Source organism: Cajanus cajan, chromosome 2, assembly GCF_000230855.2.
Source record: "Cajanus cajan strain Asha chromosome 2, NIPB_CcT2T_4, whole genome shotgun sequence".
Taxonomy (NCBI): domain Eukaryota; kingdom Viridiplantae; phylum Streptophyta; class Magnoliopsida; order Fabales; family Fabaceae; genus Cajanus; species Cajanus cajan.
Window position 1 is genome coordinate 55,797,809 of NC_138518.1, and position 118,140 is coordinate 55,915,948.

Here is a 118,140-nt window from a genome sequence, read left to right on the forward strand (position 1 = left end):
CATAAAATTAAAAGAAAAAAATATTTATAATTCTTATTGAAATGCACATTCTCATAATAAAAACTTTAATGCTTAAGAGAACTGGTGATTCATTAAATTTTTATTACATGATCATAAAAAGTATTTATTAACTAAAGAAAACGCAATTCCCTTTTCTCTTTCACCCTTTGGATCAAACCCTAACTCCTGCCCCATTCTACACCCCTAGCCAAGGTCCCTCGCCTTGCCCTGCGACTACATTCCTCCACAAATATTGCTGCATCTCTCAATCTCAACCTAAACATGAACCAACCATTTCTTTTAATCTATTCTAACATACAATACTAAAAAAAGTATACCATAATACTTATACATACTTTTTCAACCAACTAGAGTCTAGCCTCCAGATTTGTTAAGAGTAATTTTCAACATTCTAAATATGTTACTATTTATAACTTCTTTTAATCAAATATTATTTTAATATATCAACAAAATTGAACCCAAGTTATCAAGTTTCAAAACAAACTTTACAATTGTACTTGACTTTTAATTGTTAATTTTAAAATATTTTGCATGTGTTTGAGAATCAGTTGAATTTTTTTTTTCCTGGAATATCTACCGCCGATAGCAGTGAGTAATTTCTTTGATACGTTGGAGACACCTCAAAAGGTGGAATAGCTAGCTCCAAAATTTAACGCGACTGCATACACAAGACAAGATTTAAATCCTAACCTTGTTTAAACGTGGATAGAAAATTATATTTACAAACATGTATTTTCTCAGCTTCAAAATATGTAGTTTAATTTTAAACCCATGTTGAAATATGTGTAATTATTGTAATTATATATGGGACCAAGAGCAATTTGCCCTATCCCTTGACTTAGAATTCAGAGAAAGAAAGAGAAAGCAAAAGGGAAAAAGGGCATCATTTTCAGTTAGTGATATTTGAAAAAACTTGTATTGCACCCATTTTCCGTGAGTGAGTGAGTGAGAGTCACACACAGATCCAGCATTTGGTTGTTTCCATTGCTCTCAGAAACTCAAAGTGCTGCATTGCACAATGAAGCACCCAAAACCCCAAACCCCAACACCTGCACCCTCATCAAGATCTTCATCACTCTCGTCGCACCTCGCTATGGTGGAACTCAAGCAGAGGATCCTAACCTCGCTCTCAAAGCTCTCCGACAGAGACACCCACCAGATCGCCGTCGAGGATCTCGAGAAGACCATCGCCGCCCTCTCGCCGGACGCCATTCCCATGATACTAAACTGCCTATACGACGCCGCCACCGACCCCAAGCCCGCGGTCAAGCGCGACGCCCTCCGCCTCCTCGCCGCCGTATGCGCCGCCCACTCCGACGCCGCCGCCGCCCACCTCACCAAGATCATCGGCCACCTCGTCCGCCGCCTCAAGGACGCCGACTCCGCCGTCCGCGATGCCTGCCGCGACACCGTCGGCGCGCTCGCCGCCCAGTACTTGAAGGCCGACGCCGCCGCCGCCGGCGGGGTGGGCACGGTGGTGGGGCTGTTCGTCAAGCCGCTGTTCGAGGCCATGGGGGAGCAGAACAAGGGCGTGCAGGGCGGCGCGGCGGCCTGCATGGCCAAGATGGTGGAGTGCGCCGGCGGCGGCGGCGGCGGGGGGGAGGCGCCGGTGGCGGCGTTCCAGAAGCTGTGTCCGAGGATCTGTAAGCTGCTCAACAGTCCCAACTTTATGGCCAAGGCGGCGATTTTGCCGGTGGTTGCTAGCCTGTCACAGGTAAGGTGCAATGTTGTTATTGTTGTTGTTGTTGTTGTGGATTGGGAGCAAGGGTTGATGTGGATTATGAAATGGGATCTAACTATGTAACGGTTGGTGGTGTATTGTGAAGTTTAAAGGGCTATTTTGGTCATTAGGTGGCACAATGGATGTGTCCTTGCTTTATTTGAGTGTGAATGGAGCTTTAGTTTAACACATTTGAGATGTTTTGGTTATTTTGTGATATAGTTTTTGCTTGTAGGGCAAAACTTAGATGTAGTTTTTTAGGTGTGTTTTGGTGTTATTCTCGAATCAGAATTAGAGTTTTCCTGATGATTTGTGTAATTAAAGTTTGCCTTAAAGGTCTTCATAGGTTATTGAGTTGAAGCTTTGATTCTGAATGGAGCTTTGGTTTAAAACAGTTGATATGCTTTGGTTATTTTGTGATAGTTTTTGTTTGTAGGACAAAACTTAGATGTAGTTCTTTAGGTGTGTTTTGGTGCTATTCTCGAATTAGAATTAGAATTAGAGTTTCCTTCATGATTTGTGGTAAAAGTTTGCCTTAAAGGTCCTCATTGGTTATTGAGGTGAAACTTCGATTTTGATTGTAGAACACCACAAAAAGTACCAAAGGAATTGTATCTAAATTTTGCCCTTTTTCTTTATTCTGAGAGAATGGAGGATGCTTTAGTTATATGATATATGTAGAGTACCCTTTGCCTCTCCAAGAGGAGGACTAGTGTTGGTTTCAGTTCTTTTGCTGGATCCAAAATATATCACTTTTTATCTCTATATCTGGTTGTGTTTGGTACAATTTTAACTCTTAACAATTAACATGTATGTTAAATAACTGCTACCTTAGCCTGGTACTGCCACTGAAGAGTGGAAATTCAGCAAAAGGCTGAAAATTATTTTTGAGTGGATGACTGAAAATGCAGTGTTTGTTTATTGTAGTAGATTCATCAGGGTAATAAATAAAAGAGATTTAGTTAGAACTTAGAACTGTTGATATTAGAATACATTTGTAAAACCCAATTTAACATGGCCGTATGTGGTAGCTTTGGCAACTGCAGAGGCTAATTCTAATGATGTTGGTAATTTCAGTGGACGATTTGGCATAGTTTTATCAGATTTGGATGGTGGAGACCAGGAAGATCCATACTCTCTTATTTTGATTCTGTCAATCTGTTATTGTGTTTGTCAAACTTGGGGGATCATCAATCACCAACTTACCATTTTGTGATGGAAAATCACTAGTATGAAAATTCCTGAGAGGTAATTGTGTACTTATTGCAGGTTGGAGCAATTGCACCACATAGTCTGGAACATTTGCTACCTAGCATTCATGAATGCCTTACCAGTACTGATTGGGCAACACGTAAAGCAGCAGCTGAGGCATTAAATTCCTTGGCTTTGCATTCAAGCAGCTTGGTTACTGATAGAACAGCACCCACATTGACAGTACTTGAGGCTTGCCGATTTGACAAGGTAGCATTTGCAGTGACATTTCCTATTCATAATTTGTTGAAACTTCATTACTGGAGAACTGATTCTTTGATTTAGTTATCTATTTTTCAAAATTATTGTATTACTGTTTTCAGATAAAGCCAGTGAGAGATAGCATCAATGAGGCATTGCAATTGTGGAAAAAGATTGCAGGGAAAGGAGATGCATCCCCTGATGATTCAAAGCCCTCATCTGGTAGGTATATTTGATTTGGCTGTCAAAATCTGTTCATCGGCCACTTTGTCTTGGTTTATCTCACTGATGATTGTTGTTTTTATGCTTAGACGGTGGGAATGAGCCAGCTATTATGTCAGAAACAAATGACTCAAAAAAAGTAAATCCTGATGAGAGGAAGACTGATCCATCAGTAAAGGATTCATCAACTAGTTCTTCAAATATGGATTCAACTGCTAAGGCCAAAGCAGCTGGCATCTCAGAGAAGGCAGTTGTAATACTGAAAAAGAAAGCACCTGTATTATCTGATAAAGAACTAAATCCAGAATTTTTCCAAAAACTTGAAAGAAGGGGTTCAGATGATTTACCGGTGGAAGTAGTTGTTCCTCGTAGAGGCCTCAATTCTTCAAACAATGAGGAAGAATCAGAGGCAAATGCTAAAGATTCAAAAGAAAGAACAAATTCTGTTGGAAATATCTCTAGCAATGATGATTTTCATGGATCTTCCAGTAATAAATATCGTATGTTTGAGCGAGGCAATGATGGAAATTCCAAACAAAGGAATTATGATGATTTTGGCCATGACAGATACACTGAAAGGAGAGTGAGTTCAAAAGAACTGAGGGCAAAAGCATATGATACTGATGATAGGACTGAAAATGATCAGAGGGATGGTTCTGCCAATCTTGCAGGTTTTTCTAAAACGGATGGTCAATCAGAAGTACCCTTCTCCAATAACAGAGGAAACTGGTTGGCCATCCAGAGGCAGTTACTGCAACTGGAAAGACAACAAGTTCATCTGATGAACATGCTGCAGGTTTGGTCCCATGGAAGAAAAAAATAGTTCTGGTATATGTTCTTCATAAGTGATAGATTTTTTTAACAATTTTGCAGGATTTCATGGGTGGATCACATGATAGCATGGTTACGCTAGAGAACAGAGTGCGAGGTCTTGAGAGAATTGTTGAAGACATGTCACGAGATCTATCCATATCATCAGGTCGTAGAAACTTTTCAGGGTTTGAGGGATCATCTAGTAGACCTTCTGGCAAGTATAATGGTTTCAATGACTACTCCAGTTCCAAGTATGGGAGAGGTGGTGATGGACGCATGCCATTTGGTGAAAGATTTGCTCAGTCTGATGGAAGTGCTTTGGGAATGAGGGGAAGAGGGCCATCTTGGAGATCTGACATGTCTGAGGGGTGGGATCTTCCCGGCTATGGTGCCTCTAGAAATGGCCAGATTTCCTCTAGGAGGGGTTTTGGGGGTAGCTCTGCTGATGGAAGATCACCAAAATCTGTGCATGACAATGATCAAGCAGGCAACAGGAGAGCTTGGGATAAAGCAGCAATGCCCATCCGGCTTGGTGAGGGACCTTCTGCAAGAAGTGTCTGGCAAGCTTCTAAGGACGAAGCTACCTTGGAAGCAATTCGGGTAGCTGGTGAGGACAATGGAACATCTCGAGCAACAAGAGTAGCAATCCCTGAAATGACTGCAGAAGCTCTTGCTGATGACAATGTTGGACAGGAGAGGGATGCCATCTGGACTTCTTGGAGCAATGCAATGGATGCCCTTCAAGTAGGTGATGTAGATTCAGCCTTTGCAGAAGTATTGTCCACTGGTGATGATATTTTGCTTGTAAAGCTAATGGATAGAACAGGCCCTGTAATTGACCAACTTTCCAGTGAAGTTGCATGTGAAATTGTAAATGCCATTGGACAATTCTTACTGGACCAGAACATGTATGACATCTGTTTGTCTTGGATTCAGCAGGTATGGCTTACTTTGCTGTTTGAATTTCCTTTCTTCAAGTCAGTATATGTAAATTCTGTAGTCACATGAATTCTCTCATTAAAATAACACCTATTTCTCTAAATAATAGGGACAAATGAATTTGCTATTTCTTGACATTTTATCCGGGTCATAACTAGTATGGAACCACTTTAATAGATCTTCATCAAGAAAAATGATTTCACATTATTGAAGGGTTTCAGTGATTTGTCTTCGTTTTCCTTTGTCTCAAGATTTGGTATTTGAATTGCTACAAGTCCTCATTTCACGGGGTGGCATCTATTAATGTTTTCTTGCGTCAATGTTTTGTTGGAGGGCTTTCATACATTGTGTTTCTTCTTTATAATTTATCAGCTAGACAATTTACTTGGTCCAGTGACATAGAACCTGCCTACTACATTGAAGACTGCTGTGTTTACTCAAGAAGGGCATAATTTATGCCTTTTTAAGCAATCATTGTGAAATAATTACTAGACTATTAAATATTTTTTGGGGGGGCTTTCGTGCCCCTGTCTGCAATTGCTTGATGACTCGGTAGTTGTAATGAATGTGTCTGTGACTGGCATGCACCTTTTTTGTTGGTAAATGCTCCAGATTTTAAAGCATTTCTTTTTGGGTAATGCTCTTCTAAAGTGAGCAATAATGGATGTTTTCAAAGTACTGCTTAATCTTAACCCACTAAAACTCAAGGGTGGATACACCTTAATTGCTCTTACTTCAATATACACATTCATTCTTTGGACATATAATTCTGCACCAATATCACAACAAAAAGTTTGTTTAGCAATTGGTGCGTACTCTTATATGTACACATTTCTACCTTGCTTTCCTTTTTTTGCCTGCTTTATATCTTTCATCTAATAAGGCCTAATGGTGAATTCATGGTCATAATATTCAGTTGCTGGAGATAGTATTGGAAAATGGCCCTGATACCTTTAGCATTCCCATGGAAGTAAAGAAAGAGCTGCTGCTGAATTTACACGAAGCTTCAACAGATACAGCTGAGGCCTGGGAAGGGGTACAGCCAGATCAGCTTTTATTGCAGATGGCATCAGCCTGGGAAATTGATCTGCAACAGCATGACAAATAGCTTGTAGAGGACAAACTATGCTGCTATTGAATCTTGAATGGTGTTGAGTGTAATTTGGAGTATAATGCTGTTCAGGTTTTTTGGCCTCCACACAACAATGATTTACAAATGCCACAAATTTATGCTTCTTTTTCTCCTGTATCTTGGTGAACTTAGGCTGATCCTATACCGGTCAGAGCAATGTTTGACCGGTGAATATCATCGTTATTTTTTTTTGGTATCAACAAATATTGTCACTACTAAGAGGTAGTGTCTGGTTGTTAGCAATTGCCCAGCTTATAAGCATTATGTAAATTGAGACGAGTGAACCAATCTTTCTTGTAATTATTATATGTAATTTGTTCTTGATTCCCTAGTTTATTTGCATCATTTCTCCCGTTATGTTTAAATGCAAAAGATGGTCATGCCTGAGGGGATAGCAGATATAATGCAAAGTTGTTGAATTCATTAGCACACTGGTTATATTTATTTCTATTTAGAAATCACGTAGAAATCCGTATTTGTAATCGACTCGTTTATCTTAAATAAGATATTGGGTTAACATGGTTATAATGGGTCTGGTGAGTGTTAATAAAATTGATTCTGAATTAAATTAATATTGGTAAAATTGTTTTGAAGCGATGTATTTGAATATTTTTATTTTAAAAATAAGGTGGTAGTAAAATTTATTGATGTAACGTAAAAATAGTGTATGGTTGTTTTAACTTAATTAATTAGTTGTTAGGAGAGGTTAAGCTTTAAATGAATCAATTTCTTAACATGGAACTAATAAGTGAATAATTATCAAAATTTAAGATAATTAGTTTTTTAAATACGATTTTAGATAAGTCAACGTGAAATCAAATACACGTGAAGCTTAAAGAAAAATTAAAATTTCTCCAATGTTGAAAAAAAATGATTGACTTTCAAGAAACTTAAGTCAAAGATTTTTAGTTTCTAAAATAGAGTAATATACTGTTGTGAAAAGAGAGTAATTACTTGGTTTTCACCCCAAAATCGTTTTCCCCTCATTACAGAAACGTACTGTGTGGTTCCCAATCTTGTACAAGGGTTAAAAGAACGCATTCTTCTTTAGGATAAGGACCTGCCACAATTTGTGAACGGAATAAAAAAGAGATGGTTTTCTTAAAGACTACAAATGATCGTTTATATATTTACGAGGATTAAAAACATTTAGCCAAATTTCTTTTAAATTTATATATCAAACAAGATTTTTTTATTTTTTAATTCTTTCACTAGTCCTTTTACAACAAAAAAATATAGTTAAATTTTCATTTGGATAACATATATCGAGTATTCTTGTAACACTTTCTTATTTATGACATTTAAATTTATAATCTATTACAAATTAATTTAAGACACATTGATTTCACTCAATTTTAAATAAACAGACTAAATTTAATGTTCATTTAAAGGTGCGTGACATGCCTTAGACAAATTTTAACCTAAACACTGATTGCTGCACGATATTGTACAGGAAATAAGTTTGGTAAAAGAGAAATGGTGTGTTCAGAACTTAGTCATTGGAAACTGAGAACTTCATTTAGAAGACTCTAAACATGTTTCAAGCAACCAATACCCATTGAAGTTTAGCAAATTTCGTTTTATATATACAATATACAAAATGATACAGTTGAATGAAGCCGAGAGGCCATAATGTTACATGATGTAAGACATGACAATGGTATGTGTGCACTAAAAAACAAAGGGATAATAGCAGCTACCAGCAGCAGTCAAATGCTGACACCATGGTATTGGTCCTTAGCTTCCTCCAGAGTTAGAAATGCTATGCACACCACAACATCACAATGGAACTCCTCCCAGAACATCAAAGACCCCTTTAGAAATAGAGGATAACCTTGGCCAATTCCTTTGCCATGGAAAAAAGATGTACCAAAGGTAGCAGCCTCTTCTGATTACACTCACCAAAGGAACCATGTTTCCAAGAAAACATCTCTCCCAAATCCAACCATGGATGGCCTTTTTGTGAAACGAAGGGTGCACCGCACCAATTCACCAACCTCCCATACTGTATGACTAAACACCTATTTTGCGGCATACCAGTTTTGAGCACACTTGGCATCGACAGAGAGGCCAACTTTAAGAAAATTCTTGCCATTGAAGGGTTTCGACATGCACTCAACAACTATGGCCTTTGCAACCTCGGCCGACTCAGTTGGCCCTTCCAATATGACTTCATCATGAACCTGCTTTGCCATAGCCAAAATCTTAATTAACAATGTAGCAAGGAAGTTTTCAACTAGGTATTCCAAAAAATTCAGATTGAACAGCATATTGGAATAGAGTATCAGTAAAATTAGAATGAGGTATGGAAGTTATACAAGATGTCATGAGCAGGTTAATGAAAAAAATGAGAATAAGAGATGTATTTCTTAAATAATCTGAACCATCCATGGTTAGGAAGCACAATGCTTATCACATTCACATTTAAGAGATCAGAAAATGAGGAATTGAAGAGCATGCTAGAGTGGAAAAATGTCAAAGCAAAGCACAAATCAATGTATAAACCAGAATATTATAAAAAATGGAAAATAGCTAGGGAGGAAAGGAAAATACACCAATCAAGTTGCTATGAATCATGCTTATTTCAAAACAAGTGTAAAATGTATAGCTTTTCAATCAACATCCAGCTGCTTAGGCAGACTACTTATTTCATTGATCAAGAAAAAATTTACTTGTAGATCCATAATACTATATATGTCAGCCATGCTCTCTTTCATTTCATGTACTACTTGACCCTGCCCTATTCTATCCAAAGTGAATAAATATATTATTGAAATCGACCCCAACTATTTGAAAATATTTGAATGGTACTTGACAAAAAGTGAGCACAGAAATCAAAAAGGAGAAAATCCTATACAAAAATATTAACCTGTAGAAGCAACTTCCATCCAAGCTTCTTCAACTTCTTATTATTGGATATTTGTAACATGGCACACATGGCAACATCTGCTGCACTACCCTGTAACATTTGAAAAATCAGAAGAGAAAATAAAAAAGGTCTGAAGGTGGGGATGGATCTCAAACTTTATGGATTGGCAGAGGAAGGGAGAAGAATATAAATCTGTTACCACTAAAAACCTCAATGTATCAGTTACTCTCCAAAACTTTTTCTAAACATGTAGTTTAATTTTTAAAGGAGATGCTGTTACAATAAAAAACCGAGTGCCTCAGTGGAATGAGGTGAAAGGTTGATCTTTGGATCTTGCAGTCATGCTGCTGATTAAATGGAAATAACTTTTTTTATGTGGTCCTTTAATCCTCCAATGAATGGATAAAGCCATTGTATAGATGAATATTTCAAAAGAAAAAAATGGTAATTGATTTACACTATAAAATATTGTTTTAAGTTTATCTTTAATCTAATAGGACAACAGCTGACAAGACTAGCACTAATGCAATGTACGATTGATAAGAGATTAAGAATAATACCATTAACATCTAATATATTTTTATTCATGACTTTACTTGATTTATCATTTTAATATAAACTTTGGATTATGATGTTTTCACAAAACCTCTTCTGAAAATATTTTCTCATCATTCAATGTTGTTCTTAGCGGGAAAAGGGTTCCAAAAGACCTAAACATAACTTATTAATATTATGGCCCCATTCTAGTAAGAACTAGTCACTTTATATGGTAGGACAAACTTGGCAGTAGTGAAAGACAGTGAGTGACAAACTATTGTATTAACGTATTTGAAAGAATCAAGGACCTGCACTGGAGTATTAATAGCAGCTCGCTCAATATGTCCTTTGTGGTAGCTGAAAGCTGGGTCTATTTTAGGAAACCGTCGGGCTCGCCCTAACAATGTGTGAACACATTGAGTTTCACAAGCTTCTTTTTTACGTTCTTCTTGCCATTTCAGCACTTCTTTTCTATCATTGTACCAAAGGTCAACTGTTCTTCTAGCCTCTTTCACAGAAACCTGAGAGAAAAATATATGTAACTTTGTTAGGACAACGAAATTGATAATCAAGGGGACTTGTAACCTATTTAAGCCCTTCAATAAGTTATAGAATTAAGGGTACCTTCCAATCCTTGGAAAGCCCAACTGGAGTCTTTCCATATGCAATTGAGAAGTTAAGCATTTTGGCTTTCCTTCTTTCAGAAGCAAAGGCATCCTGAAATAAAAACAAATGTTAAAAATTTATATGGAATGCTATACACCGATACTGATCATGATCAACCATGGAATGGATGGTTATATTTTTGCTTAAATCTTGATTTAAATTTACTATGAACTGTGCCAATTTTCTCATAAGTTGTTAAAATAGAACTGTAGGCAGGGGGCATCTATCTCTAGTCGGAGGGATAAGATATAATATTGTTAAGCTTCTAAAAGAAGCTTAATTAAAACTCACAAGCAGGTTACTTCTATTGATTTACACAAACATTATTAAATACATCACAATGTCAAACTCCCTTGATATTTTTGTGTTTGCACCAAACCCTCCACCAGACTAATGTCTGATTTTTTTACTCTTAACAGTGTATGCAGTAGCTGCCCTTTATTTCCAGTGATATGTTGTTGAATTCTGGGACTTTGTTCTAATTTTTAACGTAGTGCCCCAATCTCCTTGATTTAACATTCATTAGACCATTATTAATACTATTGTGCAAGAAGAGAGTTATATCCTCAATAAATTTTCGTGATATAAGTATATAACTGTGCTACATAAGGTTGCTTCTTCCATTTTTTTTGGGAGTGTGGTGTGGGAATGTGGGATTCATTTTTGTACCTTATTCAGCTAGTACTATATTTAATCATTCTTCACAATGAAATTATTTCTAAATTCCTTTTAGGTTGTATTTCTGAATGGGGTATTTTAAAATTTGAAGGAATTTAAATACTAGATTTTAATTGCACCAATTTAAATATTTTATTTAGTAAAATACTACGTTTGGGTAGCTAAATTTTAATTGCACCAATTTAATTAATTTAGCAGAAAATAAACATTAGGAAAACTAGCACATGGCCAAATTTGATATCTCACAGAAACATGAAACAAGGCAATGGAGAAGATCAGAAGAGGATCTTCACCGTCATATTCATTGATGGCTTCAATAAATATCATAAGAAAGCTCCGAGGAAACAGTGATATAATGCAAATAAAGGAAAGGGTGTGTATGAAATGCATGAAGACCTTTGGTGGTGAGGAATTTCTTGAGGTTAGTGTTGGTGAAGGATTCAAGAGTGAAAACCATGTTGTGTTGGGTTGTTGGATCATGACACAGGAGACCATCAGTCTCAAAAACATCAAGGACTTCTGAGTCGAATTTGTCCCCCTCTCTTACTGAAAGAAAAAAAGATCCCAAGAAAAACAGCAAGAGGAGGAAGTAGAACTCATCACTGCACTCAGGATCGAGTAAAAGCTGAATGAAAGGCAATCCAGAACTAAATTAAGTAGGGAAATTTATTAGGGAAAAGCTTGTGGATTAGGGAAAGGGATTCGGGGGAAATGGTTGCAAGGATTGTTTGTTACAAATGGCCACAGGAGAGAATAGAGGAAATGGGAATCATGGAAACTTTATCTAATGGCATGAAATGTCAAATTCTTTATGTTGGACAATAAAAGACTCAATTGAAATACCTTGTAATTTTTAAAATTCATCATAGGTACTGCTGAATTTAGTGGGGAAGTTTGAGAGAGAAAATAGAATCTATTAGGGAGAATTTAGAGAATGAAACAACTTTCTTATTCAAGAGATTCTCTAACATACTTGCACCGGTTCTGCATATCATCAATATATACAGCTATCTTAATAGACTTAGTGGAGACAATTTCCTAGACTAATATTAATTAAGTGCATCTCCCTAGACACTAATACCCATAACCACTAAATGCATTTTATTAAGTGATAGATGGACATACAATTTACTAAGCGCATTAACTATGATTAGTTCTGACGGGTACCTAATCAACATGTTTTGTGATAAAGAGCTTAAATGTAAAAAAAATATTTACTTCTTCAATTCCTCATCTACACTCTTAAATCCCATAAATATGTATTCCTGCTTTTCTTCAAAGGTTTATATTTTATTTTACCTGCGTGTCTCTTTTTATGTTGATACTTCATTGGTTCCCTTCCCTATCACTTATTTAGCACAAAATGGAAAAAAAGTTAGCCTTTTAAGTTTAACATATTACTCCTTGTATTTACATTTTCAATGTGATTGGTGTTCTCATAACTGACATACAATGAGTTACGAGATAATGAGATAGATCAAACTAACATGGTATTGTTGTGTATCTCAAATCAAGGTTATTGCCGTCTAACTATAAGTAGATCAGAAGACAATATACAATTTACCTTCAGGAGAGGAACTGGTGGTTTTTCTTCACCAGGCTGAGGGTGCCACTCAAGAAGCACTTCCTTTTTCTCAACTGCTTCACGAATATATGGGTACATATTCATTGCCGTTCTGGAATGAAAATCTCCACCAGCTTCGAAGGCTTCCAACATGCTCTTACAATTAGCAAGATGCGCAAGAATCCTAAGTTCTAACTGTAAGAATATGTAACTCCATCAACATAAAGAAATATATTGCAACTAGTTCAATTAGATAAGTAAAATAGTAAACTGCTAACCTGTCCATAATCAGCAACTATAAGAGAATTTCCTGGAGCAGCTATGAAGGCTTGGCGAATTTTGTAGCGATCCTTCTCCAAAGCAGGTTGATTCTAGTTTATGAATTATGCGTTAGATTAAATCTGTAACTTGAAATCCAATGATTAACCTAATCCATGCAATACCCATGTTTTATTTCAAAGTTCAAATTAAAGATCACTTGAGATATAATGCAGTGTAACTAACATTAAGCTCAAATAATTGCAAAATTTTAGGAGATAATGCAACAAGACCAAGTAGATCTCAGACAAGAAAGAAAATGCTTCTAGTTCAAAGTTCATTGTAGATATTTCATATTTCTACACCTGCCCTCTTCCAAACCTTAAACTAAAAGTACATTTTTTATGAGGAAGAAAGCTATGATTAGTATTATTATACACAACAAGTTGTTTTTTCTTTTTTCAATAAAATTGTTAAAGCATAAAACCATTCATGTATCTTCAACTAATTTAAGCTCTTGAGATGACTCATGGACATGGTATTAGGGCCTCTATGACCATGTGGTCTAGAATTTGATTCTTGTCACTCCCATTCTTCTAATATATAGTTGAATTTCAGAAGCAGGTAGGCTAGTGCCTTTTCACACTTCAAGCCCAAATGGTTCATGTGAGGGGGAAGGTGTATATGACCATCTATGTATTTTAACTATTAGCTTAAACTTTTGGTATAGCTGATTCACAACAAAAATAATCTTTTAAACAGAAAAAACAAGATAATCTACATCTGCAGGTAGGACACAGAAATTCCCCTCAAGTGAGAAACAGGTCACAAGCTAAACTCACATCAAAAGGCAAAATATTGGCACATGTAATTATCAGAAACAATAAGCTTAAATTAACATCCCATTAATTCAATTCATATCAGAAATAGTCGTCTGAATTTTTAATTTATTATCAATGAGTTGTTCTACAACTTATATTATAAAACCTTTTTAATTAATTAAGATAGCATTGTCAAGAACCAACTCTTCTAAAAGCTTAGACTATTAGGTGAGGGCACACATAAATTTATATCTAATTTGGTCTGTCATATAAATCCTTCTAGCTTGAAGCATGGACAATGCACAGGTCAACCATACCCTGTGCTAAAAAGTGAACTTTTATTTTAAGAAGAATGGAAGAAACAATGATCAAACTCAAGTCCTGACTACATGGTTATAGAGGCTTTGCTATCATATCAAGAACCAATTCCCCTAGAAGCTTAAGTTATCAAACGGCTTTATATCTTACAAAACATAAAAAGATGGAATTATACCACCATCAACAACACACAAATGAAATATTAAAACATAAGGCATTTAAAGAATTTCAAGTGAACCAACAGCTAATAAGTCTTGTAAACTAGAAGAACCTGCAGATTTGGCCTTCTTGCTGACAAGCGCCCAGTCTCCGTGTTGATATTTATTGAACAATGAACACGGTGATCCTTTCCTGCTATATTATCTCCCTGCCATCAAGAACAGATTAAGCTAACATAGAGCATACATACACAACCTAATTATTACAAACTTAAATACATACAGAATCTATAATATACCAACAGCCTCCTTTTTAAGTTTATGCAGCCATTGGATTAATCAAGTGCTCTCAATTCCATCCTCTCTATTTCTCTTGCACTCAAACAAAAATTATCCTTGACTGTGTTTATATTGCACTTACATTACCACTATTAATGCCATCACACAGGGTAAGAAAAGTTTAAAGGGTTAATAAGAAAATCAATAAACATGACCAAACAAGGGATATAATTCAAAATAAAATTTTTAAAATAGAATAATTACCTGCAGGGGAAGGATGAAGTTAGAGATCAAAGAGTCGATTGAACAGACTTCACATAAAGCAGCAATTGCATGGCAAGCTTCTTTGCCTTCTTCCTCTGTTGGAAAAGCAGAAAAAGCTGTTCCGTAAGCAGATTTGTCTATTTCTACAGGTAAAACTTCACTTTGAGAAGGATTTCCATCTTCATCATCAAGAACCATATCACAAGCATCAATGAAGTCATATTCGGCAGAAACTTTGCCAGCCAGGACCTTTAAAGCATCTCCACTAACCGAGGGCCAACCACTTGGTGTGTACATCTCAACATTCAGATTGTAGCCAATGCTATTTAACTTAATATCACGAAATTTTGAGGGAGCCTTCTTGCCTTCTTCAATCACTTTATCAACATTGGGTGTTTTGAAAATTCGCTCACTTGGAATTGCCTCCACAGGGTTTTTTCTGCAATGAATAATGAAGCAAGAGAAAAATGAAAGTTTTACTTTCATCTATATACTGGAAATATTCATTGTAAACATGAGAATAATATATTTGATCAGTGGAATTGTAACTTTATAACCTTTATCGAACTCAATTAGCACATTCAAAAATATCAAAGAAAGGGATAACAATCAAGGGTACATTATACTAATGACTTTCATATTGATACAAATAGAATAGACCCTTAACCGAGAGTACAGAATTCTTCCATCCCTCCAGCTGAATGTGCTAAACAGGGTCAAGATCAGCCACATTATGACTGACACCGAATAAAATAAAAGTATATAATTCTTTAAAAATGAAAAACCTATAAAATTCCGAGTGCTGACATTATACCAAGAAAAATAGTATTAAAAGTATCTTGAAATTTCAGTCAGACAATAAAAACTCTAACTTAAGAACTACTTTTTTTTCCTATGGAATATTTTATAGTGATGAAAAGAGTACAACACAATGATATGGCCACTACAGTTCCATAACTATAACAAGTATAAAGTTAAATTAGTATTTACCGTATATTAAAACTGGTACCCTTACAGTTGAATTGTTTCAAGAGAAGAAAGAACACCATAAAGACATTTTTACCCCAAACTAGAATCAAAAAGATAGTTCACGTAATAACATAACAGTCTTAAGTTTTAAAAACAAAATTAATAAGAGCCTCAGTATAATACCGCAAAGTTCTTTAAATTCCAAAATCAAAATACCACATATATGAAGTTAACAATAACAGAAGATTTGATACAACCTGAAATTAAAAAAAAAAAAAGTGTGCTTGATAAATTACGGTATCAAAATAATGAAAATCTCTATTATTTTTACAAATCATATTTCAGTAAAATTCAGATAGCACGATATCATTCACCAAAAAAGATTGTGCACCTGTTCAAAGTTCCACCAAAGAGCAGTACACGCAACTGTGCATCACTTCCAACATTCATATACTTGGCATCAGGACAATACCTAGATGCCCACTTTCGGAATCTATTAACAGCAGCCTCTTGCTCTGCTTTGGCCACCTTTTCTATCTCTTTAAGATATAACTGATCAACTAGCATTCCCTCAGATTCCATTTTGATTAGAAGCTCACCAAATGGTCGCCAATATTGCTGGTAGAAATCATACATGTTTTTTCGTAAAACAGGTACTCCATCAAGATTCCAAGGCATATTTGACAGATGACTCTTTAGGCTCTCATAAAGCATCAGAGTGCTTCTAGCATCTAATACAGAGTAACATATCCAAGGTATACGCTCATCTCTTTGCAGCACATCAACAGGATCAATGGTAATCATTTTACCCATAGATCCATCTTTCTTCAATTTTTGCAGACCAAATATAGTGGTCATGGACACCTTACCAATCAAATCCTTTTCATGGTCTAGCTTAGCCCCAAACATGACCCCTTTGTCACCTGTAAGTGCTTCAAGAGAATAACCACCAACCCAGCGCCTAGATGAATCCCAAAGTCGTGCCATGTGCATTGTATCAGCATGAAATCCAGAAACCTTAAATCCATAGTTTTGTATAACATGACAGTCAAAGCTATAGTTATGCCAAACCTACAGAATGCACCAATGACTTTGTTATCTCAAAATTATTTTGAATCCCAGGTTGCACAAATCTATAAGTAATATCAATCCAGAGAGTTTATGACACTAGAAATATGTGATTGGATAAGCTTTTCAAAAAACAATATTTACAACACACTTTTTAAAGCCTAAGCCATTTTTTAGAAGCTCCTTTTAGCTTGAGAGAAAAGCACTTAAACTGCTTTTATGTCTTTTTTCTTCTCTCTTTTAAATCCAATTATTTTAATATTTTAAACAGTTCTTAATAAACTGGTGAAACTTAGATTAATGGTTGAAAACGTCCTTTACAATCCATAATACTGTGTGATTTAATGTTTAATTTGGAGGGCAATTTTGTGATTTCACCTCCCTTATTCAGCATTTGAAATTGAAACTCTATTCTGAAGCAGTTGTGAATCTTTCTGTCTCTGAAACACGACCCACTATTCTCTGGCACCAGCTCCTCTGACTATTTATGACATTATCTGGCACCTTCTTGGTGTTTACAGCCAGTTCTCTGGCACTATTAACATTCTTTGTATATATATACACACACATTTATATGAATTATTTAACTTGTATATAAAATTTCACAATAGCAGCCATCCGACTATCTTGCTATAGCAGTTAGGGTTGGCTACTACACACTGCTATCCGAATTGATAACTATGATCCATGCTGAAAGACTTGCACTCTTGACCATTAGATTGCAGAGGCTTTGATATTATGTCAAGGTACAACTTCTCCAAAAGCCAAAGCTATGCAGAAGCATGGAATGATTTATAGCTCTGAAAGCATTATTCATAAAACTGATATCATGTAATCAACTTGGTGGTTGTATGGATATGACCAAAACAGAAGCTTGCATCTAAAAAAATCAATTTGTATAGTAACATTTTTTATTTAAGATTTTGTAAGTAGAAATGATTTTGAAAATGAAAATTTTAAACTTTTTCATTGAATAGAATTAATTCTAGGCGTTGGACCCACCAATACTTCTTAAAACATACAGGTATTTACACTTCAAGAGTGACTTGTCTTAGAAATTGGGCTTATGGCATAATTCCACCCTAATAAACTGGCTTGTAAGGTGAGGATTGTCCAAACCTCATAAGTTATATTTAAGCCATATCTCTATTTGATATGTGGGACTAAACCACCACCCTTGAAGATCCAACTAAAGCAGCTCCCAAAGATGCCACAACTAAGGTGTGCTAGGAGTGACTGGAACTAAGGTGGCTTTCCAACAATTCTGCCCAGTGGATGTTTGGAATTACGTTGGGTCATTTAGAATCACTTGGTAAATATTAGCTAACATGATTTTAAGTAAATATTCACATGTTTGGTTATTGATTCTGGGTCTATAATTGATTTTGAGTTAAAGTAATTTGTGTTGAACTTGAATCAAAAAATTTATACTGAATTTCCCTATTAACTTTTTTTTTTAGAATAGAAACATTCAAATATAAATCACATTACTTTAAAATCAATTTTACAAAATCAAATTTCATTCAAAATCGATTTTACAAACCTTACCCAAACATGCACTCTACCATTCAACTAAGGCGGCTTTCCAACAATTCTGCCCAGTGGATGTTTGGATTTACGTTGGGTCATTTAGAATCACTTGGTAAATATTAGCTAACATGATTTTAAGTAAATATTCACATGTTTGGTTATTGATTCTGGGTCTATAATTGATTTTGAGTTAAAGTAATTTGTTTTGAACTTGAATCAAAAAATTTATACTGAATTTCCCTATTAACTTTTTTTTTTAGAATAGAAACATTCAAATATAAATCACATTACTTTAAAATCAATCTTACAAAATCAAATTTCATTCAAAATCGATTTTACAAACCTTACCCAAACATGCACTCTACCATTCAAATAAAATTAGTTCTTAACTTTTAAAACATCATTCCCCGACACAAATCAATTTTTTTAACATCAACTCTTCAACAACCAATTTTTATAAAATTTAAGCCAAACAGACCTTAAGAGGTGCACATCAAGAGGAGTGATAGGATTTTAAGCATAAAAAGGGTCAGAAGAAAGAGTTTACCTTTTTGATGGATGAATCTTGAAAAAATTCAGCAAACTTATTTAAGATCTCTTTGCCTCCACCATCAAGAACATCTACCCAGATACAGGACTTTCCACCACCAAAATCAGCTTCTGAACCCGAATAAATACTGAAGCATATTATCTCTCCATGATCTACAGGTGTTTCCTGTTTGACATTTATCTTGGCCACCTTTGAAGACATTGAAAGGCAGTACGTGTTACATTCCAACATTTGTGAAATACAAGTAGCCACGAGATTCGTACATATACTGTTAACATGCATGCAATTGAAGAAAGGTTTAAAATATAATATACCATTCCAATTTGTACGAGTTAAATAAAAAGAACAAATCCACTAAGCTTGTTTCCAGAGTATACTCGTATTAGAAAAAAAATGAAGAGTTATCAGTTAAGTACGCAGTTGCAATCAAGGCTCAACCATAGTGCATGTTGACATGGTCAAGAATAGTACCTCAGTATCACATGCATGAATAAGATGCCTATAATTTACTGTAAGCATCTTAGCAACTTCCTCTGCAAGAGAAATATTATTAACAACCAATATGTCTTTGTAGATACTACAAAGCCTGTCCCGGAGTTTTGACTGTGCAGTACTTCGTGCCATTTTAACAGATTTTTCCTCAGTTGCATCCTTTGCAGTTGTATCCAAATGACGATTCGCGTTAACTCTATCAACTTTCTCTTTACTAGTTTTTGATGAAGGTACCTTTAACTGGGTGCCCACTGTCTTAGTGTCTATCAACTCTTTTGAGTTGATTAATGTAGAATGTTCAACAGAAGGTGAGGCAGGTTCGTCAAGATCCTGCTGCACAAAAGTGTGCTCCCCATTCATAGAAACAGCCTGTTCTTGATCACTGGAAGTAAATGCATTAGATGCAATTCTTACAAGTGCATGTATTTCCATTTTTTCTGTACGCACTTTAAAACCTTCCTCAACCCAGTCTTTTCTATACCCAAACAACTTTTTTCTATTAGCAGAGGTTGTGGGAAATCTCAAATTCTGTGTAGCACAACCCACCATCCTAAATTGTCTATTGCATGAATGTAAAGAACTCATCTCTTCATGTGCTGTTTCCTTCAACACGCCATATGGCATGTTTGAAAATTTCATAACTGGAACATGTACTGGAGATTTATGGCTATGCTCCATGTCATTACGTTTTTTCAACCCAAAAGGTGTTCTCTTTAGACAGGACGAACCTTCTCCGAAAGACAATGTGCTATGTTGAAAGACATTGTTGGCAATGTGGATTGATTGGATTTTTCTTCTGCGGTTCATACCATGCCAAAAATTAAAAGAAAAAAATATAGTACCAATTAATGGAATGTAATAGCATATTTAGCTTTTCAGTTTAGCATGAAGAAGATACAATACAAGAAGAATCACCTAGCACAAACGAGACTATGCAGCCAACTAGCCAAAGAAAAGCTTGTGTAGATGAGCTAAAATAATACACATTTTGAAATGACATGAATAATAATAAAATATTTCCACTATCCAGCCTGTCATTTGTTCCTATGTAGTCCACAATTACCTATAGTTAATCGCAGGATAAAATGATACCCTTAGTTGCCAGCTTTACATATTTTACCTACAAATGTTAGTAACTACCAATAATATGCAATAGTAATACTTTATACGAGGTGTTGTAAATATTATGGAGTTGAGTAACCAGTGTCAAAACCAGGGAGGTACAAAGACCTTTACCTAGTGTTTGATGAGTAACACAAAATATTGATTTTTCCAAATAAAACAAAATGTGCGGAAGAAAAGGCAATAGGAAGACAATAGAGAACCTTAATAATATCAGTTACATACCCCCTTCATGATTTAGAACTAACCCTTCACTTTTTAGTAACTTCCCATTCGATGTTGATTTTTTCTTTCTCTTTTTTATCATCATTATTTGAAAGTTAACACTAACAAATGTGATAACTTTTATCAACACAAATTTCAAGCCAATAGCAACCATAAAGCTAGGTGAAATTTACAAGGTGACACCCCTTTTATGGCGTGCACTGCAACAGTCTCTATAAACCCTTTGAGTTTTCAATTTTTATTTTTGCTCAAATCATATATCCTTTAGAGTGAAAATCCCATTCAAGACCTGACAATACCAGAACCGTCCATAAACTGAACAGCCACAATCACAAAGTCACCAACTCACAATACACAGCATCAAGAGAAAACCCCAAAAATGACCATAAGCAAAATGCCTCAAAGTACATTTTCCGAAAACACACAAATAAACTTCAAACAAAACTCTCCCGCACTTCCACTATAAAATCAAACCATTCTTCTCTATATACCTCCCCCACCCCTTGGAGACTCCAAAACGCCAGAAAGAAAAAACAAACCATAACTACTACTTCAAATTTATCATCTTCAACCACACTATTCACCGTATCTAAAAGCTCCAATCCAAAGAAAAAGCAAAGCCAACAAAGCACAAGACAGTTCAGCTCAACAACAGTAAACAAGATTCTCCAAGCCATCTAACAAAGCCACCAAAACCAAAAAAACCAGAGTGCACACACATCATCATCATCATCATCATCAACAACAACAACAAACAACCCTTGACACCCCACCAAAGACTTTCTGACGATTCAACAGAAGGGCAAGGCGAAAGCAACACCCAATGGAAAAAAAAATGAAATTTTTGGAGGAAAAAGAACCTGGGGCGGAAGAGGGACCAAGAAGAGAGAGCAACACGAACAGGGAAGTGGCGGGAACAAGAGGGGCAATACAAAGGGGTGGTCTGGGAAGAGACCCCCATGCCTGCTGCAATCACACCCACAAGCCTCCCCAGCTTTGTGTTGGGACAGTGGCAAAAAGGGTAAATAAGTAAGAGAATTGGGTTATGTTATGTCGAGTTGCAACACAAGTGAGAGCGTGTGAGGTGTTTATATGGAAGTGGCAGAGGAGGGGCCATAAACCCTGGCGCTTTGAAAATTCATGCAGCTACAAAACAGGGAATGAAGAGGAACCAAAAATATTTGGAAAATGAAAATAACGTAGGAAAGGGCAAAGTCTTTTATTTTATGTCGTTTTTTTTAAGAGAATTTCTACGGTACCCTCTATAAAAGAAGGGTACCGGTAATGTTGATGATGTGTCACTTACATGTAAATCCAAGTTATTTATAATTTTTTAATTATTTAAAATTCACATTCACGTCAGATGAATGGTTATTATGAAGTTCACTTTTTTTTTCCGGAATCTTTCTGGCTTACTGTTTCTTCCCTCTTGCGGGACGGCGAGCGAGACGGCGAAGGCGGAGACCGCGATTGTCGGCGAGTCGTGGAGGACACAACAGGTGGAGATCGAGTATCAGCTTCTCGAGATGGTGGCTCTAACGAGAGTGGTCGTATTAGTGCACGATTGAGCCTCTCTCCAAGCAAACCCGTGCGATGGATGTCGGCAGTTTCAGTCTCCTCATCTTCAGGCCTTGCACAGGCCTTTCCCTTGCGCAATCTGCAGGCATTAGTGGAGGGGAGTGGGTGGCAGCGTCAACGGTAGAGAGGTCAACAGGCGGGAGAGGAGGGAGAAGAGGGAGGGGCGGGGAAGAGGAGGGAGGGACGGAGGGAGACGGAGGGAAGAGGAGAGATCATGGTGAAACAAGGGTTACTGTATAATTATAAAAATATTAATAAAAACTTAAAAATAAATAATATAAAAATTTAAATACAAAATAATTATTATTTAAAAGGCTGACATGACATTTAAATGATGTGTACATACACATCAGATACACATCAGATACAGTACCTAAACCCCTCATTTATTGGGGGTACAGTAGCAACCCCCTTTTTTTAATAGGGATGATTTTAGGGACAAAAACGTGCGCCTTCCCTTCCCGGGTTGGGTTAGGTTCCTATCAGAGTTAATATTTTGTCTGCTCTCTAATAACTTTTTTTTTTTTACCATAGTATTAATAAGTCTCTTTTAAAATTTTGATTGTATTAATGTTCTCTTTTAAACTCAGTTTTTATCAAACTTAAAATTTCAATTAAAAATCTTTTGAAATTTGAAAACCACCTGTGTGATCAATTAGATAAAAAAAACTTGAATATGTATATGTTTTGTTTTTTTTTACTATATATATTTTTTTAAAAAAATGGATTTACGATAACTCTCATGAATTGAGAGTAGACCCTTTAATTTTCACTATATGCTTTGTTAAAATTATTAGGAGAAAAAGTTATGAGATCTATTTCTATTATTTATTATTTACTATTTTATTATAGAAAAAGATTTTGTGAGGTGAAATTACTATACTTATTTATTTTTTGCTTATATCTATTGATTCTTTATGTTTTTAATTCATAACAATTTAGTATTATATTTAATTGTTGTAATTACACTCATTATAACAAATATATTTTGATTAAATTATTAGTTTTAAATTAAGTTTGATTTTATATAATATGATAATTAATTTATTAAATCTTATGAAATATTTTTTTTTATAATTATGATAACTTTGTTTAATTTTATTTGTTATCACAATTTTATGATATTTCACTGTAAATATGCACTACAATGAGGATAAATTTTATGTTATCTTAAGTATTAAAGTAAACAATGAATATGATATACATAAAGTCTTAGATTTAAATTTTATTGTGATTATTTAATTCTTACAAATAAAAAAAATTAACTAAATAATAATAGTAAATAATGAATATGTTTTATATTTATTATTCTTATTTAATTTTTATAATCATTTTGTATTATTTATATATTATAAAAATTATTTTATTATTTTATTGCCCTTGTTTCCTCATTTGTTTATTTATTTTTACTTCATAAATTATACATAATTATTATAATTAAGATAATCACTTATAGTATATATTTTAATTAAATTAATAAATTAAATCATTAAAATTTATATAAATTTTGATTTTGCATAATATAACAATCAATTTATTAATTTCTATAAAATATATTCTATATACACAAAATTTTATACTCTTAGATCATATATACAAAATTTTATATTAATCCAAGATGATTTGATACTTCATTCTTATAAAACAAAATTGACGTAATATATTTATTTTAAAATATACTAAAATACGAACACTTTGATTACCCTCAAGTTGTTGTTCAATTTTAACAAAATTTGATATACACATATAAAGTGATATGAATTTTCAATCTAACGGTTAGATTTACAAAATTCGCATTTAATTTAAAGTTATTAAGCAGTGTAACACTTAGTAAAAGTTACAACGATGTCGTTTGAACCCTTATATATATATATATATATATATATATATATATATATATATATATATATATATATATATATATTATGTATGGACTTGAATTGTGATTTCTTTGAGGAATCCTTAGGTTACTATGAAACCCCAAGTTATAGAGTAGGAGTGGAAATTGAACATAAAAATAGTTGAGTAATTAGAATGTTAATTAAGTAACTAATGGTACAAGAGAGTGGTATTAAACTTAATATGATAATTGACTAATTGGGATGGATTTAGTGTGAGAACATGTAACTTATGCAATTATTCATTGTTTTTACAAAAAGTACAAAATTGTCATTGCACTAGATGTGGGGACCATGGCATTGAATGCCTTATCCGCGAGAGCATAGAACATTGTTTGTCTCAATGGTGTCAAGCACCAACAATGTCAGGCATTGGAGTTTTAGAGAGTATAAGAGCATCTTCAATGGGAGTTACTTATAAGTAATCCCCTGTGCCACATCACTGCCACATCACTTCTGGCCTACTTTATGGGTTGCTTAAATTTTAGCAGAGTTGCTTGTAGAAGCAACTTTGCTAAAATTTAAGTAACCCATAAAATGGGCCAGAGATGATATGGAAGTAATATAGCACAGGAGTTGCTTATAAGCAACTTCCATTGCATATGCTCTAAGTTGCTCTCTGTGGCTCAATTATTGCGGTGCTGACCACTTTGTGCGTGAGAGATCCAAGGATTCGTTGTGTTGTGAGGTAAGCCTCATCAAGCATGACTCCTTGTGCATGAGGAGTGTGAATTTTTATAAAGTGAACTAAGTTAATGAGTCCTTGAATTTTTGTTGTGATATTTGTGTTTTAGAGATTGTGAAATGAGGCTACAGGTACTGTAATGACTAGTAACATTGATTATTGTATTATAAATCATGCAAATCTCATGACTTTTAAAGTGTTGTGAAAGTTTAAGTTGATAACTTAACCATTTGAAAGTTTGGATATACATGCGAACATGATAAGTGATAAATGAGTACGAATTTTGCATTGATTTTTGTTGTGATATATATTATGTGCATAAAAGTGTGTTTGGAACAAAGTATTAGTATAAATATATTGTCATGCAATGTATCTTTTATGATCATGGAAATTTACAACTTTGGAGATGTGTTTGAAAGTCCCGATGCAGATAAAGGTATACAAGATATTGGGGTGATCCTTCATAATTTTTTCATGATTTTTTAATGTATATTATATTTTATTTATTTATATATATATTTTTATTATAAACATGATTATATTTACTCTTTTATTTAGAAATATATAAGTATATATCATTCATTTTTTAAGAATATTTCCTTATTCATCATTATTATTTTTAAAAGTTATAAATGATTACATTCATAATTAAATGACTTTATTAGTTTTTATATTAATTTTATTATAAACATTTCATAATTAAAGATTATTTTTATTATTAGTCTTTACAAATGGAACAAACTTACAAACATTATGTAAGTTATTGATAACTTAAATTTCCAGGCACACAAATAATTATTCTTTTCTATCACTATCTTTTATATATATATATATATATATATATTTGCCATTATATTTCCTTTAACATGCTTTTAGCTTTAATCGTGCGAGTCACACTATTGCATAAAATTAGGGGAAAAAATTACAATATTAAGTTACTAATTAGAATTTGCCTTCTTTTACTATTATAATCACTCCCAAACGCACCATTATTTTTCTGTTACTTTATAACTATATGAAAATATAATTCTTGATGTTAGTTTTTATCGTTGCAAAAGATAATACCGTAACATAATTCATTCTAATTTAATAGTTTTTTTTATATAATATTATTGATAGCACATCTTGCAAAAATTTATAATATATATATATATATATATATATATATATATATATATATATATATAAATTATGATAGTTATTAGTGATATGTGAATTAGCGATTAACATTTATGTTTAGTTTATTTTTTTTATGTAAATATACTTTTTATTATATGTTTAAAATTTATAACACCAATATTTTGTATATTTATTCAATAAATTTTAGTTTTGAAAATTGTTCACCCTTCACTAAACATTTTTTGAATCCATTATTAGTGTATCTTTCACATAGTGAGAGTGTTGAGAGTCAAATATTTTTTGTCTTGTGTCTGTCGTATGCATGTTCTCTTAAGTTATTCTATGAGCCTTCGGATGACATGTTTTTCGTGACACCACATGTATGTAGAACTAGTTCAGTAAGTCATCTTGCATTTGACACTTGCTTTATGATTGTATTGATAAATATATATGTTGTTATTGTTAATTATAAATATAAATAAAATGTATTTCACTCCTTTTTTTTTTTTTGTAAGATCATCATGTTGACATTGATGATAAGGCTTAGTCTTGTATATGTTTTGTTGAATAATACTTTGATAGGATGTGATATTGGAGTTACTAAGGGTTATTTTTATGTTGTTTTGTTGGATTTATTTTCTTTATTTTTAGGAACTATTTGTTTTATCTAATGGTTTGTATTGGCAGAGCCACATTATCACATTTTATTATTAGTTAATCTCTACAATCCGTTATTTATGTTAAGTACCTTTTGAAAACTTCATATTTAGTATGTAAAGTGAATGTGACTCCTCTACCTTAGATGCATTTCACTTGAAAATATTTTACTATTTTAAATGGAGTGTTTTTATTTTGAAAGCCTTTTGTTGTTTATTATATGTAAGCTATAAGACTAGAAGGTGTCACATTTTTGTTTCTAAAATTTAAAATAATATTATTTTAGTCTCTCAAATTTAAAATTTGTGATTTTAATCTCTAAAATGTTAAATTATTCCCTCTCAATTTGTCACTATCATTTATAATATTAGTGATTAAATTTTTTTTTGAAATTATAAATACAAAAAAATAAATTTTAAACATTTGAAGGATAAAATATACACTAAATTAGATGATAACATAGATAATAAATAATTATTTTTTATTTATTGAAATAACAATGACGATAACAAAATTTGAACTTAAAATTGTGTATTTAACTTCAACTCTTATATCAACCCTAATTGTTCAAATAATAAATATCTATTCATTATAAATGTCTCAACTTTTGATATTTATTTTTATGTATTTTTTTATTTAAAATATGTTTAAGTAGCATTCGACTTTGTAAAAAAATGGCATTTGACTTGGTTTTTTCTCGCTGGGAGAAGTACAGCCAAATACAATTTCTGAAAAATTATTAATAAAAAAGTAATTTAATTTTAATACAGAGTCAATTTGATTCTTTACAATATTAATCAATTAAAAATAGTTATATATATATATAAATTTTAAAATAATAAAATAAAAAATCAACGATCTTGCCGTATATAAAGAACTCATAATTAGACTATAGATATGATAAAAACATCGTTGTATCAAACAATTAAAAATAATTTTAGAGATCAGATCAAAAGACTTTAACAATATTAATGTATTCTAATTAAATCCATTATTTTTTTTTTATAAAAAAAGAAATCAAGTGATTTTTAAAATAAAAAATTAGGTGAAGGAGAATTTAGAAGGAATATTTTTTTTTAGATTTTATTTGGTCTCTCATTTCTCTTCTTGCTCCCTTCATAAGGACCAAACCCAATAAGATTATAGTATAAAAGGTTAAATATATTTTTGTCTGCCAAAAATTGTTTTTATTTGGTTTTAATCTTTCAAAAAAAATTTCTTTAATTTTAGTCATCAAAATTTATATAATATTTATTTTTAGTTTTTTTAAATATCGTTAACTTTTGATATTAAAGTAAGTTATCTTTTAATGATATAAAACTTTTTTAATTTAAAATATTAATTATTTTAAGATTAAGTTAAGTTTTAGGGTAAAAACTAATTTTATACTTAAAGTTTTTCATTATTTTCTCTTAAAATTTTAAATATAAAATTAGTTTTTACCCCAAAAATTAACATAATATTTTAAATTAAAAAAATTTCATGTTAATCTAACTAATGATGATTTATGTGATGAGATAACCTATTTTAACTATAAAAGTTAACAATATTTAAAAAATAATTAAAAATAGATATTATATAAATATGGAGGACTAAAATTAAGATTTTTTTTAAAAAGACTAAAACTAAATAGAAACAATTTTTGGAGGATAAAAAACATATTTAACCCTAATACAACAATGTTTGGTGATATAAAAGGATGTTTTCTATCGCATTTATTTAAAACATTTATTACATCATCAGATGGAGTACTCACTTGATATTTAGAATGATTTTTGCATGTACATTTCTTTTCTTTCATAACCCAAAAGACGAGCAATGTAGGAGAGGGAGGAAAAAAATCACTATTGTATCCTCATACAGGTACATGAAGTTATAAACTTTTCAATTAAATTAAAAAATAGAAACTGTCAAACAATTTGTGTTCTAATTTTTTGTTTTTAAACAGGTTCAATAGCCAATAGTTAGTTCGGGTATTCCACGTGATCTTCCAAAATGAATTCTTTGAACGTTTAAAAGACTAAAGCAAAAGAATCATAACATGTAAGTATGTAACTCATGCAGTTGAAAATTAAAGTTGGCAAAATAGGTGTTGAAATTGCAATTGCATGCATGCTTTCTTTTTTCCTTGTTACCCACTTTGTGAGCAGAGTGTGTTCGACAAAACGTTTTGTTTGACCACATGAGGCAAAAGTTCTTCTACCTTCCACAAAAGAAAATGAAGGTTATCATTTGAAGCTGCATTTCCATTCGCTATAATTTTTTGTTGATACCATCATCATCATCATCTTCATCTTTCTTATCCTTCTCCTTCTCCTTCTTTTCATCGTCATTATTGTTATTATTATATTCGTTGTCATTATGGTTGTCTTTGTTATTATGGTCGTTGTTGTCACAGTCATTAGATTTATTATGTTCACGGCTAATATCTCCACTCTGAGGAGGAGTCACTTTTGTAGATAGTGGTTCATCCACTTCTACTTTCTTCCTTGCTAAAAACTCAATGGCTGTGACTACATCACTGATCAAAGGTCGGGTATCAGCTTCCTCTTGGAGACACATTGCTGCTACTGCTAGTGCTTGGTATAGACCCTTTACCGGGTAGTTCTCTTCTAGCACTGGATCTGCCATTTGTACAAATTTCCTTCTATCTCTTAGAAGTGGTTGTGCCTGAAAATAAGAACAATAACCCTCATTACTTCATGTCAATTTTATTTTGGATAGGTGTTTTTTTTATTCAGAATTAGAGTTTTATGTCAACTAAACGTGTTAACAAATGACAAAATCCTTTATTTCGTATATTAATGAAGTGAAACTCTAATTATGATCATAGAACAAGACTAACTGTCCATATGATCCTGTATTTATGTTTTGTCTTTTTTCTTTCAAAGATTTTTCCACGTTAATGAAGTCAGCCAATCAGAACCGTTGGACAAAGATGAAAGATTCATTCTTTTTATCTCAGTAAGTTCAATTTAAAATATACATTTTAAAATGTAAACTGCCTGATCTTAATCCAATAGTCTAAATTCATGAGAATGTGTGAATGCAGGAAAACCATTTCACTATATATGTAGCATGGGAGAGAAAAGATAAATTGGAAAGAAATAGAAAAATTGATGAATGTAATTGGAGGTGGTGTAATAAAAAAAGGTGGAGAAATGTAAAATGGGTGTGGGAATTGAGGTGTGTTGATTTTTTTACATCTAATGAAAAAGTATCTTTTGTTTCCTTTCTTCTTTATGCCTCAAATGATTTTACCTTTTACAAAAAGGTGAGAAAGGAGTATAATAAAAGTGATGTAAAACATTTTTCACTCTAGAAAAATGCTATGATTTTTGGTACACAAGAAAGGTTTGAAGAGTGAACACATACCCAAATGACTAAATTTTGCTCTTGTGATGGTTTTGAATAGTCAATTACTCTTCTTCCTGTGATCATCTCCAAAAACACCACTCCAAAGCTGTACACATCTGATTTTGTAGTCAATTGCCCTGTTGATGCATACTCAGGAGCACAATAGCCATATGTTCCCATCACTCTGGTGGATACATGTGTTCTATCTCCTGTTGGACCAAGCTTTGCAAGTCCAAAATCAGAGAGCTTTGGATTGAAGTTTTCATCTAAAAGTATGTTTGATGCCTTGAAATCGCGGTATATAACTGGAGGGTCTGCTTCTTCATGCAAGTATTCAAGCCCTTTTGCTGCACCTTCTGCAATTTTCATTCTGGTTTGCCAGTCCAAAGGCTTTGTATCTGGAGTTAATTCTGAAAATCATTTTGTTCTTGGTCAGATAAAGTTTAGATTCTAACTAGTAAATAATGATACAGGAAATGGTGCAAAAACCTTGCCACTTTTTTAATTCAATTTTAGCATTGTCTATACAAATCTTTGAAAACAAGAGACATTGTGAAAATAAGGTGATGTTTTTTAAGGACAAAACTTATATGCGGTACAATAAGTGTTATCAATATTGTTCTATAATTTGAATTATAGTTTTAGTTCAGTAACATGTGTAATAAAAGAATTTCATTAAATATCAACGCATATTATCAATATAAAATTGTAATTCTGATCGGTGCACAATACTAATAGTACTTATGATATTGGATCCAAGTTTTGTCCTTTTGTAATTACTCAAATCAAATAGACAATTAATCATAATGATGATCCACTGTGTTCATATGGTCATATTGCTCCCTACTCTTAGTTTAATAATCATTTCATTTATTCAAATTGGATGCTTAAGTTGGTTTTCATTCAGGATTTTATCTGTTATGCATTGAAGGACAAGGACAGTGTGTGGGAAGCATTTACTTACCAAGTAAGTGATCTTCTAAAGAACCATTGGCCATGTATTCATATACCAAAATTCTTTGTTCACCTTCAGCACAATACCCTACCAAGTTGACAAGGTTAGGGTGGTGCAAAAGACTCAAAATCAAAACCTCTACAAGAAATTCCCTGTTTCCTTGAAATCCATTCCTGTCAAGTTGCTTCACAGCAACAACCTGCACGTGACACAACACTTAGAAGGTTATTACAACTTGAATAGGCTACTTCCTTTTAATATAAAATTCATAAGAGAGAAGTTGAAGTAATACTTGATTTGTTGCTTTAAGGTGTCCTTTGTAAACCCTCCCAAAACCTCCTTCACCAATCATATTGGAAGGGTGAAAATTTTGTGTTGCAACACATAGCTCACGGTATGAAAAAACCTTAGAGGTAATGTTGCCTTTCCCAAACTTTGCTATCTCTTCTGTTATGAATCTTTTATTTTCACCATCTGCAACATAAATTTGTTCAAGTTTTTAGTACCGGTATTTGCACCCTCAACTTGGTATCTATTATCCACACTCTATAGCTTACAAAGGAGACATCTATAATTCATAGAAAGTAGATTCTAAAGGCCTTTTGCATCATAAATTATTAGATAGTCGTAAAATACATGACCCCTAACTAGTCTCTACATGATATGTAATCAAGTTTTATTATATTTTTCTCGTAAAATGAAAACTTAAATACATGTTACGTGATGATTGCTTGAAACCATGAATGCTTGTTGGTCTTGGACTATCTAATTTTTTCTCCTTTTGCACGCCCTTCTCATTTCATACAAGTGGTTATAAGACTTGATAAAGTTTACAAAACCTATGTACCATCTATGATATTGAAACCAATTGTGTTTGTTTTAACATTGCATATATTTCCATTTTAGACCTCAATATTTAGAGAATTTGAATAGTAGAACCAGCAGCACATGATTATAGAAAAAACATCATTAAGCTCAAGAGAGGATACATTTAAATTGCAGAATCGTTTGGCCTATAAAATCATACAATTTTCTATGATGAGAAACCTGCAATTCAGAACCCCACATTCCAAAATAGGAGACATAAAACTTGAAAGTTACCTGTTTTAAAAGAAATGTTGGCAAATGAGGCTAGATTTTTCTCTTCTCGGTATTCCTTAATGCTTTTCTTCAATGACTTTCTATTGAGCTTCTGTTGTGATGTACAACAAGGAAAACAACTCATTTTGTTTTCCCTCAATCAAAATTTCAAACCTTTTTGCATTGGCTTTCCAAATCCTTCTCTCAGCATGCAAATGTCACCCTATAATCCAATGCTCCACAAACCTTACACACTGCCCCACAACAAGTGCCTTGAAATTTCCATCAATTGTTCATTATTGAAACCTTGTTCCTGCAAAATACCACGTTGACGATCCTCTAGATTCTGAGAATCTATCTCGTCCCTCGTGATTGATTTTGCTTCCTCTTTCTTCAAGACCTGAGGCCTTGGTTTGGATATGAAGACTTGGTTAAATTTGCTTATGCCAGAAATAACCAAACTGAGTCATTCTTATTTAACTATGGCTCTTGTTACCTAAAATCTGCCCGTTACAACAATGTAGGATTTGATGCATGCCTTCTCTCACGTGATTCCACCTAATAGAGGATGTCTCATTTATGAATCCAACTAAGCAAAAATAATGCTAACTTTCTTATATGGTTGAACATATGTACAATTTGTCCTTTCCATCTACCTCAGTTGAATATATAATGATGACTTATTATAGTGGAACCTAAAAATAGACCCATTTTTAAAATTGAAATCATACAGTAAAAATACAACTTTTCCAATATGTTTCGAATAACATAAATACTTATAGATTTAATTATATTTTTTCCTATAATGTTATAAACTTTACCTGTTAGTTTTTATAATTAAAAAATTTTCATTTTAATCTTTAAACATACAACTTTTTTCCCCCTTTAGTTTTTATAGTCACATAAGTTTTCCCTTTTAGTTCATGTAATTGTATAAGCCTTCTCTTCTGATTCCTATAAAAATATACAATCAAGATTTAAAGAACAAAAATGATATATATAAAGACTAAAAAAAATTAAAATTTAACTATAGAGATTAAATGGTAAAATTTATCAAATTATAGTGACTAAAAGAATAATTAAACCTTATTATAAATTATGATGCACTATTTTGAAATTTTTTATGTGAATGAAACGTGTCCTTTAAGTGTAGAATAGAGTTTAATTGATATATGTTATTATAATTTAAATTTTCATAGTTTATAGTTAAATCCATTATCAAACTTGTCGGAATTATTAGCCGTAAAAAGAAGTTGCATGCAACCAATTTAACCGAATTGTTAAGTCGAATTTACTGGGTCAACTTTTGTTCCTTACATGACTGTTTTGAATTCATTGTCAAAACCTCGTAGACTTCAAACAAAATCTAAAACGGTATATTAACACCCCATCGTAAAAAATATCTAGAAGGGTAAGTTTGATCTTTGATGAAGTGGAAAAATTAGATAAGAAAAATTGAGGAGCTAAAAATTCACCTTATTACACCCTCTAAACGCCTCTTAGCCTGAATTTTAATACATTAACAAACACATCACCATTTTAAATATACCATAATTATGTAACATAAATACAACCTAATTATTTAATTATTTAATATAAAATCAATATATGTCAATTATTAATATAATCTACTTACATATATATATATATAAATATTGGGATACCATCAAAGTCTCATTCTTAGAACATAAGGATGAACATGAATTTATATATACACATAAGTCTCTATTAATAAGAAACATTTTGGGTGATGTCTAAAAACAAAACCATGAGAACGTAGATTCAAATTTAAGTGGATAATATCATACCAACATGAAGATGCGTGTGTAAATCCCGAGTGCTCAACAAGTTATATCAGAGTCAATGATTGATCAGACAACCGATTAGGTGAGTATGATGATTGGTAGGTTAATTTAGGTATATTATCCCTTATATTGAAAGTCTTCCTAACATGGAAGGGTATGAGGCGTGTTCCGCTATCATGAGTTAAATGATGGAGTGGTGGTGAAAGTACTTAAAGTGTGACTGAGTTCTATGGACCGCCATTGGATATATTCGTGGACTGATGTATAGCTTCCATTGCAAAAGGGAAGGGGGGTGAACTACGGTCCTTTGTTTGAAATGAGGATTATTGGGATATAATCAAAGTCCTACATTCTTAGAACATAATGATGAACATGAGTTTATACACACAAAAGTCTTTATTGGTAACAAGACTTTTGAGTGATGTTTAAAAGCAAAATCATGAAGGCTTAGGTCTAAAATAGACAATATCTTACTAATGTGGAAATACTGCGAGTGAGATAACCCTCGGTGCACAACAACATAAAAACATGAAAAATTTTCTCCTAAACAAGGTTCCTAATTCTAGCATGCTAGGGGTGGCAAATGAATGGATCATATAATTTTTTTAAGTGGATCATAATGGATTGGATAAAAATAATCTATTAATCCATTTAAATCCATTAAAAATTCACAAAAAAAATCTAATTCATCCATTAACAATTTTTTCATAGATGGATATCTAATTCATCCATAAAAGTAATATTTTGAAAATTAAATAATTTTTAAAATTTTGAAATATTTTATCTTTTTCTCTTTTCTTTATATGTCATTACATTTTTATATAATCTTTTAAAAATTACAAGACATTAGTTTTAATGTTTTCAATCCAATAAACATCTCATATTGTTATTCAATGGATTGTGAAAAAGCAGTGGATGAATCACCAGCCATTCATAAAACTAATTGAATGAAATAAATTTGATCCATTATTTATTTTTATTGTAATGGATGGATTGGATGGATTAGTTGTGGATGAATCAAATGGATGATGGATGTCACCCTATGACATGCATGCTCTAGGATCTAGGATGGAGCAATCTTGGTCATTAAATTACCACATGCTCCAAATCATGATTGAGACAGGAGATACTAAGATTGTGTTTGAATAGATAGTAGTGTTGGAGTTATTTTATGGTATTTGTCTGAAGGAATATTTTATAAAGATTGTTTTTATACACAACTCCACAATGATGAGATATTGTTTATTTTGAGCCTAAACCCTCATGGTTTTGCTTTATAAGATTATTACATAAGTAACTTCACAATGATGAGATATTGTCCGCTTTGGACCTAAGTCCTCACGATTTTGTTTTTGGTCATCATTCAAAAGACCTATCTAACATTGGAGTATGAGTGTGTTTTATAAGGTGCTATTTTTTCTCTTAATTTATCGATGTGTAACTTGTTTGTATCCCAAGAAGTAGTGTGTAGAATTCATTTGGTAGAAAAGATATATAAAGATACTTAATGAGTTCTGCTACTAGAGGATTTTTTTTTTATGTTGATAAGACAATGCATTCATTTAGTAGGAATTTATAGAATTATAAAAAATAGATACATGTAATTTCAATTATTATCCAATTTTACGTGAAGGATTTAAGATTTGCTCTTTTCAGCTGTCAAACTCTTAAATGATATATTTTGTACACATGCACATAACAGATATAAACAAACAATGGCATGTTGCCATACCCTGTATGGTGCAATTTTGTCTTTGGCCCAGGTGGGTAATTGTTTTATTCTAGGCTTAGAACAGGTTTTACCTCTTGATCTCGCTTTCGTTTAACACCAACCTGTGACACAATGATTGCACCAACAATCTCTCCATAGTCATTAGTCTGGTAAGCCTAAAACTAAAATACAACATTCTTGAGGCAGTTGGATGATGCAAAAATGCACAACACCACTTCTTAACTCAAAATCTTAGGTATTAGGCTTATGGGTACTTCTCACTTGTATATTACTTAACACACTCATTCTATTTAACGTGAGACTTCTCATTCATACTTATAACCCAATAACTAATAGTTTCATCACCATCACAATTTAACTTTTAGTCTGATGATACGCTCAGGTGTAGGGATCTTTATGTTTATACTTGCCAATCAAGATGAATCCAATGTCCAATGTTAGAAATGGAAGGATTCAATTAGTATTTTCAATAGATAAATCCATTGTCCACAGAAGATATGGTTGCAGCTGCATTACATTACAGGTAGCATTCTAGTACAAATTCTCTTCTTTTGAAAAATATTGAATGTAAAGGGGCTTACCTTTTCACCCAAGGTTGGTCCTCCAAAGTACATCATTTATATCCTAGACTTGATTTATGTTAGATAAAATCAAGTACTTGACAGTTTTAAATTTAGTCATCAGCTGCAACTGTTTCAGCTCCAGTGGATATAGAATTTAATTAGAAATGAAGAAACAAGGTACAAAATGATTGTGGTTGGTTAATTGGATGAAACAACTCAGAATAACTAGGAACTGGAGATGCTCAAAGGGAAATGAGAGTTAAAGCAAATCAGAAAGCGAGCTTGAAGCAGATATTTATATCCAAAGGAGTTGAATATGAGAGCAGCACTCATCTAAACCAGAAAAAGAGGCACCAAAGTTATCGACATGCAATGCACCTTCTGAAATATTTTTTTAAAAAAACAAAGTTTATAAGTTTATAAAATGAAAACATTCTGCCTACTTAAATTTACAGTAGAAGACATTATAATATCAACAACAGATAAAAAATGAATTATAGAAGCATTACTTCAAGCAGGACAAACCCAATCAGAAATCATTATCTTATAAATTTTTCGGCTTAATAAAAGATAAAACCAAATGAGGACAAGAAGATCATACATAAACATTAACTTACCCCCATTCTGCCAACGTACAAAAGGGCATAGTTAAACTTCAAAATAGTGAAATATGTAATTTGGTATGATGACTATCAACCACAAAGCTTGTAACATATATAATCCATGGTAAGCCTGAGGCTTAGAACAATAACTAAAAAATCTTGAGCTAGAAATGGATTTAATTTAAAATTACTTTCAAAAGCATGGTTGGAATTTAGTAGTCTAATGCAGCCAAGAAAATTAGTAAATTTTTTTTTTTAATCAGTACCAAACAAGTCTGCACATAATTTTGAATTTGCTTCTGAAAAAAAAAAGATGAAACATAAGTTTCAAAGTGATCTAGAGAATATCAATGAATCGATATAAATTCAAATATCTCACTTTGATATAACTATTGCTAATTTCCTGGTAAAAATAAAGGCAGCTACCATAGGTTGTACAAAAGAAGGGGACCATTACATGAAAATGGGCAGCAACACATTGCAAGTTAGCAATCTACTATTATATACTACTACTTAGATTAGGAACTATGTTCTGTAGTGGCAAAAAAGGATTCTCGGTCTCAATTTACAAAGCAAGGAGCATTATGGCCATGCTTTGACTCCAATATTTTGAACTTTATGGCCAAATTTTGCTGCTTTAAGCTTAGCAATCACTCTTTCAACCTTCCCAATCCGGCTTTCAAGATTAGAAGCTCTGTCTATGACACAAAGGGTGGCATCTTCCCCTTCAATGTCACTAACACCATTTCCATCACAAAATGAATTCTGGATTATGACTCCATTCCCATCATCCTTGTCAATTCTTGCTCCTTCAACACTTGATGGAAAAACAACATATTGAGGACTGGACAAAGCCCTTCCCCTTCCAACTTCTTCGGCATCAAAACATCTATCTTCGCTAGAACCACTGGATAAATCAATAACTGACAACTTTCCATCTTCATCAAAATCCTTGGCTTGTTCTCTCTTAATCTGGGAACTAAAACCAGGTGGTGGACCATAGGATCCTTCACCTTCTTTCTTCCCAGATGATAATGGTACGAAATATTTTGAGCTACTTACAACATGATAGTCATGCATGTCTTCTTCCTTAACTGGATATGATTGCTTCAACCAGCGATAGTACCTAGAAGTAACATTTGGCTGGTGGCATGCAGATAATGCAATGTACAAGTTTGAATCCATCACAGGCTGACAATAACTTATCCAAGGATTCTCATTGTAATGTGATAGCATACCAGGAATGTCCTGATCCATGCCAAATTGCATAGCAACCCGGTTTGGACAGTACTGTTCTAAACACTTCATGCCAACCAACTCTGAGACCCTCAAGCAGCGACCAAAGGCTTCTAATTCATCAGAAAAGTTGGGATTGTTGCATACCCACATGTCTTCTTCATTAGAAAGAGTAAGAGGTGGAGAATTCACATAAGGGCGCCACACAAAGTCATTTCCACCTCTTAAAATGTCGAAAGTGAACTTCAAGAACACTTTCACTTTGTGCCATTTAGCCATCATGGGTTGACCTTGCTCAATCACACTAGGAAGTGGCTGCAGTGCTGGAAACCTCTCCAAGGCCCAAACTTGGACCAACTGAAAAGGGGCCCACAGTGTAACCTCCAACTGCACTGTTGTCACAGTCCTGATTATGTTATTCAGCAAACTCAAATCCCTGTAAATGCTGGCTAAAACAGCAGGTGCAAGAGCTAATTTAATCCCTTTAGCTAAATGTATGGCAATAGGAAAAACACTTTTCAAAATGGTTTGGTATGATCTAGCAGGGAAAACAAACCTTGACAACCACAAAGTTAAAAACCCCTCATGCTCTACTTTGCTCTCATTGTTCATGAAATGCTTCATCCATGGCGTATGATCTGCCCTTTTGGCCTTAGATTTGAAAAACCTTCTAAACACTGAAGTCAGTTCTTGTTCCACTTCCTTTTCCTCATCACTCAAAAGAGGGCTAAAAATAGAAGCTCCCATGACAGAATAGCCCCAACAAACCTTCATATCCTCCAATGTGATAGTTGCTTCTCCCCATGGAAACACAAAGGTGTTGGTCTTTGAGCACCACCTGTTGGGAACAAAAGCACTAGTCTTCTTTATGCAATGATGAGAAAACAAACCACAAGCTAAACACTATAAAAGTGATAAAAAAAAAATAATACAAATTAATTTAACGTGTTTCAGACTCTAGTGGCTACATCTCAATAAATATTCATTAGATGTGATTCAAATCCTAATGCCGAGAACATCTCACATAACCCCTTTCTCTCTCATTCAGGTTGTCATTCATCTTTTGTCAGCAGTCTTTATATATGTTGACGTTGCATTCTAATCTTAAAAAGAGAAACAAATATCTAACCCAGATACAATATTTTAATTCTAATTGTTTCTAAACAACACTGTAAACAATATTTCAGTCTAATCATTTCTAAACAACATTCTAAACAATATTTCAGATATTCGAAATTGAAAAACAGTTATCCCAACATTACCTTTGTGCAAGCTCAAGAATCAGCTCATCATTCCTGCGGATTTGAAAAGTGGAAGCTTGGATTGCTTGGTGAATGCCAGCTTTTATCCACACATGTTCGTGCTTGTGCTGCATTTGTTGGACCCATGTTTTCCACTCTTCGTGAGGGTAGTGCCATCCGTTGTATCTGACTTCTAGTGGAAGCTTAGCGTGGTTGGAAGTGATGGTGGCTGCTCTTCCGGAAAAGAAGGTGGAATGAGGAAGGTTTAGCGACTCTTCCATGCACGGTTGGATGAAATATGCGGTTCTGTGAAGTGGGTTTTCGCCGGAGAGTGGAGAAACCATGAGTTCTTGTTTCACTTGGATGATGGACTCTTGTGATGGCTCCATTGTGGTGAACAGAAGCAAGTGAAGAGACGCCTTTTTTACAACAATAAATTAAAAAAATTAAAAATATATAAACTAAATTAAAAAAAAAAAATTAATCACCAAAATAGGTGATTTTGGCCACGTGACATAAAAAAAGCATGGGAAAGGCGTTTTGCATGGCGCCTCCCCCATGCGTTTTGTGTTGTTGACGTGGCGCCTTGTGCAACAATGAAGAAAATTCCTTCCCCCATGGTCCATCTTTACATCAACGGAAAACTCCTCTCCCTCATGCGCCTTCTTCAACCATATCCCTACCCATTACATTTTAAAAAATTCCAACGCGAGGTCTGGACTATTTTAAAATTGAAATGCGAGGTGGTGGAGTATTTACTAGAACAATACACATGAGTGTGCAAAATACCCCACCACCTCGTGTTTCAATTTTAAAATGGCCTACACCTCGCGTTTGAATTTTTTAAAATGCAATGAGTAGGGATATGGTTGAAGAAGGCGTATGGAAGGGAGGAGTTTTCTGTTGATGTGAAGATGGAGCATGAGAAGAGAGATTTTCTTTGTTATTGCACAAGGCGCCACGTCAGCAACACAAAACGCATGGGAGGGAAACGTGATCCGCAAAACGCCCTCCCCTGCGTTTTTTATGCCCGAGTTTTTTATGCCATGTCACTTTTCACGTGACCAAAATCACCTGGTAATTAATTTTTTTTATAAAATTTATTTTGTTTATTTTTAATTTTTTTTAATTTATTGTTTTCAAAAAGCAGTGAAGAGACGGTGAGTGTCACAGTGAATGCATGCAGCAGAAATGAGTTTGCAGAATAACGTCAAACGTTTTTCTTTGACTGAGGCTCGCAGATACTCTTGAAAGTAAATGAACACGCCAGTTTTGTTTTAACTTAAAATTTACTTGCAATTCTAAAATATAGGTAGTTATTGTATTTTAATTAGAATTAAAATTTTATTTTTATATTATACACTTTCATTTAATATAAATTTTATTAATATATATATATATATTTATATTTATATTTATTGAGCTAAAAATTTTAATTTTAATTAAAAAATAATATCAACTACAATATAAAAAATTATATATAAGTTTTATTCAAAAATATTATATTCATTCTAGTCCTAATTTACTCAAATTTAAAAATATTTAATTTACTTGATATCAGTGTGTATACTTTAAATTATTTTTATACTATTTTTTTATAATTAATATTTATATATTTTTTAATCATATTTATGTTGCTTTTAACTAATTAAAGCGGAAGAATTTATAATTAATATATTTTATTTGAAATATATTTATAATCATAAAAATATAATTCGTGTAATTCTCAAAAACTCACGAATTTTTGATTCAATTATCTACCATTGTCCATTAGTAACAAAGTTGTTGAGAATATGCCTAAATATCTTTAGAAGAATAAATTAGTTTTTGATAAGAATATTTTATTTTTATTTTAATATTTAGATTTAATTTGTTTTGATTATTTTAAGATTTGTTTCCTTGTTTTTAGAATAGGATAATATCAATATTTGATTTTGTATAACAAATTTTCTCAATAAATAAAGACTTATGAATAAAATGAGATTATGCTCCTCTAATAAAAATAACTCTTATAAAATATTCTCTCAGACAAATACTATAAAATAACTCCATCATTAGTATCAGAGCTAAGGTTTTGATGGAAGGAGAAACAAACTTTTCACAAATTTCCCCACTTATTTTTGATGGAGAAAGTTACGATCTTTCGGCGGCGAGAATGGAAGCATACCTAGAAGCTTTAGATCTTTGGGAAGCCGTAGAAGAAGATTATGATGTTTCCGCGTTGCTAGACAATCCTACCATAGCCCAAATAAAAATTCACAAGGAAAAAAAAATCAAGAAGGCAAAGTTAAAAAGTTATTGTCTCTTTGCCCGTGTTTCACAAAATGTTTTCACTAGGATTATGACTCTCAAGTCGGCAAAAATAATTTGGAATTATCTAAAGGAAGAATATGCTGGAGATGAAAGGGTTCGCAACATGCAAGTATTAAATTTAATGAGAGAATTTAAAATACAAAGAATGAAGGAGACTGAGACAATCAAACAATACTTTGACAAATTGTTTGACATTGCTAATAAGGTAAGATTACTAGGAACACAATTTCTTGATTCTAGAATTGTTGAAAAAATTCTAGTAACTATACCTAAAAGATATGAAGCTTCAATAGCGGCCTTGGAGAACACAAAGGATTTGAGTAAGATTACTTTGGCAGAGGTGTTACATGCATTGCAAGCATTAGAACAAGGGAGGCTTATGAGAGAAGACGGATCTATGGTGGGTGTATATTTAGCCTAATGAAAGAACAACAATGGTGCCAAAAATAAGAAGAAGGAATTGTTCCAAGAGAACAGTCAAAATAATATAGCACTAAAATTTTTCCACCATGCCCTTATTGCAAAAAGACTAATTATCCACAACAGAGATGTTGGTGAAGACCTGATTCAAAATGTGACAAGTGCGGACAATTAAGACACTTAAAACATGTATGCAAATTTCATGAGCAATAAGAAGAAGCCAATATTATTGAAAATCAACAAGATGAGGAAGAAGAACAATTACTTTCAATGTCATGCTTTATGACCAAAAAACCTTCAAAAGCTTGGATTATTGATAGTGGTTGTACAAACCATATGACTTATGATCGAGAACTCTTCAAAGAACTCAAAAAAACTAATATCTCTAAAGTCCAAATAGGGAATGGAGCACACCTTACAGTAAAAGGCAAAGGAACATTGGTTATTAAAAGTCATTCAGGTTTGAAATTAATATCCGATGTTTTATACGTTCCTGATATTAATCAAAATTTGTTGAGTGTTGCTCAGTTATTAGAAAAAGGCTATAAAGTGATATTTGAAGATAAAAATTGTGTGATTAAAGATATATACATGTTTACAGTGGAATTCGTTTTATGGATTCTTTTTACTCGGACTAGCACCAAAAACAGTTTCAATTTAGGTATTTGATTTAATTCGATTTAAAGACAAAGAACGTAGAAGGAAGAGTTAATAATTACTGGTTTCTAGATATTCATAAATGATTATCAAAAAATAGTGTTCATGAGCATAGATGCTTAATATAAACAGAATGAACAACATATATACTTCCTATGCAAATCATGGTTCATAATATCCAAGCATTACAACATTGTCAGAATTTACGTAATTGGAAACTAAGTGATTATAAGAAATAAGAAGACTAAACTAATCCTAATCTAAAAAGGAAAAAGAAAAGTGGTCAAGAAGCAACCATACCCAAAAACGATTCTATGCACGAAAGTCATATGCGCAGGCGGAGAGTGCTTTAGAGCTCTATTCAAGTATGAGTTTTTCCGACCTTCGTAAAAGAGTGTGCCTTTCATACTTATAGAAATCCTCAAGAGCAGTTATTTCTGTGTACACGTATTATGGGCACATAACTGTTGTCCACTAAGCCCATTACGTGGGTTAAAATAAAACCTCTCGTAACTGTCTGCCCCACGTGTTTTTTACCTCTTTGATCCATGTTTTATTAACTGCTTTAAGATAACTACTCAAACTACTTTAAGAAATCTCCAGTAACCTTCTTCATTTATTTTCGAGCACTTCTCTGTTCGATTCGACTAATGTTTTTCGACCCATCTCGCAGTGAACAAATAGGGCTACTGATACGATCCTGGTAAGTGTTCGACCTTTATCTCCCTTTCGAGTAGTTTCATAGATATAGCTTTCGAGTAGCTTCCGAATTCTGGGTTTCGAGTAGCTCTAACAAATGGCCCCCTAGGAATTCAGTTTCGATGAACATGCTAGGTGAGAGAAGAACTGAATTCCTATCAAGAGATCTCTTCAATGCTCTTCCAACTACTTGATGTCAATTGATAACCTTTCGATGAAAACCTATTCTGACCTGTACCCTGATTTGCATTTAATGTACATGACTGTTTGATGCGACCTTGATGGCAATAACGGCACGTGATTATGTTTTTTCACTGTTATCAAAATATTCTGGCGGCCGTTTTTATTATTTGATTTGAATTTTAACTTGAGTTACAGGCCCGTTTCATCTCAAGCCCATTAAAACTCTTTTTACCCTAAGGTAGAAACCACATTCACCGCTTTCCTTCTTGGCGCTCAAGTCTTCTTCGCTTCCTTTCTGCTTAGTTTCTTAATCTTCTTCCCCGGCGAACCTTGTGTACCTTCATTCCCCAAGTTCTTTGCTTTTTCGCTTTAATGGCTTCTTCTGCTGCATCCACTTCTGCCGCTGTAGCCTCCACAGTGTCTCCCATCGTTGCTTCTGCTTCAACTCCAACTTTGATCTCTGCTTCATCTCCTGCTGTAGTTTCCACATCATCCCCTACGTTGGCCGTTGCAACATCCCATGCTGTAATGGCGACTGCAACCTCCAGTCAGTCCATTCCTTTGTTGATGAGTAATGCGCAAGTTTGCACTGTCCCTGAGAGCAATGAGACCTTTGTTCCCATTCCTGACATGGAGGAGGCCAGCCTCAAGATTTATAATTCTCAGGTACTTCTTCCCTTCTCCCTTGAGAATGGTAATATGCATGCTTTTCTAGGACCGTTTATTGGTCAAAATAAGAAGAAATTTGGCAATACTTTGTTACCTGAGGATTCGTCCACTCTACCCTTTATTCATTCACCAGAGATAGATCTTTCTTTGCTTAGAGACACTACCAAGATTTTTAGGGCCTTTCCCCCGTCAAAAATAGGCATTTGGAATGGTTACTTCGTGTGGAAAATGAAATGAGTTCTTCATGGGTCGAAACTGGTATATTTGAGTTCATTCAGCTTGCAAAATTTGACTTACATCTGTTCGACCCAGAAATGCTCTTGTCTGCGATTTTCTTCTGGAACAGGGAGACGCGAGCCTTCGAGTTTCCCTGTGGGTTCGTTTGCCCTACCTTATTGGATATTGCTGCAATAACTGGTTTAACCCCTTTAGGAGATAGATTCCACCCTGATGTTTTCGAGGAAGAGATTTCGGTCAAAGAACTTTCCATCACATGGGATAAGAAGACGTATCTAGCTTTCATCAATGCCCATGTAGGACAACCCGGGACCCCTGTTTCGACTTCTGAACATATTGCCTTTTTAATGTACTGGTTATCTGCTTGCATTTTTTGTACTCCTTCGGTTCAGGTTCCAAAATACTATTTTACTCTCGCCCAAGCCTTACATTTGAAAAAGAAAGTTTGTTTAAGTAAACTTTTATTGGCCTCCTTGTATACCTGTCTCGATGAAGCTTCTGAAAGCCTTTTCCGAGAGACTGGACCTCGAAATCTTTCTGGACCATTATGGCTACTTCAACTATGGCTCAATGCCATTTTTGAGAAGAAACTATCCCTCACTTCAACCTTCACTCCCACCTGCGAACTTGAGGGTGCACATTTAACCACTTTGACCCCTCAAAAACGTTTAGTTGATAATTTTGCAACATATATTGACGCCATTCTAAGCTTCACTGAATTTAGTGAGGATTTAGCTCCTTTCATTCGACCCACCTTGACAGGTCCATCTTGGCTTCGACAAAATAACCAGGTTTGGAATATCACACCAGCTTCTATCGAGATGTGGGCTAGATTTTTATCCTGGGACGTAATCATGTCTGGTATGAGACAAAAAGAAGTTAGGATTTATCCCTACCAGCCTCAAATGTTTGCTCGCCAATTTGGTCTGTGTCAGATGAAGCCTCTTCCCTTTCGGAGAAAAGAAAGTATTGACTCTGACATCTGTGTCGATACGGGAAACTATGAGGAAGTTCTAGAGTTTATTCTTCGACTTGAAAAAGAACTTAGATTCACCCCATGCCGTTTCTCTCCCTCTTTCTTAGTGTCAAAGTGTTATCTTCGATGGTGGTGTACATATCATATGGATAAACTTCTCGATTTTGAGGCATTTTTGAAGAAGCTGAATAACTCTCCTCTTTCTTCGCAGGGTCCCAAACAATCAAGTACTTTCAAGAACTGAATTATTGTTTATCAGTTTGAGCAATTTTTTAAAGTGTGTTATCGACCTGACAACGTTAGTCGAACCATCTTCGACGCGTCCGTCTCTCTATCAAAAATGGTACAGAGGAACATTCGCTCGAAAAAGGTAATTAACCCTAAAGGAAAAACTGATTTCGAAAAATTTTGTTCTAAAAGGATACCTCCTCTTCCAAATGCTCTTTTTGGTTTGGCTAAGTATTTATCTCACCCTCCTTGGGTAAAAACGCTCGACACATTTTACCTTGAACATAAAGCAATCCTTGTAAAAGATCGAGTTACTTACGCGAGATGTTCCTTGTACAATTTTCCTCGAAGAAGATGGTGGCCTTTATGTTGGGTAGATAACACTAATCTTCCCCCTGGTAAATGACTATACTCAAGAAAATTTTCGATTTCTTGACTGTAATAACCTCATTCACTGACTATGTTCTTACACAACTGTTGTTTCCCAACGTGTTCCTCAACACGTCGAACAGAATCCCAATTGGGAGAGTGATGATGATGGTGATGCGAAGGGATCATCACTTAAAGGTCGAAAAAGAAAGACCTCTTCTGACAAGGTTTCTTTACGCGCTACGGTACCTTTCTTTCAAACTAATCTTTCAAAAATCTTCCTCGATTTGTTAATTTCGCTTTACCTTTTCTGGTTCTCATATTTCAGAGTATCGAAACCTCCAAAAAACAAAAAGTACAAAAGGTTGACTCGGGCAGCATCAAGACTGTAAGTACTTTACTTTGCCTCTATATTTCCCGTTACCCTTTAATTCGAGTCTTAGAAAGAATGTGTCTTCTAATTTTAGGTCTCGACCACGAAAAAACAAGATAAAGGCAAGGGAAAATTAATAATTCCTCTTTCCAAGAAACCTCAGAAGCCCTCTGGTGAGAAACTTCTTCAAGATGCAATGAAGTCATTTCCCAAGGTACTTTTGTTTTGATTGTCGATCACATTTCCTCACATTTCCTTCATTCTTCGACTTTCCTAAGATACTTGTTCATAATAGGGTACTGAAATCATCCACATTGATTCTTCTAGAGAAATGTCGAGAGATCTTCCTCCCGTCACTGGGGCATCTCAACAGGTTTGTCTTTTTCCAGTTTTCATTTTTGTGAACTTGAATCTTTTTCTAATCACATCGTTCATCTGCATTTGATCACTCCCCAATTGAATATTACTGAAATAACTTCGATTGTGGCCTCGATACAAATTCCTCCTCAAGTCTAAGAGGACAAGGTTCCCTAGTCGGAACCTTTGGTGAATGTGGAAACTTTGCAAGAGTCTGCCCAAGGTGAAGATTCTTTCGCACTCCAACCCCTCTTGAATCCAAACAAGGGTATATTTCTTTTAACTCCACACCTTTATCGTGACTCTTAACGGAACTATCTCATAGCTATTTTCTCCTTTTTTGTGCAGATTCGACTGAGTCTCCTAGGCCTTTCACGACTTCCCCTTCGACTCAAGGAGGTGCTACCTCTTCTATCCAAGGTCTTTCATCAATTCCTTCTCCAGACTTGGATCTGATAAGTTTCTTCAATGAAGAAGATGAAGATATCTAAAGTATCTTCCAAGTTCTGGATAACTGGACAAGTGGTCCTTCTGGGTCGGAGAAGGAAAAAGAAAAAGTTGTCGAACAAGTTTCTAAGACTCCATCTTATCAAACTTTGCTAGACTCTTTCCGATCAAAGGCGTATGTCGAAGACCTTGACCAAGCGTTTCTCATTCCTGAGTTTAAGACCCAGGTGGGGCAGATGGTGGAAGATCTGTTGTCTTATTCGGATCTTCCTCCTGAGGTCCATTTTGAGCTGCAGGAATTTATCAAACCATTTAGCCTCGCATGGGACCTTAGACCTCAATGGTCCACTACCTTCCAAGAGGTAGCCCAGGTTGAGGTCGAAAGTGAAGGGGACCGTGCCAAGCTTGAGAACCTCCGACATGAGTTGATTTCTATCAAGAAATCAACGGAAGAAATGATCTCTGGTTTGCAAAAATTGCAAAAAGAGGAGGTAGATATCGAAAGAACTATGGAGGCTTTGCAGCATGAACTAGATAAGACTCGCTCGAAGAAAGATGCTATAAAAGTCCAGAGCCAAGAAATCAAGCAACATCAAACAGGTCTTAAGGAGGAAGGCAAGATGATATCATCTATGCTTGCGAAGACCCTGGAACAGAAGAAGCATCTGGAGGCTCAGTGTACTTCTCGAAAGAAAAACTTGGACGAGGCTTACATAGCCTTCGCAGATTTTAAATCCAAATTTTGTAATAAGTAGATTTTTTCCATTTTTTTTCCGATTAATCTTGGTCTATGTTGAACAATTAATATTTTGTCCTTCTATGAAAACACTTCAAGTATTTTCCATTCATTACTTTGCTTATATTTGAATTTATCTATTTAATAATGTATGCATTTTTCGAATATACTTGCTCGACTATAAAGGGGCCTTCCCAATTATAAGATCACTTCCCTAAGTATCGAGATTTCTGGTCTATGGGGAGAATAACTTTTAACACCAAGTCCCTAACTCGAAAACGTTGTGTTTTGACCCTCTTATTATATGATCTTTCGACTTTCTCCTTTTGTTGAACAAGGTTTTGTAATGTCATTAATCTCTCTTCGTCTAAAGATATTAATTCATCATACATTAAATTCCAATATTGTTCAGTAGGCAAATCATTCTGTTTTTGCACGCGAATTGATTGCAAATTAATATCTAAGGGAAGAATAGCATCATGCCCATATACCAATTTATAAGGAGTAGTCTTCGTGACATCTCTAGGTGAATTCCTATAAGCCCATAGTATTTGAACAAGAGTTTCGTGCCAACTTCGAGGCCTGTTCGATTTTTGATTAAACCAATTACCACTTTATTAGCAGCCTCGACTTGACCATTTGCTTGTGCATAATACAATGTTGAAGTTATTAACTTGATTCCTCTTGATTGAGCATATTGGGCAAATTTTTGACCTGTAAACACCGTGCCTTGATCGGTAGTAATTGTTTGGGGAATCCCAAACCTTGTAATAATATGATCTTCGACAAAATCAATTATGTCTTTTTGCTCAACTTCTTTTAAAGGAATAGCTTCAACCCATTTTGTAAAATAATCTATGGCAACTAATATATACTTGTGGTTTTTCAAGGATGGTGGATGTATTTGCCCTATAATGTCAATTGCCCACCCTCGAAATGGCCAAGGCTTAATGATTGAATGTAACTCACTTGCAGGTACCTTTTGTATTGGTCCATGTTTTTGACACTCTTCACAGCTTCGTGCGAACTCGATACAATCCTTAAACATAGTTGGCCAATACAAACCTTTTCTCGACAAAACCCATTTCATTTTTGCACCTGCTTGATGCGCTCCACAAATGCCTTCATGTATTTCTGCCATAGCTATATAACTTTCATGAGTTCCAAGGCACTTGAACAAAATTCCATCAAAACCCTTTTTGATAGAAAAGAATGGCACAATCCAAGAGGGGGGGTGAATTGGATTCAATGACCCTTTTAAAAATTTATCAGAGTATTTTGGATCTTAATTTCAATCAAAACTTTTCTATGACAGAATTTCCAAATGAAGCCCTCCTAAAGACTTGTTATGAAAATATGAATGCAATGTGCTCACTTGATTACAACATAATGAGGTTCAACAATAATGTTCAATTACAGATTTAAACCATCAAGATTCACTTACACTTGTTAATCAAGTTTTATCTTCTTTAAAGTTCACCCAAGAAATTACACAAAGTAAAAGATAAGGTTGAAGAAGATTGCACAAGTCTTTTATACTGGTTCAACCACTCCACATGTGACCTACATCCAGTCCTTAATCACCACCTGATTAAGATTTGTTCCACTATCTTTAAGCAAGAAGGTTTACAAGCACACACACATGCATATACTTCAACACAAAAAAATAATCACTTTCTTGACCCCAAGAAAGCACCCCTTGTAGAACCCACTACAAGAAACCTTATTACTTGAGAAACCCTTCTCAAGATTTTTCACAAAGATTCACAAAGAATAAAAGGAACGAATTCACCTGCAATTCTTGAACAAATCCTTATCTTTCTTTTTCAAGAATATGATGATGATGATCTTCTACCAAAGCTTTTCACAAATGTTTTCACTCTTGGATTTCACAAAGAAAACTCTCCAAGATGTCACAAAGACTCACAAAAACGCTTTTCACAAATTGATTATCAATTCTAACTCATGTCTGAAGTTTCTCAAAGTTCAAACTATTTATAAAAGTTTCAGACACAGATAATCAATTATTTTAAAGAATAATCGATTATTTTGTTCTTCAGATTTTCTGGAAATCAACCAAGAACAATATAATCGATTATTTAGCTGGATAATCGATTATTCCAGAGAGTTGTTCCTGGGATAATCGATTATTTTGGCAAATAATCGATTATTACAGCAAGGCATTCCACTTAGCCTATTAGCTGAAATAATCGATTATATTTAACAATAATCGATTATTTTGAGTTAATTCTTAAAACTTCATTTTAAGCCTCAAAATAACTCTCCAATGTTTTTAACTCATCATCATTTACTCCCTACTTGATTCAGATAAGTTTTTCTTATGCACAAAGCATACTTAGCACACACAATACAAAAATTCATTCACAACAATTTATTTCCTAAGTTCTATTACATAGCTCCATTTCAAAGCATTTCCTTGACTCTTCTTTGACTTTGTTTTTGTGTTCCAAATTGTTGTTGTACACTTGTTGTGATCATCAAAACTCTTTAAGTCCTCAGCTCTCCTAAGCTCAACACTTTTTGTATAATTCATTGTTCAACAAGACATAATTGAGAGCTTGTAGCTTAATCTTTCTTTCGACCTTTATATTGGGATTTTGCAAATATTCGATCAATTTGCTCCTCCAATCTGGTTGACTCGAGGAACCAATACTCATAATCTCTCGATGCTCCATCAATTCATTTTCTGTATGAATTAGATACTCGAGACACTCTTTACTTACTTTATACCCTGAGGCTATCTAGCCAACTCATTTGCAATGGTATTCGAGTTTCGAGGAATATGTTGTAGCTCAACTTCATCAAAAGCGTTAAGTAACTGCACAGCTCGAGTTTTGAATTCAATTAACTTTTCGTTTAAACACTTATACTCTTGCGTTAATTGTTTGATGACTAATTGTGAATCACCTCGAACTGATACGTTTCTAGTACCTAACTCTTTGAGGATTTCGAGTCCCGTTATTAATGTCTGATACTCGGTTTCATTGTTCGAGTATCCCTTGTATGTTTTAAATGATAACTTAGTCGGGAACCCTTCGGGAGAGATGATTAAAAGACCTATCCCAGTGCCTAATTCGTGTTTCGAGCCATCGAAATATAATCGCCAAGGCTTGGTGGTTAGGTAAATAATTTCTTCAGTTTCATTCGAATGATCTGCGAGAAAATCTGCAATTATTTGTCCCTTAATTGCTTTTAACGACTCAAAAGTTAACAAGTATTCAGTTAACGCGAGTGCCCATTTTCCGACTCGAGAATATAACACAGGTTTACACAACATATATTTAATCACATTACTTCGACAAAATATTACAACATCACGAGTCCTAATATAGTACTTCAACTTTGTACAAGCAACATAAAGACTTAAACATAATTTCTCTAAAGGGGTATATCTAGTTTCTGCTCCTACTAACATTCGACTTAAATAATAAATGACTCTCCCGATGCCATTATCATCATCTTGCGCCAGCATGCCCGCAATAGTCGAATCGCTAGCTGAAATGTACAACTTTAGTTTCTTCCCTTTAGAGAGTGGTGCAAGCACTGGAGGATGAGCCAAATAAACTTTGATTTCATCGAACGCTTTCTGGTGCTCTTCATTCCATCGAAATTCTTGCTCCTTTTTTAAACGTAAAAGAGGAGAAAATACTTTAGTTTTACCAGACAAGTTTGATATAAATCTTCTCAGAAAATTTACTTTACCTAGGAGAGATTGAAGTTCCTTCTTGTTCGATGGAGGTTTAGTCTCCATGATAGCTTTCGTCTTGTTTCGATTTACTTCAATTCCTTTCTGGTGTATGATAAACCCCAGAAATTCTCCCGCTGTAACACCAAAAGCACATTTTAGAGGATTCATTTTCAAACCATGTTTTCTCATTCTCTCGAAAAATAATTTTAAATGGCTTCGGTGATCCTCTTTTTGCTTCGACCCAACAATTATATCATCAATATATACTTGTGCAAACTTACCAATTAAATCATGGAATATTAAATTCATTGCCCTCTGATAAGTAACACCTGCGTTTTTTAATCCAAATGGCATCATCACCCATTCATAGACGCCTAAAGCACCTGGACATCGAAAAGCAGTTTTCGACACATCATTAGGTACAATATAAATTTGGTTATATCCAGCATAACCATCAAGTAAACTCATAATTTCATTACCTGCAGCAGCGTCTATCATAGTTTCAGCAATGGGCATAGGATATTCATCTTTGGGAGTTGCTGCGTTAAGATCTCGAAAGTCGATACATACTCTGAGTTTTCCATTCTTTTTTATAACAGGCACGACATTCGATATCCACTTAGCATATCTTGAAGTTCTGATGAACTTTTCTTTCAGTAATCTCTCAATTTTTCCCTTGATTTTTTCGATTACTTCAGGAGCGAATCTTCGAGGACTTTGCTTCATAGGTCTCTTTCCTGGGATCATGGGTAGTCTATGTTCTACCAATTCTCGATCTAATCCTGGCATTTCATCATAATCCCACGCAAAGCAATCTTTGTATTCATGCAAAACTCGAATTATTTCGTCCTTCAATTCCCCTTGCAAGAACTTACTAATATAAGCGACTTTCCTATTTTCGACAGTTCCCAGATTAATTTCTTCAAGTGGGTCTTGGGATTCTAGCTTATGTTCTTCATTGGCGGCCCTTTCGAATCCCAGAGGCGAATCATTGAAAATACAGTCTAATTTCAACTCCAATTCTTGTTCTTTGTCTTCTTTTGAAATTTCAATTTTTCGACCTACCTGTTCTTTTTGATTTTCTTTTTTGGTCGATATTCCTTGATCTCTCTGGTTTTCTGTTTTTTGTTTATCTTCATTCTTTTCGATTCCGAAGTCTATCTCTTTTTCTCCTCTTTGTTTTTCTTTTTTCCTTTTCCACCTCGAAATCCATTCCCTCTTTCTTTTTTTTTTCTTCGGCCAAAGTGGCCGTGCTATTTTCATCAATTTCATTCGAACGTGCCTCTTCAACTTCATCTTCCTCGGCCATGTTGGCCGTTCGATCGACCACATAGGCCGATATTCGAGCTAAGAAGCTCGAGTAAGGATCTTCGTCCTTCATTCCTCCAGTGGAGCCGAATCCTTTTCGGCTTGAATCACAAAATCTTTCTTCACGTCCCAGCAGAAAGTTTTCTTAATCCCTTCTTCCTCATCCATCACTCCAAAATTATATGCATCGAAAGGTTTGGTCTTTGCAAATGCTGTCAATTGTTGATCAGCAAAATACATACCGACCTCATACGTTTTCTGGTCAGCCTCGAGAACTTCCAAACCTTCATCATCGTTCCAGAAGAAGATCTTTTGATGCACCGTGGAAGGGACGACTCCTACCCCATGAATCCACTCTCGACCTAGCAGGACATTAAAATTCGCCTTGGATGGCGTCACTATAAACATGGTAGTCCTCTTTAATATGCACATCAAGTAGAATCATACCTTCAGGGTGTGAAGATTTTCCTGCATAGTCTGAAATCATTATATTTTGAGGCTTCAAATCAGACAAGGATTTCCCAAACCTCTTCAGCATTGTTTTGGGCAAGATATTCACAGCTGCGCCTCCGTCGACCAAAACCTTATTCACCTCTTGCCCCTCGATCATCAATGTTAACAATAGAGGCTTAAGATGTCCTTTCATTTCTTCTGTAGGGGAGTCGAACACGGCAGAGTTGAATTTGGGGAGAACCCTCGAGATTTGATTGACCCATATGATCTTCGACTCATAGTTGGGGTCATCGAAGAAGTCTTCGCTATGGATATCCTCTTGTTCATTCATGGACTCCATAGCCCCAGCGTACTCGGATGGTAGAACGGAGACTACCCCACAAATATCTTCTAGGGAGTCCTCAAAACCACTCTCGAAACAATCTGTTATCATATCTTCATCATCTTCGATGAACTTCCGAGATGATTCCCCTTTCTGAGGTACCGGAATCGAGAAACGGTTTCCTCCAAGACCATCAAAGGTAGCCTTCCGCATCCTTTGCTGTCTTCTCCACTGTGTTTTGGTCAGATTGTTGAAAGGCTGTCGAAAGCCACGACCATAATTTTCATTCGTGAACCTGCCAAGACCTGAGGGCATATTCGATATTTTCCCGGGAATTCCTTGTACTGGGTGCCCAGTATAATTCATTACCTGTTTTCCTCGCCCCATTCCACCAACCATTGGTCTCGGTGGGGCATTCCATTTCCCAACAGGAACATTTGCATTCGGCACAAAAGTATTGCCGAACCTGGATGAGTTATACATCTCCATTCTGCCCATTGGTGCATTATATTAAGGCATATGAACTTGCCTCATGTTCAATCCAGCACTCGACCCCTCCTTCAGCTTAGGTTTCTCTCGAAGCTTTTCGGCTTTATAGCTTCTCATCATTTCTGATTCCTCGAAAGCCTTCGTCACGGTTCTATCGAAGACAGCGCTGCATCGAGGGCACAACATAACCTCCTGCCCAGCTTCCTTCTTCTTTGACAAGAACTCGACTAAGCTATCTCCCTCTTTAGGATAGATAGGCTCCTGTTCCTTAGAAAAATCCTATATTAATTCCTTGAGCTTCTCGTCAGAAATGGGTTCGATGTTCTCATCGTCCTCGACAGCAACGTCCACCATGTTGATGGGCATTGAAACTGGTTCTACATAGCCAGTATGGGTAGCAAATGGATCAACGTCCACCTTCATGTCTTTCTCTTCGAAAGCAAGGCGACCATCAGTAATCGCCCTCTCGATCAAATCCCTGAAACACACACAATTATTAGTCCAATGGCCATACATATTATGATACTTACAAAACTTCTTTCCTTTTCTCTGCTCGAATGGTGGAATTTTATGGTTTTCTGGGAGTACAATTTGTTTATCCTTTAATAAGATATCAAATATCTTTTCTGCCTTACTCACGTCAAAACTATATTTCTTAATCGAATTTCCTTCTACACTATCTCCTGGTTTTAACATTTGACACTGATATGTAGGACCAGGATGCAATTCCGCTAAGTTGATCTCAAAATCTTCAGTCGAAATCTCATAATTAGGATCATCACTGAACTCGGAATTTTCTAAATAAGCCACTTTTTCCTTTCGAACAAATTTATCAAATTTTCTTAATCTTTCTTTTTCTAGCTTGATTTGTTCGATTCTTCTTACCTTTTCGGCTAACTGAGCCATATCTCTCAACTGTTCATTTACTAATTTTTTACGTATCGAGAAATCTAACCCTGTTGCTGCAATCTGAACTAATTCATGTTCAGGTATATTAGTATAACATCGAGATTTTAACTGCCTGAACCTATTTAAATAATCATCTAAAGTTTCATGGCTTTGTCTCTTAATGTTCATTGGATCAACTATACTCACTTTCGTTTCTTCTCTGAAAAAATGTTCATGAAAACTACCTTCCAATTGAACCCAAGTGTGTATCGAATTAGGGGGTAAGGTTGTGAATCATGTAAAAGCATGCTTAGTCAATGAACTTGGAAAATATTTCATTTTTAAATATTCATTGTTCGCTAAATCCCCACATTCGACTACATACCTAGCTATATGTTTGACTGTAGACTCAGTTAATTCTCCCGCAAATTTCAAAAACTTTGAGACTTTTATTCCTCTAGGCAATTCGACTTGGGTCACATAATCTGGGAAGGCTGACACGAAATAAGGACGTTCATTTCGACCTACATCGAATCCATGTCTATTCAGTATCCTTTCTACCATGTGATCTAAGTTATCATTTGGATTTCTATTAGGTCGAACTACATTCTAATGAAAATTTCCATTCCCGCCAAGATTTTCCATCTCATTCAAATTTGCACTCATAGCTCTCGAGGGTGGCCCGTCACCCAATTTATCCCCTATTTTGTTTATTAACTCATACAAAGGAGTCATTATGTTATGCATTTGGGTTGACAACAGGTTGACCATGTCATGATTACTATGGTCCATCTGTTGTCGAAGAGCCATCATAGCTTGGTTGCTAATACCCATAGGTACGTAACTACCCGGTCGAATCAGATAACCTTCCTGACTTGTTCCTACGTGTTGATATGGGTCTTGCATAACGAAACCCATGCCATTTGGTCCAGGATTATATCCTTGTGGGGATACGTGCATTTGCGGATTTGGTCCTAAGAAAGGCACTGGCATTTCGGCATGCACTGGTTGGGTATTTCGCCAATTCTGTGGCATACCCTAGGGGTATTCCCTAATGACATTTGCTAGTTCCTAAGTAACATTTGTTTGCCTAGCTGTATTTTCGAGCAACACAGGGGAAGATGCTGTCCCCTGGTCACATTAGTCACATTATCGGGGTGTTCTACATCTACGTGATTATTATTGTTCGTGTTTGTATCTCTTTGATTATTAGATGTAGACATAGTTCTTTCACTCCTAACTCTCATGCAACACACATACCTAAAACTAGTCCAATTATGTTTGACTTAAACGGGTCCCACCGGGCGTGCCAATTTGTTTACAGTGGAATTCGTTTTATGGATTCTTTTTACTCGGACTAGCACCAAAAACGATTTCAATTTAGGTATTTGATTTAATTCGATTTAAAGACAAAGAACGTAGAAGGAAGAGTTAATAATTACTGGTTTCTAGATATTCATCAATGATTATCAAAAAATAGTGTTCATGAGCATAGATGCTTAAATAAACAGAATGAACAACAAATATACTTCCTATGCAAATCATGGTTCATAATATCCAAGCATTACAACATTGTCAGAATTTACGTAATTGGAAACTAAGTGATTATAAGAAATAAGAAGACTAAACTAATCCTAATCTAAAAAGGAAAAAGAAAAGTGGTCAAGAAGCAACCATACCCAAAAACGATTCTATGCACGAAAGCCATATGCGTAGGCGGAGAGTGCTTCAGAGCTCTATTCAAGTATGAGTTTTTTCGACCTTCGTAAAAGAGTGTGCCTTTCATACTTATAGAAATCCTCAAGAGCAGTTATTTCTGTGTACACGTATTATGGGCACATAACTGTTGACCACTAAGCCCATTACGTGGGTTAAAATAAAACCTCTCGTAACCGTCTGCCCCACGTGTTTTTTACCTCTTCGATCCATGTTTTATTAACTGCTTTAAGATAACTACTCAAACTACTTTAAGAAACCTCCAGTAACCTTCTTCATTTATTTTCGAGCACTTCTCTGTTCGATTCGACTAATGTTTTTCGACCCATCTCGCACGTGAACAAATAGGGCTGCTGATACGATCCTGGTAAGTGTTCGACCTTTATCTCCCTTTCGAGTAGTTTCATAGATATAGCTTTCGAGTAGCTTTCGAATTCTGGGTTTCGAGTAGCTCTAACAATACAACAAAGAAGTGTTCAATGTTCATATGAAAGGCAAGAGTTTTGCTTTAAATTTGGAGAAAGAGGAGCCAATTATAAATGAAGATACAAGTGAAGAGAACAAAGATGCATATCTTCAAAAGAAGTTTGATGATCAAGAGGAGAATGAAGATGATGAAAAACCAACTTCAAATATTTAGATTTAATCTGTTTTGATTATTTTAGGATTTGTTTTCTTGTTTTTAGAATAGGATAATATCAATATTTGATTTGGTATAATAAATTTTCTCTATAAATAGAGACTCGTGAATAAAATTAGATTATGCTCTTCTGATAAAAATAACTTATAAAATATTCTCTCAGACAAATATCATAAAATAACCTATCATAATTGTTAGGATGCAAACAAGTCTCACATCTTATAAAATAAGAAAAAAAATAACAACTTTTAAAACACACACATACTCCAATGTTAGAGAGACCTTTCGGATAATGACCAAAAGCAAAATCGTGAGGGTTAAGGCTCAAAGCGGACAATATCTCATCATTTTGAAGTATGCTTGTGTAATAACCTTATAAAAATAACCCCCATAAAATATTTCCTCAGACAAATATCATAAAATAACTCCATCAAAAGTACAATCTTGTTTTATATATTATATTTCAACTTTCAAAGGGTGTCTAAGAAGGTTGTAAAAATTAAATTATTCTCTTCTTTACATTAGAAACAAATAAATACATATTTTTTTTACTGTAATTATAAAATATATATATATATATATATATATATATATATATATATATTTAAGATATATTAATTGTTAATTTTATTTTATACTCAAGTAGATATATTTATTGATGCATAAATATACAAGATATATCAGTGAAAAATTATCTCATAAATTATATGTAGTGTCATTTAATGCTATTATTATTTAAATCAATCAATTTAAAGGATATTTTTGTAATAACATTTAATTTTATAAATTTTATTTCATTATTAATGACAACTAACCCTCTTAACTATTTTTGATTGATTTGATAAATTAGTTATTTATTTCTTATATAAAAATCTAAAGAAAGTATTTCAATAATTGATTAAATGAAAAATCAATTATTATTATAATGGGTTATAATTAAAATAAAATTTTATTTAGATAAGTCTAAAAAATTATTTAAAAATATTTAATTTCATTTGAATTCAAAAATATTCTGTGGTAAATCTGCTTAAAAGAATAAAAAAAAAATGTTGAAAGTAATCATGTTTCAAATTTTTAACTCCATAAAAGTAACTTATTATTTTTTTATAAAAAAATTGTTTATAAATTCAAGTCGTTGTCATGAACACATATTTTCTCTTTGTAAACAAACTAATTTTCATAAAAAAAAAATTGAAATGAAAAAATTATAAAGACAATTTTTATGTATAATTTTTTAAATATGATTGATATTATTCTTCAATAATATGCATGAATTTATATTAATGAGATTTATATTAAATGTAATTACAAATACATATTATGAAAGTAAAACTTTATTAAAGAACACTAATTACACCTAAGAAAATATATGTACAGTAAGTTGTATCCAAATTATAATCTTTCAAACTGTTTTTCATGAGATGATTTTATTGATTTTTTTTTTATTTGGACAATTAAAAACACTTGTCACACAACGAGTAACTACTTGTGGGAGTCTTTGCCTTGTTGGACTCGGAAATTGTCAGACAAGAAGCATTAACATGTGAAAGTGGAAATGATTTTAGTCAAGAACTGGAAACCGGTTTACAAGACGAGGAACACCTGTTATCCATTATCTCTTCCTCAGGCGACTGTTGAAAACATGGATTCTGCACCTCATTGCTAATTTTGACATTAGCAAGTGAAGTCTCCTTCAAGTAAAGGTCCAAAAGTTCATCTGTTAGAAGAACAGAATGGCACAAGTATAGCTTATGGTTAGTGTCCTGGACCTTAGCATCACTTTAAAAGGATATGTTGTGGCATGATTAACATTGGTTGTGGCAGAAGATGAAAGAAACAGACCTTCAAGTTTGAGGTTCTGCATGCATTTAACTATTGAGTCTGACTTATGAATAGATTCTACTGCTTTATTTTCTAATTGAGAAGAAGAAAAAGCAGCATACATATAAAGTCCACCTGTGCATAGCATATATATTAACAAAAACATAATTGTTTTCATGGATATTCTGTTATATGATACAGCATAGAGTACAGACAAGGACTAGGAGCAATATTTTCCATTAATTAATTGTTTTCTCATCCTAAGCCACTTAACCAGAATCCACATGATTAAAGTTTTAACTAAACCATCCTAGGATCACTGGTAGATTTCATGATTAAAGTACACAGCACTTACAGCAGGAATGTGAAAAGTAGAGAGAATTAATGGAGAGTCTCCAAAAGATTATTTAATCATTGTAAAATTCATACTAGGTCTTCACAAAAATGTAGAATTTGATCTAATACGTTCATCCAACAACTTCATGCATCTAATTCTTTTTGCCTGTGACATGCTTAGTTTCTTACCTACTTGCACATTAGCTTATATGAAATGGAAAACCTCTATTCTCTAAGTAGAGGTTCCTCTGCTACCCTGGAAGTCATAAACTGGATCATAGGGCATGTTTTCACTAGCTTCTAGATCATCCCTTGATTCATTTTATTTTCTTCTCCTATAAGTTTTTGTTGACAAGTTTATTCAAATTGGCACATCATATGTTTATGTTATCTTCTAACATCCATTCACAAGTAGTTAGCTCAACACAATGTTCAAAGCAGTATTCAAAATATTGTCATGCTTCTTAGTATGTGTACATATATACAAGGATAGAAAAGACAATGTTCAAGTCATTCAAGATACACAAGAATAGAGGTCAAGTGTATGGTGCTATATCAAAATTTCCACAAAGTGGTTCTCATGCATGAAAGAAAAATTGGATATGTGCACCATTGAAGAGGTACAATCAACTTACACCCTTTTAATGCAATGTAAGCAATCTTTGCAGCATCCTCTTCTGCCTGTTGCATGGATCTACTTCCCTTTCCATGAAATTCCACACCTTCTATTTCCACAGTAGAGAAGAAAGTTGGCATGTGAGGAGAACCAGCCTGCATAGTTTTACATGTTGGTTTGCAAAAGCCTTCTCTCTCAGTTAATTTCAGCAGTGAAGTCATGAATGAATCAGAGTCGCCCTGAATAAGGAGGATACAAATACACATTCAATTGTAGATATTTTTAGTGCAGACAGAACACAGAACACATGAATAAAAGATAAAAATAAAATCTACTGAGACATTAGGAATTTGCCAACTTAACTAAGCTGGATATTACTTTAGCTATGCCTTTTGTTTGTAACAAGTGTTTCTTGTTCATTGAAAGTTTAAAAACTATACCACCTCCTTAAGAAATACTTATGTAATCCAATTTAATTCCTTGTTGGCACTTGAAACCTCTATAGTCCCTAATTTTTTTTTTTCTCTAACATTCTACCCCTAGCATCCAAAATGTTAATCAGGAACCATGTCAGAAATTACAAGGATACTTGCCTTCTCAAAGATGTCAGGTGACAATGGCATTAAATCAAGTTGTGCAGCAGCCTGTTCTACCTCTTTTGCTGTGTTGAAAAATGCAGGGCTTTCAGAAGATTGCACATTAACTTGGACTGTGGCCTTATAGTGACTGTCAGAAGGCAGGTCCTCAATTTTACATGTAAATTCAGGTGGGTCAAGGTTGTTCTTTGGAGCATTGTTATGAAGCTGGTTTTTGCAAAAATGATCCATATCTGGAGGAATTAATTGATTGATGTTGTTACATAGACGTTGGAATGGAAAAGGAAAATGGTCACTTGCAACAATCATATGAAAATTGAAATAAGTTTCTACATAAGTTAAAACTCGCTTATACATGAGTTAAAAATAAGATTTTGGAGAAGTTAATAGGAGAAAACTTTTATAAATTAGTTTATACATAAGGTAATTTTGACTATGTAGAAACTTATTTCATTTTGCCTTCTTATTTTTCTTTTTTATAAGTACTTCTGAAGAAGTTTATCCTTACGTACTTCTAATCGGCTATGATTCTATATGAACACAAACACGACAATGCAAGGAATCAAACAGACTACCCAGTAATCACTTCACAAAACCATAATTCCCAACCTCAAGGCCATCATCAGGATAAAGAAAAAAGCATTAAAGAAAGCAAGTTTCCAAGGAAACAAAGAGAACCGAAAGGGAAAGAAGGTGGGGTACCAGAAGAGAAATTGAGGAAAGCATGCATAGCTGCTTGGTTATGAGCTTCCTTAAGGGAAGTAAAGGCACCCAAAGAAGTGAAGGTGGCACCATTGACATGAACAGAAGCCTTAAAGCTTGGCATGTGATCTGGACCATCTTTCATGGCAGAGTACTTTGGCAAACCCCACCTTCTCTTGTGGCATAGCTCTTGCAACTGTGTCTTGTACATTTTCTCCTTCACAGACAACAAAACAATGCACTCACCAAACAACATATACGTGAGAAGAAGAACCAATGTAAATTATTACATTATTTTTTTAAAATGTAAAATCAATCCTAATATCACACATCAATATACCATTAATGTATGATCATATAATCAAGATTAACACTCTTTTGATGTACAATATAGTGTATAAGATTAACATTTTTTTCACGTAACTTATAATATATAATATATTGTGTTTGAGTTTGGATTCTCTAGGGAGAAATGCTTCTTGCATGAAGGAGAGTGGTTGTCAAAAACTGAATATTGCGTATAAATGTTTGTGTGGAAGGGAGCCTATGGCATTGTGCAAATCATGTGGAATGTAAGGTCTCTTTTTTACGTTGAATTCCACTAAAATTAGAAAATATTTTTACAAAGGGGACTTTTTCTTTTTTGGGTAAAGATAAAAAAAATAATTACTCAGATAAAATTAAGTCCATTTTATTAAATATCAGATTCACATCACCTTTGGTTTCAAGTAATTCTTTTTTATTTTTGTCTTCTTGTGTTTATGAAATTATGAATATTATATTATTTTTGTTTATATTGCTTAATGTATTAAATGTTTAATTATACATATTTAATCATGAATTTATCAAAGATTAGATCATTAAACCTTGGATAATTGTCTTTATCAATTAATAATTAATCCAGTTTTAAAAAAAATCAAACTTTTATCATAGATTAACAGCAAAAGTGTAAGTGGAACTATAATCTTGTATAATGGACAAATGACCTATATCCAAATTAGACATTAAAACCTGTTATACATGTTCCTTAACACCCTTCTATAACTAACTTAGTTACAATGTTCAGATCATATTTCTTTAGAAAAATATTTTTGCAAAAGTTATTGATTTAGAGCTATAATTGTTAAATGTTGCTAGTTGCTAATTATTGAAGCGTGTTACATAGAGTATTTGTAAGATTTTGAAATCGTGTTACATAGTGATTTGAAGTGTGATGTTGTGAGGCGAAAATATCATTTAATGAAACTTAAAATTAGAGACAAAAATCAAACTTTGAATTTTACAAAAACTAAAGTCAAACTTTAAATTTTACATGAACTAAAATTAATTTTTTAAAAAAATTTGAGGACAAAATAAAATTGCCACGTGCTAGTCATGTCAACAAAAAATGTCCACGTGTGTAACGCTAACATAATTCTGTCAGTCTCGTCAATTATGTTTCATTGGAATTAAACACTTGATAAAAAAAAAAAAACATTTTATATCTTGAGAGACCAAATCCAGACAAAATTTTTTAGAACAAAACAAATTTGACAAATTTTAAAAGAACAAAAAAAAAATCTTTTAATTTTTATACTTGGTCCCTTTAACATCTACCTCCAGCTCCGAACATGCTGAAAACATCACACAACAGTTTAGTCCTTAAGTAGAAACATTCTACCATGCAATGAGTATTTGCATCGTATAGTTAATTACTTAACATCTTAATTACATTCTAACAGAGTGCACTTGGCTAGATTAACAAGAACTTTCCCATTATCCAGAGATATATATTTCATCTTCTAAATTCAGATATAAGTTTTTTCAGCCTAAAATTCTAAATTGGTACCGAATTATGTTTATCTGCACAGGCCACTTTTTCTTCCTTCAGATGCATCTATAACAACAGCAAGGCTAAACCATGAATTGGAAGGTAAAACAGCATAGATCAAAGCTAAAACTAAAACTAACAATAACAGTTTCTGAATGCATCTGTTTTCCAAAGTAATTTAGACAATGAAACTTGCACTACAGTTTACATAAATTTAGACGATAAAATTGACACTAAATTAACAGAACACAAAAGCACAATGTAGTGATTCTTGTTGATCTGAACCAGCCAGTTTATGAAACACTGGCAAAGGAAAATTTTCAGATTTAAAGAACCAAGAAGCAAGAGAAGAAGAAGGGGAAAAAAATGTGAGAAAGGAGGAGAAAGTGAAGCCAAGTCAGATATGAGCATCATGCAAGATATGAAATGAGGGTAGAAAATGGGAATGGGAAGAAAAAAAACAGTTGAGAAGCATTAAATTGGATGAACACATTGCAAAACAAAGAAGCCACTAGCTTCCTCCCACATTCAAGTTTGGCATTAGAATCATGCAGGAGAGAGGGTCAAATGCAAAACCACACGAACTAAAAATTGCCTAAATTTAGTTCAAAATTACAAATCTATGTTTAAAACAAAGCAACACAAATTCAAAGATGCACTAAGAGGGTCTAACAAGAACTTCAGTAAATAACAAAAAGTTATTGAAAGAAAGTGTTGCTAGCATTCCTTGGACATCTACAAGCAAATATCCAAATAGTAAGCTGTATTTCTACAAATTAGATACCAAATTGATAAACAAGTTTCTAAGTAAAGCTGCGGAACCAAGACAATGTACCAGCACTAAGATCCCACAAGATCATGTTATATTTGTTTTTTCTGAACATTCATGTCATGTAATTTTGCTAGTATAAGAAATAAGTAAAATATGTTAACAAGTGGTAAGTTTTAGGTTTGATAGGCTATAAATTATTCAACAGTGACCAAATTTTGCTATCTTCAATTTTTTAATCACTGTCTCCAGTCTGTTGATTCTCTGTTCAAGATCCATTACTTTTGTTCCAGATGCACAGCTATAGCTTTCACCTTGGGGACCAGATAGGCTTACTCCCTCACTTGACATCCATGATTCATTGCTCCCATTTGCATCTTCAAAATCTTCCTCCATACCCCCCATCAATGGTTCAATGACATCATTCACAACCAATTTTGTGAGTGGTGATATCCTTTTAACATTTTCATAATATGCAGTAGCGGATGAAGAACTTGCGTTGGACAAACTCCTACATTGATATGTTTTTCCTTTAACTGAACTCTGAGCCATGTCACCACACTTATTCTCTTCCAAGACATGCTTAAATTTCTCGTCAGAAATGCAAGGAGTCGGAGTGCATTGTTTTGAAAGAATTTTTGTTGGAACATCATCATCAATATTACCTTTCCTAGCATTTGAATCATCACCACCAGATTTTCCAAAATATACAGTTCTAACAAGTTTGGGAGGAAAACCAGGAGGAACATCAGCATCATTACCATTTGTATTTGCTTTTGGTAAATGAGGCCTTGGATTTCTCTCTTGGTGCACAATATTCTTTGCAAAATCCTGATAACTCAGTACTGATTGCTTCCACCACTTTGCATACCGTGTGGTAACATCTCCTTCAAAAAGCCTAGCAGGAAAATACAAACTCCTACAAGATATGGGCCTGCAGTAATTTTTCCAAGTAATGGCTTCAGTTCCATAGAATCCAGGAACACAATCAGGAACATCTTGATCCATTCCAAATTGCATAGCAACTCTATGTGGCAGGTACTGCTTTATAGTAGACTCAATTCCAACAAGCGCAGAAACTCTCATGCATGTAACAAAAGAGATTTGTTCGGTATCCAAATCCGTCTCAAATGGTACCAAAGTTTCATTTTCAGGATAAAACAACTTGAACTTACCAGCATATTGAACGTAAGGGCGCCATCGAAAATGCTCTGTAGCCGAGTCCAGCGCCAATCTCACATCGTAAATTTTCAAGGGCCTAACCTTGTGCCACCTAAACAGCACAGGGTCTTTGAAACCAACCAACCTGGGCTGTGGTTGCAAGTTTTTGAACCTCTCCCACACCCAAATTTGTACCAAGTAAAAGGGTGACTTAAGAGTTACCTCAGATTCCAAGTTATCACCAGTCACACCAACTATTGCTTTCTTAAGCAAACTCAAATCCGTATATATGCTAGCCAAAACTGCTGGTCCCAAAGCAACAGGATTCCCTCTAGCAAGATGAATAGCAATAGGGAAAACAAACCTACTCACCAAACCATTGGTGGAAAAACCAACCATTGTCAACCAAGTTGCAAGAAATGCTTCATGCTCAATTTCACTACCACTATTGACAAAAAGATCAATCCATGCAGATAAAGAAGCCTTACCTTTTTTCCTCCTCCAAGGCTCTTGTCTTGCATGAATCAGCTTCTTCTCCACCTCTCTCATTTCCTGGCTTTGAAGTGGGGTGAAGATAGGATCACCAACAATAGGGTAACCTCCCAAGACCATCACATCCTCCAATGTGATTGTTGCCTCACCCCATGGAAACAAAAAGGTGTTTGTCTCAGGACACCACTTCTCAGCAACCCCATAACACAAGTTTTGATCTTTCACTATGGAACACTTGGTGCTCTTGATGGCTTCAAAGATGCCAACTTTCTTCCACAATGACTCATACTTGACTTGAAGGGCATCCACCCATTCAACCCACTTCTTCATTGGGCAGCGCCAACCGATGGAGTGGATCACCAAAGGCCACACCTTTGGTTCAAACACTGATGGCAGTGGCATGGACACAGAAGATGAAAGGACCCCAGAAACTGCTCCATCAAGGGACTTTGCTAGGGGTTTGAGAAAATAAGCAGTTCTCAAATATGGTTTACTGTCACCAATAGGTGAAACCATGAAATCTTCCCTCACCTCCATGATGTTCGTCATTGACTCATCCATGTTTGATTTGATTCAATGGAACGCGAAAAGGTTACAAATGGTGTCTCTTAGAATCTCCAACAGTGTCAAAGGTTTATTAAAAGAACTCAACTTACCAAAATTGGTTACCGTCTAATTTGTTGGTTTGAATTAGAAAATGGACGCTAATGCACATGTCCAGAACCAGAAGCACCCTTGTACAGCAAGTTTGTCTTTCTTTGTGTCAGACACTGATCTCATTGAGTTTAAGTAAAAAAAATTAAAAATAATAAAAGTACATGAAAGAGGCGAGTAGGACAAAATGTATGTAAGACAAAATTTTAAAAACTAAAATTAGAAAAATAATTAAAAAAATGTATAACTAATTTAGATTGAATTATCATTATTCTTGCTATAATTTCATAAAATCAATCTTTTAATTATTATAATTAAAAATATTTTATTTTTATCTTTATACATATTATTTTTATTTATCTTTTATTTTTCGTCATCTATTATTATAAAGATTAAAATATAAATTTTACAAAATTATATAGATTAAAAAAATAATAAAACAAAATTAGTAAAGTCAGTATTGTGCTAAGAATTGAAATATTATCCACAAGATCTTAGGTGTAAACTATATTATTAGGGATGATAAAAAAAAAATATACTCATATATATGTAGTAAATTCACTTTGAATTTTAAATAAATAATAAAATGATTACTTACGTAATATCAGAGTGCGATGGATATCATGATATTCGTACTCACAAGTACTCATCTCAAACTTTAAAAATATAAAGAAACGCTCTTAAATATACATAAAGTAATTTGATTTAGTTTATTTTTACACTAAATATATGTGTATATTTATTTTTAGTTCAAATATATGTTACAATTTTTTTATAATACAAAAAAAATATATATATATATATATTAATCTCTAAAACAATAATATATTTTTATTTTTGCATATACTTTTATTAAGACTTCAAGTGTTTAGTGTTTTTTTTATATGTTGCAATGTTTTTATATCAATATATTTCTTAAAAATAAAATAATAAAATATATAAATAGAAAGTTGAACTTGAGAATACCAAGTCGACCCTCTATGTCTTAAGAGAGGCATTACAATCACTGCGATAAGAAACTTGATTTGGTATATGGGTTTTAAGTTCAAGTTTACACACTTAAAAAATTGGTAACCAAAAGATGATTGTGAGCCTTAAATTGTTGTTATTCACATTTGGTTGCTAGGTGGCATCAATTATCCCGTGGCAGAAGCCTAGGTGGGTTGAGTCACAGTCAAGACACATTACATTTGGGTTGCTACGATTAAGTAAAAAGAGTTGCGTCCTAATTATCAATTATAGCTTTTAGCCTAATAGTAAGTAGTTGATCAAACAAATGGTATTAGAGTCAAGGTCAGGTGTTCAATTCCCAACGAGAGTAATTATTGAGATGGGTCAAGTCATAGTCGAGATACGTGAAACTTGGATTGTTATACCGCTTTTGACATAGTGGTAAGCATTCGATCCAACAACATCTTAATTAATTGTCAGCCTTAAATCTATCACAATAATATATTTGTATTTCGTGTATACTTTATTAAGATTGTGAGTGTTTGGGAGTCTTTTTTTTATATTTCAACATTTTTCTATTAGTATATTTATTAAGAATAAAATAGTAAAATATATTGACAAAAATCAAACTCGAGAGTTGTGGAGAAAAGACACACTATAAAAGTTGTTGAATAATGTGTATCAAAAACTCATGTTTATGCAGCGAAAAAAAAATAGCTAATCAAACGAAGCATCGAAGAAGAGTCACATGAAACACTAGAAGTTTTATACTGGTTCGTCTCAACCATTAAGACTACGTCCAGTTTTGAATCTAACTAGATTGAGTTCAACTATCTTTTAAGCAAGATACAAGTATTCTTTCAACAAGCCATTTCTGGCTCAACCCTAAATAGTCTTTAACTTTCCTTTTGAAACAACTACCCAAGTATTCTTTGAACAACAAGCTTCTCCATGCTTAGCATCAAGTATTCTTTCAAACAAGCCTCTTCAGGCTCAACACAAAGTATTCTTTTAACAACAAGCTTCTTTAGGCTCAACCCTTACAACAAAGGTTACAAAAGATTATAAGGTTGTTTCGTCTCTTCTAGATGTGTTGTAACCGACAATGAATGTACAAGTAATCTACAAAGAAATATATAATTCATAGTGAGTGCTTCTTTGTATGCGAGTTTCTACTCTATGTTTTTCTGTGTCTTTCTTGAGGGATTGATCCTTATATAGTAGCTTTAGAAAAGATGACCATTGTAACAATTTGAGTTGAACTCGCAAGTTGCCTATGATTTGTTTCATCTGTCTTCACTATTGATCCTTAAGGAGAGAGATTATCATTGCTTCGTTTAATGCGAGTATTAAATACTTTTCAATAAAATGAATATCTCTTATCTAATCTAGTAGGTTGCTTATTATCATTTCTTTCCAAAATAGGTAGTAGAAGTAATTTCAGTGTAGAGTAATTAAAGTTAACATGGAGTAGTTCTTTATAGAGCCTTTTTCTATTTTTTCATGATATTCAAGATTTTGCCTTTTAATTCTGACAAATTGTGACACCCTTACTACCCCAACACATATATTGTAATAATAAAAACTTACAAATAAATTTTTCAATTTCGGTAAAAAGGGTTCACATGAAAATCTTCGAAATTATTCTTCAACAACCACAATAATAATAAAAAAAATGAAATGCAAGAGTTTACAAATTGTTTTAAAAAATAACGTTTACAATTCCAAATCCATATAAAAACCAATGTGCTAAATTCCTCTGCCCCGATGTCACAATATCAGAGCATCCCCACAATTCAACTGTTGGCATTCTAGATGCCACTCGAAGCCGGATCTTCCTCACCTAAAACATCCACAATTTATACGGTGAGAAAAGAAAATATCTATATGCAAAGCACATACAAACACACTACAATTGTAATCTCGTCATAACTCGTTGCTTAATAAAATAATTACAAGCGTTCATATATATATATTATAATTTATCAATCATTCATCATCTTCACATCTCAATTCACAACTACATCAATCCATCACAATCCACATAAATCTTACAATTTACAACATCATTTCCATATTCATAATTCATGTCAATCTTACAATTAACAATATCATTTCCACATCCATAATTCACACCAATCTTACAATTAACACTATGCCAAGACCTCGCCACATCTGACACAAGTGATACAGGTTAATTGCCTCCCACACCAAACCAGGGTCACGCCCTCCCTGTAGCATCACTTACCCAGGGGCCGTGCCATCCCTAGTCATTAAGGAGTACGCTCGTCCCTGAAGCATCACCTACCTAGGGTTCGTATCATCCTTGATCATCCGGGAGTACGCTTGTCCCTGAAACATCAACTACCAGGGTTCGTATCATCCTTGATCCTTTAGTGTGAGGAACCACAATCAAATTACAATCCATACAGTCTCTTGCAATTAACCCTATGTCAGGGCTGCCATAATCGACATAAGTGGTGTGTGTTAACTGTCTTACTCATCTCACACCATGCTAGGGTCACGCCCTCCCTGTAGCACCACTTACCCAGGGGCCGTGCCATCCCTAGTCACTGATGTGAGGCACCACAATCACAATCATAATCACATCCATACAAAATCTCATCTCATAATTCAAATTCACACCACGTACACAATTCCACCTCACATACACAATAGATAAGCCCAACAAAATAAGGGTTTACACACCCCTCAAGTAATTCACATCAAGATCATTCATTCTTATCAATCAATACAATAATAACATTCATAAATTAATATTATAAACAATGGAATTATCAATTTCATATAACTTTAACATAAACAATAAAACCCTCAATTCTTTCAAAACCTAACTCACAGGCACTTTTCTACAGTTTCGTTCTCCCTCTCAGATCATCATTCTTACAAATTAAATATATATTTCTAATCCTCAACATATACAAAATCTAATGGTATCATTAATTCCTCAAACAGAAATATTTCAATTTTTCCAAAACCTAGCCTACAGGCACTTTTCTATAATTTCGTTCTCTCTCCCAGAGCATCATTTTTACAATAAATCATATATTCATAACCCTAAATTCATACAGAATCAAATAATGCTAATAATTTTTCAAACAGAAATAATTATAAAATTACTCATAATCCTAAGGACTCTTCTTCTACCCAATTCCCTCATATAACTCCACATATAAATAATCCCATTTTCCCCCGTAGCTGGATATGAAGAAGCTGAATCTAGACTAGATCTGGTTGATCTCCCTCGCTGGGTTCCCCTCGGTCTGAAGCAGAAAGTAGAGGAAAGAAGAGAGAGAGAGCAGAAGAAAAGAATTCAGAATCAGAATGAGAGGTGTGCTTTTTGGGAATGGCAAACAGCTCTATTTATAGGCTTTTTATGCCGGAACGGCCCGTTCCAAATCCGGAACGGCCCGTTCCGGACCTTTAAAACATGGCTAAAAATCACATCCAGAACGGCCCGTTCCAAAACCAGAACGGCCCGTTCTGGTGTGCATTAATTACCCACAACGGTCACGCCCCGTTCCAAGCCCGTTCCCAATTAGGGTTAATGGCATATTTAATAGTCCGGAACGACCCGTTCCATCTTGAGAACGGCCCGTTCTGGGCTATTAACTCACACACAACTTGGTAGTTTGGAACGGCCCGTTCCAATTCCGGAACGGCCCGTTCCGAGCTACTAAATCACATGCTTTTTGGTAGTTTGGAACGACCCGTTCCAATTCTGGAACAGCCCGTTCCAAGCTACTAAATCACCCCTATCACCTTTATAAAGTTACCAAAATACCCTTAAAAAAAATAATATTGAAATAGAAAATTGGGGTGTTACAATTCTCCCCTCCTTTAAGAAATTTCGTCCTCGAAATTACTTGAAGCAAATAAAAATGGATATGACGCTTTCATCTTCTTCTCTAGCTCCCAAGTAGCACTTTCAAGTGTAGCTCCTCCCCAAATAACTTTCACTAAAGGAATTTCCTTACCCCTAAGTTGCTTCACCATTCAATCCTCGACTCTCACCGGGGTAGCTTCCACAGTTAGGTTCTCCTTAACCTCAAGATGATTCGACTCAATCACATGCGAAGGATCATGGATGTATTTCTGAAGTTGGGAAATATGGAAGACATCATGGAGATTTGACAAATTAGGAGGCAAAGCAATTTGGTAGGCCACACTACCGACTCTTTTTAGAATTTGGAAAGGACCAATAAATCGAGGAGTAAGTTTTCTGGATTTCAATGCCCTGCCAACCCCAGTCCACGGAGTGACTTTCAAGAACACATGGTCACCTTCTTGAAATTCCAAGTCCTTCCTTCTCCTGTCAGCATAACTTTTCTGTCTATTCTGAGCTGTCCTCATCCTCTCTTGTATCAATCTAACCTTATCAGTGGTTTGTTGCACAATCTCAGGTCCTAAGATAACATTATCACCAGGTTCGCACCAACACAAAGGGGTCCTACATCTCCTACCATACATGGCTTCATAAGGTGCCATACCTATACTAGAGTGGTAACTATTATTATAGGTAAACTCTATCAAAGGTAAAAGACTATCCCAACTACCCCCTTGGTCCAACACACAGGCTCTAAGAAAATCCTCTAAAGATTGAATAGTCCTCTCAGTCTGACCATCAGTTTGAGGGTGGTAAGCTGAACTAAGTCTAAGTTGGGTCCCCAAAGCTCGTTGTAGGCTCTCCCAAAACCTAGAGGTGAATCTAGGGTCTCTGTCTGAAACTATGCTAGATGGTATCCCATGCAATCTCACAATCTCATCAATATACAGTCCAACCAATCTCTCTAGAGAATACCTAATGTTAATAGGTAAGAAATGTGCACTCTTAGTCAACCTATCAACTATAACCCAAATGGAATCATGTCCTCTCCTAGTCCTAGGCAAAGCAACTACAAAATCCATAGAAATGCTATCCCACTTCCACTCGGGTATACTCAAAGGCTGAAGTAGTCCTGAAGGTTTCTGATGTTCTATCTTAGCCTTCTGACACACTAAACAGGCACTCACAAATTCAGCTATATCTTTCTTCATCCTAGGCCACCAAAATATCTTCCTAAGGTCTTGATACATCTTAGTTGCTCCTGGGTGAAAACTAAGCTTGCTCCTATGACCTTCCTCTAAGATCAAACGTCTAAGTGTAGGGTCACTAGGCACGCACACTCGGTCTTTAAATCTTATCACTCCATCTACACCCAAGGTAAATTCTCCTCCAACACCTTGTCCTATAGCATCATGTCTAGCCACTAGAAATGAATCCACTAACTGTGCTTCTCCAATTTCCCTCAACAACTCACTAGTCACCCGAGTCATACCTAGTCTCACACTACTAGGGGTCACTTCACAAGTCAAACTCAAGTCTCTAAATTGAGCCAAAAGATCCATCTCCCTAATCATAAGAGAAGACAAATGCAAAGATTTCCTACTCAATGCATCAGCCACCACATTAGCTTTACCCGGATGATAACTAAGATTAAAATCATAATCCTTAAGGAACTCTAACCATCTCCTTTGCCTCATATTTAATTCCTTTTGATCAAATAAATACCTAAGACTCTTATGATCACTAAACACCTCAAATTTTGAACCATATAAATAATTTCTCCAAATCTTAAGTGTGAATACCACAGCTGCTAATTTGAGATCATGGGTGGGGTAATTTTTCTCATGTATTTTCAATTGCCTAGATGCATAAGATACAACCTTTCCCTCTTGCATTAACACTCCACCCAAACCCATCTTAGAAGCGTCACAATAAACCACAAAAGTCTTACTAAGGTCAGGCAACACTAAAACAGGTGCACTAGTCAACTTCTCCTTAAGGGCTTGGAAACTACTCTCACATTTACTATCCCATACAAACACAACTCCTTTCCTGGTTAAACTTGTCAAGGGTAATGCTAATTTAGAGAATCCCTCTATGAATCTTCTATAGTATCCAGCCAATCCAAGGAAACTCCTAATCTCACTAACTGACTTAGGTGTCTCCCATTTAAGCACCGCCTTAACTTTAGATGGATCTACTGCTATACCCCCACTTGAAATCACATGTCCTAAGAAACTCACCTCCTCTAGCCAAAAGTCACACTTAGACAACTTGGCATAAAGTTGTCTCTCCCTCAGAGTTTGAAGTACTACCTTTAAGTGTTCCTTATGCTCCTCTTTAGTCTTGGAATAAACTAGTATGTCATCTATGAAGACAACTACAAATTTATCCAAATATGGATGAAAAATTCGGTTCATGTAATCCATAAAAATTGTAGGAGCATTTGTCACACCAAAAGGCATTACTAGATACTCATAGTGTCCATAACGAGTCCTAAATGCTGTCTTAGATACATCCTCACTCTTAACTCTAATCTGATGGTACCCCGATCTAAGATCAATTTTACTAAATACACAAGCACCCACCAACTGGTCCATAAGATCATCTATCCTAGGCAATGAATATTTATTCTTAATGGTCACCTTGTTCAACTGGCGATAATCTACACACAATCTCATACTACCATCCTTCTTCTTAACTAATAGCACGGGTGCTCCCCAAGGTGATACACTAGGCCTCACAAACCCCTTCTCCAACAAGTCTTCTATTTGTTTCTTAAGCTCCACTAACTCTACGGGTGACATCCTATAAGGTGCAATAGAAATAGGTCTTGTACCTGGTATTAAGTCTATGGAAAATTCTACTTCTCTTCTAGGTGGTAAGCTAGACATATCATAGAGAAGACATCCGAAAAGTCACACACAACAGGCAGTTCATTCACCAAAACATTACTCTCAGAATTCAAAGAAGCTAACAACATGTACACTTGGACATCTTCTTGTAAAAATACCTGAACTTGGTTGGCAGTCAAATAATCCTTACTCACTTTTTCAACAAGCTCACCAAAAACAATAGATTTATCAGCACAATTCAAAAGGACATGATTGGAAGATAACCAGTCCATACCCAGAATAACATCTAGCTGACTTAGAGGCAAACAAATTAAGTCGACCATGAAATCTCTACCATCAATAATCAAAGGACACTTTAAACAAACATCAGAAGTAGACACTGAACCACTAGTTGGTGTCTCTACTATTAATTCAAAAGATCAGGAAGAAATAGGTAATTTTAATTTGGACACACACGCATGTGATATAAAAGAGTGAGTCGCACCAGAGTCATACAAAACAATTAGAGGAGTTCCATTGATGAAACACATACCCTGGATTAAGTCTTTGGATTGAGTAGCTTCAGCACCACTCAAGGCAAACACCCTTCCTGTCGCTCTAGGTTTACTAGCGCTTCCTCCACCCTCTGATGTTCCTTTCTTGTTATTGGGGCATTCATTAGCTTTGTGTCCCTTCTGTTGACAGTTGTAACATGTTATTGCTCTTGGTATCCAACACTCAATTGCCCTATGCCCTGGCTTCCCACAATTGAAGCAGTTGTTGTGTGGAACAGAACTCACACTCCCTCCTCTAGACATTTGGCTAGCTTGGCTCCTTTGTTGCATAGAATCTTGATTATTCACTTTAGAGCTCATATTCCCGGCAGACTTGGTGTAAGGTTTACCCTTACTAGATGACCCAAACTTATTATTCCTCATAGGTCCTCCACTCCTATAATGAGTTACCCTAGCACGGTTGTCCTCATCATATACTCGGCACTTGTTTACTAATTCGTGATAGTGAGTGATCCCTTGATAATTGAAAACTTGTTTAATCTCTGGGCGAAGACCACTCACAAACATCACACATTTGTCCTCCTCATTGTTCACACCATCATACATGGGACAAAATTTGACCAAGTCTTCAAACTTAGTCACATACTCAGCCATAGAATCATCTCCTTGCTTCAATTCAAGGAATTCCACCTGTTTCTTATGTCTCACATCTCGGGGAAAGTATTTCTCCAAGAATAGCCGCTTGAAATTCTCCCAGTCCACTTGGGTACCCGCAGCTATCATTCTTTGTAAAGTACTTTGCCACCAGATGCCAGCCTCTCCAGAAAGCATGAAGGCAGCCAAAGTCACCTTCTGTATCAAAGGACATCCCATAACTTGGAATATCTTTTCAACTTCAAAAATCCATTCAGCAGCTCCATCAGGATTATAACCCCCACGAAAGCTTGGTGGATTATTTCGCTGGAATCTCTCCAGCCAGTCTACCTCTGGTTGCTGGTTCATATTACCAAGAGCCTGAGCCATCGCTTGAAGAGCATCAGCGATTGCACGATCATTCCTACCTCCTGCCATTACTTTTCTGGTCACCAGAAAAGTTACCAATTATACTATAAGTAAACAACCAACTTAATCAATCATAGCACTAACATATCAACAAATTCCACATTCAATTCATTCCATAAATTATCAACCAAACAAGCATAGTAGACTCATAACTCACGGCCGATTGGATCGACCTGCTCTGATACCACTAAATGTGACACCCTTACTATCCCAACACATATATTGTAATAATAAAAACTTACAAATAAATTTTTCAATTTCGGTAAAAAGGGTTCACATGAAAATCTTCGAAATTATTCTTCAACAACCACAATAATAATAAAAAAAAATGAAATGCAAGAGTTTACAAATTGTTTTAAAAAATAACGTTTACAATTCCAAATCCATATAAAAACCTATGTGCTAAATTCCTCTGCCTCGATGTCACAATATCAGAGCATCCCCACAATTCAACTGTTGGCATTCTAGATGCCACTCGAAGCCAGATCTTCCTCACCTAAAACATCCACAATTTATACGGTGAGAAAAGAAAATATCTATATGCAAAGCACATACAAACACACTACAATTGTAATCTCGTCATAACTCGTTGCTTAATAAAATAATTACAAGCGTTCATATATATTATAATTTATCAATCATTCATCATCTTCACATCTCAATTCACAACTACATCAATCCATCACAATCCACATAAATCTTACAATTTACAACATCATTTCCAGATTCATAATTCATGTCAATCTTACAATTAACAATATCATTTCCACATCCATAATTCACACCAATCTTACAATTAACACTATGCCAAGACCTCGCCACATCTGACACAAGTGATACAGGTTAATTGCCTCCCACACCAAACCAGGGTCACGCCCTCCCTGTAGCATCACTTACCCAGGGGCCGTGCCATCCCTAGTCATTAAGGAGTACGCTCGTCCCTGAAGCATCACCTACCTAGGGTTCGTATCATCCTTGATCATCCGGGAGTACGCTTGTCCCTGAAACATCAACTACCAGGGTTCGTATCATCCTTGATCCTTTAGTGTGAGGAACCACAATCAAATTACAATCCATACAGTCTCTTGCAATTAAGCCTATGCCAGGGCTGCCATAATCGACATAAGTGGTGTGTGTTAACTGTCTTACTCATCCCACACCATGCTAGGGTCACGCCCTCCCTGTAGCACCACTTACCCAGGGGCCGTGCCATCCCTAGTCACTGATGTGAGGCACCACAATCACAATCATAATCACATCCATACAACATCTCATCTCATAATTCAAATTCACATCACGTACACAATTCCACCTCACATACACAACAGATAAGCCCAACAAAATAAGGGTTTACACACCCCTCAAGTAATTCACATCAAGATCATTCATTCTTATCAATCAATACAATAATAACATTCATAAATTAATATTATAAACAATGGAATTATCAATTTCATATAACTTTAACATAAACAATAAAACCCCCAATTCTTTCAAAACTTAACTCACAGGCACTTTTCTACAGTTTCGTTCTCCCTCTCAGATCATCATTCTTACAAATTAAATATATATTTCTAATCCTCAACACATACAAAATCTAATGATATCATTAATTCCTCAAACAGAAATATTTCAATTTTTCCAAAACCTAGCCTACAGGCACTTTTCTATAATTTCGTTCTCTCTCCCAGAGCATCATTTTTACAATAAATCATATATTCATAACCCTAAATTCATACAGAATCAAATAATGCTAATAATTTTTCAAACAGAAATAATTATAAAATTACTCATAATCCTAAGGACTCTTCTTCTACCCAATTCCCTCATGTAACTCCACATATAAATAATCTCCTTTTCCCCCGTACCTGGATATGAAGAAGCTGAATCTAGACTAGATCTGGTTGATCTCCCTCGCTGGGTTCCCCTCGGTCTGAAGCAGAAAGTAGAGGAAATAAGAGAGAGAGCAGAAGAAAAGAATTCAGAATCAGAATGAGAGGTGTGCTTTTTGGGAGTGGCAAACAGCTCTATTTATAGGCTTTTTATGCCGGAATGGCCCGTTCCAAATCCGGAACGGCCCGTTCCGGACCTTTAAAACATGGCTAAAAATCACATACAGAACGGCCCGTTCTGGTGTGCATTAATTACCCACAACGGTCACGCCCCATTCCAAGCCCGTTCCCAATTAGGGTTAATGGAATATTTAATAGTCCGGAACGTCCCGTTCCATCTTGAGAACGGCCCGTTCTGGGCTATTAACTCACACACAACTTGGTAGTTTGGAACGACCCGTTCCAATTCCGAAACGGCCCGTTCCGAGCTACTAAATCACATGCTTTTTGGTAGTTTGGAACGGCCCGTTCCAATTCTGGAACAGCCCGTTCCAAGCTACTAAATCACCCCTATCACCTTTATAAAATTACCAAAATACCCTTAAAAAAAATAAAATTGAAATAGAAAAATGGGGTGTTACACAAATAATTTGACTTTCCTTCTTTAACAAATTTTGAGAGTTCCAAGACTTTTTTTTTGTTTGATTTATTAAGGAATAAAGTATTTAATGAAATTTTTGTTAGTCTCACTTAAAAAGGTATAATGAGACAAACTGTATGCATCATCTGTTTTTCTTCATCTTATAGATGATATACACTTAACACTTCGTCTGATATATAAAATTTGTAGATGATTCATTTTTTTTAAAAGAAAATTTTTTCTCTTGTTATCATTAAAACTTGAGAGATCTAAAGATCATCTTTTGACTTAACAAGAATATCAAGTCAACCCTTTGTATTTCAAGAAGGGCCTTACAACAATGATAAGAAAAAAATGGTAACAAATTATAGTCAAGTCATTTATATGAAAGTTTCACCTTAGCCTCTATTCATTGTCAACCTTAAAATTGATTATGCAATAATTTTTGATTCCCAAGAAATTCTTATGAACATGAAGTTGTTGTTAAGTGTCTCAATCAATGATTAACCATAAATCTATAATAATAATATACTTTTATTTTGTATATATTTTGTAACAGCCCATTTTTCGTGGGCCAAAGGCCCAATTCGTGGCCCAGAACGGGCCGTTTCAATTTTGAAACGGGCCGTTCTGGAATAGTGAGTATGACCAAAATTGTAGAAGCAGAACGGGCCGTTCTGATGGGAGAACGGGCCGTTCTAGTTTGGAGAACGGGCCGTTCTGGAAGCAGAACGGGCCGTTCTGTTGGGTTTGAGAACGGGCCGTTCTGGCTTGGGAACGGGTCGTTCCAGTTGAAAAATTTACGTAGGTTTGAAGGGCCCAGAACGGGCCGTTCCGATTTTGGAACGGGCCGTAGTGGTAGGTGGGCGAAAAACCCTATAAATAGGCCTCAAATCCTCTCATTTCTACACACCTCTCATTCTCACTCTCTCTTCTCTTCTGTTCTCTCTTTCGTTCCTCTTCTTCTCTCTGAAGACCAAGAGGAACTCAAAGGATGAAGTTCTACTCCAGTTTTAGTTCAGATCCTTGTTTAAGGAAAAAGAGGAGGAGGTTCTGCCCGAGTTCCTATTTATCCAGGTACGGGGGAAAATGAGATTATTTATATGTGGAGTTGCATGAGGGAATTGGGTAGAAGAAGAGCCCTTAGGATTATGAGTAATTTTACAATTATTTCTGTTTGAAGAATTATTGGCATTATTTGATTCTGTATATATTTAGGACAATAAATATATAATTTGTTTGTAAAAATGATGCTCTAGGAGAGAGAACGAAATTATAGAAAAGTGTCTGTAGGGTAGGTTTTGGAAAAATTGGATTATTCCTGTTTGAGGAATTAATTATATCATTAGATTCGGTATGTGTTGAGGATTATAAATATGCTAATAATTTGTAAAAATGATGCTCTAGGAGAGAGAACGAAATTATAGAAAAGTGCCTGTAGGTTAGGTTTTGGAAAAATTGGATTATTTCTGTTTGAGGAATTAATTATACCATTAGATTCGGTACGTGTTGAGGATTATAAATATGCGAATAATTTGTAAGAATGATGATCTGTGAGAGAGAACGAAATTGTAGAAAAGTGTTTGTGAACTAGGTTTTGGAACAATTAGGGGTTTTACTGTGCTGAAATTATATTAAATTGATAATTCCAATGTTTATTATATTAGTTTATGAATGTTATTCTTATATTATTTTATAAGAATTGATGATCGAGATGTGAATTGCTTGAGGATGTGTAAACCCTTATTTTGTTAGACTTATCTGTTGAGTATGTGATATGGAATTGTGTATGTGATATTGAATCGTGATATGAGATGAGATGTTGTATGGACATGATTAAAAATGTGATTGCGATGTGTTTCCTCACACTAATGACTAGGGATGGCACGGCCCCTGGGTAAGTGGTGCTACAGGAAGGACGTGACCCTAGCATGGTGTGGGATGAGTAAGACAGTTAACACACACCACTTATGTCGATTATGGCAGCCCTGACACAGAGTTAATTGCAAGAGACTATGTGGATTGTAATGTGATTGTGGTTCCTCACACTAAAGGATCGAGGATGATACGAACCCTGGTAGTGGATGCTTCAGGGACGAGCGTACTCCTGGATGATCAGGGATGATACGAACCCTGGGTAGTTGATGATTCAGGGATGAGCGTAGTCCTGGATGATCAGGGATGATACGAACCCTAGGTAGGTGATGCTTCAGGGACGAGCGTACTCCTTAATGACTAGGGATGGCACGGCCCCTGGGTAAGTGATGCTACAGGGAGGGCGTGACCCTGGTTTGGTGTGGGAGGCAATTAACCCGTATCACTTGTGTCAGATGTGGCGAGGCCTTGGCATAATGTTAATTGTGAGATTGGTGTGAATTATGGATGTGGAAATGATATTTGTTAAATGTAAAATTGGTGTGAATTATGGATGTGGAAATGATATTGTTAATTGTAAGATTGACATGAATTATGAATATGGAAATGATGTTGTAAATTGTATAATTGGTGTGGATTATGATGGATTGAGATATGTATGTGAAATGAGATATGTTAAATGTGAATTGAGATGTGAAGATGATGAATGATTGATATATATACATATATATATATATATATATATATATATATTTTATTAAATAATGAATTATGAGATTATATTGTGATGTGTTTGTATGTACTTTGCATATAGATATTTTCTTTTCTCACCGTATAAACTGTGGATATTTTAGGTGAAGAAGATCCGGCTACGAGTGGCATCTAGAATGCCAACAGTTAAATTATGGGAATGCTCTGATAGTGTGACATCGGGGCAGAGGATTTCTAGGACAGAATATTTATATGGATTTGGTATTGTAATAAATGATTTTAAAATTGTAAACTCTTAAATTTTACCTTTCAAGTTTTATTTTTCAGTCATTCTCTTATATTGAAGAAAGAACAGATTTGAAGTTTTATGTGAACCCTTTTACGAACCCTTTGAAAGTTTATTCTTCTTAATTAAATTATATTATATATGTGTTGGGGTAGTAAGGGTGTCACATATTTTATTAATACTTTTAGTGTTTAGGGTTTATATATATATATATATATATATATATATATATATATATATATATTTCAACATTTTGTATAAATATATTTCTTAAGAATAAAATAATATATATTATACTAGTAGGTTTAGTCGAGGGATAAATGGAAGAGTCATTGAATCTCTGTTGAGGACTGTTCAAACAAATATATTTGAGAACATAGTAAAAGTACATAGATAAGGTAATTAATGTTATTGGGTTTGCTATTTAGACCCAAACTCAATTAAGATTAGTATAAATAATAATGTGTTAAGGAAAAAAATATACTTTTGATAGTATTTATTACAATATTAATTACATCACCCTGACCTACCAAATATTTACTTGATCATTGGAGTGACTTTTACAAATACACCTTTTCTTACTTGAACAGGTGAAATGTGCATGTACACACACACACACACACACACACACACACACACACACACACACACATATATATATATATATATATATATATATATATATATATATATATATATATATATATATATATATATCATTTCTTTTACAAACATTTAAAGCATTATGTTATATATAATATTTAGTTAATAAATATGTATTTTAGTTAAAGCATATATTTTTGTTTAAAAAATGAAATAAAAATATAAGGACAATTGATATATATTTTTGTTAGTATTGTAAAACTTATAAAGTGATACCCCACCATCATGTAAATATCTCCGAACTTGTTAATAATACTAAAATGAGCAAATTTCTTCACTAAGCCTAAAACTAGATTATTGTTAGAGTCCACTTTAAATAAAAAACTTTGGTCAATCAAGTTTGAAATCTCCTTAGGAACACCTCTTGAGGTACTATTCTGCAAGATTGTAATAAAATATTAAATTTCAAATAAATGAAATAATTATTGATAAAATTCATACATAAATACATTTAAGTAAACCTTATCATGATTATCAAACATATATGTGAAAGACTTGTTTAACAGTGTACTTGCATCATGGTCAAATATCACAAAGGTTGTGGAGTCAATGGTACCAAAAACACAAACCTTGATATGAAACCTATATTAAATATTAGTCAGATTAATTTGTGTGTATAAAATAAATAGATATACGACAATAAAGTTAAGGAACTAAACGTGCAATGCCTAAGAACAACTTTCATCACATGCTTGTTACATTTCTTGCAAAAATACATTTTAGAGTTGGAGAAAACAACTTTATTGTAAATACATACAATATGCCACTAGTCATCGTCATTGATAATATACTTTATGGTTGCAAGTACAACCCCATACAATGAAACACAATCAATAGTAATTAGGATTTTCTATAAAATATGTATATAGCGAGCATTTTTTAATTAACAATATATTGATATTACCTCTTTTGAATCTTTAAGACCTTTAATGGTCTTTGTTGTTATATATTTTAGAAACTCATCAAAAAGGCTCAATTTTGGAGTCTCAAACAATTGAGTTAGGCCTTGTGATGGTAATTCAATGATTTCAAACATCCTTTGTTGCAATGGAAAGTAGCATCCATTATAAGCTAGGTATTTAAATATAAAACTAATAAGATTATGAAATGACTAAAATTAACCTCTTTCTAAGTTTGGATGCTTCCTCACAATCAAGATTGAATATTATTTTTGTGCAATTGATATAGTTTTGAAGCCCAACTTTATCTACGCTCAAGTCACAAAGAACCACAAAATAAAGAAATGCAAACACGTACTTTAGTTTAATTATATATATAAGAGTAAAAACCTCAAAATTTTAACTTTGGCTAAATGAATAACAACAAAAACAATTTGCACTTAGGGATGGCAACGGGGCGGGTCAGATATGAGTTTCATGATACTCGTCTCCGTCCTCGCGACTCAAACTCATTCCCGTACCTGTACCCGTCGGGTATATAATTTTCGTCTTCATCCCCGTACCTGTCAAAAATTATTTTATTTTATTTTTGTAAATATATATATATATATATGTATATAATATTTTTAAATTATTTTTTATTATATTACAATTATAATTAGGTTGTTTCTCTATCTCATATTTTAATCAAGAGACTTCTTAATAATTAGACAACTATAAATATTTCACATTATAATAAATAATTATACATAATACAATATTAAAATTCTTTAACACAATAAAATCGGGAGTGGGTATTAAACCGGGGATGGGGATAGGGACAGGTAAGTATATACCCGTACCCGATTTAATATATCAGGTTTTTACCTGTACCCGTACCCGGTCAAATCGAATATTTTCATCAAAGACGAGACGGGTTCGAGTATTACCATGGGTACGTGTTTATTTGCCATCTTTATTTGCATTTCCCTTATAGCGAGAAATGAATTTAGCTTATCAATGCATAGTTCAAATAGAGTAGACTCTATCTTACACAACCAAATAGTTTATTCAATTTTAGCAAACTAATTAAAATATAAATATAAGTTAACAAATTTAAATATAACAATTGATTATGACATATTTTAATTTAAATAATATTTTTTTATTAACAACATTATAAACTTGACATTCATATGATACTGTAGATGATTTTATTAATCCAAGTTTCACTAAATGCCCTTTGTCTAGAGTTGCAATCTACCATCCTTTTCTAATTACATTCATTTTAATTTGCTATCGACATTGTCTTTCTCTAAAAGTTTTAAACATGAAATTGTTTTCCTTTAGCTTGATTATTATATAGCGTATGGATAGAATTTTTAGTGATATCCAAGCACTAACTTATATACACCTAATAGCCACACAAAAAATATGTAATATATATTATGTTACTTATATATTTGGAATTAATGCTCTATACTATATATAATATATAATATATATTATATACTATATATTATATGTATTACAAAATAACATAAGGGAGACTATATTTGCAGAAATTTCAAAATGCAAACGTAAATCTTCATGATTTAATAACTAATTTATTTCAATATGTTAACTACTTTAAAATGCAGTACATTCTTCATCAAATCATTTAGTATGCCCTTTATCATTAATTTATCTATTATACTCCAAAATAATTAAAAATATCTTTTGCAGGCACATTCAATCTAGAACAATTAGAATTTATTTTAATATGTTTAGCCCAATCTTTTCATTGACACTTGCTGGAGAACATCTTTTGCAGGCACATTCAATCTAGAACAATTAGAATTTATCTATTAATTATCAAATTTAATTAAAATATTTAAAATTTTATCTTCAAATTGAAAAACATTAAATCTATAAAATATGATAAATTAAATGAGATTATAGGGAGATTAATAAAATTTTAGCATATATTTCTATATTCCAAATTTCAATGTATATTTTTTTTGCATGATTTGTAAAGTAGTTGCATCTAATGGTCATTAATATTCATATTAGATCAATCATGAGTTCATAACCGTTTAAGTAAAATGAGGGAAAATTTTGCACAGCGCAACATGGCATATTTCTTGAAATAGTTTCATAATGGTTGAACGGTGATGTTTTATCGGTGTATAAAGTTTTACAAAGTTAATAAGAAATATGTAACAATATGATACATAACTAAATTTAGCACAACATAATACACATCACTTATCAGAAAACATAATGATCATTTAGTTTAGGATTCTTATGCAAGTGTTACACCGCTCAATAACTTTATATTAAATGTGATTTTTGTAAATTCAACCGTTAGATTGAAAGTTCATATCTCTTAGATCATATATATCAAATTTTATATTAATCTAAGATGATTTGATACTTCATTCTCATAAAACAAAATTGACGTAATATATACATTTCAAAATATACTAAAATATGAACACTTTGATTACCTTCAAGTTGTTGTTCAATTTTAACAAAATTTGACATATATGATCTAAGAGATATGAACTTTCCATCTAACGGTTGGATTTATAAAATTCACATTTAATATAAAGTTATTGAGCGGTGTAACACTTAGTAAAAATTACACCGGTGTCGTTTGAACCCTCCTATATATATATATATATATATATATATATATATATAGTGTAGAAAACAAAATATTTACTCCTTATCTCAACTTCAAAACATAAAACCTCTTATGAGTTACAGTAATTCCTGTACATATATAAACCTTTACAAATATTTGTACTAAAAACATAAAATTTTAACTATCGATCAAGCAACTCTATACATTGTTGTATTTGGACAACTCCAATAAAATGTCATATTCAACATGGCTATCCTACTCCAAGCTCGTCATCTAGTCTAATCTTAACTTACTCTCATACCAAATATATATGATCATTGTAGTCTAACATATTAAAAAATAAAGGTAAACTTTCAAAAGAAACAACATAAAATAAAAAAACAAAAAAAAAACTAACTATAACAACTTAAAGCAACACAAAAGTACAACTCAACAATTATATGTGTCATCACACATTTTTATCAACTTTAAAGATCTATTATAATACAATGAGTAGTTTAAGTAGCTTGACTTTATTAAACCTACAACATAGTACACCTTTCATCTCTCGGTCATAACAACATAAGTTTGACATAATAGTCGTAAGAAACTTAATTAGGTGGTTTCTCGAATGTCGTCACTCAAACTAGGAAGGTCATGTATTATTGTCAAGAATAGAATAACTTAGGTGTGAGTCTACCTACAACATTGACATGCATTAACCAAATCCTAAGTAAGATTAGATTATCGCCTACCCTCCAAATATTGTGCACCCTTCAAACACTCAATTAGAGATTTCGGCTCCCATATTTGTGCCTTACTCGTTAGCCACTTCTAACAAGTATGACTTAGTCTTGCCCCCATGCTGTCTTTAACCTAAAAATCAAGGGGAGACAAATTTCAAAACCAACTCTCCCACTACAAGAAAAACGCAAATTTCTGACGGGCATAATCCGTCAGTAAAAAGGAATATCTGTAGAAAATTCTCTATTTTTGACAAATTTTTGATAGATGCAAATCCGTCGAAAAAAGGGGCGTCGAAAATAATTTAATCCGTCAGAAATTTCCAATGGATATATCCATCTGATACATCCATCGAAAATTACCAATGGATATATCCATCAAAAATTGCCCTCATTTTTGTTTAATTTTAATAAATTTATTAATGTAATAACTCTCATATTTGGCTTTTCAATGATTCTATTTCACAATTCACTTTTCAGCGTGTTTTGTCCTTACTTGCACAATTTCTATGAAACTTCCCAGAAGGTCACTGATCCCTATATCACTCTAAGTCGAACACGCTTAACTGTGAAGTTCTAATGAGATAAGCTACCAAAAAGCAGATGCATGTTGTTAGTATAGCTAGTACAAATTAATTCATTTAAGTCATCCTCAACTATACAATCTCATACTTATATTATCTTTAGATCCTTCTCATTTCGGTATGTCTGGACCGTTATAAAATATAATAAAATATAATAATTATATTACCAATAATAATAATTATATTATATTTAATTAATCTTTATTTATATATATACAGTTACTTTTATAATTAACAATCTACTTATTTCTATTTAAAATTAATATTATGATACAATTTAAATTATTTATTATGAATTTAAAAGTTTAAGTAATAATTTATATATTTTAAAATTATAAGGGTTATAATAACACCGGTGTAACTTTTACTAACTATTACACCACTCAATAATTTTATATTAAATGTGAATTTTATAAATTCAATCATTAGATTGAAAGTTCATATTACTTTATATGTTTATATCAAATTTTGTTAAAATTGAACAATAACTTGAAGGTAATCAAAGTGTTCATATTTTAGTATATTTTGAACTATATATTACGTCAATTTTGTTTTACAAGAATGAAGTATCAAATCATCTTGAATTAATACAAAATTTTGTATATATGATTTAAGAGTAAAAACCTTTCAATCTAACGGTTGAATTTATAAAATTCACATTTAATATAAAATTATTGAGCGGTGTAATACTTAGTAAAAGTTACACTGATGTTATTATAACTCTTCTCTTTTAAAATATTGTTTTTATAAATTAAATTTTAACATTTAAATAAATTATTAATTAATTTAATATATTTATTCATCTTAAATATAAGATATAAAATTAAAAAAAATGTATTTATTCTTGTTTTATTTTTTAATTATCAACCATCAATAAAATACTAATTTAAAATCTTATCTAATTATATCATAATATTTTCATATCAAATTTAAAACCAGATATTAGTTATACAAAAATATTAAGATCATATAGTAAATTGTCAATAAGATTCTAGTTAAATAATTTAAAATAATTAATTTTTCAACTATATTGTTTGCAAATAATTTATTTCAAAGTTAGTCAATTTTTTCTATATTAATTATTAGTAAAATTTAATAACTTTTAATTTAATAATTGGATCAATAAAATTCAACATACACCATGAGTTATTAAGCGGAGTAACTTTACTAAGAGCTACTTTGTGAGTCATTTGATTCCTCCTCCTCCCCCCCCCTCTCTCTCTATATATATATAAAATTTTATTGATGATCTTTTTTAATATATGATTGTCAATTTTCGTAAAAAATTCTTACATTTTTGACAAATATAAATTTGTCGAAAATATTCCATCAGTAATATAACTTTTCCTACGAATTTTTTTCCTATCAGAAATCTAAATTTTTCAACAGATTTATATTTGTCAAAAATTAATGACAGATAAATCCGTCAGAAATTATTGACGGATATATCCATTGGAAATATAAATTTTCTGACAGATTTATATCCGTCAAAAATATGAATTTTTTGACAGATTTGTATCCGTTGGAAATTACCGACAGATATATCCGTCGAAAATATAAATTTTCTGATAGATTTGTATTCGTCGATAATATAACTTTTCCTACGAATTCTTTTTCCGCCGATAAAATCCGTCAAAAATATAAATATTTCGTTGAATTTGTATCCGTTGGTTATTTGCATTTTTCTTGTAGTGTCCTTTCAAAAGTCAATTATCTCATTGAAGAGTTTTCAACATTCAACTCCCATGGCACCACAACTCAAATTCATAAAAATGTGGGATCTTTCAACTTAAAATAACTCACTCTCCTCTAATTTTTAAGTTTAATTTTCAACTCAGAAAACATGCAAAATGCATACAACATAAACATCATATATCATATTTCACCTAATTAGAATGTATATTAAAAAAACTTGAATAAAAAGGAACTTTATAGCAAAACATCACAAAGTCTTCTAACTTAAGATTTAGAATAAACAAATACTCTAATTGGGTGAGCTTTGTCTCACCGAGCTCCCAAACCATCACCAAGGTTCCTTATTTAGCGAGATATAGTTCATTAAATGATCAAAATCCCATATTCTTTCTCTCACTGGACAAACTCTAGTTCGTTTTTTTTTAGGTTCGTTCCTGGAGTATCCACCGCCGACAGCAGTGACTAATCTCCTCGCTACGTTGGAGGCACCTCAAAGGGTGAGATAGCTGGTCCCAAGATTTAACGCGGCTGCATACACAAGGCAGGATTCGAACCCCTGACCTTGTTTAAGCGTGGATCAACCCCTACCGCTGAACCACACGCTTGGGGTTAACTCTGTTCGTTGGGCGAGTGGGAATCTTTGTAGGTCCCTTCGTTGAGTGATTCTAGCTCGTTGAGTGAGTGAAACTCTCTGTGGGTCCCCTATCTAGGCAAGTTAATTACAACTCATTGGTCAAGCAAGAATATTTGTGGGTCCCCTTGTTGGACAAGCGAAACTCTCTGACCTTCCTCTAAGTAAGTTTTACATCTATCACTTGGCGAATAAAGATATTGGGCTAAGTTAGAGGCCTCAACTTGCTTAGCCAAAATCGTGGCTCAACAAGTTCACCATGTCCATCTTTAAAAACTCTAGCTTACCTAAGAAACAATTATATCATCCAACATAGCTTCAAGGAGTTCTTCACCAACAAGTACTCTTGTAAGGCGATCCAAAGCATCGCTAAGTGAGAATGTGTTATCTAGGTTTTTGACCTTTAATTTTGAAGCCTTGCCTAGTGAGCAAACTCTCTCATTGGACGAGAATGTAAAACACCATCTTGTGCATGGATTCTTCCAAGTTATCCCGTCTCAATCAAGAACACATTTTGATTTTAGTTCTTTGTTTTTCATCCTTCTTAACTTTGGAACTATTATTTTTAGTTCTATTACTTAATCAATATTAACTACTTGTATTTTGATAAAAAGATTAAGTGATCATCTAAAATGGTATTTAAACTGTTTCTAATACATTGTTTGTATGTGACGCTTCTAAATTTTATAGATTCTTGAAATAAATGTTATTTGTTCAACTTAAAATTATTTATTGGGATAAAAAATAGTGATTTTATGTTTTAAATAATATATATATATATATATATATATATATATATATATATATATTTTGTAGGTATTGAATTCAAAATTTTCTCATTTTTCAAGTACCAACAATAATATTTACAAAATTTAAAAGGATGAATAACTAAAAAAAAATTACAAAACCAAAATCAAAATTCATGCAATTTGCATGGACTTAAAACATGTCTAAACTAGGGATGACAAAAATACCCGCACCCGTGGGTATCTGTGGATAAAATCCGCTACAGATAATAAATGGATAAGCTAATTGGGTACCCGCGGATAATGGGGACGGATAATTTTTACCCGTTTATAAATGGGGCGGGGGCGGGTATGATGATATTCATACCTGCGGGTACCCATTTAATATTATTTCTTAAATATCCTAATTATCCTTGTACCACATAACTCTAAAACTACACTCTCTCATCTTATTTTCTTACAAAAGTGAGGTTGATGAAGTTACCGACATGTGTTAAGCATGTTATAAAATTATGTTAGATGTAATTTGATTAATTTTCTAGCTTTGATTGGACCAATAAGATTTATGTATTTTAAGTTTTTTACTTTCATTTAGAATTATGAGATTGAATTATTGTAGCTTTGTGATGAGACTTTAACTTATGAGATTGATGTATTTTAAGTTATTGATTATCTTGAATTTTTATTATTATTTCAACAAAATTAACGTTAAATAAAAGTTCAAAATTAACATTGAATTTTTATTTTTAATATTTCAATGACATTAAAATATAAACTTAAAATTATTTGTAATGTAATTTTTTTAATTTCTTAAAAATTTTATAAATATCCATGGATATCCGTGGATATCCGTGGGTATTCAAGAAATTTATGGATACTCGCTTAATGGATACCCGCGCGGATATGAGGTGGGTATGTGACCAATTTTCATTCAGCGGGGCGGGGGCGGGTTTACTATTACCCGCCCCCATAGGGCCCCATTGCCATCTCTAGTCTAAACCATAATTTTATATGATGTCAAATGATGATTGCATTACTTTTATTTCTTATATAAATTATTTATCATTTTTACAGAAACTAATTAAATTTTAGTAAAACTTTTTTTATTCGTCAAAATTACAATAACGGTATTAGAGTTTGAATCTAAGATCCTCTATATTCTACCACAATTTTACCACTAGGTTAGTTATATAGTGGTTCTAAATTTTAGTGTCACAAGCCTAAATTATTTATATGGATAATATGTAAAAAAAATTATGTATACAAGAACATTTTAAAATATTATTACAATATTATTTTTTAAAAAGTTAAAATGTTTTTTCATAAAGTTTAAAATTATAAAATGTTAGTGTGGCTATTAATATATATATATATATATATATATATATATATATATATATATATATTATTTAACTTTAACATTACAAAATTTTTCATTCTCTTTAATTTGGATTAATTTACTGTTTCTATTAAAACTTCTCTTGAAAATAATATTTTGGTTAAATTATAATTTTGATATCTTTATTTTTGTCAATCTAAAATTTTGATCCATCTATTTTAAAAATAAAAAACATTTAGTCTCCATATTTTTTTTTCAAATACAAAATTTTGATCCTCCCATTAATTTGATGTTCATTGATCGTTGGGTTTTGATTTTTTCTATTTACCTATCACTACTTAATTAACATGACATATAATGATATGACATGTAGGAATAAAAATTTAAAAATAACATACAAAATATCTTCGTTTATGCAAAGAAAAGAATGATATTATAATAGGGGGTTAAATAATATCAATAAAAAATTAACACTTTTTTAAAATAGTGAAGTAATATCTTAAACCTTAAGAGTATAAACAAAGAGAAAATAAAGAACACACAGTATTCTTATATCGGTTCATCTCAACAATGGAGATTACATCCAATTCTTAATTGGTCTGATCAAATTCCACTATGGCTTCAAGAACTAGATATTCTTTACAACAAAATCTTTTTAGACTTCAACTACCAAATATTCTTTACAATAAAATCTCTTCGAACTTCAAGTTATAACACAAAATAAAAGTTGGGTAATCACAATTATTTCATCTTATTCATAAGACGTGATACAACAATAATAAAGTACAAAGCTTTTTAAAGAATAAATTTTACAAAGAATATTTTCTTCTATGCGTATGTCTCTTTTGCTTCATTTTGAATATTCAATTTTTTTTATATAGGTGTTTGATGAAGATGACTGATGTAAATCCTTGAACTTCACTTATAGACTTGCTTTTTCTTTCTTCATCTTCTTTCCTTAATATAAAATAAAGTGTTCGTTAGTGCATTAAATACGTTTCATCAAAATACCACTTCTTATCTAATAAAGGAAATTACTTATCATCTTTGAGGTACAAAACATGAGAAACTATTGTATGTTAATCAAAAATGACTTTATCTGAAACTTTACACACCTCAAGATATTTGTTTGTCCTTTTCTATGATAAAAGACAATTTCTACTCCTTTATGATTTCCAAGTACCAAAAAAACTTTTATTCTTCAATGTGTTAAGTAATAACATAAACATAGATAATCTAGTTATCAAATATTATAAAATGATATGTTTAATGCATTTGTCTTAGACAAACAAAGTGATATGTTTGAAAGAATATAAGTCATACACACCATTAAAATAACGTTTTCTAATTTGTCTTTCTTATATGATCTTAAAAACATTTCTTTATCAAAAAAATTTCAAGTTTTTTTACATTAAAATTTATATTCCTAAAGCATCCAAAATCATCATTTGATATAATAATTTACATATATTTTAATGAATGATTGATATATTTATTTTATTAATAAATCTTATTCATATAATTTATTTTATTCTATTTTTATTTTTAAATATCACATCAACCTCCTATATACTAAACACATACCTCCATAACACATACCGCTATATTGAGCGAGGGGCTCTTTAGGGATTTTTCTTCGATTGAAGAATTTGTAGGATTTTTTTTAAATTATTATCTAATTTAATTTTTATTTGTGATAATTATTTATAAATTTTAATATTTTTAAAATAAATTATCAATAAATAAAAATAGTTTTGTGTTACAATGTAAATTATTTATCATAAATCTAAAATATAATTTATATCTTATAAAAATCTATTTATACAAGTTTTGAATATATATATATATATATATATATATATATATATATATTTAAATATGTTATATATATATAATTTATTATAAATTTTAATTATATATAACAAACATGTTTGTACACTACACATGTTTAAGAGGATCAAAATTTCATATTTATAAAATTAGATATGACTAAATATTTCTATTTTAAAATAGAGGGATAAAAAATGCAAATTAGCGTAATGTTTGTTAATTAATATTTTGACAATTTTAAAGAGTTAAAAAAAAAGAACTGAATAGTATATTGAAAAGATTAAAATAATATATTTTATAAAAATAATTTTATTTTGAAAACTATAATAAACATACTAAGAATATTTATTATTCTTAAAATTTAATTAATTATTACATTTGAGAAAATGTTTCAAACACTTAGCTAATTATGTTACATGAGTCAACGAGTGTATTATAATTTTTTTTATGTTATTAAATCTTATGTACTGTCATAATCTGTAAGTTACTAGTCCTTTGTTTTATTTTTATTTTTATTTTTATTTTATTAAAATTTTAGTGGAATAATTGTTATTCACCTCCTATCTACAACTTATGTTAATTACAAATATTTTTTCTTTTTTAGCAGAACATTGTCCCTTTTATTTTTCTCAATTTTTATTCTTTTTATTTCTTTTAAAATTCTATTTTACTTTTATTATGTTTCTATGTGAAATCTATGATTTACTTTAGAAAAAAATTCTCAATTTGACTAATTAAAGAGAAATGTTTCAATGTCACATATACTGGTGATCATACTTATATTATTTTCGTATTACATTTTTATTTTCACCTCTATTTTATTTTTTAAAATAAAAATTTAATTATAATTTATAAAACTAATAATGTTAATTACAAGGAAATTATAAAAACAGAATGCTCAGTTTGGTTTATTCAGCGAAATTGAGACAGTTAAGAAAAAAATCACAGCTCATTTTAGTTTTTAATATAAAATTAGTTTACTGAGCCTATAAAAACAATTTATTTTAGTTTAAAAATCAAAATAAATATATATATATTTTTATATTTCGTATCAGTGTCCTTAAATTTTGTCTTAGGCTAATCTAAGATAAATAAAATTTGGTCTCATTTTTATTTATGATCAAACTCAGACAGTGTATAAACAAAATATTTACTTTAGTTCATTTTTCTAAATATTTTTTAAAAAATTCAGAACAACTTTATTTCTTGGATTGAACTATGAACAACCTAAATATCAATTCTTTAACATGCTTTGCCACTACTTTAAAGTATATAGTCTAAGAGTAAGGAAAATGTTGATACAACATTAAAAAACTATTTTTTAAACTAATTTTGTTTCAAAGTAATATTTTGATTTGATTCAAAATGTGTTTGATTATGTGCAATGCATAAGAAAAAATTTGAGTTAGAGTGATAAAAAGAAAAGTTTAATTAAGTTCGAGATATAGTTTTGGTTCAAACTTTGAGATGAACTCAACTTAAAAATAATTCAATTTAGTTAAGTTTAATTCATAACTATTTAGTCCTTTCATAATTTAGTTTAATAGTTTGAACACTCCTAATAGATATATGTTAAGCTTTACCGGTACCGATACTGTTAAAATTTTACTTCTTAAATACATATTTACATTTAATATGTATTTACATTTATGTATGCAAGATCATAAATAACTACCAACTTTTTAAAGAATTTTCAGTGAAAATAATGGTCACTTATCTAATAAAATGATATAAAACAGAAGAAAATCTAAATTCGATTCTAGATTAACTTGATCAAATCTGGTTTGACTTGTGTTTATTTCCTTCCATTTCATTGATTTTTTTTTATAAAATAAGTTAGTAATTGAATATTTAAGAATTTCCAGTGAAAATAATGGTCACTTACCTCATTCTTAACAGAAGTTCACATAAAATAATATAAAACACAAGAAAATCAATATTCGATTCTAGATTACCTTGATCAAATCTGGTCTGGCTTGTGTTTATTTCCTTCCATTCCATTATTTTTTTTAAAATAAGTTAGGAATTGACTCTATTCTTGAGTAGGTTTGTGACTCATCCTGATCTAAACTTTTACTTTGACAAATAAAATATTAAGCTGCAACAATTTCACTTGTTAAGAAGGAATTAAATCAGCAACTAACCCATTCTTCAGAAAATGTAGACAACCATATCTTGAGAAAACGCGAGTGAGTTCGTTTAGTTAGTTAATTAATTCACATACAAAATTAAAACACAAGAACAAGATATAATAAATTAAAAGCTAGCAATCTCATAGAAATCTATGGTCACACATCATGTTCAAGAAGTAGGCTTGACGACATTTGAGTCGTTTAAAATCCAAAGTTTCAGAAATATTATTCACCATGATATCTTTTGAAAACTTTCTCTAAAGTCCTTCAGTCTCCTCCTTATTTTAAAGGAATGAACTATGCAATCTACTCTTCTCACTAGTACTTCTCATAGCAACTTTTTTGTGTAAGTATCCAAACTACCATCATTTTCTCCTCATGCTACACCAATGTTCCAGTTCAACCACTTGCCAACACTTGCATCCTGCACCATACAGACCATTCATCTTTCAATTTTCTTTGTTGATTCTGTATTCTTGAATTAAATCAAAGATGTGATAAGAATTTTTAGTTTGCACCGTTCACTCATCAGATCATGAAAAGGGACATCATGAAAAATATTAAAAGGGAGGAGAAAATGGGAATGGGAAGAAAAAATACAGTTGAGAAAAATTAAATTGGACCAACTCATTGCAAAAACAACTAGCTTCTTCTTTGTAGCAGAATTTTGGCACTAGATCCTACTGGAGAGAGGGTGAAACACAACCACATGAGCTAAAATTTGGGCTAAATTTAGAAAAAAATTTGCAAATCTATGTTTGAAACAAAGTAAAGCATAATCAATCACATTCTTAGATGGTCTCACATGAATTTCACTACGTAATAAAAAGTCATTGAATAAGTGTTGCTATTCTCTACAAGCAAAGATCGAAATAGCAAGCTGTATTTCTAGTTTTCTACAAATCAGCTTGCATTAAACATGTTTCTAAGTAATGCTGTGAAACCAAGACAATGTACCAGCGCTAAGATCCTACAAGATCATGTTATATAAGTTTTCCATAACATTCATGTCATGTAATTTTTGCTAGTTTAACAAATAAGTAACACACGTTACCAAATGGCAAAGATTTGGTTTGATAAGCTAATAATTTTTTCAACAGTGACTAAATTTTGCCATCTTTAATTTTTTAATCACTGTCTCCAGTTTATTGATTCTCTGTTCAAGTTCCATTACTTTTGTTCCAGATGCACAACTAAAGCTTTCACCTTGAGTACCAGATAGGCTTCCTCTCTCACTGGAAAGCCTTGATTCTTTGCTCCCATTTGCATCTTCAAACTCTTCATCCAAACCCCCCATCAATTTTTCAACAGTATCTTTTGCAACTGGTTTTGTCAGTGGTGATATCCTTTCAACATTTTTGTAATCTGCAGTAGAGGCTGAAGAACTTTGATGGGACAAATTCTTACATTTATAAGTTTTAACAGAACTGTGAGTCATGCCACCATACTTATTTTCTTCCAAAACCTGTTTATGATTCTCAACAGAAATGCAAGGAGTCAGAGTATCATATTTTGAAGGAAAACTTGTTGGAATCTTAATATCAACATTTCCTTCATTGGCTTTCAAACCATCTTTAACAGAATTTTCAGATGGAACAGTTTTCAAATGTTCAGGAAGAAAACCAGAAGGTACAATGCCATCACTATTACCTTTCCTAGCATTTGAATCATCATCACCAGATTTTCCATAACACACAGTGCTAACATGTATGGGAGAAAAACCAGGTGGAACATCAGCATCGTTACCACTTTTGTTTGCTTTTGATACATGAGTCCTATGATGAGATGGCCTTGAACTTCTCTTTCGCCGCACAATATTCTTTGCAAAATCCTGATGACTCAAGACTGATTCCTTCCACCACTTTGCATACCTTGTGGTAACATCTCCTTCAAAAAGCCTAGCAGGAAAATACAAACTCCTATCAGATATTGGCCTGCAGTAATTTTTCCAAGCAATGGATTTAGTTCCACAGAATTTAGGCACACAATCTGGAACATCTTGATCCATTCCAAATTGCATAGCAACTCTATGTGGCAGGTACTGCTTTATTGTAGACTCAATTCCCACAAGCACAGAAACTCTCATGCATGTAACAAAAGAGATTAGTTCATCATCCAAATCTTTCTCAAATGGTACCAAAGTTTCATTCTCTGGATAAAACACCTTGAACTTCCCAACATATTGAACATAAGGGCGCCACCGAAAATGCTCCATAGCTGAGTCCAGTGTCAATCTCACATTGTCAACTTTCAATGGCTTAACCTTGTGCCACCTAAACAACATAGCCTCGTCATGGTTGATCAACCTGGGCTGTGGTTGCAAATTCTTGAATCTCTCCCACACCCAAATTTGGACCAAGTAAAAGGGTGACTGAAGAGTTACCTCCAACTGCAAATCATCACCTAGCACTAGTTTTTCTGTCAAACCAACTATTGTCTTCTTCAACAAAGTCAGATCCTTATATATGCTGGCCAAGACTGCTGGTCCCAAAGCAATGGTATTCCCTCTAGCAAGATGAACAGCAATAGGGAAAACAAACTTACCCACCAAGCCTTTAGGAGAAAAACCAATCATTGACAACCAAGTTGCAAGAAATGCTTCATGCTCAACTTCACTACCACTGTTGACAAAAAGATCAATCCATGCAGACAAAGAAGCCATACCTTTTTTCATCCTCCAAGGTTCTTGTCTTGCATGAATCAACTTCTTCTCCACCTCTCTCATTTCCTGGCTGTGAAGTGGGGTGAAGATAGGATCACCAACAACAGGGTAACCCCCCAACACCATCACATCCTCCAATGTGATTGTAGCCTCACCCCACGGAAACAACAAGGTGTTTGTCTCAGGACACCACTTCTCAGCAACCCCATAACACAAGTTTTGATCTTTCACTATGGAACACTTGGTGCTCATGATGGCTTCAAAGATTCCAACTTTCTTCCAAACTGACTCATACCTCACTTGAAGGGAATCCACCCATCCAACCCATTTCTGCTTTGTGTGGCGCCACCAGCTGAAATGGATCACCAAAGGCCACTCCTTTGGTTCAAACACCGGTGGCAATGGCATGGACAATGAAGATGAAAGGACCCCAGAAACTGCTCCATCAAGAGACTTTGCATGGGGCTTTAGGAAATAAGCACTTCTCAAAGATGGTTCACTGTCTCCAATTGGTGAAACCATGAAATCTTCCCTCACCTCCATCATGCACAACGTTGATTCTTGTTCCATGTTGAATACTTGACTCAAGAGTCAAGTGCTATAGTAGTGTAGAGAAAATATTGATGCAAATGATGTTGAAGCTGAAGCTTAGGAAAAAGAACCAAAATTGGTTAGTGTGAATATGTGCTGGTTTGACCGAGAAAATGGACACGTTATTGCTCATGTGTTTGCCGTGTGGAACTTTAACAGTAAGAAGTGTGCATGATAGTAGTGATTACTAGCTGTGACATGACAAAATAATTCATTTATATCTTATTCATTTCATTTATTTATAAGGAAATCTATTTAATTTATTTCTTATAATAAAAATAAATAATAGATTAAATTTAATTCTTTCATTTAATTTTATGATATCTATTCACTATTTTTTTAAAAATTTATTGGATTATAATATATGATATTTATTAAATTAATATTTTAAAAAATTATATAAATATAAAAAAATATTATAAAATTTTAAAAATTATATATAAAATGTAATGGCCTATTAAAATAAAGAGATAGATAAAATATTTATAAAAAAATAAATTTAATTTTAAAATATTATTTTTATAGATAAATTAGATATTTATTCATAAAGAAGTTGTTAATGGATGAATTGAATAAATTTTTTTATTTTAAATGAATTTGATTTTTATATAAATACTTGACAAATTTGAATAAATTAATAGATTATTTTTATCATATTTATTATAATTAATCTAAAAAATTATTGTCATTAATAAAATATTAAAAGCCTAGACTCTATTAATGTTGTTAATGGTGTCTATAAAAGTTTGATGTTGTTAATATTTTATCATCACAAAATTTTTTTTTAGTTTTTCTCTCTATTCTTACTCACAAATATAAACTCATCAATTTGTTATGCATTGTTTTATTTAAAAGGACATTCAGAAAGAGTACAACTAGACATAATGCATTTTTAAAAAACCAAAATGTCAATAGGATGAAAATTGAAGTGTAATAAATATGATTTTTTTTCTTTTTTCTAATACTTGTTTGAAATTTGCTCGTGCACCCTTCATTTTCCTCCGTTCATTCAAGATAAGGATAGAACCGATGCAATTGGACTTTAAATATATAGGATGTTTGCTCTATTAAAAATAAAGTTAAAGTTTGATTTATTATTATAATTTTTTTAGAATTGATCAATTTTTTAAAAATTTAATTCTATTAACTTATTTAAATGTTTATTTTATATTAATCTATTTAAATATGTATTTTATATTAACAATATTAAATAAATCAATAAATTTAATTTTTAAATAAATTAATAAATCTATTTTTAAATATATGTGCAAGTTTTTTTTTTAGTTTTTGAGATAATTTTTTATTATATTGTTAGTAAAATTCAGAGTTTAAAGCAAAAATAAAAAGTTAAGGTAATAGATAGAATATATATATATATATATATATATATTTATTTATTTATGCAAATTTATGCACAAATATAATAAAAGAAAATAATTTTATAAAAAAATTATAAATATTTTTTATATTATAATATATATATTTTATTATTTTATATAAATAAATAAATTGATTTATTAGACTTAATAAATTTCTTTTAAACCTAAATGAACACCCATTTCAAAAAAAAAAAAATGTAAAGTGGATACAGTGGAAGCTTTTAAGGGTAGTTTAAGCATTTCAGAAAAATGTTGAGTGCATGCGATAAAAAGACGGGTTCAGGAACCAAAAACTTGCATGTCTCGATAATGGGTTCGATTCAATTAATTGGGTCAAATAGTGTTCCAAAATTCACAAGAATTAATCTAAAAGGCGAGTTTGAACCTTTATTAGGCTGAATTTCATTTTTTTAAGCTTATCAAAATTTTGAGCCTTTCTTTTTTTTTTTTTTGGAAAATATTTTATGCACCTTCTCTTTTTAATAGATTTATGTTCCATTTTTAAAATTTTTTAATTCTTTAAATACTATTTTAATTTATTTTTTTAAAAATAATTTTTATTTAAAATAAAATATTTTTTCATTCACTTCTCTTCTTTGACTTTTTTCTTTCATTATTTTATTCTTTTTTGAATATTTTTCATTTTTATTTTTATTTTTTCTCTCTCTAATAGTTAGATAGTTATCGATTTATTTTTATTATTTTTTAAATCTTATTTTTTTACTGTTAATTTTAATATTTTTAAGTCTTAAATTTTTACTCTATATTCAATGTTGCATACATTGAAAGGTTATAAATTTTATAAAGATGTTACTTTAAAGGAATGACATGTCATTTCCAAATTTAGATTTAAATATACAATGTTAGGTTTTATTGATTAGAAATAATACATTTTTCTATTATTATTTTTATGCAATTATATTTTTTGGTCTTAAAATATACTTATGAAATGATGATTTTTTTTTCTTTTAAAATGTTTTTTTTTGAAAAGTAACTTTTGAAAAAATATATTTTTTTTTAAAAAGTATTTTTTAGAAATATATTTATACTCTTGGAGTTTGGGAGTACAAAACATAATTCTAAAATGTAATTTTTGAAAGAATAAATTTATTTATTTTTTAAAAAATATTTTTTGAAAATATTTTTTTCTCTTTCGAAAAGTATTTTATGAAAAGTGTATTTGGAGAATAAATAAAAACAAGTATGAAAATGGAAGATTTCTTATTATTTAATAGAAGTGTATTTAAAAATATTATCTATTTTTTAAGTCTAAATATATAAATGGGACTGCATTATCTATTGATTCATTTAAATTTCTTACTGTATTTATCTACTGATCCCACTTGCATTACTGGATTTTTAAGAAATTGGGCTTACATTTTAAATGTGACTCATTTAATTTTTCTACTGTATTTGTCCAAATGTTATAATTGCATTACTACATTTAAAATCAAATAGCCGACACAGAAAATACTATGATTTAAATATATAAAGAAAGAATTCAGACTTCAAATTTAGATTTTACATTTCAAATAAATGTCTTGTTCCAACCAATCACACAACCACAAGCTTCTATGTAGTCAAAACAAAAATGTAACATCACTTTAGTCAAATTTTCAAAAGTCAAAAAGAAAATTATTAGGGCATTTGAATTTTTAAACTATCCACCTGAAAAATGGATAAAGTTTCAAGCAACTTATACTATCAAGTCCAATGCTAGTATGCCAATTTTATTTGTAATTCAAATAAATCGATGTTTGTTAGTACTTTTATAGATACAACTTTATCTAAGATGTTGTTATAAACAATGTTAACAATCTCAGAAGTTATCTTGAGCTCCTGTGCAATCAAATGGAGCAAACTTAAAAGGGAAAAAAATAAAAGTAAAATTGTTAAAAAAAATCATAATCACTTCTCTAAAATCAACATCTAATATCTATGAGCAATTAAAACTACATGTTTTTCAGTTTTCATACACTTTTATAAAAGAGTTTCATGAAGCATTTCCACTCATCTCACTTAAAAAATGAGATAAAGAATGCTGCAAATTTTATCCAGTTAATGTTTAAATTGGGTTTAATAAAGACAAATTAAATCATGTAACGAACCCTTCAAGAGTTGACACAGTCCCATAAAAATAATAATAAAAAAAACTCCTCTTATTGAACTCAAGGAACTCAATTCAATTCAATTGAAGAAATTATTTCGTAATCTTAAATCCTATAATTTCTAACTAATTTCTACGTAATATTTTATTAAATGTAATTATTATTTTTTTAAAATTAAAAAACTTAAATACATTATATAGATATTTGATAATTCTAGATTATCTAATACTTTTTCGTCGAATTGATAGAATATTTTTCTATGTAGGAAAATGAGCTTAATTATTGTTGTGTACAGAACTATTTGGTTTTGCATGTAAGTGTTTGGTTTGTTATGTAAAAGGGGTTAGGTCCTCTTTGATTCCACGTCATTAAATAAATAAGTTTATTTGGTGATAAAATAAAATAAAATAAAATTGGATAACTGTTTTTTCTTTTCTTTTTAAGTGTGGAATTAGCTACCGAGGATTTAAAAATGACACATTTTTTATTTGACTTCAAGTTTATCTCTTCATGTAAAAGTGTCACTAGTGGAATTAGCTAGTGTTTTTTTTTTCTCAATTTTTTTACATCGATTATTGGGAATGTTCTACATAAATTTACGTTATTATAATTAACGTAAATTTACGTCTCTCTCATTAATATTAAAACTTTTTCTAACATAAAAAACTTAAAATAACAGACATAAATTACTCATTTTGTATTACTGTGTATTTGTGAAATGCAATATTAAAAATATTCAAGTATTAAGGGGGTTTAATATTACCTTCATAAAAAAAAAGTTATAGTATATGAATTTATTTTTTTGATTAATATTTTTATTTTATAATTTTAATTTTTTTAAATAATTATATATTTTTATTTTATATAAAATAGAAATATATTATTTTAATCATATTTTTTTATTAATATATTTTTATTTATAATTTCTTTATTAATAGAATATATATTTGTATGAAAAATATATAATTCTTTAAATTAATTTTATATATAATTATAAAATTATAGATCAAAGTGATAATATATATTAAAATATTCCACTTAATATTTTTTTTTAAAAAATATAGGTGAATTATAAGATGGTTAATTTATTAATCCACCAATTCATTAAAATAAGTCAACCTATTAATCTATTATTAAGTAAAATAAATTGCATTTTTCAACCTCTTTTTCTTCATAAATTAACGCTGTTTTGCGCGAAAATAAAAAAGTTGTAGGATCACCATTTTCTAATTTCTCATTTCACATTTCTTATATATATAACCAAACTAATTTCTACTCATTTCTTATTTTTTATCCGTTTTATTTCAATCAAATAGGTAAAAGTTATTATCTGCAGACTTTGTAATTAGGGACATTCAGGTGTGATGAATACTTAACTAATATTATTTCATTAATTAAAAAGAATGAGCATATAAGGATATGTATATTTTTAAAATCCTAAATTCAGTCATTATGAGTATGTCATGACAGTGGTTGGCATATTTGTCAACATTGTTGCTAACCATAACTTTTTGATTACTATTACAATTTGAAGTTATAATAAAATATTGTTAACTAAAGAGGATGACATATATTAAGTGAATCATCGATTTATTTAAGTTTACATTGATTTTAATAACAATAAAAAAGGTTAAATATGTTAATTATATTAATATTAAGTGTGGTGTTTTTTTATATGTGAGATCAACTTTTGAGAAAAAAAACCAGAAATCAAAGAATAAAACGTGCATCATGTCTCTTTGTAAAATAGAGAGAAGAAGAATTCTTTAAGAAAATGAGCATTTAACTTGGAGAATAAGTATTTTTTTATTTATCAATTTCTATGTATTTTAATTGATTCTTTCTCTTATTTGATTAGATATCCTTTTGAAAGTTTTATTGTATTGTTATCCATAATATTATGAGAAATTATTTTTAATAACCTTGATAACTTAAAAAAATTTATGGTGTATCCATTGATTATTATTAAAAGAATTTTTACTCATTTAAGTCCTGTAATTTTTTTTCTTACATTAAAATTTTTTCCACATTAAAACTTAATTTTTGTTGATTTCTATTTTATTATTTTATAGATCTTTTTAAAATTATCTTCTTACTTTCAGGGTTTATTATTATTATTATTATATATATATATATATATAAAAGAGATTTAGTTTTCTTTTCGTTTAATTATTGTTATTTATTATCTTTCCTAATATCATGCGACTACTTTTAGATGTGGAGGAAACATTGGGATGTTGACACACTCAGAATTGTTGTTGAACTTGAATGTTGAAAAGGCATATTAAAATACTAGGTAATTAGAATTCCGTAGAATTTTGCAGTACATATGTCATAACAAGTAGAAACTTATTGAACTAAGCACCCACACATTTGCACAGCAAGCAGAAAAAGATGAAACTGGAAGAGGAATAAGAAGCAGTAATTAAGAAGAAAAAAATGTGCGGTCTTGTCTCTTTTCGGGTCGAGGCAATGCCTCTAACAATAACAAGATCAACGTACAGTGGAATCTGGAGCAACGCATAGAAAGTGACGGGTAAGCAAGTAACAGCATAAACAGGAAACAAGGCGGTCCTGTACTCGTGGTTGAGCACAAAGCCCAATAAGCGAGGCAATGCTGAACACATGGAATGCAGGTTCTTCTTTGAATGTGGGTTTTCCCTTCTCGGTGCCGCCGGGGACGGAGCTCGAGGTCCCGAAGGCAGCTCCGGCGATCAGCCCCGCCACCACCGAACATGAGTTCGATAAATCCTTCAAGCTCTCTGAACACTTTTTCACTTTCTTCACGTGTTTCTCCTCAAACACTTCCCACCGACTTTTCTTATTTGAGTTCAATCTAAAATCCAAATTCTCTTGCACCAGATCTCTAATGTACTGCTTCACATATTCCATCATTCTATTATAGTCTCCACAATAGAAATTTATAGTAAACTACTCTTTTTTTTTTATTATTTTTTTATTCTCCTTCTTAAATAAATATACATGTTCATCTCTCTTACATAATGTTTGGTTAGAAAATATGTGAAAAATATATATTTTTTTTTATTTAATTTACGTTTTAGAAAAGATGGAGAGGGGAGAAAAGTAAAACTCTTCCTAATCCAATTTTATATTTCCTCCAATATTCGAGAGATTTTGAGAGGATGAAAGAAATTTTATCATATTTTTAATATAATATTTAAAATATTTTAATTTATATTATTAAATTTAAAATTATAAAATATAAAAGTAAATTTGTTTTTAAAATATTTTTTCTCCTTACGAATTAAATAAGAAAAAAATTAGGTACCTCTCTTTCCTTTTTTTTTAATCAAACAAATTTTTTGACTCCTCCCACTTCTCCTCCATTATATTACAAGTATTCCTCTTGAAGTTTTGTAAAATTACATTTACATTTTTTATTTTTTATTTTATTATTATTTTTTAATCTATTTTGTATATCTACACTAACTCACATTAATCATTTGATAAAATTATATTATATTAATACTTTTTAATTATTAAAAAAATTACATTAGAATCCTATGAAAGAGTTATGTGTTATTTTATGAAACTTGGAAGAATAACGGTGTAATTTACCCTTATTAATGTGCATACCTCGTACCACTTGATATCCAACATCATTTGCATGGCGGTACCAGCAATTTGCCAAGTTCTTTCATTGTTTGTTGTATCTGCGGCCAAGTGTAACACTGTGTTTTCAATGTTATCCAACTCCATAATAAGGCTTCCAAGGATTTCCTTATCCAAGTTCTTCCGCAACATCTCTATTACACTGAGTTGCCTATTTTTCACTGCCACTTGCAACACATTTTGATTTTCAGAGGTTTTTTCATGGATGACACTTGGTATTTTAGTTTGAAGTTCAAACACAATTTCCATAATGCCGTTTCTCGCTGCAATCAAAAATGCAGTCTCCTTTTCCTCATATGCTACTACAACATCCAATATATTTTCATGTCGTGGCTTCTGGCTTGTGCTAGCTGCACCCAACACTAACAATGAGACACTAAACTGTTTAGGATTTATTATAAACACAATAGATAGATGCTTTTGTCCATTATTAATATGTTTCTTCTCAATATTTATTTTTCTACGGCCTAATATCTTTGTACTTTAGTCCTCTATTATTCACTTTTGTAACAAAATCTAAAAATCTAACTTGTCAAAGTTGCACTCAATGGTTAAATTAAAGGTTGCTGGATTTGAAAAAAAAAACTTATATTCACAAATAATTAAGAAAATGTAATTATAGATAACAAAAATTGATATCTGAAAAACTAAAGTAAGAAAACGTATTAGGTAAATAAAAATAATAATTTCATCCGTAAAAATATAAATTAAGGATAATCATAATCCACTCAATGTTATAAGAAAGCAGTCTACAGGGTTTGCAATTTCATCGTAATTAACTCTTACTTTTATTAATAGAGTCGTTGTCTAATAAAAAAAATTATATTATAAAGATTAGGGTTCACAGTAACACAACGACAATTATTATAATATATATATATATATATATATATATATATATATATATATATATATATATTACTTTTTACAAGTTAGATGTGGTGTAAAATGTAAAAGTCAAAAGCATCCACTTGAATCACTTTGGTAACTATCTATTTATATCTTCCCATAGATTATAAATAAAAGAAAGTCAGAGAATCATCAGTAAAATAACTCAACTATATTCATTATAACTCCTAACAATACCACATCCTTTCTAAACTGTCTTTTTGTTACTATTCTTTATTGGTATCATCATGCATTTTTTCCTCCTTGTAAACATGCTCTAAGATTTATTGATCACATCACAAAGGTAATTTAAGAAAAATTAGAAAAGATACTAATTGCTTTAACCAAGAACAAGTTACAAATAGAGTTTCCTATATTAGTGAAGTCACGTCCAATGCCTCATTCCTAATAATTGAAGCATTCTTCCTTTTCTAGACACAACGTATCATTACACATCATATAACATGCCTTTCTTCCTTTTTTCATTTTGATTCCATATCAAACATATATTGCCAAAAATGCTTCATCGCCCTTTTGGGTAACATTATTTTCATATTTAACCATACTTAACATGTCATCCACACTTCCTTAACATTTTTGCTTGTAACCAACACATGTGGATATGTTTTCTATTGTATATGACAAAAATAACTCATTCGATCTTAACTATAAACTTGCATATTTCTCTTTCTAAGGTTATCTTTTGTTGGGATGTCTATTTTTAAAGACTTTCTAGACAAATTATAAAACCTTTGGTTGTGCTTTGATGTTTTGCAAATCAACAAACAATTTCTTTATTTGTCTCTCCTTTATTATACCATTATGAGTTGAGTTTACACTATATTTCCTCGATGTATCTTCCTCTCATAACCATGTATTTGCTCCTTCTTTTTGGACTTGCACACTTGAGACTAACATAATCAAATTATTGATCAAACTATTTTCCTATCCACATTGTTGTTTTCTTTATGTAAAATTCCATACACACTTGTCTTCCCAAGATTTTCCATTTGTTTTGAGATTAAGAACAATCTAGGATGCCTCTTGGCTAAACTTTTGCCACCCACCCATTTATCTATCTATAATCTTGTCTTTTTTTTCCTCCATTTTTACCCTCCAACTCATCATATTGTCAAACCACCATACTTGATTATCTTTTCCACACACTCATGTTAGGTCCCTTCACCAAGTGGATGCATCTTTAGTAACCTCCTCCTCCTCCAAACCTTGCAACCTACCATATTTTGTCTCTAAGACTTCACCCACACAATGTATTTTTTTTGATGAAATAAATTCCATCTCCAATTTAGCCAAGATTTCTTCTTTCAAGACTTTAATATCTTTTTTAATCCTAAACCACCATGATTCTTTAGGAAACATATATTGTTCCAACGTATCCGAGCAATCTTCATATATGACATCTATTTTCCAATAAAAAACCTCTTTGGATACTTGTTAAGTCCTCAAATTGTTGCATTTTGCCATGCTTTTAACTACTATTTTTGCCTTGTTTTTTTATCACAATTTTGGAAAACTTCACTTCTTTTGATTAAATATGCATCAAATAGGTGAAACAATGCAAAATAAAAAATTGATGCAAACAAAAGGCCAAAAAGATAAAAAAAAAAAAAAAAAACACAGTTGAAGCATTATGCACGATTATGCTTTCTTGAAGCATGATTGTGCTTAACTAAAACACTCCATAAGCATGGAAGCATGACTGAACTTCTTAATATGCACGACCGTGCAAAAGTGATGCATGCTTAGAATCTATAGACGCATGCCCATGCTTGGAGACACTATCATATTGCTTGATATGCACGATCATACTTAGATGGTCGCCCTAGTATTTTTCCCCTATAAATAAGACTTTTCATAATAAATTTGGATGATCCAATTTTTAGTTTTTAGTTCAACATTATTTTTTTTCTTCTCTTATTGGTTATTGATTAGGGTTCTATATGAGTTTAAGACATGCCCGTGGAGAAGGATCCTCTTCTTCACATGAATTTTAGCAAGATGTTAGGATTTTCTCTTGTTATGTGTAACTAATCTCCTTATTCTAGGGTTATGATGTAAATTTTCCTTATGAACCCCTAATTGTGAATTAAGTGAAATTGTTGGATTGTTTTAGTATTTTAATCTTATCTCAATAATTAGTGGTGCATGATCAATTTCTATTAATTAAAGGAACTTTACAATGATCGAATTTGGAGAACTTACATGATCAAACTAATTTTTTCAATTTCCAATTAGATTAATTCTTTAATTAGTTTCTCTGTTCGTATATATGCCTTGCTTTGTGACATTACAATCAGTTTAGGGTTTTCACAAAGTAAGGACTGTTAATTTTCATGAATAAAAAGGCTAACAACTTGAGAAGTAAAATTGGCTGCAAGGGCTAGAATTCATGCAATTTACATTAGCAATAATCAGGGGACCAATGAAGTCACAACCCTAGAGCATTCTTAATCTTGAATCTTAATCTCTAATTTCTAAATTATCATTTTTTTTCATATTCTATCAAACCAAAATCTATTTCTTCAAAATACTAAAAATCACTATTAGATCGGTAATTGCTTGAATCTAGTTTTTTTGGATTCAATATCTGAACTCTATCCATTGATACTACTGCAATAATGTGCACTTGCCTAAAACACATTTTACACAAAAATACTCAATCCATTTAACCACCCTAATTGACATTTATTTTTTTTTAAAAAAAAAGAGAGGACAAATAAAGGTGTGGTTGTAAGTATTGATTTTATTAAACATATTCTTATGGAAATTTAGAAATAATTACTTGTAACTCAATGAAAATAATTTAAGATACTTGTCAATTATAGGCCTCCATGTAGTCTCTCTCCTTGAATTAGTGCCAACGGATATCCCCAAATATACAAAAGAAGATGTTAAGACTTTATGATTCAACAAATATGTCACTTTCTCTCGATAGTTTGATCATCTACACCTACATCACCACACCTACTTTTGAAGAAATTAACCCTAAGACTTATTGTCAATTCAAAACACCTCATAATACTCTTTAAGATACGATGCCAATTCAAAACACCTACTTCTCCCTCTTCCATATGTTCTATATCTTATAAGTTCCTCCCAACAATTAGAATGTCAAGTAGCTCCATGTCTTCAATAAATAACTATCTGCTCTTTCCACTTTCATAAGTGCTCCTATTCCTGCCTTGTTTCACATGTTTTCACGTACCTTACATAATTAAAATCTGCTAATTGACACCGTATTTTCGTATTGCTATATTCTTTTCTTATTTTCTTCTCTTTCCACACCCTTCTTTTTTCTCAAATTCACAATTATGACATTTTCCCCACCTCCTTGAAGATCCCCTCCACTCCAATATACCCTTCACCCATAAAGTGGTTCACAAAATTTCAAATACCTCCTCATTCCCCATACACAATAATCCACCCACCAAGTTAGTTGTCGGATTCAATATACACTTCACTGCATCACCTCCCCCTATAACTTTACATTCACTTTCGCTAATTAATATCTCCGCATTTTGTTTCTTGATCAAGATTATTGTTTTCATTACGTTGAACTACAACAAAATTGATTATTATCGATAATTATTTAGTGACAACAAATTAATTACTTTTATTTTATTATTTAATAAAAATATTAATGATTAATATATAATGGTCACTAAAAATATATTTATATCATACTAAAATTTATTATTAGCGACAATTATTTATTTAGAAAAATTTAAGTCCTACATCGACCAGAAATAAGATAATTAAAGAGTATATAAATGGATGATAACTTTCATCTTATAAGTTTGTTTTGTAAGGTTAAGTTAAACCTATAACTTACTATTCTCAATTGTCCCTAAACTTGAGGGGGTGTATTGGGAAAAATTCAAATCACACATCGACTATTGATAAAATAATTAATTAGGAGATAAGACAATTAAAAAATATATAAGTAAAAGAGAAATCTCATCTTATAAGTCCCACATCGAGTAGAAAATAAAAAATGTAACAAAAAGTTATACACTTTTTTCTGACCATTATAAAGATTTTTACCGGCATTCAAAATAACTACTGCTAAATATTTTAGCGACACTGCATACAATGACAATTGTGAAAATGTCGCTAAAATATTTTGTAGCAATTTTTATTATCACTAAAAATCATATTAAATACCACTAAAAACCTATTTTGTTATAGTGTAGATGATGCGCTACAAATTAACCTTGTGACTTGGATCACCTTCTGTATGTTTGTAGTATCTGATATTGATTTTAGTCTTCATCTAAATTTAATATATTTTTAGTTTTTATGTTTATTTAAAGTGATATGATTTTTAGTCCCTTATTGAAGACTTAAAAATGCGTGTTTTTGGATAAATGGAGAGACTAAAAATATATTAAATTTTTATAGTAATTAAAAGTAACATATTAAAATATTTTGAGAGATAAAAAACATATTTTATCCAAACAATATTTACATGCAAATAGGACAACTCTTGTCATTACACTACAACAAATTTTTTTATTAACGATAATTATTTAATGACAATAAACTAATTGTCCCTATTTTATTATCTAATAAAAATATTAATGACTAATATATAATAGTCATTAAAAATGTATTTATATTAAACCAAAATTTACTATTAGTAACAATTATTTATTGTGAAAAACTTAAGTCTCATATTGACTAGAGATATGATAATTAAAAAGAGTATATAAGTAGATGACAATTCTCACCTTACAAGTTAGTTTTGTAGAGTTGAGTTAAACTCGTAACTCACTATTTTAAGTTGATATCAAGTCATCCACCATTATCACACTCAATAGTGCTAAACTAGATGAGTATGCTAAGAATCATTTCTTAAAGAAAAACTCGAGTCCCACATCAACTAAAAATAAAAAAATTAAAGAATATATAAGTAAAGGACAACTCTTATCTTACAAGTTTTACGTTGACTAGAGATAAAATAATTAAAGAGTATATAAGTTATGAGTCATTTCTTAAACTTTTAGTGACAATAGAAAAAAAATATTGAATGCTAGTAAAAAATGTCACAAAAACTTATACATTTTCTTGACCATCATAAGCGTCTTTACAAACATACAGAATAATTGCTATTTTTATTATCACTAAAAATAATATTAAATATCATTAAAAGTTCATTTTATTATAATATTAGTATATGATTATTTATTTATTTTTGGTAGCGTATCTTTCAAGGACAAAAATAAAAAAAAGTATACTAAGCTCTTTAAAACAAATTATAACAAACAAAATACTTTCAAATTTAATTTCCATATATTTGCATGGATGAAAAAATTAAAATTTATATTTTAAAAAATAGTAAAAGATTTGATTTCAAATACCATGATTCATCAGATTGAAGTGAGGCACGCACACATGACATGAGTATCTATTCCACATTGCAAGGGCAAATAATAGGAGATGACCCAAGTGTAAATTTTTATTAATGGGGAGCAAGGTGTTTACTTATTAAATCCTAAAACTACAGGTCCAATTTTCATCTTACGCTTTATATTTTAATTTATATTTTAAAGGTGGTTAGAGTAGTAAACATTGAGTCTTAAGTTTAAACTTTGTTGTTATCATTGTAATTTTGACCGATAAAAAAATATTAGTGTACTATATTATCAATAATATATTTTAATTCTTTAAAAACATTTTCCTCGTTATGTTTGTTAAAATATTGTTACTATATATTGAATAAATAGATTATATATTATACAACATTTTTTTAATAACATTATTATACATACAGTAACATTTTTATTTTAATATTATTTTTTTAATTATTTTTAAAATTAAAGTATCATATCGAATAAAAAAATTTTACATAGGTTAATTTTGCATTTTTTTTAAAAAATGTTACTACAAATTAGTAACATTTTTTTTATTTCAATATTATTCTTTTTAATGGCTTCTAAAATCAAAGTTTCACATCGAGTAAAAAAAAATAAAATTTCTCCCGTATCTTATTATTACCTATAATTAAAGTCTCACATCGAATAAATGAATGATTCATAAAGAATATATATAATTATATAGTTATACTTAAGATAAATTAACTTTGATATTGGATATATAATTAGTGGTGACTAATTAAGAATGTCTTTCTTCAATTCTTCTCTTGAAGAACTCCTAGAAGTTTAAGAGACATAAAATATAATAATTGATAACAATATCTAAATTAAAATTAATTATTATTTTATAAAGTTAACAAAAACTTAATAACATCATTAAAATATTACAAGAAAATTTTTGTTTAATTATATAAAAATATTAAAAATATTTGGCAACATGAATATGCACAACATTTCATAATATGTAGCAAAAATAAATTAAAAGCATTTATATATAATATAATTAAGTAATAGTTTTTAAATGTTTGACAAAATCTGTGTGTTATAGTGCTTAAAATATGTAACTGAAGTGATTTACTGCTTACTTTGTAACTGGTGTAGGGGAGTGTAGGGCTGATACGGTTGACCTCCAGTAATTCCCATGTACGACTCGTAAGGGTTTTTCATAAAAATATCCAATAACTGACGACTCCATGAGTGCTTTTGTTTGATCCTTTTTATTGTTTTCGAGTCTTGAATAAAGGTAATTAAGTACATGCACAGAGGAGGGTAAGAGAAGTTGTGACAATTAAACCCGTTAGATAAGACAAATGATATTAATAAAATAGATAAAAAATGAGTATATTTATTTAGTCAGTATAAAATGTTTTATACTGTTCATTAATAATTAATTATGACGGGCATAATTTTTAAGATAATGATTGAACAAACTTATTTTTATACATAATGATTTGTTATTAGATGTTGTATAAAATGTATACACAATATTGTCATTAATATGATTTATTTACTCAATATATTTTGAAAATATTAATTGACAATAACACTATCAATTAAAGAATTAGTTCAAAGGAGAGACACATACCTTGTGCGGTAACACCCACTTGTGAGAGGAAAAAACTTTTGAATGCTAATCGAACGCGCTTTTCAAACTTAACAAAACGGGCACACTTTGCTTTCCCTTCATCTTCTATATGCACTAGAATAATACAACTCAACTCATGACTAAATGTAATATCAAGTATCAATCCAAATTAAGTGCACTAAAATGGGGTTGTTGAAGAAAGTCCACTATCTATTTTTTAATTTTCTAATAAAATATTTCAATTAAAAATGTTAAGAGTAGAGCTAAAAGGATTTGAATTCCGTAAAAGATTAACCCTTACTACTTTTATATTCTCCAATCACTATGACAAGGATATGATTTTGCAAATATATAATGCTACGTTTGGTACAAAATTAATAGTAATTCCATGTTGTATCCTATGCAATAAGCCAACATGTATTCTCATATTTGATTGTGAAAACAAAATCATGACACGGCAATTTCATTTCATTTCATGTTTAATTTTAAAATTTATTTGATAGTTGATTATATTATTTTATTTTAATATATAAAATTTTTTAAAATATATATAAATATCTATTGTTAGATAATATATTTAGAAGAGTTTAAATCATTTGAAATTTAATATGCATGATCATTTAAAACTTAATATCATCAAATACAATAGTTAGATTAGTTAAATTTATATTTTATAAAAAAAATATTAAATATGTCATTTCATTAATTTGATATCACGTAAATAGATATTAACTGATGTATATGTGTACGTGTACTTCATGTATATGTTTTGTATATAAAAGAAATAATATACTTAACAAAGACATAAAAAAGTTAAAAATAATAATAATATAGCAAAACACAATAGCTAGGAAAATGTCGCAAAACTAAATGAACTAATAGTCTAATACTTTTTATTATTCAGTAATAAAATCTATATAATTTTAAACAAAATATATACCTAATTATTATGTATCATATATACAAGATAAAAGGAAGAGGGAATTAATTAAAAGCTACGAGTTCATCAGATGAATTAATTCACTTATCATGTGTATATAGTTCATTAGAGTTATAGCATTATGAGATAGTTGTAGGAAGTTTACCTTCGTCTACTATGTCAACCTTATAAACTTTATCCATGTATGTTTTTAATGTTTTGTCAGCGTCTAGAGGTCCCACGAGTACACCTTTCACATGAAAATAAATGAATGATTGAATAATAGTGGATTTTTTTTATAAGTACAGTTATATGAAAACTATCAAATGTAATTGATGTTTAAAATAAATGTGTTATAGATATTGTGAAAAATAAAAATGTCAAAAAATATAATTTTATATTATTATTATTTAGTTGTTTATGAGATATTTCTTTCACAAGATTTTTATTTATAGCTCCTTTTAAATTCAAAAATCAGTTGTATTTCATAGTTTTTGTACTTCTAAGTTTGGACAATCCGAGTTGAGCTCACAATGAGCTCGAATTGATCGAGCAACCCCATTAACTCGTCACATTTCAAAACACAACTTACAAGAACAATCTCCATACCATATCTCTTAGAATCTTGGAACATATTAAAGGACAATAGTTCAAAGGTTCATTAAATACTACTCACAATCACAAGAAGATATGCACGATTGTCTCTTGAAATCAAGCAACATTATAGACTACTTATATACGAGGCATCAAGTATCACTAAAGCCATAATATTATTACCTAAACTCTCTTCTAACTTGAGCATTGGAGTATCTTTGCAAGGTATATATCCCTCCACCATCATGAATATTGGAGCAACAAAGATGTCATCCCCATCGTTAGAGCACTTGCAAATTTTAATAAGAATATTTGGCACCCACCGTTAGGGGTGGGTATATGGGCTCAAGCCTGTAGGCTGATCTGTGAAACCCACGACTACACGGTTAACGAGCCTATTTTTTTAAAAAAAAAATTCGCATAATTATAGAAAAAATTAAGCCAAACCTGTGAAGCTCATGGATTTCGCGGACTTTATCCACGAACCCTACGGGCTAGCCCTTTAAGAGAGGTATTTTTTTTCCTTCTAACTTCACGAAAGATTTTAAATAATGAGTGATTTTAGTATTTTGTTAATAAATAAGTATAAGTAATAAGTATTGAATTTAGTACATTTAATATTTAAAGTATATTACACTTTTGCTACCTTAATATGTTTTAGATTAAATGTACAAATTTCATATGTCAATATTTTAATGTTTTAGTTTAAATGTGTAAATCTTTGTATGTTAAGACTTTTATAATTTTTTTATTTTAGATTATTTGATGTTTAGATTTTAATATAATTATATATATACATACATACATATATATATATATATATATATATATATATATATATTTCTCCCCTATATATTCTTGACATAAAAAAAATGAGAGAAGTTTTTTAATTTTTTTTAATTGAGCCTGCAAGCTTACCCCATTTAGCTACGGGCTTCACGGCGTGAATATAGGCCTTAATATAAGATCATTTATTTTACAGGTCGGACTTATTTATCCTATTAAAAATATGGGCTTTGCGAGCTGGGCCTTAAAAGATCAGCTAGCTCGTATACCCACCCCTACCCATTGTGGAATCGAAGTGAAACTATCCTTCGACCACACATGGTTTCCACGCAAAACCAAACAATGAATAACAACACGGTAGGAATCTCCTCAACAAATGACAACATAGGCTCTATCCGTAAACAATGAATTCTCGCCTCCGTATCTACCACAACCCCACTTGTGGAGTCCATGGTTACCATCGCTGCCATATACCCAATTATTGCGATGCCCTATGTTGAATTACTAAAATGCAGAGGCCATGTAGAAACGTAATGAATAGGCTCTAACTACCCTCTACCAACAACACGAGGTTGTTCACATGCACTATGAAGTTGATTGTACATGTTATGAGTAAGAACTATAGACCGTACGCCAAGAAAATAACAACAATCAATCATGAACCAACATCTCCACAATAGAGGAATACACTCCTTCTAGGTCATCCCAAGATATGCGAATTGTGCAAAAATCTCAGCTTGGTGAGGAAAGTCACTCAAGACTCGACAATGAACATTGCGGTCATCCCTTTACTAATACCATTTCCAATTTTGAACATGATTTTTGAGTAAACGAGTTCTCATGCCTTAACAAATATAGACAAACTTTTGAGTTTGAATGCAATTTTCAAATAAACAAACTCTCACGCCTTAACAAATACACATGGACTTCCAAGTTTGAATGCGATTTTTGAGCAAACGAGCTTTAATGCCTTAACAAATACGCACAAACTTTCAAGTTTGAACACAATTTCTTAGCAAATGAGTTCTCAAACCTTACATGCAAACTTTCGAGTTTTGAGCACATGAACTCTTGTGCCTTAACAAATAAATGGCCACAAAAATTATGCACTCTCACACACTCACACCCTAATAGTTTTTGGAATCTCATAAATACATGTTTTCGCACATCACACATATACTACATGAGTAACAAAATAGTATCCACAAAGAAACATTCACTACAAACCTAAACAACAAATTTAAATATATAGTTTGACAACTACATAAAAAAATTACCATCAAATTCTATCAAATCCTCAAACAAGAAAGTCGTTGACTATCTGCCCCCCCACCTTCTCCCCAACAACTCCAAAATTGTCCATTTCTTTACTCAACTACAGTTCAACCAAGAAGTCCCATTAACAATTGGAACTTCAACTAGAAATTTCCCAATAAAAGTCCCTTCAAAGGCAACAATAGCCATGCCTTCCTTAGGCGTAGATGTTTCCTTATTTTTCTTAACAACCACCACTTTCTCAAACATGGTCTTCCTCATTTGTGCCTCAGAAGTTGCCTCAACCTTCCCCTCATCATGCTCTTCATCATCCTCATCTAAGATGTCAACCTCATTCATCAACTTACCATTACATCAAAATCAATGTTTAGTTCGGTGTAAGCAAAGTCCAGAGCAAAAAATGTCACTTACTGAGTCGTCTTTTCAAAACCCCTTATGTGATCTTCATAAATTGCTTCGTGTATGGCAGTTAACCTCTTTTCTAGATCATTATTCTCTACTATGAGAATGCCTCGCTCCGCTGTAAAAAGACTTACCTCATCAACAAAGCTTGCCACGGTCCACAAGTAAACCATCTCGTTTAGCAACAAGCTAAGTTATCTCACCCATATAAACATCCTTCTCTTCTAACAACCTCTCCTTCTTACTTTTGAGGTGAGCACACGTCATAATCGATGCGACCTTATCAGCATGAAAAACCTCTAACTCGATCTTCAAAAGCTTGATCTCCTCGTCCTTAATAGCAAGTTGTTCCAACTTACACTCCTTTTCTTATATACACCCTTTCAAAGCAGTAAAAACACTTGCAACGCAAGACCTCTCTCACACCACCCTCACACTATAATCTTTCTAATAGTTGCCCATCCAATCCCTAGCCTTTAGCATGGTAGCGAAGGTAATCATGGCTTATTGATGCACCACATGTGCCAAAAACACCTACAAATTAGCATGACATGCATTTGCCTGTACCTTTCTGCCCTCACATTTTTGCTCGCCCACTTAACTTTCTAGAAGTCAACCACAACCAATGATTGTCCCAACATCACCCAACTGTATCCAACCCATCCAGCGACCCCACGCTCTATACCATATGGTGGTCAAAATCATTCAAGCTACCTTTTTGGATGCATTCTGAACTTGACTTGCCCACACTCCACATATAGTTTGCAGTAGCACTGATTACCACATGATCTAACCTTTGTCTCTTTATCAGTGGTTGTGAATAAAAAAAGGCCCACCAGCCTCCTTACCAACAGCTCCTACAACGATTTCCCATGCTTCCTCCTTAGAGTAGGTTGACCCTTCACCAAGACTAGTCCTCTAATTCAACCACCCCTAAGGATGTGCGAGGCCTTTCCCCTTGTCAACAACATCAAAAGGTCTCGACCCCTCATCCAACACCACCACATCTAGCTCTAACACAAAACTAGTCATCTTCCCTTCCTCAACAATAACTTCCCCTTTAACCACTCAAGCATTAGAGCTTGCATGCTTAGTTTTCACATTTTTTGAGCTCCCCTTAACTCTAGCTCATCATCACTTTTGGTTTCTTTGCAAGTAGAGACTTTATCCTTCATGCAATAACAACAATCAGCTTATTA

General features: G+C 32.4%; 8 protein-coding genes across 13 annotated transcripts; 1 reads left to right on the forward strand and 7 right to left on the reverse strand.

Moving 5' to 3' along the window:
• Positions 1–851: 851 nt before the first annotated feature.
• Positions 852–6,630, forward strand: LOC109804828 (microtubule-associated protein TORTIFOLIA1). Its single transcript, XM_020366700.3, has 6 exons — positions 852–1,735; positions 3,011–3,202; positions 3,316–3,415; positions 3,505–4,211; positions 4,289–5,167; positions 6,084–6,630. The coding sequence occupies exons 1-6, from the start codon at positions 1,040–1,042 to the stop codon at positions 6,273–6,275; spliced, it is 2,766 nt and encodes a 921-aa protein (XP_020222289.1). The 5' UTR covers positions 852–1,039; the 3' UTR covers positions 6,276–6,630.
• Positions 6,631–7,835: 1,205 nt separating this feature from the next.
• Positions 7,836–22,490, reverse strand: POLGAMMA2 (polymerase gamma 2). 4 transcript variants are annotated; one of them, XM_020367212.3, is made up of 13 exons: positions 22,084–22,490; positions 21,528–21,813; positions 19,300–20,116; positions 18,826–19,017; positions 16,072–16,751; positions 14,712–15,150; positions 14,282–14,377; positions 12,892–12,984; positions 12,614–12,808; positions 10,330–10,422; positions 10,014–10,226; positions 9,169–9,258; positions 7,836–8,482 (listed from the first exon to the last, which is right to left on the reverse strand). In XM_020367212.3, the coding sequence occupies exons 2-13, from the start codon at positions 21,626–21,628 to the stop codon at positions 8,321–8,323; spliced, it is 3,171 nt and encodes a 1,056-aa protein (XP_020222801.1). In that variant the 5' UTR covers positions 21,629–21,813; positions 22,084–22,490; the 3' UTR covers positions 7,836–8,320. The 4 variants fall into 4 exon arrangements, with proteins under 4 accessions (XP_020222801.1, XP_082924590.1, XP_020222802.1 ...); XM_083068464.1 differs by lacking the exon at positions 21,528–21,813 and having other exon boundaries at positions 22,084–22,489; XM_020367213.3 differs by lacking the exons at positions 21,528–21,813; positions 22,084–22,490 and adding an exon at positions 20,236–21,520.
• Positions 22,491–28,648: 6,158 nt separating this feature from the next.
• Positions 28,649–32,469, reverse strand: LOC109805143 (putative serine/threonine-protein kinase PBL23). The gene is made up of 5 exons (XM_020367133.3): positions 32,018–32,469; positions 31,209–31,390; positions 30,926–31,115; positions 29,980–30,371; positions 28,649–29,274 (listed from the first exon to the last, which is right to left on the reverse strand). The coding sequence occupies exons 1-5, from the start codon at positions 32,139–32,141 to the stop codon at positions 28,858–28,860; spliced, it is 1,305 nt and encodes a 434-aa protein (XP_020222722.2). The 5' UTR covers positions 32,142–32,469; the 3' UTR covers positions 28,649–28,857.
• Positions 32,470–37,031: 4,562 nt separating this feature from the next.
• On the reverse strand, positions 37,032–40,155 carry LOC109805304 (uncharacterized). 2 transcript variants are annotated; one of them, XM_029272674.2, is made up of 3 exons: positions 39,197–40,151; positions 38,491–38,772; positions 37,032–38,379 (listed from the first exon to the last, which is right to left on the reverse strand). In XM_029272674.2, the coding sequence occupies exons 1-3, from the start codon at positions 39,562–39,564 to the stop codon at positions 37,281–37,283; spliced, it is 1,749 nt and encodes a 582-aa protein (XP_029128507.1). In that variant the 5' UTR covers positions 39,565–40,151; the 3' UTR covers positions 37,032–37,280. The 2 variants fall into 2 exon arrangements, with proteins under 2 accessions (XP_029128507.1, XP_020222927.2); XM_020367338.3 differs by having other exon boundaries at positions 37,032–38,772; positions 39,197–40,155.
• An 18,445-nt stretch (positions 40,156–58,600) lies between these two features.
• LOC109804656 (double-stranded RNA-binding protein 1) lies at positions 58,601–62,640 on the reverse strand. 2 transcript variants are annotated; one of them, XM_083068466.1, is made up of 5 exons: positions 61,436–62,640; positions 60,731–60,966; positions 60,157–60,376; positions 59,207–59,320; positions 58,601–59,081 (listed from the first exon to the last, which is right to left on the reverse strand). In XM_083068466.1, exons 1-5 carry the CDS (start codon positions 61,689–61,691, stop codon positions 58,930–58,932), a joined length of 978 nt encoding a protein of 325 aa, XP_082924592.1. In that variant the 5' UTR covers positions 61,692–62,640; the 3' UTR covers positions 58,601–58,929. The 2 variants fall into 2 exon arrangements, with proteins under 2 accessions (XP_082924592.1, XP_029128483.1); XM_029272650.2 differs by lacking the exon at positions 59,207–59,320 and having other exon boundaries at positions 58,604–59,081; positions 61,436–62,633.
• A 118-nt stretch (positions 62,641–62,758) lies between these two features.
• LOC109805261 (uncharacterized) lies at positions 62,759–66,694 on the reverse strand. The gene has a single exon (XM_020367282.3). It carries the CDS (start codon positions 66,226–66,228, stop codon positions 64,216–64,218), a length of 2,013 nt encoding a protein of 670 aa, XP_020222871.2. The 5' UTR covers positions 66,229–66,694; the 3' UTR covers positions 62,759–64,215.
• Positions 66,695–94,845: 28,151 nt separating this feature from the next.
• On the reverse strand, positions 94,846–98,394 carry LOC109804776 (uncharacterized). The gene is made up of 2 exons (XM_020366622.3): positions 95,930–98,394; positions 94,846–95,147 (listed from the first exon to the last, which is right to left on the reverse strand). The coding sequence occupies exons 1-2, from the start codon at positions 97,953–97,955 to the stop codon at positions 95,089–95,091; spliced, it is 2,085 nt and encodes a 694-aa protein (XP_020222211.1). The 5' UTR covers positions 97,956–98,394; the 3' UTR covers positions 94,846–95,088.
• A 2,599-nt stretch (positions 98,395–100,993) lies between these two features.
• On the reverse strand, positions 100,994–117,114 carry LOC109804657 (uncharacterized). Its single transcript, XM_083069762.1, has 6 exons — positions 117,076–117,114; positions 116,644–116,881; positions 105,061–105,458; positions 103,966–104,337; positions 101,123–101,194; positions 100,994–101,023 (listed from the first exon to the last, which is right to left on the reverse strand). The coding sequence occupies exons 1-6, from the start codon at positions 117,112–117,114 to the stop codon at positions 100,994–100,996; spliced, it is 1,149 nt and encodes a 382-aa protein (XP_082925888.1).
• Between the last annotated feature and the right edge of the window lie 1,026 nt (positions 117,115–118,140).

Excerpts from the sequence above, each read along its gene's own strand:
- LOC109804776 (XM_020366622.3), bottom strand. The coding sequence starts at position 97,955 with ATGGAACAAGAATCAACGTTGTGCATGATGGAGGTGAGGGAAGATTTC. Across the intron at positions 95,148-95,929 it reads AAGCCTATCTGGTACTCAAG|GATGCAAGTGTTGGCAAGTG; the intron begins GTGAAAGCTTTA and ends TGTATGGTGCAG.
- LOC109804657 (XM_083069762.1), bottom strand. The coding sequence starts at position 117,114 with ATGGTTTACTTGTGGACCGTGGCAAGCTTTGTTGATGAG. Across the intron at positions 105,459-116,643 it reads TGGGACTTCTTGGTTGAACT|TGTTGGGTGCAGCTAGCACA; the intron begins GTAGTTGAGTAA and ends TCTCATTGTTAG. Across the intron at positions 101,195-103,965 it reads GCGTTGCTCCAGATTCCACT|GAGCTCAAGATAACTTCTGA; the intron begins GTACGTTGATCT and ends TTGATTGCACAG.
- LOC109805261 (XM_020367282.3), bottom strand. The coding sequence starts at position 66,228 with ATGGATGAGTCAATGACGAACATCATGGAGGTGAGGGAAGATTTCATG.
- POLGAMMA2 (XM_020367212.3), bottom strand. The coding sequence starts at position 21,628 with ATGGGGGTCTCTTCCCAGACCACCCCTTTGTATTGCCCCTCTTGTTCC. Across the intron at positions 19,018-19,299 it reads TTCATGCATGTGATACTGAG|GTGGCCAAGATAAATGTCAA; the intron begins GTACTATTCTTG and ends ATGTCTTCAAAG. Across the intron at positions 12,809-12,891 it reads TAGTTGCTGATTATGGACAG|TTAGAACTTAGGATTCTTGC; the intron begins GTTAGCAGTTTA and ends ATATTCTTACAG.
- LOC109804828 (XM_020366700.3), top strand. The coding sequence starts at position 1,040 with ATGAAGCACCCAAAACCCCAAACCCCAACACCTGCACCCTCATCAAGA. Across the intron at positions 1,736-3,010 it reads TGGTTGCTAGCCTGTCACAG|GTTGGAGCAATTGCACCACA; the intron begins GTAAGGTGCAAT and ends TACTTATTGCAG. Across the intron at positions 3,203-3,315 it reads AGGCTTGCCGATTTGACAAG|ATAAAGCCAGTGAGAGATAG; the intron begins GTAGCATTTGCA and ends TACTGTTTTCAG.
- LOC109805304 (XM_020367338.3), bottom strand. The coding sequence starts at position 39,564 with ATGGAGCCATCACAAGAGTCCATCATCCAAGTGAAACAAGAACTCATG. Across the intron at positions 38,773-39,196 it reads ATTCTTGAGCTTGCACAAAG|GTGGTGCTCAAAGACCAACA; the intron begins GTAATGTTGGGA and ends TGTTCCCAACAG.
- LOC109804656 (XM_083068466.1), bottom strand. The coding sequence starts at position 61,691 with ATGTTGTTTGGTGAGTGCATTGTTTTGTTGTCTGTGAAGGAGAAAATG. Across the intron at positions 59,321-60,156 it reads TTACATTGCATTAAAAGGGT|GTGGACTTTATATGTATGCT; the intron begins GTAAGTTGATTG and ends TGCTATGCACAG. Across the intron at positions 59,082-59,206 it reads GCAGAACCTCAAACTTGAAG|ATGAACTTTTGGACCTTTAC; the intron begins GTCTGTTTCTTT and ends TTCTTCTAACAG.
- LOC109805143 (XM_020367133.3), bottom strand. The coding sequence starts at position 32,141 with ATGAGTTGTTTTCCTTGTTGTACATCACAACAGAAGCTCAATAGAAAG. Across the intron at positions 30,372-30,925 it reads TTTAGAAGATCACTTACTTG|AATTAACTCCAGATACAAAG; the intron begins GTAAGTAAATGC and ends AATGATTTTCAG. Across the intron at positions 29,275-29,979 it reads AGCAAAATTTAGTCATTTGG|GCACAACCACTTCTAAGAGA; the intron begins GTATGTGTTCAC and ends TCTTATTTTCAG.